At 39.0% G+C, this 144,179-nt stretch overlaps 2 protein-coding genes across 3 annotated transcripts; one reads left to right on the top strand and one right to left on the bottom strand.

Moving 5' to 3' along the window:
- Positions 1–26,603: 26,603 nt before the first annotated feature.
- LOC149177678 (uncharacterized) lies at positions 26,604–139,588 on the bottom strand. Of its 2 annotated transcripts, XM_089420188.1 has the most exons (8): positions 139,330–139,588; positions 139,009–139,078; positions 114,219–116,272; positions 112,232–112,525; positions 29,070–29,296; positions 27,306–27,442; positions 27,106–27,144; positions 26,604–27,016 (listed from the first exon to the last, which is right to left on the bottom strand). In XM_089420188.1, exons 3-8 carry the CDS (start codon positions 116,228–116,230, stop codon positions 26,924–26,926), a joined length of 2,802 nt encoding a protein of 933 aa, XP_089276314.1. In that variant the 5' UTR covers positions 116,231–116,272; positions 139,009–139,078; positions 139,330–139,588; the 3' UTR covers positions 26,604–26,923. The 2 variants fall into 2 exon arrangements, with proteins under 2 accessions (XP_089276314.1, XP_089276313.1); XM_089420187.1 differs by lacking the exon at positions 139,009–139,078.
- Positions 70,341–71,602, top strand: LOC149177679 (uncharacterized). The gene is made up of 3 exons (XM_089420186.1): positions 70,341–70,527; positions 70,642–70,783; positions 70,908–71,602. The coding sequence occupies exons 1-3, from the start codon at positions 70,410–70,412 to the stop codon at positions 71,410–71,412; spliced, it is 765 nt and encodes a 254-aa protein (XP_089276312.1). The 5' UTR covers positions 70,341–70,409; the 3' UTR covers positions 71,413–71,602.
- Positions 139,589–144,179: the final 4,591 nt, after the last annotated feature.

Raw genomic sequence — 144,179 nt, 5'->3', positions numbered from 1 at the left:
AACTCAACCTTTGATCTAACTCTCAGGGCATTTCACTGGCCCTCATCATGATTTCCTTAAATCCAATTACTGATTACGAGTCAGACTTAGGCTTACCGAATTCTTTATTCAAAGTGGCTTGAGTGTCTACTAATGACGCCAACAGGTTAGCTTAGGCCCTGGAAGTACATCAGGATCCTCTAATGTCAGAGCCTGGAGCAATGGAATCATTCACCCAATGAATGCGACATTGTGAGAAGAGAAGATAGAAAATAAGGCATTTTGATTAATAGTTGACCAGGTTTGAGGGCGGATCATTGTTCATCTCTGCCCAGTTGGCCCCCGAAGACACCTTCGAGGGGTAACTTGCACGGTAAATAAACCGGTGCTACCCCTCAAAGTTGAATATTCAGCGGGGTGGGATCTGTCGATCAACGACCTAGATTGATTCTGAGGGGTCTCGGATTGATCCCGCCCCCAATTCATTCACCCATCGAAGGAAGGTGGGGACCACCCACCACGTAATGAACCCATTGATATTGCCAACAAGCGAGCCTTGGCACAAAAGGAAAAATAGCTCGAGACTGCCAAGACTAATAGAGAATTGACCAACCAAAATTTGCAAGTAGCTAATAAAGTGATCTTTGATCTTAAAGACAAAATGAAAGGAAATATGTCCCTCCTACAAGATAAACAATTGGTCTGAGATGAGATAATAGCAGAGATGAAGAACAACTAGGAACACATAACTCTGAGGGATGAGAAAAGGATTGTGATCAAATACTATGAGTTCTTCATCCTAGCTTCCAAAGAAGATGGTGAAAAGAATTCCTAGATTTCCAAGAAATTATCTAGTATGTGAATGAGAAGCCACTCAGTGAGTTGAGGGCTATAGATGTGGTGGATAGGGTGTCTGCAATCATGGATGTTTCCAAATAGTCCAAAAGGAGGAGGCTAGATCCAAAGTTGAAGAATTCCTAGAAGTAGTGTTGAAGGATGTGGCTACCTTTAACTCAGAGTTTGGGGAGAGAGTTCAAGAAGGGTTGCCCAGCTATTGGGACTTCGTGGGAGTGTTGACATCGTGGGAGAAATACAGTCAGAAGTTGGTAGAGGCCAAAGGAAAGTTTGATTCATCCCACGAGAATCCTTATTCCTTGAAGGGTAAAATTGTGATAAACTACTTGAGAAAATATTTTCAATTGTTGGGGTTGGTGAAGACCTTATTCCATCCCATGTTGAACTATGCAGGGCTCACTAGTCTTAAAATTGCCTATCAGTTATTCTTTCATGGTCCTCTACCAAGTCCAGCACTATGGCAGTGATGCGACCAGTTCATTAATCCTCCACATCTCCATATAATCGATCCAACAATGTTGCCTCATGTACCAATGCATCACAACAGAAGATATTGTTGATTATGTCAATCATGACATTCTACTATTTTATGTTTTATGTAACTATCTTATTTTCAAAGACTCAATGCCAGTTAGTTAGGATCTGGCTAGTATAGATGTGCCACTAAGCACAGTGATATATTTTTGTTGTGATGATGCACTATAAAATCAAGAAAGAATATTTTGTAAGGGGGTGATCTTCTTGAGGCCCTACAAAAAACAATTTATGATTCATATCCAAAGGGTTCTGAATTTTGTTTCAAGAGGGAAGCTCTGCAATTGTGAATGAAATGTATGCCCTGTTTGAAGATTAATGAAATCTTTTGGTGATTCTGGCTCACATGAGATTGTAGTATGTATTCTCTTTTTTATGTATATTTCATGTACCTTCGCTCTTGTTCTCAGATTACATGTAACAGTAGCTACTGGATGTATTTTTGTGAAATCATGGATTCGTCTATGTCTAATGTTGATTAAGATGTCTGTGACTAATAAAAATTTACATCCTTAATATGCACTCCATGTAATTTAACATGTCATTTAAGTGTTCCTTTCATCTGTTTCATGTTGAAGTCTAATGCATTGGATTCTTAAAATAAGCCTTGTGCATTTAATTTCATTCCTTTATAATTCTTCTTTCCAATTCACCTTTAACAACTGATAAAAATACATGCTTACCTGATGTTGGCCACCAAAGTCGAGATTTAATTCTTCTTTGAGTATTACTTTGTTGCTAGCTTTGAATTTCTCTTCTTAAAGAAGATTTTGAGCTATCTCGTCTCAAAATATGTTAATATTGAGCGTAAGTCAAAAATTCCAACAGATCCTGCAAACACTCATCAAGATGTCCTAGGCACTAGTCCCTCCTCAACCCAGGGGTTGTCTCTAGGAGCTACAACAACTTGATTGAAGATTTTTTGTTATTGTCTTACTGTAGCAATGGATTCTGGAAGCTAACTCTTGATGCATAAAGGTTTTACCTACAAACCCCAATTTACCAAAACCTCAAGGTCTAGGTACACATAACCAACCAGCCCAAAGGAATAGGGTTTCCATAACAATACCACCAAACATGACATTTTCAAAACCCCAAACATCAAAAGAATAGTATTTTCTATATTTGATCAGTAACCCTAAGTAGACTAGGGTTTATCGCATTAACATTGGCATACCCTTAAGTTAGGGTTTTACAGAGAACCTATTAGGGTTCCACAAGAATAATTATTAATGAGGGTAGATTCAATCTAATGATTAATCTCCCAAACAAGAATCTCTATGATTCAACAGTCCTAGACATAACACTTGTTAGTAATGTAAAGAAGAATTCTTAAATGAATGAATGTACCTTTATCATGAATAGAAAAAAACTTATAGTATAAGACATACCTTTGAGTTTAGACAAACCTTATAGGACATAAATTCCAATAGAACTTCTATGCTTTGTCTTGTGAGGTCTTCTCCATAGCCCTTAATCATAACAGCAAGCTTTTCCTAAACAAGGAAAATATATAAAAGAAATATGATTAGTATCGGCGTAAACACATCTAGATAAGAAAAGGAAAAAAATGTAAAAGATAATACATGGAGTAAGATACTTATCTTTGGAAAATGGTGAGGGCTCCCTCTTAATCGAATCTCGAGGGATACCTAAAACTTAACAAAACAATTCAACAATGTTTTTCCAAAGAATGTTAAACCTATAAGTTCTAGAAATCAAAGTACAAAACAAATCAAAAGTTCAAAGTAGAAGGGCATAGTAGTATAGTCCTTTATTTTTTTATTCTTTGGTCTTGTGCTTCTTTGGAGATCCTTATTCGGCAACATTTGCATGATCTCTATTTCTCTTTCTATTTATCGGATTTTAATGATAATCAGTTTTGTAGTGACCCATCTTGTGACAGTTGTAGCATTCGATCTTGGATAGTTCTATCTTCCTTCCAAACCCTTTAATCTTCTTGATGATCCTTTGTTCTTGTGATGAGTGAAATAGGCATTTGAAACTTTTTCTTCTTCATTCTCTTTGTTGCTTACTAGAGAAATCCTGACTTATTCCTGACTGCAAGCATTCCATAGTTGTTCAAATGTAGGAGGTCTCCTTCCAGGTGTTGAGACCTGATGAGAAGGCACTCCATGATGTTGGTAAACCTAGAAGTGCAGTGATTACAAGTTCTTTCTTCGATGCTATCTCATTGATTGCTTGAAGTTCATCCCTTAATCTGGCTATTCTCACAAAGAAATATGTCACATTGTCTTCTTTTATCATCTTTATAGATCTTAATTCATTTTTAAGGCTTGTTATTTGACCAAGATTCTTGATAGTGAATAATTTTGATAAAGCCTTATACATCTCTTGAGCAGAGTCTATGTTAGATATATAGGGGATGAGGTCAGCCATTTCTTCCTTCTTGCAAATGACAACCCTTCAGCAACAACTTCAACCTTGCAGAAATAACTTGCAGCAACAATTTTAATTCAGCAACAGCAATAACAACTTCGACTTGAAAAGAGAGACTTCGATCTCCTAGAGGAACCCACACGAGAGAGATAGATAGCCCAAAATTTCAATCTTGACCTTCTCTTCCTTCTTTTCCAACTTCGCACTCCTTTTAGCCTCCTCCAACTTCACACTTTTCTAGCTCTTCTTTTGGGATATCGAACTTGAGTGAGTGAGTGTAAGTACTCCAAATGAATTTGAACTACTCCAATATATAGGCTTCTAGTGAGGTCAAATTACCTAGTTTGAAGCCGACTTGGTGTGGAGGTGACAAATATCTTATTTGACTCAATATTAATTCTTTTTACATGATTCAAAATCCCAATAAGGGTCTCTTTTAATGGAAAATGACTCTAATGACTCGGAATAAATCCTAGACGTCCTCAATGGGGACTTTGACCTAAAACATGATGACTCAAGCATGAAACCCATGCTTTAATAAGTCATAATAATAATAATAATAATAATAATAATTTCTTTTTCATTCTTTTGATAAATACATTTCATTGTGACTCAAATACATTTTATGAAGATCGAACCTAGTTACATTCTTCAACACCATGCACCACATGCAATGTAGAATATATCACATGCAATGTAGAATATAAATTGACACCTTTTTCTCATAGAACATATGCCTATGTCTTACTTTGAAGGCTAAATTTTTCTTGAAATATATTTTGTTTTGACAGAAGCTCAATGTGGCATGCAAGGGATCCATCATGCTAATAAAAATGGGTCCTTTTCAAATTTTGGATCCAAAAGCCCCATGTACTAGAATCTATGTAGTGCCTCGGGAAATATGATTTTTGCTATGAACTATGACATTGTGATGTGTAGAAATAAATATATTATACCAGAGCCAAGAAGTTACATATAGACTCTATAAAACATGACCATGTGTGAAAGACATTGGTGTGCATAAAACCATGGGCACAATAAGCCCTACATAGTTTGATCATCTCTAAAAAGCTAGTGGCTCTTGTAAACAATGTATCCCAATAGATGCATCTCAAGGCCTCCAATCCTATCCAAAATGAAAGGAATTGAGAGTGAGGACTAAAAGGATTGGGCATTATCGACCATCAAAAGGCCTAGGACACCATATACATAATTGTGCACATGCCCTGCAAGGCTTTGGGACTTGCACCTCGTTGGTCTTACAATGATGTTCTCCTCATAAAATATAAGCTACTTCCTAGAAGGTAACAATTATCTATGTGCAATTATTCACACAAGAAATATGAAATGTATACAAAGTGCACTATTCATCATTCCATTATCTAATAGAAAGGGAAGAATTGTTCAGATTGGAACACAACGAAAGTCATTTGAGGCAACATTTTGTGTGTACCCCAAAATCTAAAGGATAAAACGATCATGATCTTTCATGACTCTTGTACATATTTAAATTCCCTTTTCAATATTTAACTCTGCTTTCTGTTTATTACTCTTGTAATATCTGAAAACTTATTGCTTGACATAAGTGATACCAAACAGATGACAATGATATATGGAGAAGATAACAAGAAGTACCCTGCCTAGAAAATGTGCAGCAAGTTTTTTTTTGTTGATACAGCATTGAGATATTCATATATATTCTAAAGTCTCAACACTGATGATTCTCTCTTTTTATTCCTCCCATTTTCTCTGGTTTTTAATATGTTTAATATAGTCAATTCTAATGATGTTAAGTGCTTGTACTCAGTCTTTGTGTAGAAGTTTTGGCTACAGTGTTTTAAACACTATATTTCTGAAAATTCACACTAATCCTTTTGAAAAATATTATATACAAGTATGTACTATTTGTACAAATTTATGAAAATGAATTAGCAAATCTTCTTAGAATTTTGTGAGTCGCGATGAAATTATCGTATCTACTAGAAAACCTCACACACTACTACCAATTTGTATTTTCCTTACTCTTAATTCAAAATAAAGTTTGGAATTATTACTAAAATCAAATGCATGGTTTGTGATCACATTTATAAACAAAACTTTATGTTTGTGACTTTTTATCAACATTGAGAAAAAATGCGCCAACACCATGTACTAAGACAATTGATATTGATGTATTTGTTGATGTAATTTTATGGATATATGTTGAGTGTGAGTTTACTTATGTCTTCCGTTTTGAGTGGTCTCACCACCCATCATCAAGGACTCATGCTTAACTTCAATCCCTAATGATGGGTGGTGATGTTAGAAAATCAGAAAGGCAGAAAGATTTTCTTATACTTGATAATTACTTGTGATGTTCTTGATTTCATATTAGAGTTCTTTATATCTTCTTTCTTCTAGTTCATCAAGCACTTGATAATTACTTGTGATGTTCTTGATTTCATATTAGAGTTCTTTATATCTTCTTTCTTCTAGTTCATCAAGCAATTACCAACGCAATAGCACATAAATCAATGGACACCAGATATAGGCTCACAGCAAGGGAAAAACCCCTCTCTAGGAGAAAACTCAATCAGTAATTCTTCCTTCAATGGTTTTCTTGAGATATTCCAAGTCTGTATACCTTGACACAAGTTTTCCTCCACACCAATTCAGCCTTTGCAGATGAATCTACTTGACCTAGGAAACAACAGTACTAGTAGCAACACTTTTGTAGTGCCCCGCTCCAGTTGAATAACAGTGATATTGACATTAACATTTATTTAGCCCTAAGACCCACACATTATTCTTTGAGGACCTCAGGTTGACGATGCAGACACATGACTCTATTATTAGTAGTTATGATGTTTATGTATGTTCTCCATTGATATTATGATGAAGATAGCATTAATGGTTATGTGTGTTATTTATTGGTATTATGATGATTGTAGCATTAATTATTATGCATGTTCTCTATTGATATTATGATGATTGTAGCATAAATAGTTATGTTTGGTATCTATTGAATTTATGATGATGATTGCAGTAAAGGATATGTATGCTCTCTATTAATATCATGATGATGATAACTTTGATGGAAAGGTATGTTTTCTATTGATATTACGATGTTGATAGCTTTGATGGATATGTATTATGATGATGATAGCCATGATGGATGTGTCCCCTATGTTACCAATTTGCATTAGTTTTGGTTCACAATGAACAATGATGTCAATGACTAGGTGATGTTGATGCTATTGTGACAATGACTAACACTAAGAAACCTTGTTAATGATGATTATTGAGTATGGCAGGAAACCACCAGAGGCACTCGCATATGACGAGTTGACGACACCTGGTTTGATGAAAATTTATATTGTCTTTGAAATTTTAAGTCAATTTTGAAACCTGCTATATATGTTTATCTATATTCTGATGATATGTTAATGGTTGCAGGCACAGATTAGTTGCTTGATCGAATGACTGACATATGGGTGATGGGGTTGTAAAATTGGATGGAACTGCATGGGAGGGGTGGGACAGTGTCCCTGATCCCACTCACTAGCACTACCACTGTGACTTGGACTGGAAAGCTTGAAACACCTTCGCCTTGAAGATCACGATGTCATGAGAGCAAGTCCCAAGGCGCGCATCAAGGCAGATTCCTTGATCCCCGACACCATTATTCTCACTATAGCAGGCAACATAAGAGATGATAGTGGTCTTTGTTGTTGCACCTATACTTTCCCCTCATAGCCATTGAATGCTTGAAGGGAAAGTGGTGTGGCACACTTGGAACTTCAAGGGAATTTCTTGAAGGGAACAGCCAACTTGGCACTTGGCTTCATAAGTAAACTGTTAGGTGTGACACCCTTGGAACTTCAAGGGAATTTCTTGAAGGGCACGACCAAACTCGACACTCTTGAAATCGTTAAAAATAAATAAATTAATAAATATAATCAATATATGAAAACCATGTAAATTCACATCAAGTGGTAAATGATGATTAGAACCGAGCTAATTAAATCAAGAATAAAACTTGGGTTAAGGAGATCATAGGAAGAAATAAAATATTTTACCTTAAAAACTCTACCCTCCCATGTTGGAAAATATTAGGTAGATAATGCAATTTAATTAGGTAAAAAGGAGAAAGAGGGACATAAATGTAAGGATAAATATCAATCCTAAAATAGTTAAACCTAATTAAGATAAGAGGATGGTGAATTAAAATAAGATTAATAAATTAAATTTTAGAGAAATTTAGAAAACCTCCATGTGGCAACAACCAACCTAAGAATATCTATCTAAGAGATAACTTGAGTTAAATTAGGGAATAGATAGGGGATCAAATCTTGACTTATCAATTGACTTTAGTAATTAAAACAAATGAGTAAAAAGGGGGATCAAGAGACAACTAAGAGAAGAAATAGGATCTTGTTGAGGTGAGGAAAAAAATTAATAAAAAGAGGGATGAAGAGACAAATAAGAGAAGAAATAGGATCTTGTTGAGGTGAGGAAAAATATTAGTTTTAAATTAAAATTTAAGTACATAATTTTGGAGACCCTTGATGAGAGAGTGACACATGGGTATAGATAACTTGAGTTAAATTAGGGAGTAGATAGGGGATCAAATCTTGAATTATCAATTGACTTTAGTAATGAACACAAATTAAGGAGTAAAAAGGGGGATCAAGAAACAACTAAGAAAAGAAATAGGAATCTTGTTGAGGTGAGGAAAAAATATTAGTTTTAAATTAAAATTTAAGTAAATAATTTTAGAGACCCTTGATGAGAGAGTGACACATGGGTGGGTGAATAATCAAACTAGTGAATTATCAAAAATAATTAATTATTCATGAAATGTCAAGTGTCTCCTATGCGGACTCCTATAAAAAAAGGCATAGGCCATGGGAGAAGGAACTTTTCTTTACCCTATTGTTGGATGGATGAGATTATGTCAGAGTAGTGACTACGAGCTATAGTGAGTTTGGTGAGGTAGAGGACTTTAGAGAGTGGACTCTCGAGCCAAAGAGTGCTATCCTCTACCAGCTATTACATTCCTCTATTGTACAACCCCATTGCAGCTCGGGGATCTGTGGGGAAAGAGAGTACCCAAGGAGTAGACTGGGAGGTCAACCGGTGGGTCATTGCATTCGGATTAAGCACGTCAACATTCACACTTGGAGGCAACTGGCAACTAAGGAGGGCAATTAGCGGCAAGTAAAGTTTGAATCTTGTCTCCTGGTGAATGGTACCTATGTTGTTATAATGTTTTTTTGTATGACTTCCTTATGGTTTAGTTAATAACATGTAATTTAGATGATATGTTCAATGAAATTAAATTCCGGAAAGTTTTATATAATGCTTAATAATTTTTGAGTTCTCAATGCTATTTTCTTATGGTTGTATTTTTAGTATATATATATATATATATATAGGGTTGGTCCCTACATTTGGTATCAGAGCTATGTTGAACCCTTGAGACCTATGGACCCATGCATGCATGACTAGTTTTGTTAAATATCTACTAACTTTCAGGACCTTAGGAGATTAAAATTTTAAAAGCATAGTTTTACAATTCATGTAAACACTCCTATGAAATAGCAAAAAATTTCAATAGATAGAATTGATCCTACAAACCTGACAGATCAATCAGAGATGGTCTAAGAAGATGATTTCTCGTAAAATATATAGCAACAGTGAACAAACAAAATAACAATATATAATAGACTAATGAGTTAATGAAGTTTCCTTGAACAAAAACTACCATAAGTTCAATTAAAATAATGGATCTAACTGAATTCCAGATTTAGGTAAATTACTAGAACTGCTAAAGAAAAGAATTGAAAACTAAAGTGCACAAAAAAACATGCCACCATCAAAATAAGGGTGTTGATCCCCATATAGTGTCCTGGGTGAACTTATGCAACTTCGTTATCTGATTCTCCCTTGGGTTTGACACTAAGGAGCTTTCCAGCATATGGGACGGCTTCTTTATTTTTGTCGGATATAGGGGCGTCCTGTCTTTATGCATATGAACTTGAAGAACATTCTTGCGTTCGAGTTTCTATATGATGGACATCACATATATTATTTTGGGATTCTGTAAACTGGATGTCCTCTTGATTGTTTTTGGGTATTAAGGAAGATTCAATCTTTAAACTTGTCTGGTGTTTAGGAGGGTAGACTAAACTTCGTGTATCACGTTGTGTTCTTGATCTTTGAGAATCTAGCTATTCATGGATCACGACTGAGTTGATCCATTGATCTGGGAAGTTGATCTACTTTAGTATTGTTATGGAATCTATTTAGTTTGAGCTTACTATCTTGTTTGTGTATAGAATCATTCTGAAGAATGAATTTCTGTGGGATTGTCAACTATTTTATCCCTTCCTTCCCTTCAAAATAAGATATGGGAGAATACATGCTTTCGTCTTCCGACTCGAGATTTCCTGACACAGTCAACTTGGACTTGGGTAGAGACTCTAAGGGGGTAGCAAACTTCGGTTCAAAAGTTGCATCAAAGCTCCTCCTAAACACATGGATTCTTTTATCACTCTTAAATAATTGTGCAGTTAATGAATCAATAGCTTGCGTATTGATTATGCTTGATTTGCAAGCCATTAAATCTGATTTTTCTTGCATGGGAGAAAGCTCTTCTAGATAAGGACTTGTTTGGGAGTCTCCTGACAAAGCCTTAGAATTACAAATCTCAAAATCGTCAAGATTGATAGCTACTCCCATTTTTCTGGCATTTGCGTGGAAATTGGGGTCTTATTTTTGTCTCTCCTTTTTTGTCTCCAAACAGCATGAAATTATTATGAACTTGTACAGAAGAGAGACAAGAAGTGTAGATAATTCATGAATTTAAGAACAAAGACTGAATCTTTTTATTATGAACCAAGAGGAACTTGAGGCCAAGTAATATTTTGCATGTTGGATGAGCATGATTCATCACTACAAATCAGACATGGCATTAATTAAAGAACCATTCGGAGTTAAACTTTTGACTTCATTCTGCACAATGTACATGAAATCAAGAATATGTGTTCTCTGGAAAATTGATACAACCTGAAAGCATCATCCCAACTATTGTCACCATTCTTTGATCCAACGTGCATCATGGGATGCGGATCAGAGGTACTTGATGTTGACAAGTCCAAATTGGGGGCATTACAATCAGAATTATGCATTATCCTTCCTTTCTTGTATAATCTATGATAAGGTCCATTCTCAATTAATATATGTTCTCTGGGAAAGTTCATGGATTTAATGTGAATCTCCTCTCTGGTAGATCTGTAACCTTTCCCTTTTGTTTCAACTTCTTTGTATAGTGAAATGGGACTCCAATCTAATTCAAACCAACAAAGATTGTGTTTGAAAAAAAAAAAAACTTAGGATAGAAAGAGAGACATGACACAGTTGTCTATTTTTACCACAGTGAATATGAGAGAAAGAAACTACCCTAGAATTACTGTAACATATTGTTTTGAATTGAATATAAGTCTACACATACACATTATATTGGCAAAAAAGAATCGAATAAGTTTTGTAATTGGTAGTTGTAGTAAGGGTTTCCTTGGCTTTGCTTACCTTCCAAATGTCGGATTGCAATCACAACCTCCTCTAATTCAGCGATTCACCTTGGAGTAGAGAGTGGGATTTGAATTTAACAATGGTCTCACCCAATTCTAGTCTAGAATAGTGTACCAGCTCCCAAAATCTCTGAAAATTTTGTCTACTTCAAGATTTCCTCAACCACTGAGCCAACTATGGCACCAAGCTAGATCTCACTCTTACCTAAGGGAACTATGATAAGGGTCTGTCTAATAGTTGGGTTTGATCATCTTTTTATGCCAATAAACAGTGAGATGAACTCTAGAGTCTAGTGCACTGATATTCCCTTCCACATGACCGTTGTCCCTTAATGGATGAACCCACTACCTTGTAGTAATATGTAGTATTGATATCTATCCTATTAAAAACTATTGCAACATAAAACTAAGAAGAAGAGGAGTAGAAAAAGAAACCCCCATGTGGCTAGAAGAGAGAGTGTGGCCATCTTGGAGGAGTGATTTTTCTTGAAGTAACCCTTTTTCCCAAAATTTCATTGTGGTAGTCACCTATGCCTTTTGATGAACATTTTGAGCTAAAATTTCAACATCCAATATTTTGTGTTTGTTGATAGCTAAGCTCATAAAATCATAAAAACATTAGAAACGTATTTTTTCTCTTTTTACTAAAGACATTCTCAGTTTATGTCATGATAATGCTACCAACCACCTCTACCATTTACATGACATAATGTAATCTAAGTATACTATTTGAGTAGATTGATGGTATTTTTATTAAATCTTATTGGAATGTTTGAAATTGATAAACGAATTATGTAATCAAGAATTTATAAATGCATAGATTGTTCCTTTGGAAGTATATAAACATAACAGTAAATTATAGAACCACCTAGGTTGGTTATGATTTTTATCTGATTTTTATTTATTTATTTTTATCTTATAAGAAAAAATTGTGTTAAATTGTGGCAGGATTCATTGGTAAACCATGGTTAGAAGAGGTACAAGAAGAAGTGGGGCAACTAAAGGGCGCAACATGGCACCACCACAACAACCAACTCCTACCTCCCCACCCAATGATGGGGAAAACATCACAACACCATAACAAATACTAGCTGGAGAAGTATTGAACTTAATGAGATCATTCCAACACATGTCTGAAGCATTAATAAACCGTTTGGAACAGGAGCATGGAGGACCTGTCATACAAAACGAAGTACCCCAAAACACTACAAGAAATGATGTACGTAGAGATTTGGAAAAAAAAAAACAAATTTCTAGAGTTTTGGGGATCTGTGGATGGTCAATCTGCAGAGGCACGTCTAGAAAACATGGCTTTGTGCTTTACCCTGAGAGATTACACCTCAAATATGAAAGCTAAGATGGGTATATTCCAGCGAAAGGGAAATGCACTACTTTGGTGGAAGACATTATTAACCCAATTGGGAATGAATATATCAAAAGTAACTTGGGAACTATTTGAAGAAAAATTTAGAGAATGTTACCTGTCAGAGGAGTTCCTTGAGAGGCAATGAATTCAATGCATTAAGGGAAGGGAGTCATTCACTACCAGAGTATGAGGCTCGTTTCATGGAATTACTCCGTTATGCCCCTCATTTAAACACAGAAAAGCTCAAGGTGAACAAAATTGTGTATGGATTAAATGTTAACATTCAGGCCAAGGTTAGAATCTTAATGCCTCGCACCTTGCACGAGGCAGTTCAGCGGGCAATCATTGCAGAGGAGGAGATCATGAGCAGTGGACCTAGTAAGTCAACAAGGCCCACAGGATCAGGAGTACCAAGTGGAAACAATATGGAACATAGAAATTTGCAAGGGGGTCATGTGCTCAATCATCAAAAGTGGTCAGCAGGAAATCAAAGAACACCATATAGGCATCCAGCTCAACATCCGCACAGGGTACCTCAACAAACTCGTCAACCACAACAGCACCAGCCTATGCGACAACACCAAGTCACACCACCTCAGCACCGATCCCAACAGTCTAGCTCTTTCCAGTAGAGTTCCAGGCCAACTCCCGGTTCAATTGGTAGTAGGAGCCAAGCCCCTAAGAGGGGGTGTTGGACTTGTGGAGGTCCTCACTATGAGAGGGATTGCCCTCAAAAGATAGGTAATGTCAACTCAACTAAGAATTCAACTACGGTGGGGGATCTGGGGAAGGCTCATTGCATCTATGCAGCAGTGAACAATCGCCAAGTCGAACATCAGTCCACTGTGTTAGAAACCTCAGGTAATATTGATGGTATGAGTTTTGTCATTTTAATAGATCCAGGAGGTACTGATTCCTTTATTTCTCAAAATGCATTATCAAGGATTCAACATAAAACAATTGCACAATATGAATTTAGACATGTAGAAATGGCATGTGGTATGAAGAGAAATGTAGGGAGAATGGTAAAAGATTGTGAGGTGGATGTGGGTGTATGTACAACCAAGGTATCCTTGTACTCTACAATTTTAGGAGTCTATGATGTAGTTATAGGAATGGATTGGTTGGAACGACATGAGGCACTCCTAGACTACAAAGACAAGATTCTACATTTCACAGACGATGACGGCCAAAGAAAATCATTAAGGGGAAAGAACCGAGGGGTCTCACTGAGGTTCATCTCCTCCATGCAACTAATGAAATATAGGCAAAAGGGATGTCAAATGTTCTCGGTGTTAGCTCTAAACGATAAGGGTGATTCTCAAAACCTCGATAAACATCCATTTCTTGTTGAATTTAAGGATGTATTTCTCGAAGAACTACCCGGGGTACCCCCAAAAAGGGAAAATGATTTCACCATCGACCTTAAACCAAGCACTGGGCCTATTGCAAAGGCACCCTATCGTATGTCAACTCCAGAGCTAAAGGAATTTCAGATCCAATTAAAGGAACTGTTGAACTTGGGGTTCATGTGACCTAGCATATCTCCGTAGGGAGCCCCTATGATTTTCGTTAAGAAGAAGGATGGGTCTTGGCCACTGTGCATTGACTACCACCAGTTGAATAAAGTGACGATAAAAAATAAATACCCTCTGCCAAGTATAGATGACTTATTTGATCAAATGAGGGGGGCAAATGTGTTTTCAAAGATATATCTGAGGTCGGGATATCATCAGTTGAGAATCAAGGAAGAAGATATCCCAGAGACAGCGTTTAAGACAAGATTTGGGCATTATGAATTTGTATTTTTACCCTTTGTATTGACAAATGCCCCGGGTGTTTTCATGAGTTTGATGAACGGAATATTTCAGGATTACTTAGACAAGTTTGTACAAGTCTTTATCAGTGACATTTTGATCTACTCAAAGACCCCAGAAGAGCATGACGAACACTTGAGGATAGTTCTACAATATCTTAGAGAAAACCAGTTATACGAGAAGTTGTAAAAATTTTCCTTTTACCAAACCAAGATTCATTATCTTAGGCACATTCTTTCTGGGGATGGTATCACAGTGGACCCAGTAAAGATCGAGACCATCGTGGAATGGCCAACACCAACCAATGTTCATGAAATACGAAGTTTCATGGGCATAGCAGGGTATTATTGTAGATTTGTCGAAGTATTTTCGAAGATAGCAAGCCCCATTACCGAGCTCCAAAGAAAGAACAAGAAATTCATTTGGATTGAAAAACGTGAAGAGGCATTCCAAAGGTTAAAGGTGTTATTAATTGCAGCACCAATTTTGAAGGTGTCGGATATGGAACAAGAATTTTTGGTTTGCACTGATGCCTCCAAGGAAGGGTTGGGTTGTGTGTTGATGCAAAAAGGAAGAGTAATAGCTTATGCATCAAGGAAACTTAGAACCCACGAAAAAAACTACGCAACCCATGATCTAGAAATGGCATCAATTGTTTATGTACTAAATATTTGGAGACACTACCTTCTAGGAAGGAAGTTTGATCTTAGGACTGACCATTGTGGGCTACATCACATATTCACTCAAGACCACTTAAATGCAAGACAAAGACAATGGTCTCAGCTAATTAGTGAATATGATTTTGATATCACTTACATAAAAGGAACGATAAATAGGGTGGTTGATGCTTTAAGTAGGAAGCCTTGATATTTTCAGTGATTCCCTTAAAGACAAATTTGAGGGAGAAACTGCTTGATTTACAATTTAAAGACACCTGGTATCAGGAGGTTAGCAAAAGTTTGAGGGAGGATGAAATGAGAGTCCCAAAATATGAAGAATACTCCCTTGATAATGATGGGCTACTACAATTTCGGGGAAGGATATATGTACCACTGAATGAAAATATATGCCAGTAGTCTTGAATGAATCACATCGCGTAGTATACATGGCACACCCTAGTGTTAAGAAGATGAGTGTAGACTTGAAACCACTCTTCTTTTGGAAAGGGATGAAGAAGGACATCGTGAACTTGGTAGCAAGATGCTTAGAGTGTCAACAAGTAAAAGTTGAACACAAACATCCAGCATGGTTATTGCAACCCCATGAGATACCAAAATCTAAATGGGAAGTTATATCAATGGACTTCATTGTGGGACTACCAATGACCTCAAGAAGACATGATTCCATATTTGTAGTGGTGGACACGTTGACCAAGAGCGCCCATTTCATACCAGTTAAGACTACATATAAGGCACCAGAAATAGCCAGAGTTTTTATTGATGAGATTATGAGATTGCATGGAGTGCCTAGGAAGATCATATCTGATAGGGGAGCAGTGTTTACAGGAAGCTTTTGGACCAGTTTCCAAGAAGCCTTGGGAACCCAGTTGAACTTCAGCACTGCTTATCACCCTGAGATAGATGGGCAGACAGAGAGGACTAATCAAATCCTCGAAGACATGCTTCGGATGTATGTGATGGACCAACAAAAGAGATGGGAGGAGTTTTTACCCCTCGTGGAATTTGCTTACAATAATAGTTATCAAAGTTCCATCAAGATGGCGCCATTTGAGTTCTTATATGGAAGAGCTTGCAGAAAACCTCTCAGTTGGGACCAACTTAAGGACCGAGTATTAATAGGACCAAAAGTGGTGCAAGAGATGAAAGAAAAAATGACTATGATTAGAGGAAGGCTAAAAGAAGCACAAGATTGACAAAAGAGTTATGTTGATGCTCATCAGGTAGACCGATGTTATGAAGTGGGAGATAGAGTATTCTCTAAGATTTGGAAAGGGAGAAAAATTGTCTCCACAGTTTGTGGAACTTTTTGAAATCTTAGAAAAGAAAGGCTCGGTGTCATATAGGTTTGCCTTACCTCCATCTTTAGCGTGTATGCATGATGTGTTTCATGTTTCTGTTTTGCATCATTATATTTCAGATCCTTTGCATGACTTTGGTCATTTGTAGGTTTCGAACGAGGGAACAGTGATGGTTGAACTAGTTCACACACTGGACCAGTGAACTTTGCAGCTTAGACGATGGTTAGTGGACCAAGTTAAGGTACAGTGGGACAATTACAGTCCCAATTCAGCTACTTGGGAGGACGCCGAGGAGATGCGTCACCGTTTTCCTTGCCTATTCCAAGGACTTCAAGACGAAGTCTGTTATTAAGAGGGGGTGTATGTAGTGCCTCACTCTAGTTGACTGACAATAATATTGGCATTAACATTTATTTAGCCCTAAGGCCCACACATTATTCTTTGAGGACCTCAAGTTGAAGATCTGGACACATGACTCTATTATTAGTAGTTGTGATGTTTATGTATGTTCTCCATTGATATTATGATAAAGATAGCATTAATGGTTATGTATGTTATCTATTGGTATTATGATGATTGTAGCATTAATGGTTATGCATGTTATCTATTGATATTATGATGATTGTAGCATAAATGGTTATCTTTGATCTCTATTGAAATTATGATGATGATAGCAGTAAAGGATATGTATGCTCTCTATTGATATCATGATGATGATAGCTTTGATGGATAGGTATGTTTTCTATTGATATTACGATGTTGATAGCTTTGACGGATATTTATTATGATGACGATAGCCATGATGGATGTGTCTCATATGTTACCTAATTGCATTAGTTTTGGTTCACAATGAACGACAATGTGAATGACTAAATGATGTTGATGATGCTATTATGACAATGACTAACACTAAGAAACCTTGTTACTGATGATTATTGAGTATGGCAGGAAACCACCGGAGGTACTCGCATATGACGAGTTGACGACACCTAATTTGATGAAAATTTATATGTTGTATTTGAAATTCTAAGTCAATTTTGAAACCTGTTATATGTGTTTATCTATATTCTGATGATATGTTAGTGGTTGCAGGCACAGCATAGTTGCTTGACCGAATGACTCACATGTGGGAAATGGGGTAGTAAAATTGGATGGAACTGCATGGGAGAGGTGGGACGGTGTCCCTGATCTCACCCACTAGCACTCTCGTCGTGACTTGGGTTGGAAAGGTTGAAACACCTTCGCCTTGAAAATCACGATGTCACGAGGGCAGGTCCCAAAGTTGGGTCGCTCAAGAGGATTTTACCGGGGAGTGAGCATCAAGGCGGATTCCTTGATCCCCAACACCATTAGTTTCACTATAGAAAGCAACATAAGAGATAATAGTGGTCTCTCTCGTTGCACCTATACTTTCCCCTCGTAGCAACTGAATGCTTGAAGGGAAAATGGCGTGGCACCCTTGGAACTTCAAGGGAATTTCTTGAAGGGCATGGCCAACTTGGCATCACAAATAAACTGTTAGGTGTGACACCCTTGGAACTTCAAAGATTGAAGGGCACGACCAAACTCGACACTCTTAAAATCGTTAAAAATTAATAAATTAATAAATATAATCAAGATATGAAAACCATGTAAATTCATAGCAAGTGGTAAATAATGATTAGAACCGAGGTAATTAAATCAAGAATAAAACTTGGGTTAAAGAGATCATAGGAAGAAATCAAATATTTTGCCTTAAAAACTCTACCCTTCCCATGTTGGAAAATATTAGGTAGATAATATAATTTCAGTAGGTAAAAATGAGAAAGAGGGACATAAATGTAAGGATAAATATTAATCCTGAAATAATTAAATTTAATTAAGAGAAGTGGATGGTGAATTAAAATAAGATTAATAAATTAAATTTTAGAGAAATTTAGAGAACCTCCATGTGGCAACAATCAACATAAAAATATCCATCTAAGAGATAACTTGAGTTAAATTAGGGAGTAGATAGGAGATCAAATCTTAACTTATCAATTGACTTTAGTAATGAACACAAATTGAGTAAAAAGGGGGATCAAGAGACAACTAAGAGAAGAAATAGAAATCTTGTTGAGGTGAAGAAAAATATTAGTTTTAAATAAATAATTTTGGAGACCCTGGATAAGAGAGCGACACATGGGTATAAATAACTCGAGTTAAATTAGGGAGTAGATAGGGGATCAAATCTTGACTTATCAATTGACTTTAGTAATGAACACAAATTAAGGAATAAAAGGGGGATCAAAAGACAACTAAGAGAAGAAATAGGGATCTTGTTGAGGTGAGGAAAAAATATTAGTTTTAAATTAAAATTTAAATAAATAATTTTGGAAACTCTTGATGAGAGTGACACATGGGTGGGTGAATAATCAAACTAGTGAATTATCAAAAATAATTAATTATGCATGAAATGTCAAGTGTCTCCTATGAAGACTCCTATAAAAGAAGGGGCAGGCCATGAGAGAAGGGACTTTTCTTTACCCTACTGTTGGATGGATGAGATTATGTTATAGTGACTACGAGCTATAGCGAGTTTGGTGAGGTAGAGGACTTTAAAGAGGGGACTCTTGAGCGAAAGAGTGCTCTCCTCTACCAACTATTACATTCCTCCATTGTCCAACCCCATTGCAGCTTGGGGGTCTGCATGGAAGGAGAGTACCCAAGGAATAGGCTGGGATGTCAACCGGTGGGTCTTTGCATTCGAATTAAGCACGTGGACATTCACACTTGGAGGCGACTAGCAACTAAGGAGGGCAATTAGTGGCAAGTCAAGTTTGAATTTCATCTTCTGGTGAATGGTACCTATGTTGTTATAATATTATTTTGTATGATTTCATTATGGTTTAGTTAATAACATGTAATTTAGATGATATGTTCAATGAAATGAAATTCAGAAAAGTTTTATATAATGCTTAATAATTTTTGAGTTCCCAATGTTATTTTCTTATGGTTGTATTTTTAGTATTTAAAAAAACAAAACAAAAAAGATAGGGTTGGTCCCTACAACTTTCTTCGACTCAGAAACTTCGACCTTGCTTCAGAGACTTCAATATTCACTGAAAGACTTCAATATTCACTAAAAGACTTCAATCTTCACTTAGAGACTTCTATCTTGGCCTAATACAACTTCTTGAGGCAATGGTATCCCACACCAACAACTTCGACCTATAGCAGTAGCAACATGCAGCAACTGGCTACAGCGTCAATAAGAGAACTTCGATCTTCTAAACTATGGCACGAGAGAGAAAGATAAATGCACCAAGACTTCGATTTTTCTTCCTTCCTTTTCCTAGACCAAACTCGCACTTCTTTTTCTTCCTTCCTCTCTTTCACACTTTTTTCTAGCTTCAAGAGATATCGAACTTGCTTGTGTTTTCCAAAAGGAATTCGAACTGCTTCATTTATAGTCCTTTGGTGAGGTCGAATAGACTTCTTTGAGGCTAACTTGGTGTGGAGGTAATATAATTCATATTTGACTTAATATTTAACCTGTTTACATGATTCAAAAGCCCAAGAAGAGTCTCTTTAAAAGTACAATGACTCTATTGACTCAGAATAAATACTAGAAGTCCTCAATGGGGATTGGACCTTAAACATGATGACCCAAGCATGAAATCCATGCTTTAATAAGTCATAATAATAATTATTATTATTATTATTTTCTTTATTCTTTTGACAAGTACACGATGACTCAAATACATTAATGAAGGCCAAACCTAGTTACATTTTCCAACAATCCCTCTTAATTAGGGAGGTATTCATCATAAACAAGTAAAAGGAAGATCTCAACTATATGAACCATGAAGAATTTCAAGGCACTGCAATACCATGGACTAGATTCTTCACCAGGGCAGTCTATCCATTGGTCTCTCAACAATTTAGGCACCGCAATGCCATGGATTAGATTCCCGATCAGGGCAATCTATCCAAGTGGGACTAAGATGGACTCAAGCTTTCAGCCTCTCTAGGTACCATCAAGCTTATTAGCTAACCATCAACCTAGGGACCTACGTGTGTATCCATGGTCAGAGCTCTATGACCCACGCCACCCTCCCTACTTTGGGACCTAGACATCAACACAAAGTGTCGGCCACATGTCCCCCCAACCAATGCTTCATTCACAATGCCTCAACACTATTTGATCCAACAAATCGAGGACAACCAATCTATCACAATCAAATTGATTGGTAGCCAGCGTGCTATCAAGACCTTCAAGAAATTCACCTGTACAAACACAATCCCAATCAATATTATACTTTCACATATTCATAAATAAACACAAACCTTCGGGGTTTTCCTGATGTTGCTTCTTAACATGGTAGGCCTATCAACCAAATCTTTGACAGAAAATACTTCACTTTTTATACAACAATATATTCTTCAAACTTCATTCTCCAATCAAACTATACTCTCCTTCTCAACCAAGGAGATTTTTCTCTATCTAGGCTCCCTCTTAAACTTAAGGAGATCTCTTTTATCCGGTCTCCCTGTTAGCCCATGGAAATCGGCGTCTTCTTTTCAACGTCGGAGATCTTTCATGGCTTCCATCCATCTTATCAAAGTTATCATCATTCACATAAACTTTACTTGGGATCATCTTCACCATCTTGAAGATTATGTACCTACACAACTTAGATATCAAGTACAACCAAATCTATAGAAGCATGAAGTTAGTCATATGGAAGCATTTCAACTTTATATATATCCGATACCCAAACAAAAGATACATTATCTTCAACATTAAGCTAGGGACTTTGTCATAAACCCTAGACTGACAACTTTCATTATATCTAAGGTTTCAATGTTTCTACCCATGGTATATCCTACTACAACATATAGCAAACCCTAGAAACAATTCAAAAATAGATCTACAAAGCAACTTTCAGAATTCATATGTTAGATTTCTCACTAGGATTTCATGTAAACCCTAGAATTCATACATGATCTCTAACAATCAAAATCAATTACAGCGTAACAACATGAATAGCTTTTACTAGGGTTTGATGTACACCCTAGATTTCACACTTACATAAACTCAACAATCACTATATAAATTTATAAATTCCAGATTGTCATATCACATATATTAGAGAAATTAACTACTACTAGGGTTTAGCTGCAAAACCCTAGATTTACCAAACAACATCATCCTAGAACATCAAACTCATACAAGGGCTTAGATTAAATCCTAAGACTTACGACCAACAATAATTAAGTCAACAAACATATCTAGGAATTCATCATTAATCATATCATATGTCACATACATACCTAGGGCTTCATTCCTAGGATCACAACAAAGGTTTTGCTTATAGGCCCAACCAAACCCTAAAGATCTAGGATTTTATAGCAAAGAAAACCCTACTATATCAACACTTTAAAGGTTCAGGATTTCAGACAACATTCTTTCAACCCTAACAAGTTAGGGTTATCAAAGCCCCAAACATGACATTAATAACAAAATAGCATTTCACAATAACCCTAAGCATTTTTAGGGTTTCAAACATTGACATTAACATTGGCATACCCTTAGGTTAGGGTTTTCCAAAGAACCTGCCTAAGGTTCTATAAGATCAACTAAAAATATGAGGGTGGTATATTTATCAAGTGATGAATCACCTGAAAAAAGAATCATTGTGATTCAATACAGCTAGACATAATGATGTTAGTAATAGATTATCAAATGAATAATCATTTACTATAAAGAAATCAATGTTTTATAGTTTGAGGCATACCTTTGTTCCTTGACAAACCTTGTCATGGGAGGTCCTCTTCCATACTCCTTGAGGATATAGCAGATGTTTTCCTAATTAAGACAAGAGAGAGAATGGTGTTTAGTATTTAATATAATCAAAACTTAAATAAGTACATGAAACCAGAAATTGAAAAGAAGTGAGATATTTATCTTGGTAGATGTTGGGGGGGCTCCCTCCAAAGCTTGAGGGATACCTATAAACTTGTAAACAAAAGAAAAATGTATTTTCCAAAAACATGTTAAACACTATAAATTCTAAACATAAAAAACACAAAATAGAATATCTATGACTTGAAGTAAAAGACTTAATAGTGTAAGTCCCTTATATCAGATTCTTCGAGTTTGACTTTCTTTAGGTCTTCTTCAACAACATTGGCTTGATCTCTTTATTCTTGTTTCTTGGATTGTCGGGACAGCCACTCATGTAGTGACCCTTCTTATGACATTGATAGCATTCTACTTTGGACATGTCAACCTTCATCTTCGGTCCTTTCTTGAAATTTCCTCTATGTTGAGCAGCATAGGCATTTGACACTCCTTCAGAGTTGGCAACTAATGGATCCTTGTTTCTTCTTGACTGCAAGCAGTCCATGGTTCTTCAAAAGTGGGACCTTCCAACTGTTGAGTCCTGTAGCAAATGCACCCCAAATAGCTGGCAATTCTAGTATAGCAGTGATCACAAGTTCTTTGTCTGGAACAATTTCATTAATGGCCTAAAAGATCATCTTTGATTCTTGTTATCTTCACAAAAAAATAGGCCATTGTATCTTCTTTAGTCATCTTTGTGGTCCTTTGTTCATTCTTCAGGGTTGCTACTTGACCAATGTTCTTAATAGTTGATAACTTTGACAAAGCCTCATACATTTCTTGAGCATGGTCAATGTTGGCTATGAATGGGACAAGATTTATTCTTTCTGCCATTAGGTTCATGGCCACTAATTCCAAATTTTTGACCTTCACTTTATCAACATCACTAGAGCCTTTTGTAGGCTTCTTTACTTTTCCTTTCACCAAGTCTAGTACCTTGTTCTTTTTAAGGATGTGGTCAATCCTCTTCATCCAATATTTGTAGTTAGAGGCTCCTTTGAGTTTGTTCTCTCCCTTGATTGTGTTAGACATCTTCCTTGAATATAGTAGACTTCTTCACTGAAATAATCCTTTTGAATGATTGCTTGATCAAGTGCTAGAGACTGCCTTTAGCTTCTTTCTTCACCAAAGCTCTGATACCATGTTAAAAAATCACAAAGGCAGAAAAAAAAAATCTTATACATGATATATACTTGTGATGTTCATGATTTCTTATTAACGCTTTTGATATCTTCTTTCTTTTAGTTCATCAAGCAATTACCAATCCAATAGCACATAAATCAATGCACACCAGATATAGGCTCACAGCCAAGGCAAAACCCCTCTCTAGGGGAAAACTCAGTCAGTAATTCTTCCTTCAATAGTTTTCCTGGGATATTCCAAGAATCTATACCTTGACACAAGCTTTCCTCCACACCAAGTGAGCATACTTGTGATGTTCATGATTTCTTATTAAAGTTTTTGATATCTTCTTTCTTTTAGTTCATCAAGCAATTACCAACACAATAGCACATAAATCAATGGACACCAGATATAAGCTCACAGCCAGGGAAAAACCCCTCTCTAAGGGAAAACTTGATTAGTAATTCTTCCTTCAATAGTTTTCCTGAGATATTCCAAGAATCTATACCTTGACACAAGCTTTCCTCCACACAGGTGAGCCTTCTTTTGTTCTTGCAAATGAATCTACTTGACCTTGCAACAACAACAACAACACTTTCTTAGACTCAGAAACTTCGATCTTGATTTGGAGACTTCAATCTTCACTAAAAGACTTCGATCTTCACTTAGAAACTTCGTTCTTGGCCCAATACAGTTTCTTGAGGCAACAATATCCCACACCAGCAACTTCGACCTATGGCAACAGCGACATTCAGCCACTGGCTACGACATCAACAAGAGAACTTCGATCTTCCAAACTAGGGCACGAGAGAGAGAGATAGATGCACCAAGACTTTGATTTTCCTTCCTTCCTTTCCCTACACCAAACTCGCACTTATTTTGCTTCGTCTATTTCACACTTTTTCCCAGCTTCAAGAGATATCGAACTTGCTTGTGTTGAATGTCCTCCAAAGGAATTCAAATTGCTTCATTTATAATCCTTTGGTGAGGTCGAATAGCCTTCTTTGAGGCCGACTTGGTGTGGAGGTAACATAATTCATATTTGAATTTTACCTGATTCAAAAGCCCAAGAAGGGTCTCTTTAAAGTAAAATGACTCTATTGACTCATAATAAATCCCAAAAGTCCTCAATGGGGACTTTGACGTAAAACACGATGACCCAAACATGAAACCTATGCTTTAATAAGTCATAATAATAATAATAATAATTCTTTTCTTTATTCTTTTGACAAGTACATGACGACTCAAATACATTAATGAAGACCAAACCTAGTTACATTTTCCAACAAGGGTGACCACACGATACATAGGACATCAGTAAACTCGCACACAACATATATCCAGAAAATTACATCAACATAACTACGGGCTGTGGAAATATACACTCACAAATTATGTACTTGTTTTCATGTGCTACTTTTGCAATGATGGATGATAGTCCCTGTGAGCGATATTGGAAATTATGTTCTATTGCCTCCTCTTGTGGGTGGCTTTCTTTTGAAAGATTAGCTGATCTACTCGGAATTGAGGGTTATCTAATTGTAGCTTCACTTTTTCAATTCAGACCAACTTAAACCAATTTTGGCCCAACCATAACTCTGTTCTGCGATTAGCAGCAAATCAGGTAATCTTAAGAAATTGTATAGATGTTATGATTAGTATTTCTTTGGAAAGTGATGAATTTCCTTGTTTGAATTATGTTAGTACGTGAAACTTTAGAGTTTGTGCTTGCATAATCCTGACAAAAGTTCATACTATATTGGCAAATTGTTCACAACATGGGAATGCCAAATGCAGGCGAAGTGTTCCGAAGATTGAAAGGCCAAATGTAGGCCGGCGAATAACTAGACAAAGTGGAAATGAAAGATCGCATGCGTGGGAAGTTTAGAAACCAGACAACCGCAAGAAGCAATAGACGACATCACAAGCTACAAGAGAATTGTCAAGGAAAAGGTTTGTAATGTAACTGAAAATTGTACATTCAAAAGAGAAACAAATGAACTTTTGTAGAATACATTTCCCCTGGTGGCAGCTTATTAGCCAAAGAGTAGCTTTCATAGCTTGTGCTATGTATCTGCTTCATTGTAATATCCAGACGAAAGATGCAGCTTGCACGTTGACCCCAACAATCTATCCAAAACAAGGTAACAATTTCCCAAATATTCTGGAGAAAAACATTTCAAATAGGTCAATTTATGTTGTAAATTGGTACTAGGATAGTGCTAAATTTTAAAATATTGGCAAAAGGAAATTTTATGAAATAGGGAAGGACCAGCATGCATATGGAAGTCTAGAACTCAAATTATAATACATCGAAAGAACTAATGGACAAAACATCAAAAAAAGTAACAAAAAGTGGGAGAGACATTTAAAATAGTGTGCATTACGCATAAAACTGCTTATAATTTTAAGAAGAAAAAGACTAATAAACCTGCACAGAAATTAAATCTTCAATGCTACGCACAATATTGATCTCTCATTTTTTAGGCTTCCTTCTTCTAATTTCAACGCTGACATATACAGAAGTTGGTTTCTACATTAATTTTTAAACAATAACAAACGTTTTTGAGAAAAAATTACTGCAAAACCTTTTTTTGAGGAAAAGACTTCTTAATTTGCAGTAAAAGAATACTTGCTTTATGCTAACTGTTACATTTGAATGCTAATTGTCACTACAATGACTTGCTTGCCCAACGTAGGTTTAAAAAGGCCAACATGTCACCACTAACCCCTATCTTCTCTATATCCTTATTAAAGAGATATCAAGCCTGGATAAATCTGATCTGCTGACCAAGTCGCTAATTTGTTGTCATTGTCATAGGACTTTTTGTGATTAGCTTTCTGAGTTTGTGTAGAAAGAATTCGTCCTCAGCACAACATGTTGCTGTTGAAGATATCAGGACATTATCAGGCATTGTATTCGTGCCTCCATGGTGATTGATACGGACTGAGATGTTTGTGCTCCCCCTATAACTACCTCTATATTTAATGTAGTGTAGTGGGGGGCACCTTTCCTCTTCCTTCTTGTCTTCTCTGTTATTTTCACTTGTGTCCTTTTTATCTTTTAGCATTGGGGAGTAACTTTGACACTCCCACTCTATGTCCATAACTGGTTGTATTTTGTGATCCATTGACCTCTTCTTGTAATTATCTTATATATTATTTTTCCGTAAAGATGATCATCAACGTTTCAACACAAACGTTAACGAAGTAAAAATAGTCTCACAAACAATCCCCAAAGATTGCCATCAATATTACAATTTTCTTGAAATTTTGATTGAAATTTGAAACGTGCTCATTTTCATCTACTTTCTTGAAATGCCATCTATATCTGCCTTACCCGCTACATCATGATCCTACTTAGGCCTACCATATTTGCAAGACCTCCTTGAGGACCACCATTTACAGACATGCCAACACCACACATACTTTTCACACCGCGGATGCTGGAATTGGAGGAAATTTTGGCTGTGATTGAATTGGCTGGACTTGATCCTCGGTCAATTTATATCCATCTTTTATCATCTACAATTGACATATACATGAGGTGATATATCACAAAGATGATCATTTCATTGAACGAAATGCAAATACAAAGTGGCCAAAGAAGTTACCAGAGAACAAAACTGCATAGCGAGCGTATCTGCATAATGCTGCACAGTATAAGAAATGCACTAGAATGGTTAAATAAACAAGTTCGAATCTTTAATAAACATCATTATAAATTAAATATTATCTTTACCCAAAACTATTTACAAGTTCTTGTTCACTTGAAATGTAAGCCAATAAGGTTTGTTGAGCCATTCTCCCTTACAGTGTTAGGCAATGAGAGTATATCATCATGAGGAGTAGAACTTGACAAATATTGCACGACTGCCTCTACCATACCGTCTTTTGCACGTTCACACATTACCAATCTAACCCGATTTATGTGAAGCATAACTGGAGTGCCTGAAATAGAAAATATGCTACAGAAATCATGTAAGAAATCAAATTAATAGAGCAAGAATGATGTATTAGCAACAACAAACAAAAGAGAGGGTATAAATGATTTCGGGTAGGCAGTCCCCATCTCCATCACTGGTCTAAATCTTTGCTGGTGGGAATTCCATCTTTGGTGTCTCAAAAAAGCAGAAAATAGTGAAGGGTGTCAAATGAGGATAGTGATCAGTTTCCTTCAAAGCCTAAAGGAGGTTTTACAAGGATCATTTAAGCTTCCAGCCATGGGGGAGAATTGCCAAGTTTCTCTAGATGTTCCTAGTAATGGAGTTTAAAGTATTTTACTGGATTCTGGCTCTGGAGTTTCTTCAAGCGTTTCAGGTGTCTGTCAGCATCTCTGGGTGGAAAAGGCCAGTAGATCTCTTCTTTGAAGGTGTCCTTAACAAGTCTCTGAAACACATCTCTGACTTTTCAGAGAATAAGTCCAATTGCTTTCTTCCAAACCATGTAGCCATTCCAGACTTGGCTTAAGAGGTTGTGTGTACATTTGCTGGACAACCCCTTCACTTGATACCTCATCTCTAAAGTTATTTTTATCATGAAATTTGTGTTTTAACGCAAATAGAAAAAAGGTTTCAGAGAGAGGCCCTAATTTTTATAAGTTCTAGACATTTTCTGAAAGTGTTGTTCTGATTTTTTATCTACTATCAATGGCTCTTTTCTCAGTCAAACTGTGCGTAAGACTTCTTGATCTGCCCCTTCATTTTTGGACAGAAGATATACTAGAAGCAATAGGAAACTCCAATGGGTATTCTTTCTTCTTTTACAGTTAACAAGACAATGACTTCTTCCACTAGAATCTGTGTTGGGCTCAATATTGATATAGGTTTCCTGGATGAAGTTTTGTCTGGAATCTCAGGGAAAACCATGCAGGGAAGTTTTTGGATTATGACAAACATCACATTCCATTGCCTTTGTCAGCCTGATAAAGGAGAGAACAAATCTGTTGAGAAACAGAAATGGTCAAGGGAGCCAACTATGATGATGTCAAAAATCTTATTAGAAACAAACATCTGCTTGGCAAGGAGATGATTTCAAGGATTCTGAACAGACAGTTAAAGACAACATTGTCCATAAGAGCTTGGATGGAAAAAACTCAAGATTGTGACAGGAGAATAATACCTCAGGAAGCAGATCATTGCTCCAGTAAAGGGAACCTGATCAAATCCTAAAAATGAAAACACCACAGTAGAAGGGAGGAGGTGATGGAAACCAGCTGTCCAAGAACACAGTAAAACAATGGCCTATCTAAAAGCTTCACCACACGAGTGAATGGGAGGTGCAGCAACATTTTGAATTAGTAGAACATGAAGCAATGGAAGAATTTAAGATCTGGCAAAAAGTATTTTTAGGTAAGATTGAAATCGTACTCAACCATTTGCTATTGAAAAATTCCATTCCTCTTAATTGGGCAACAGGATCAAATGGAAGTTTAATAAATACAGAGCTTCATGCCATGCTGTTATCAAATTTTGTAGACTTTGATCATTTATTCAAAGAGAAGTTTGGGTTTTCTTATTTAAAAAAAGAGAAAAACATTAACAATGACAATATAGCATGAAAACATATTCAGTCCAACCTTGAGGTAAAAATTCTCGGCGTTCGAAGTTTATAATCCTTGATTTGCAAACTTTTACACCTCCCAGAACAAGTGAACTAGCCATACTTCTGTGTCCTTTGACATCCTGTTGATCTTCTTTATTCACATCACTGGGTAGAGCAATTAATTGCGATGGCTGATAAAGCTGTTGCTTCTTTACTTCTGGGAACTCTTCAATTTTCCTCTTTTTAGTGTGTAGACTATGTCTATAATTTCATAACCAAATAAATCTCAGTGCACTCGAAAACATAAAACTCTGCACATATTTAAACAGTGTACTTAAGTAACAAATACATCTCTAAGAATAAAAAACTATCAAATAAATAGTATAGTCCACGTCTAAGTCCCTGGTTTTCAGTCCTGATATATAGTCATGTATCAGACACGTGAAATTTAAAGGTGAAACATAAAGACGTAGTATACTGTATGAGACATTGTTACCAGCTTAACCACAAAACGAGAATAGAATTTTAAAAAATGAGAGAAACATTTGAAAAAAAAAACCATTTAAATTTGTTTTCTAAATTCTATCCCCAAAATGTTAAAACAATTAAAAAAACATATTTTTTTTTCAAATGCATATACATAAATATATAGTTTTCTTCTACCTCTAGCTTGATGACATCATGATATTCCTTGACGACACCATTCTGGATCCTCTTTTGATGATGGCATGAGCCATTTTGACGATGCCATGGGTTTTGGAGGACTAGTTTGATGATATGACACCTAATTTGATGGAGATCCACGACCTAAGGGATAAGATATCATCCTTGAGTTCTTCCTGTTGATGATTGTAGTTCTGAAAAGTATTTCGCAAAAGCAAAGTGTCCAAGTTGCGGGCATCGTCACTAAATGACTTAGGATTTCACTTTATTATTTAATTAATTAAGTGAATGTCTTTTCATAAAGTGATTTTAATTGTGTAAAGTGCCTATGTTTAGGTAATAGTGATTTAAGTTGAATTTTGAACCATTGATCTCCACTTAAAATTCGATTTAATCTTGATTGTTGAGATTAGCGATTAGGTAGTAGTGATTTAAGAGGAATTTTGAACCATTGATTGAAGCGAACAAAGTTCGTTCTTCAAATTAAATACTCCAAAAGACTTGGAATATAAAGATCTCCATTGAGAATAAGAATATATATTACAAAGGATGAATAAAATGATGATACAATGAAAGTGAGGGGTCTGCTTATATATTAGGGAAGTGCCTCTTCATGGAGAGTCATGTCCCATTTAGACATGCCTCTTCAACCTAATTACTAATTAACTAATCATTATTACAATTATCCTCATTACTTATATTTATATTATTTATATATATTTTATTTGTAACATTGCCTTCCTCCTCAAAAAAGCTTTGTCTTCAACCTAACTACTAATTAACTAATCATTATTACAATTATCCTCATTACTTATATATATATATATATATATATATATATATATATTATTCGTAGCATTGCCTTCCTCCTCAAAAAATCTTTGTCCTCAAAGTTTGTTGATACAAAAGGCTTGATCTCTTTTTCGGTTTCGAATGTCTTCTCGTTTCGGCATTGTCATCTTTGTTGATACAAGTTGATATGATCTTCTAAGTGACAAACAAAATTGTCGCACTAAGAAGGGATCAGACCATCCTAGATTAATCTTCTAAGGAATATTCTGATCATTGGAATTTCGTAACGAATTGTCATCATAGGATTGGATTGAGGTTACATCAATATTCTTTGGAACATCAGTTTGTTGTTTCTGTTCTGAATGGTCCTGATATGTAACTTGGTTGAGTTGTCTACTCTCATGATTCGGATGTCGATAGAGAACTTTTTTGGTTTGACTTTCCCTTATTAGGTGTGTGGAAATTTTTTGATTTGCTTCTGGTACTATGGTTGTTGAGTTAGGTACATAATCTTCGTTTAGAATTTTCATCATCTAGATTGTAACATGTGAGTGTGCTTTTCCTTCAACTAATAAATCATCTTCTTGAGTTCTGCTATTGACTGGTTCAGTATTTGTTTCTTTATCTTCCATTGGGGATGTTACGACTGGCGACTTCGATACTTCCTCTTGAATATAATGTTCTAACCTATCTTTTAACAACTTCTTGTCCTTCTTAAGCTTTTTAATTTGTGTTAGTAACTTTTCGCTATGATCCTTAAGTCGTAAAACTTCTTCATCTTTATCAGTAATGATTTTGTCAATTTTATTTTGCATATTTTTTAGTACTTTTTTACCTTCTTGAAAAATTACCTTTGAAATATCTTGGATGTCTTCTGGTGTCACTGAGTTTGGCTTCACGGTGACATCCTGTAGCGTTATTTTTTCTTTTTGTAAGAAAATGTCAAAAACTTATTTTTCGTATTCAGGATGAAATAACCAAGGGTTTCCATCCAAGGTGAACCCAAAATAATGTCACCTTGATCGCTCCATAAGGTTTGAACTGAGAAGTGCGATATAAATGTATAATCCCCAATGTTTAACTGTAAATTGGTTAGGTCATATTTTTTGTTGCCAAAACAGTGTAATTTTTCGATTATATTTGACTCCGGGATCACTAATTGGTAACCTTCTACAATAATACCCTTGTACCGCCTTGTACTTATATATATATATATATATATATATATATATATATATATAATGCTTTTAAAAAGTACTCTTCCTTTGTTATAACTTGTTATCCTTATGTCTCTTTATAGTTCTAGATTTGACCCTTTATATACTCTAATATGTGGATCTTTTAAGTAACCTTCTATAATAATACCCTTGTACCACCTTGTAGTTATATATATTTTCAATAATTTTATGATTTGAACTTTTCTTTAAAATACCCCTTTATTATATAAAATTTTTCTTTATATGTCTTTTATTTATAATATTTTCTTTTTATTTTTGAAAAGTTACAACCCTAGTGAAATGTGGCTATTCATCTCTTTGAGGTATAATATAAAATATATGTCCATTTATGTTTCTTTGACTCGTGAATTTTCTCCACATAAAAGTAAAACTTACCATTCATGTAAAGAGATTTTGTATTCCTTTTGTTCTTTTTTACCTTGAAAATACCATGGGTTGCTAATACCACAAGCTTGTAAAAAATTTAATGAAGAATCAAGATAATATTATCTACTCTTCCTCTTCTTACGTATAGTTTTAAAGATATTTGGAAAGATTCTCTTTGACTTTACCGTGTACTTTTTATAAATAATGTAAAACCTTTTTTTATATATATGAATGTTCTCCTTCAAAATTTACATCAGACTATATTTGTTTTTTTTCTAATAATTTTTTTTATTCTTTGATTTAAGTTTTTGTTCTCTTTTTTCTGTATCAAATGGCCAAAGGCCTAAATGGAGATATGGAGAAACCCCAAATTCTAATAGTGAAATGCTTCAACGACAACGATGTTAACGAATTTCGATGGCCAAGGACCTGGGTCAGACTGGCTCTGTGCAACGGCTGAGCGACCAGAGGATCAAATAGCTCTGAAATACCAAATGAAGTGAACAAAGTTCAATCTTCAAGTTAAATACTCCAAAAGACTTGGAATATAAAGATCTCCATTTAGAATAAGAATATATATTACAAAGGATGAATAAGATGATGATATTGAAGTGAAAACTTCTTGATAAACAGAAATATATGTATAAATATTTTATTAAAAAGATGAATTGACAGATGATGAATGATTACAATGGGGTTCCTGGCTTATATACTGTCATGGGACCCTTTGGGGAGAGGGCATGACCTTATGATCGTGCCCTTTCATCTAATTTATCTTAAAATTAAATAATAAACCTAAACTAACTAATTTTTACACAACATTGCCTTCCTCTCAAAAGAATGCTTTGTCCTCAAAGCATACGTAACGACAGATGATGTTGACAAAATGCTTCATTCTCCCAAGAAGCTTCTTCTTCGAGTAAGTCCTTCCACTTGATCAGATATTCCTTGATAGTACAATATCAAAGCTTTCTTTCTCTAGTAGACAAAATACCTTCTGTTCTAAAATGACTCTTCCCTCATCATCTAAGGATGGAAGTGTTGTTTGCACTGTTTGATTGTTACCTAGTGCCCTTTTAAGGCAATATACGTGGAAGACGTTGTGAACACGACTTGTCTCTGGAAGGCTTAAACCATACGCAACTTGGCTAATCTTTTTGTTGATCTGATAAGGTCCATAAAACTTTGGTGTCAATTTGTTTTTTCCTTTCTGTTTTAAGGATAATTGTTTGTATGGTTGGAGCTTAACAAATACCCATTCTCCAACTTCAAACTCTCTTTCGGTTCTGTTACAGTCTGCTTGTTGCTTCATACGATTCCTTGCATTATTCAGGTTTTCTTTTAATATTTGGACGATTTTTTGGGTTTCTTCTAGTTGATCTTTAACAGCAAGTAGATTTGTCTGGACAATAGCTAGATCCTTCCATCTCGAGGGTTCATACCCATATAGAACTTGAAATGGCATCATTTTTGCTAATGTATGATAAATGGAATTATACCACCACTCAGCAAGATGTAACCACTGAGACCACTTATTTTGTTTTTTTTGTAGCGTAGCAACGTAGGTAGGCCTCCAAACATTTATTGACAACCTCTGTTTGGCCATCTGTTTAAGGGTGATAAGCGGAACTCATATTTATGTAGGTTCCTATATGGCTGAACAATTCCTTCCAGAAATTACCCTTGAACTTGGCATCTCTATCACTCACAATGACTTTTGGAAAACCGTGTAACTTATATATATTTTTGCAAAATATTTCAGCGATTTCTTTTGTTGAGTATGACTTCTTTATTGCCATAAAGTGAGCATATTTGGTGAGTCTGTCGACTACTACGAAAATCTTTTCCTTGCCTTCAGATACTGGTAATCCTTTGATAAAGTCCATCAAGATTTCTTCCCATTTCTTATTTGGAATGTTTAAAGGGTGAAGTAATCCTAGTGTCGTAATATTTTCACTTTTATTCCTTTGACATGTGTCACATTCTGCTACATACTTGTGAATATCACAATTCATTCCCTTCCAAAAGAAGGACTGACGTGCATTGTAGTAAGTCTTAAAGAATCCTACATGTCCAGCTGACGGTGAGTCATGTGATTCCTTGAGTATCTTAAACTTAAACTTGGAATTTGTATTTAGATAGATTCTTCCCTTATACCATAGGATATCATTCTTCCACTCAAATTTTGAGTTGTTGGGAAAGGTTATTGATTATTTCCGTTATTTCTGGATCCTTGGCATACTCACTTCGAATTTCGTTAAGCCACTCAGGGACAACAACTGAAATTGCAAGTAGTGTTGGTTCTTCATCTTTCCTGGATAAGGCATCTACTACTACATTGTCTTTACCTCTTTTATGTAGTATTTCCAAATCAAAAGCGGCAATTTTTTCAATCCATTTTTGTTGTTCTTCGGAAAGTGTTTTTTGTTGAAGGAGATGTTGGAGACTATTATGGTCTGTTCGAATAGAAAACTTACTGCCCAAAAGATATTGCCTCCACTTAGCTAGTATGTGGATTTGACGCGTTCTCTTTTGTTGAGCTTCCTACTTTCAAAAGCTATTGGATGTCCTTGTTGCATTAATACTGCACCTATACCGAATTCGAAAGCATCACACTCAACGATAAATGGTTTAGAAAAATCTGGTGTTGCTAATACGGGAGCATTAGAAATACTTTCCTTTAATTTTTCAAAACATCTTCCTGCTTCCTCATCCCATAGAAACGAATTCTTCTTTAAAAGATTTGTTAGAGGTGCAGTTATATGTGCATAGTTTTTGATAAATCTTCAGTAATATCCAGTCAAACCTAAGAACCCTCTTAGCTTGGATATATTAGCAGGTTTGGTCCATTCTTTTATAGCTTTGATTTTGTTAGGGTCCACCTTAATGCCTTCATGGGATATAATGCGTCCAAGGTATTCTACTTCTTCCTTTCTAAAGGTGCATTTGGATTTATTTGCGTAAAATTGGTGTTCTTTAAGTAGTGTAAGAACTTTGTCCACATGTTGCAAGTGCTCCTTCCAAGTTTTACTGTAAATTAGAATATTGTCAAAGAATACTAATACAAACTTCCTAAGATGTGGACGAAATAATTCGTTCATGGTTGCTTGAAACGTTGTTGGTGCATTGGTTAATCCAAACGGCATTACTTTAAATTCATAGTGACCTTCGTGTGTTCAGAATGTCGTTTTTGGTATGTCCTCCAATATGATTCTAATTTGATAGTAGCCTGATCTTAAGTCTAATTTTTCAAAACATCTTCCTACTTCCTCATCCCATAGAAACGAATTCTTCTTTAAAAGATTTGTTAGAGGTGCAGTTATATGTGCATAGTTTTTGATAAATCTTCAGTAATATCCAGTCAAACCTAAGAACCCTCTTAGCTTGGATATATTAGCAGGTTTGGTCCATTCTTTTATAGCTTTGATTTTGTTAGGGTCCACCTTAACGCCTTCATGGGATATAATGTGTCCAAGGTATTCTACTTCTTCCTTTCTAAAGGTGCATTTGGATTTATTTGCGTAAAATTGGTGTTCTTTAAGTAGTGTAAGAACTTTGTCCACATGTTGCAAGTGCTCCTTCCAAGTTTTACTGTAAATTAGAATATCGTCAAAGAATACTAATACAAACTTCCTAAGATGTGGACGAAATAATTCGTTCATGGTTGCTTGAAACGTTGTTGGTGCATTGGTTAATCCAAACGGCATTACTTTAAATTCATAGTGACCTTCGTGTGTTCAGAATGTCGTTTTTGGTATGTCCTCCAATATGATTCTAATTTGATAGTAGCCTGATCTTAAGTCCAATTTTGAGAAATACTTTGCGCCATGTAGCTCATCCAACATTTTGTCAATAAAGGGGATTGGGAACTTGTTTTTTATTGTTATTTTGTTTAATCCCCTATAATCAATGCATAGCCTGAATAAGAACTTTTACTTTTTGAGATGATCCCACACTTTAAGAGGTCTTGGATTAATCTCTCGATTTCTGTTTTTTGGTGATGTGGATATCGGTATGGCTTGATGTTGACAGGGTCTGATCCTGCCTTGACTTCTATTGTATGCTCAATTTCCCTATTAGGCGGCATCTTCATAGGTAGGTCTTGAAATACTTTTTCATGTTTCCGGATTAGATCTTGTATCTCTGGTGACTCTTCACTGGTCATATTTGCAGATAACATTTCTAACTGATGACATTGTACTACATAAGCGGGTGCTCCCTTTCGAATCATCTTCATCATCTGAGATGATGATACAATTTGATTTTCTGGTGCTTGGAATCCGTGTAATTTGTACTTCTGACCTCCCCATTTGAATTTTATAAATTGTACTTGGTGGTTGGCGGCATAAGTACCTAAAGTTCGTAACCACTAGATACCTAAGACTACATCTACTCCTCCTAATGGTACTGTGAAAAACGGAGACTCTAAACTGAAGTCTTGAATCTGCAATTTAACCTTATGGCATTTCCCCACCTTTTCAATCTTCTTACCGTCAGCTACCATCACCTTCATGTTTGGTAAGGGAAATGAAAAAATATTGAGTCTCTTTGCCACGGTTGCATCTAAAAAATTGTGTGTGCTACCAGAGTCAATGAGAACCACCACGTTGTTCTTCTTTATGTGTCCTTTTAACTTTAAAGTCTGAGGTTGTGATATACCTGTCATAGCTGATAATGACACATGCGGAATACTTTCGTCATCGAATTCTGGTGAGAATTCTAGGGCATCTACTATTTCTTCTATGTCAGAATCTTCACTGTTTGAATCATTGGTTGCTTCACAATTATATAGGTTCTTTGGTTCTTTTTCTTTAGCACATCTATGTTTGGGGTCCCACTTCTCACCACAGCGCTTGCATTTACCCTCTTTTATCCTTTGCATTTCCACATTAGATTTTTCATCTTCATGACGATGTGGTGGAACATATCTTGGATTTTTTGCGTCCGCATACTAAGGTATTCTTCGTCTTGAATATGTTTTTTCGAATTTTGACCAAAATATTTGTTCGAATTTCTTTTCGGTTGTTTTTGCTTTTTGTCTTGCTACTTCTATTGATGAAATGTCATGCATCTCAAGTTCTACTTGTAAATGGCTTTTGAGTCCTGAGACGTATGATTGAATTAGACGAGATTCGGATAACCCAGGTACTCGTGTTACTAAGGTCTCCCATTCTTGAGTGTATTCGTCCACACTTCCTTTTTGTCGTAACTTGATGAGTTTTGAAAAGAACTCTTCTTCTCTTACACCTTGGAATCTTTTAAAGAATGCATCCTTAAATTTTTTCCAGCTAATGATGTGTGTTGTTTTTTTCCACCACATATACCAATTGTATGCTTCCCCTTCCATTTTCATCGATGTGTGCCTGAGCTTTTCGTCATCATCATTGATGTCATATATCTCAAAGTATTCTTCTGCTTTATTTATCCATGCAGCATTGTTCTTTTCGTTTCCATCAAATTTAGGCATCTCGACTTTTGCCCTTCGCTAGTATGTTGCTAATGGTTGAGCGAAAAAGGGGTGTTGATTGGTAAAGGTATCCCAGAGTTGCTTGTTTGTAAGGGTTGCATTACTCACTTCTTGGTGGGCTGTCGCTGATTTTTTTGGGGATTCAACCTTCTCATGAGACTCTGTTGATTTTGTTGAATCTGATGAGATGTGCTCTTGATTCTCTTCATTTTCTTTTAGTAGTTGTGTGGGTGTACAATTCGCCTTTTTACACAGAAGTTTCAGCATTGTTAAGGCCTCACTAATTTCTACTTCTGTTTGGAGTCCCAATGTTTTACAAAACGGACTCGGATTCGGACTCGGCCGAGGATCGACTCGGAAACGGAAACGGAAACGGCAATGACTCGGCCGGCTCGATTTCAATGACTCGGTCGTTGTAAAAAATACATTAAATATTTATTTTTTTTATAAAAAAACATAATTTTAAATAGTTTAAACATAATTTTAAATATTTTCATTCAAGTTTCGAAACACACAACATTATAATATACATGGAAGACAACATATGATCAAAGTAGGCTCATGAACCAATCCATTATATCAAAATGGTACGCCGGTACGGTGTACCCAATGGCAATAGTAAATACATAGTCAACTGTAGTCTGTCATACATGATCAAAGACTCAAGAGTCAAAACAAAATACAAATAACCAAGGAGGCTAGTAGCTACTGGCTACTGCCAGAGGAGCCAAGATCATCTCGACCAATCTCTGGATCATCATCATCAGAGGCAGAGCCAGACAAGGGGCCCCATGGCTCCTCCTCATCATCATCGTCTCCAACTGCAACTGTAGAAGTGGTGCCAGTACCAGTACCACTAGGCTGTGAAGCAGATGCAAGCTGAGATAGAGTACAAATGCGGCTGCGCTTCTGTCGTGGCTGAGCAGAGGAAGGCGAAGCACCTACAACTGGAGTCCTACTAGCTGGCTGTGAGACTGAGGCTGGTGGATTGGGATCTGCATTCAACTGAACACGGTGCAGTGGATCTCCAACATCAAGTTCATCAAGATCCTCATCAGGATCAAACTCTGGTAGACGACTCTCCACTACCCAATCTGATGTTGGATCAATGTCTTCCAACACAATGGGATCTGAATCAGGTCTTTTGTTCAGCAATTGGTTCCGTCTGAGCCGAAGGTTGTATTGGACAAAAACTAGATCATTCAACCGTTTTTGCTCCAAACGGTTTCTCTTCTTTGTGTGAATCCTCTCAAAGACAGACCAATTGCGCTCACACCCAGATGCACTGCAAGTTTGACTCAAAATACGAATTGCAAACCTTTGATATTCAGGGCAGTGGCCACCAAAGGCCTCCCACCATTGTGCTGCAAAAAACATAGGAGTGTAATGAATTATGAGTTAGATGAAGGCTGAAGCTCAACAAAATTACAAATTATATCTAACTTGAAATTGAGAAATTGAAAATTGAAATTTTTGTTTACCTGGCTCATCTGCTTCTCTTGCAATCTTTGCTAGGTTCTTCCCAAAGGTACCTGTTGCATTGGTGAAGGATGTGACCTGCTGATGTATCAGTAGCTGATCAGACTCCGATGGGACCATGCGCTCAATGCAATCAACCAGTCCATCTCTGACCTCCCCCTCAAAGCTCCTGACTCCTTAGCTTTATAATGATACCGTGGGTTCAAAAAATACCCAGCTGCATGTATAGGGCGATGGAGTTGATTGTTCCATCTTTCATCAATGATTGCCCAAATGGGCCCATACTTTGCCACTCTATCCTTGTATGCTGCCTTTATTTGCTCCTTTGCTTGATCCATAGCCTCATAAATGAAGCCCATAGCCAACCTTTCCCCATCCACCAACCGCAACACCTTAACTAGTGGCTCAGCAACCTTCACAATCTCTGTTGCCTTTCTCCAAAAAGTTTCATCATGGACTTTCCTTCTCAATTCTCTGCCTTCTGGTTTGTTAGACCAACTGCTATTATTCCAATCATCACTGGAAAACATCTTTTGCAAGTTTCTATGTTGGGAAAGCATAGATTGCAATGTCAAAAAATGTGTAGCAAATCTAGTGATGGCAGGCCTAATAATATCCTTGCCTCCAGTGTGTTTCCTCATGAGACTCAAAACCAGTGTATGATTGTAGATAAATTTTGTTATGCTTTTGGCATTATCTACAGTGTTTCTGACCCAATCTAATTTCCCAATATCCTCAAGCATGAGGTCTATGCAATGTGCAGCGCATGGGGTCCAAAAGATGGTCTTGTGTTTTTCCTCTAACAGTCTACCAGCAAGAACATAGTTAGAGGCATTGTCTGTGATGATTTGAACAACATTAGCCACCCCCACAACCTGAATAACCTCATCCAATAGCTGAAACAACAAGTGGCCATCTTTTACCTTATCAGATGCATCAACTGATTTTAAAAACATGGTTCCCTGTGGGCAGAAGACAAGAAAGTTTATGATGGTACGGTTTCTTTGATCAGTCCATCCATCTGACATGATGGTACACCCTGTTCTTGCCCATGATTCCTTGAAATCTTGCAAATACTCATTAATTGATGAAATTTCTTTCTGCAAACGAACCCCCCTTAGCTCTTGCATAGTAGGGCCTTTGAAGCCTTTTCCTGCAGCATGTATGGCCTCAAACATAGGCTCATAATATGGTGAACGAGCAGCATTAAAGGGGATATCAGCATCATACCACCATCTAGCTATGTAGTCACAAGCAGTCTCCCTCAATTCTTTCTTCCAATGGTCATCTAAAGTGGGCTGAGAAAGACCTTTACTAACTTCAGGACCATGTGCATCTGATGGAGAGGAGGCTGAGTGAGTGAAAAAACTTTTGATAGTCCCATCACCCTTCATTCTACCCTTTCCCTTATCTTGAACAGAAGCATAAGAGGGAGGAACATAACGGAAAGGGTTTGATGCATCAGTTTGAGGGATAGAGGAAGAACCCTCAAACTCATAGTGGGGGTTGGCCTTGGCAACCATCATTCTTTGTATCTCCCTCTTCCTCCCAATTTCATCCTGTATCTCTTTTTGCCTAGTCTTTTCTGCATTAAATTTTTCAAAGCTTTCCAACAAATTCTTTCTAATCTCCCCAATTTCCTCAGATTTACATGCAGTAATATTGCCTTTAATCCCTGCCAAGTGTTGTTTCAGCCTATTAATCCCCCCAGGACCTGACTTAATTTTCCTATGGCAAAACTTGCAACACATCTCATCATCAACCATTTCAACATATGCCCAAGCAGGATCTTTTGCTCTAGGTGCCATTTTTTGACTAGGAAAACAATCTGAAAATGAAAAAAAAAATAAAAATTGATTCAATGTTCATTTATTTGACTAAAAACACTCTCTAAGCTATCTTGATATGCACCTAAAATTTACTAAGTAAAAACAGATTTATAGAGGTGGAAAAAAATACCTCCAGGCACAAACTGCCTCCTCAAGCTTGCTCCAAAAATCAGCTCCTCAATGCTGCTCCAAATGGCTGCCCAAGAAGCTCCTCACTCCAGCTACAATGCTCCTCCAAGACTCCTCACTGCTGCTCCAAAACAAGCTCAAGAACTGCTCACTAACTCTCAAAGAAGACTCTCACTCAAATGCATAAGACTGCTGTGAGTGAAATGAGAGCATTTGGCTGTCTTAAATAGAGTTTGGGAGGGGAAATGGACCCCAAAAGCATTAAACAAATCACAATAACCCTTTCAGCTCCACAAACCCTACAGCACTTTATTAAAAAACAGCAAAAAAGTCATTTTTTTTGGGTTAATACGCTGCCACAGCCGGTTTGTATCGGTACGGCCGAGTCATAGCTGACCCGGTCAACCGAGCCGGGTCAAGGGCCGGGTCAATGCGGAGGGGTTCGAAACGGTACGAAACGGCCGTTTCCGTTTCGGTTCGGCCGTTTTGTAAAACATTGGTTTGGACATGTTGATTTTCCATCTTTATTTTTATTCAATTTGTCATATCCTGAAGATTTTTTATTTTGTCTGCCTGATTTTTGATATCGTCAGCCTGCTTCTCAAGCTTGATATGGAATTCATCTAATCTTTTACTGACCTCATCGTGGTTGTTATTTATTTTATCCTCCGAGTCCAACAATTTTTTTTGGAAATCCGCCATTGTCATTGTCGACATTGAGCGGGTTTGTTGGGGCGTGTATTTATCTGCCAATTTAAAATTTTAATTTTTTTTAATTAATTAAAATAAATTTAATTAATTAAATTATATGTATTATATATAATATATAATATAATATTATACTATATTATATATATATATATATATATATATATATATATGTTATATAACGTTATATATATTGAAAAAATATATTGGACGACCGTTACATATATTTGGAAATGACGTTATATATATTTGAAAATATATATTGGATTTTTGTTTTTCGTTGACTGTCACGTCCCCGTCATTGTCGACATTGGGCGGGTTTGCTGCGGCGTGTATTTATCTGCCAATTTAAAATTTTAATTTTTTTAATTAATTAAAATAAATTAAATTAGTTAAATTAACTTTATATATGTATATATATATATATATATAACTTTTAATTAATTAAAATAAATTTAATTAATTAAATTATATGTATTATATATAATATATAATATAATATTTTATATATATATATATTGGATGACCGTTATATATATTTGGAAATAACGTTATATATATTTGAAAATATATATTGGATTTTTGTTTTTCGTTGACCGTCACGTCCCCTTGCCACAGCCACGTCTTTTGAGCAGTCAGAATGGTTTTAACTCACTCTTTTGGTGCAGATATCCCGCAGAGATCACCGCATGGACAACAGGTTCACTACATGGAACAGCAGGTCCACGATGCACATTTTCGGCAATGATTTAGCATATTAACCGCAGGTCACTACAAAACTATACCACGCAGCCGCAGGTAAAAAACGATGCCGGTTTCAGCGTTTTACCGTAGGTTACGCAGAACTACCGCCGGTTCGAATTTAATGACGGCAACAAAAAAGGACTGGAAGAAGGGCAGAAACAGACAGGGTAAGCCTAGACAATGCGGAGGAAGCGGCACGATGGCAGATAAGGTTGAGCGATAGTTGTGTAGTCTGCATAGCGGCAACAGAAAATCCAACCCGAGGGCAGACGTGACTAGAGTGCAGGGCAATATGGCGTGAGTGAATGCGGGGGACAAGGGATTGATGACAAAAGAGGCAATGGCAGTAATGAATTGAACTGAAACGTTTTATGGGTTGCACAACGATTCGTCGGATGACCGAGAGGCTCTGATACCAGATGAAGTGAAAACTTCTTGATAAACAAAAATATATGTATAAATATTTTATTAAAAAGATGAATTGACAGATGATGAATGATTACAATGGGGTTCCTAGCTTATATACCGCCATGGGAAAAGGGCATGACCTTATGATCGTGCCCTTTCGTCTAATTTAACTTAAAATTAAATAATAAACCTAAACTAACTAATTTTTACATAACAGATACAATAAGAGTGAGACCTGCTTATATATTAGGCAGGTGCCTCTTTCTGGAGAGTCATGTCCCATTTAGACATGCCTCTTCAACTTAATTATTAATTAACTAATCATTATCACAATTATCCTCATTACTTATATTTATATTATTTATATATTTTTTATTCGTAACATTGATCTGAACTCAAGATTCGATTTAATCTTGATTGTTGAGATTAACGATTTCGCCCGACTTAAAATTATAGAAGGAAGCCAAGTGAAAGAGAGGACACATTAATTATTTTCTCAAGGACTTTGGGAGAGGGAAAATCAAAAGGACCTTTTGATTTTCCAAACAAGGAGAAGAATTGCAGCAGCAGCGAAGGAGAGAGCAGCCATTAATTTGCAGGTTGTATAGTCCATATGATCCAGCCTAGAGGTGACCTGGGGCAGATTACCGAGAGCTGGAAATTCAAGTTTGTTGGGTTTCATTTGTATTTTTTCTCAGAGCCATTTAAATGATGAACTAATGTTTAAGAGCAAAAAAATTATGCATGGGCAGATTTTTTTTTTTCCCTGCTTTTTTAAATTTATCTGTTGCTTTATTAGGTTAAATAATTCTAATAGTGTAAATCTCGCTCTGATCTATTTACGGAGGCATTTGTTTTCAGAAATCAACATGGTATCAAAGCTTACGCTTTGAAATTTGAAGAGAAAAGAAAATCCAGAATTGTCAAGTGCAGATCTATCAGATCTGGAGGTCTCAACATCAGTCCACAAAGTGTTTGAAGGACTAAGCACGAGACAGCGATGGCAAGAAGCAGCTTCAGATTTGAGGACAGACTAGATGGGGCTTCAAATTTCTTGTCTTGGATGGCAAGAGTCACACTACTCTTGAAAGCGCGCCGCCCCCCCCAAAACAACTGAGAGGCTGAAAACACGAACTGTGTGCATCCATGCCCGAACTGTGGACAGAACTGCGAACCCAAAAATTAAAACCACACTTTGCATTAAAAATCATGTTCCTAGCCCTATGGGAACCGTGATGATTCCATGCACGATTCCGCAGGACGACCCACAATTCCAACAAGGTTCCCCAACACTTCCTGCATTGTTCCAGATGTTACATGCACGGTTCCATGAGGGGCCTTTTTTATATTTTAATTTTCCTCAACTGTGGTTTAAGTGGGGCTTAGGGTAAGTTTTGGGAAAGGGAGGATGATGTTAAAAGGCCTCTTCCTGTTGAAGCTTATGGTAGCTTTGAAAGATCTTTTACATAGGCTTGGTGTTTTAAAATGTAGAAGATGATTTGCTGCCTCTTTAGGTGCTTACTTGATGGATTAAGTGATTCATGTCTTCTTTCCTAAGTCTAACTTGGGAAAAGTACAATAATTAAAGTCAAATAATTATTGTGGACTATTAAGTTAATTTCCAAGGATAAATACTTCAATTATTTAAGTGACTTAGAAACGATCTTAACCGTTGATCTCCTCGATCTTCTAGAAGGGAGATTAGGGTTAGGGATTTGGGTTGATGATGACTATAAAATAAGCCCAAGAAAGAGGTGAAGACACAACAAGGAGAGGAAGCTATTATTCTCTAAAGAAAATGGCTCAACTAGACTATAGCACAGAGGAGGAAGAGTGCGAGTGGATTCGAGAGCATTTCTAGGAGGCCAAATTGTTGAAGCGAGGAGGTCAAATTGTTGGAGAAGTTGATTTAGTACGGCCAAATTTCCTGAGGGGCAAATATTGTTCAAAGGAAAGGCGTAGGGTCGAGTTTCTAGTGAGAGGTGGATCGAATTCTCCAGGCCAAATTTCTTCACAGGCTGATTCCCAGTGTGTCGAATTCATCTAGTGGGATCAAGTTATAGTTTCCAGCCAATGCATATTTCCTTGTAATTTCTTTGTGGGTCAAAACCTTGATTGTCTTGAGATTAAATTAATTAAAGAAAATTGTAGTGAGTGTTTATCTGTTGTAATGTGTGATTGATCTCTCTTTTTTTATTTCCGCTGCATATAAATTTCTGGTTAATAAAATAAATTGTTGGGAATAAAAATTGTTGTGAGAAAATAAGTCTAGGCTCGTATTAGGAGATTTAACACTTCACCCTCTCTTTTCCTCATGCTTAGTAGATAGATTCATTGTTCACTACTTTTTGTCTTAGTAGATAGAGAATATAGATTAAAGCCTTAGACTTTAAGTGTTGTGAATTTCAACTTTTCAATCTTCCTAGTACAATGTGCATCTGAGGCAAGGTGGCCTATTTTGTAAACATAACTATTTGGCCATGTGGATAGTTGCTAACTTAGCTAGATAATTTATCTGAATGTTTATCTTCTAATGGTCTACTTTCTATTATATGCCCACATATCTGACACTTTATACCTTCTACTATGCTTAAACATTTGATGTTTGTTTGTAATTGCTAGAGTCTAGATGGTTGACACCCGAATAATTAATCATTGATGTACATGGATGCCATATATATCTTCATTTATGTACAAATATGCATGTTTTCGTATCTTCTATGACTAATTTGGTACTTAGAATGTGTTTTCTAAATATAAATGCAAATTGATATATATAGACGCTACTAAGACACTTCGCTTCCGCAGATTTTTGGAAAATCACGCTTTCGACACAAAAAATGTCCCCGCTTCATGCAACACCGATTGGAAGACTCGTGAGAAAATGTGGAGAAGGTCTTGTTACCACTCAAGCTAGCAGAGGTCCTAGAAGGGGATCCTACAAAGAAACTACTAGATCAAGGGGCAACAATGGAGCGATAGCCCATTATCACCTCAGCAAAGGCTCCCTAATCTTTACGGAATTTCACCGATGGGAGGAATCCCAGTATGAGAGGAATCACAAGAATGGATGGATCAATGATAATATATGGGGTGATTCCTAAAGCCTATTCACAAGAGAGGCTCAACTAAATGGCTTGCTTGCTTTAAAACAAGGTGATTGGCTCTCTCAAAAGGGAAATAAGGATGTTGAGGCCTAGGATTAGAGAATATGGATTGTCAAGGGGCTTCCTAGGCTTAAGGATCATTGTGAAGAAATGAATTATGTGTAATCCTTGTGGAATTTGAGTTGTAGATTTGTGGGACCGTGGAGTACCCAAGTGGAACCTAACTAGGTCAAGGGTATGGAGTTGATCAACCAAGGAGGGTCTTGACCTAATGAAGGAAGAGAATAGGATCAAAGGACTAATTTTCTTTTGAGAGTTGAATGCAATGATCCAAATGTGGACACTAACCCAAATCAACCTAGTGCAAGAATTGATCTTGTTGTCGTTCAAATTGTACAAGCACTGTGACAACGACTCAGGTAGAGGGTTGTCACTTCGATCACCGACCTCTCCGTTCTAGTTGTCTCCCAACAACAGGCTATGGGGGGTTGTCCCTATGAAATGTGAGAATGCAAGACTAGTTGGCAACCAACAAGTCCAAGAGGCATGATTGAATGGCTTAGCCACTTGGTTGATTTTGGCAAGTTTTTAGAGATCAAATTAAATTACTTTGTGAGACCAGTGCCTTATGGAGTCAACCACTTGCTTTATATCAATTGAAAACCAAATGACCGGATGAACAACTGCTACTTAATGGATGCTTGACTATCCAAGATGCAATGTCAATCCTACAAACTAGGTGAAATGCAGGAATCTCGGTTTATTTTAAATAAATGCCTAACTAAGTGTATCCCTTGATCTTTATCTATATTGAGCCTAGTCTCTAAAGTAAATGGCAGAGAGAAGTCAAGGTGAAGCAAACAAGGGCTTGGCTAACAATCTCTCTCCTTGAAATCTAATGTACCTGATGCCTTCTGCGCTACAGAGACTGTGGCTCTAACGACTGCAAGGTCACCATTTTAAATACTAGAGGGACTAGACTTCTCAAGCAAAGATGAGAAGGGTTTTTTTCTATCAACCAAGCTTATGCTTGGAGGTAAATTATTAATGCAAGACTAATTCTAAGATGAGATGCAAGATTATTGAGTGTCTTCTTAAGGTGAGATTATTGAATGTTCCTTTAAGTACATAGTTATGATTGATCTTACGTTATGGAAATAAGTACTTAACAATGGTTAATAAGAGACAATCTCAACCACAAGGAAATGTGTCAATTTTACAAGTGCCAACAAGATACAAGAGATAACCAAGAAGTAATTTCCCAAGTGTTAGATAATCACAAGATAAATGCTCTTAAAGGAAGGATTACCAATATGCCAAAGATCCACAATAGATATTAACCATGAAACAATAATGGCAAGAAAAGCACTTAAAATATGTTACTCAATTGCTCAAGATGATTAACAAGATAATGCCAATATTGCGATTAGATTCTTCAATGTTAACAAGAGATGCTAATGACAATTATTCAAGGGACATGCAATTAGATTCACAAGACCTCAAGTTAAGAACGCTTAGATCTTTATCACCAATGTGTAAGAGAACAAGAGATACCAATATCCAATGGATTCTTAGATTTATCCACTTAAACAACCATTCAACAAGATTATTGGATTATGTCAAGTGCTTTAGAGAGTGAACTTATTTAAAAGTGCTAATTGCTAAGGAAAACTGATTCACCCTCCCTCTCAGTATTTCCAACAATTGGTATCAGAGCTTGGTTCCTTCAATAACAGCTTAACCGCTGGAAGTCAGTTTTCAGAGCATAGAGATGGGAAATTCAAAGAAGCAGGTTACAAGGATTTCAAAGGAAGGTACAGGGACAACAAAATCTGAAGAAAGTGAGTATTGTGTACCAACACCTGATTCTGATGCAGATAATTACTGGATATGGGAATCTAGGATGGAAGTACATTTGCAGGCACATGGAGTATGGGAATCAATTGTATCTAGACTCTAGAGACACATCTACCGACGAAGCTAAAGGTATAATTCAAATGCCATGAATGTAATTTTGAATGTTTTGCCAAATTCTGTGAAAACAAAAGTTGGTCAATGTTCAACAGGTAAAGCTCTTTGGGAAAAGCTTCATAATCTCTATTCAACAAACATTAGGATCCTTCTGATTATGATGAAGAAATGGGAGAAATGAGTAAAAGAGAGTTTCAAAATCAAGTGATCAAGGTGATAAAGGAACTCAAAAGTCAAAAGGAAAAGACAAGACTTTTGGAAGCAGAATTGAAGACAACAAAAGAACTCATCAAAGAAAATGAAGAGTTTGAGAAGATGATTAGTAGTCTTAAAACTCAATTGGAAGAAATCAAGAATACAACGACACAAGACCTCAAGAGAGAAGTCCAACAGAAGCAACAAGAACTCGACACAGCGTTTGCAGAGATTAGCAGGATCACACAACAGATGTAGGAAGCAGAAATTGAAAGGAAGGAATCTGATCAAAGATACATATCCGTTGTTGACCAAAAGCAAAAGGAATTAGAAACATCTTCAGTAGAAATAAGCAGGCTTAGGATTGAAAATGAGAAGTAGAAGGAATAGATACAGGTTCTCAACAGAGAAGTAGAGAAGACCACTCTTCTCAAGCTACAAGTTGAGGAGGCAGAAAAAAAAAGGAAGATCTTGAAAAAATGGTTTCAAGAAGATCTTGCTCAAAAGCAAGAAGAACTTGATGTAACCCGTGATGAGATCAACAAACTCAAGGGATCGCAAAAATAACATGTACAAGATAAGACAGATGAAGAAGCAAAAATGAAGGCAATTAAAGATGGTAAAGCTCCAATAGATGAAGGTACAAGCTCCACATCTTCGCAGGATGATTCTCAGAGGGAAGTTGATCAAAGTGAAAAGCCAAAGAAGAATGTTGCAACTCCAAAGAACAAGAACAAAGGACCACAACAAACTACAACACTGCCTCCAAACAAGAATGAAAAATCTTCCAAGTATGTTTGTTTATTTAATGGTATTGTTTTTCATGTGCTAACTATGGGCATATGGCCAAGGATTGTAAAGTTTTTGACAGGTACAATCATTATCTGCAAAACCCTAGAAGCAAGTTTGCAGGATCACAAGACAGCTTCCACAATGATTTTGTCAGAAGAGAATACGTGCTAGATGGGCCAAACATTGAATGTTTCAATTGCCATAACTATGGCCATAGCGCTCGCAGTTGCAGATATCAGATGGAATCACCTATGGACAACATTGAATGCTTCAAGTGTCATAACTATGGGCACATGGCTCGAGATTGCAGGAATACAAAGGTTTGGAAAAGGAAACAGGTACAGGAAAACAAAGCAGATAACAAGGTTTCAGCAGTTATGCTTTCAAGATTTGTAAAAGCAAAAGGTCATGAGGAATTAGTAGTTGCTTCAGATAATGGCCCAAGTCAAGATGGCCCGTTAGGTGACTCACTATTTTGAACAATCTGGCTTGTTGACTCCTTAATGTTTGTAGAGGAGTCTGCGTAGCAGTATATGGCACAAGTCTACGATTGACAGGAAGGTAGTTTCATTATAGGTCCAGGGAGAGCAAAACAGTTAAAGGATTACAAGTTAGCAAGAACAAAGCAAGATTAGTCTGCAAAGGATATGCACAAGTTCAAGGAATCGATTTTGAAGAAACATTTGCCCCCGTTGCCAAAATGGAAGCTATCAAGATGTTTCTCGCTTGTGCATGCTAGAGAAAAATCAAGATTAAAGAAGGTACTATATGGTCTCAAGCAAGCTCTTAGGGCTTGTTATGCTCGTCTTGATAGATATCTACATCAACAAGCATTCAAGAATGGAAGCACTGACATCAATCTCTATGTGAAAGTGGATCAAGATAACCTAACGATTATCGAGGTATATGTGGATGATATAATATTTGGAAGCAATGATGACAGATTAAGTAAAGACTTTGCCACAAAAATGCAAAGTGAGTTTGAAATGTCTATGCTTGGCGAGCTGACATACTTTTTGGGGCTTCAAATTTCTCAGCACAATAAAGGAATATTCATATATCAAACCAAGTACATCAAGGAACTGCTCAAAAAATTCCATATGGAAGATTGCAAGCCAATCCTTACCCCCATGATAACAAGCTGCAAGTTAAACTTAGAAGATTCATCAAAGGATGTGGACCAAAGGTTGTATAGATCCATGATTGGTAGTCTCCTATATGTGACAGCCTCCCGGCCAAGCAACACCAAAAGAATCTCATATTATTGTCATTAAAAGAATTTTTCAGTATCTTAAGGGCACAACGGAATATGGTCTATGGTATCTCAAAGGAAATGATCTGGTTATCCAAGATTATAAAGACGCAGATTGGGCAGGAAGTGTTGATGATCATAAAAGTACCAGTGGAGCAGCATTCTATCTAGGTGGTTGTCTTGTTTCATGGTTAAGTAAAAAGCAGTGTTCAACCTCGTTATCCACAGCGGAAGCAAAATATGTTGTGGCAACAGCTTGTAGTAGTCAAGTTCTCTAGATGAAGCAAACTTTGCAAGATCTTCAAGTCAAGTTTGATGAGCCTATTCCCATCTTTTGCGATAACAGCAGCGCCATCAATATCTCCAAGAATCCTTTGATGCATTCCAAAACGAAGCACATTCCGATTAAAAATCATTTCGTTAGAGAGCAGGTTATCGAAAAGACTATCAAGATTGAATATGTTGGCATAAAGGAACAAATTGATGACATCTTTACCAAACCATTACCTCGTGAAGCATTTGAGTATCTTCGCCAAACGCTTGGGATTCTCCCAAGTTTTCATTAGACTCTTTCTTTTATCTACTCGAGTAGAAAGGGGAATGGAGGTGTGTACAAGTCCGCAGGATGGTTGTTTGTCAGGGGGAGTTACCCTTTGCCATTGATGACAAAGGGGGGGAGAAGGTAGTAGGAAGAGGTGTCATGATTGCAAGGGGAGTACTTGTGTTGCCATCAATGCCAAAAGGGGAGATTGTTGAGCAGTGGTTGTCATTGATTTAAACCCAAGCAGCACCAGGGGCTACCCCGATCTTGCATGGGCATTTTGACTTGAAAACTTACTCTATTCTGAGTCAAGGATCTTTTAGATGGATTCTACTTGTCGAGATGTTTCCATTGATATATGGCACGCCAAGTAATTCTTCACGGTTTGAGAGATATTTGTGTTTGAAGTTAGTAACCCCAGTTAGTGCGCTAAAACCCTATGGGGTTGTGGCATTGCACTCATAATTGGTTGTGGTCATTGAATAGTCAATAATTAATAATAAAAAAATTCTCCTAAAATCCCTCCATCGTTCACTTGTTGAAGACCCTCTCAACTCAAGACATTCATATAAATATTGATCCTCATATCCTCCTCTAATAGGGATTTTGTGGCTTCAAATAGGGCATCGTCGCATTTTCGCTATAACTTTTTCTCTGTGAAACTTGAGAAGCTGAAATTAAAACCCATTTCTGAAATCTTGATGAACCTCGTGATCGAATTTCAGATCTTGGTTCGCTATATTTTTGGAGATATGATTTGAGGAAGTTAGGGTTTTTGCAGGCTCCCGAATTCCATGTCAAACAGGTGATGTTAGGAAAATAGTCATAACTTTCTCTCTAAGTATTGGATTCAAATTTCGTAAATAGTTACAGAAAGAGGACGGAATGTAGTTTGTTGAACAGCGTTTTCAGGGCCGAAGGTCTCAACAGTGACACGTGGCACTTCGTACAAGTTCGTTCCACTGAACTAGTCTATAATCAAGTCATAGTGGGAGAATGGGCATAAATCTTTCCTGAAAAATCCAATCTTGATCAAGCCCGTGGGGTTGGAAATAGGACTCAGAAGGCCACCACAGGACGAAATTTCAGGCTCTGGAGATCCGAAATTACATAGGTACAACAGATTCAACATCGAGCTCCTAGAAGGCAAGAAAAAGCATGCATTCAAGGATCACTGCAGTAAGGACCACACATCAACAGTCAAGGGTAAGTCTCCAACAATAAGGTATGTATGATTAAATGTTTGCATTTGAATTTTGAGTATCATCTCTAACATATGTTTTTGTAGGACAACGTAAGTATATACAGGGTCTCGGTTATATCTCTGTCTCTATATGTCACAGTCAGTTTGATACCACATTTCGGATGTCCTATTGTTGATACTACACATTTGATGCTACTTATTCTTGATGCTACACCAACTCTGTTAAATCTATATGATGTTGTAAGTTCATGTTACTTGTCTTGTCATAGTTGATATAATGGTCTCCATTGTTGTACTTAGAACTTGGTCCATCATAAGTCTAAGGTTTGTCATCAGTTTTTATTGTATATATCTTTAGGCCAATTTTGGATATAGTCTTGCATAGAGTCCAGGCCTATATCAAAAGTGGGAGTCTTTGTCTATTGCTACAAGAAGTCAACAACAAAAGTGACAAGCACACTTTAGGTACACATTGTAATTTTAATTTGTATTTATTCATTATTATGCACTTACATGTGTTTTACAGGGAGAGGTAAGTTGAAGGGTATTTTGTTTTATTATGGGATTGGTTTCGCCGGGCTAATTTTCCATGCAGATAGAAGAAGATTCAAGTACAACTTCAAGCAAGAATTCAAGAAAAGAAGTATCAAATCAAAGGAAGCATTGCAGTGAGACGTCCTTTGAAGACATGACAGCCATCCGTATATTGTGAAAAAGTGTCAAGGCCAAGAGTCATCATTGTAAAGTTGTAAAGGAGTCATTTGTAAAAGTGTCATCATTGGAAGAGTCATTATTGTAAAAGAGTCAATCTGCCTAGAGTCGAAAAGGAATTATTGGGAGGTATAGGTGTCTCTGTTGGGATGATGCCATGGTTGGGTTGCAGGTCATAGTGTGATTGGGTGTTTGATCAAAATCATTGTAAATCATATTGTATCGTGGATCGTTGTCCCTGGTATGGGAATCCACACTCTTGTCTCATTTCAGTCATTATAGGGTGGCAAGGAGGTGCTAGGGTGGTGCATGAAGTCGCCTACATGTTGGGAGACTGTGAACACTTCAGGGTGGTAGGTTCGTCTAGGATGTTGGGGCACCCATTCAATTGACTACTGAAGAAACCAGGGTGTTGGGGCGTCGTTCTAGTGGGAGCTGGAGAAGAATGTTTTTTCTTGAATTCTAGGAAGTTGTTGCTTTCATTTCAGTTGGGGCTGAGGATTAAAGAATTTATTAGAAAAGCATTCGGTGGTTTTTGACCCGGAGGGGGTTTTCCACCTAAAATTCTTGTCTACTGTGTTCTTTTATTTATTGTTATTACTACATAAACATTAATAATAATTGAAGATTAACCACTGCTTTGAAAATATTTAAAAGTGTTAATTGTTAAGGAAAATTGATTCACCCCCCCCCAATATTTCCAACACAGTTCACGAGAGACAAAATATGTTATATGCTAGCAATCTTGTTCACAATAGCACATTAAACAATGTAAGGAAATCCTTTCCACAATAAGCAATTATTATCAATAGAGCGTAACCAAGTGTAAATTTTTATGACAGCAGTGAGTAAATTTAGTTTAGAGCACTTTAGATGCAAAGTATGAGAATTCTATCAACACCAAAATGCAAATGAGGGAAACTACTATCAACACCTAATTTGCCAAAACCAAGGTCCTTGGTGAAATAGCTTCTTTGATAGTAGTTTCCCTCAACACCAAAATGCAAATGAGGGAAACTACTATCAACACCTAATTTGCCAAAACCAAGGTCCTTGGTGAAATAGCTTCCTTTATGATGCCATTGCCACCGTTATATTTCAGATCCTATGATGCTCATAATAGCCCTCAAAACTTCATGAAATATGTCAAACAAATGGATGCTAAATTTATTCAAGTGACTTATCAATATGTTAGACAATTTATCAATTATTTTATACCACTTAGATGATATTTTAACCATTGTTGTCAAAACGTCAGGGAGTTGTAAGTAAATAGTGAGGAGAATGAGGGTTCGAAGATCAAACCACTAGGCTTTGAGGCCTTGAAGGACTTGGAAAACTTGCCCAAAATTTCTCCAATGGAGAGGCTTCATGCAACCACAAAATTATCACCAAATTCTCCACAATAAACACCAAATGTTAGCTTAAAATCAAATGATAACTAAACAGAGATGAGGAGAGGAAAAAATGGCAAGGAAAGGGATAGGATGAGGGGTCAACAAAGCCAATTAAGCCTACGACTAGGGCAATGACGCCACTATTGCCTGCCACAAGCCCTAAAAGCGTTGCGGCTAAGGGAGGACAGTCAGTTAAGGATTGTAGCCTAGAGAGATGGAGTTGTCGCAAGGGTGAGAAGAGGTCTAGGGCCTATGGTAGAGGAAGAAGAGGGTTGGACAAGCCACACGGAGGAGGACAGAGGGAGGTCGAGTGCATGGATGGTCGTTAAGGCCTACAGCCAAGCCTAAAAGGCCTGAAGAGGCTTATGACAGGCCCTGAAAGGGTTGTCGTCCACCCTTAAGGGAGGTCGAGGCCTCTCTTGGCTCACGGCAAGGGAAACCAAGGAAGGTCATGGCCCTTTAGGGCTACGGATAGGCTAACAAGGGCAGTGACTAGGGTTTAGGGCTTGACGATGGGCCTTCAGACCCTAAGAAATTTGCAAACCCTCACAAAAATTTTATTCCACTTCAAATCTTCAAGTTTTCTCAATTTCACTAAAAAATTCTTCAATGTTGGCCCTACAAATTAAATGGAGACTAGATCTTACCCTCAAGGGCTTAGATCTAACTCAAAACCCCAGCAGATCTTCTTGAATAGATTGAATCTCACTTGCACAAATAAAAACAAAAATACCCAAAACCCCAAAAAATTCAAAAAATAAATCCCAAACCCCAATAGTTGCAAAACAAGGGTTAGAAAAATATTTTACAGGGAATTATTTTACAAAAGTATGTTTACAAGATATAGGCAAATATATAATGCTTGTGCAAATAAAAATATTTTTTTGAAAGGATGAATATTGACAATAGATCAAATGTGTTTTGAAAGTTATGGTATTGCCCATAGGCTTAGCGAAGAAAGAAAACCATACAAAAATACCCAAAGCCCAAACAAGTTCGACTCTCCTACAAACTCTATGAACTTGGAGCCCAAGGGTCGGTGTACTTGCAAACTCTATATATTTATTGAAGCAAACTTGTTAAACATATGGTGAATCAAATCACCTAAGATAGACACAAAATCTACAAATAGAATGTTCTTATCACTAACAAATGAATAAACAAGAAAAAATTTAAACACAATATAGGAAAGCACATAACTAGCACATACCACAGATCATCAGACAAATAACACCAGGAACTGAACCCCAAAGTCTTTTTATTATGATATTTCAATTGTTCCCAGCGAATCAATGGAACAACACCAACGTTACAAAATTACATATACCAGAATTAGAATTTTCATCATGACTTGAGAAAATGGCTTATAATTTATAGATAATTCCTCCAAGGGGAAAATAACGACTAGTTGGTTTAATCCCCATCAAAATAATCTCGATCGTTGATAAATATTAGATCATCTTTTAATATTTGCCATCGAAAACATTTATTTTTGAGGAATTTTCGAATTTCTCATAAAAATCATTTTTTATTAATCCAAAAATTGATTTTTTAGATTAATTTCATCAAAATTTGAGTCCAAGGGCTTGATTTTTCTTAAAATATCCATTTTTGCCTTGGTGGGGGACCTCCAAGAATTGACTTCTTTTTGACCCACGAACTTTTTAGTCATTTTCCACTTGGAGAAATTAATTTCTCTATAATTATTTTTTTTACTCTAAATTAATTAATTTTCTGGCTTATGATTTAATTTTATTTGCCAAAAAAATTAATTAGTTAACACTAAGTGTTAGTTTTTGTAGCATCGAATGTGTTCTAGCTACAAAATTTGGTGAAGCTAAAATACATGAGATCTCCAAAAGCCATAAATCGTTTTGGAAATTCCACCTAGAAATGACTTAATTAGATTATTAACCTAATTTTTAATGTTTCCTAACTTTAAACTTAAGAAAACTAGTTAATTAATCAGAATTAATTAAGTCAAGGTGAGAATTCTCTAGAAACTCACACGGATCGATCCAGAAATTATCTGAGCCATCGATTAAGATTTAATCTTGATCGTTGGAGTCCCAACAAGAAAATATAAGGGATCGATGTGGTGATGGAGCATACACCAATGTAGATACTTAGTTGCCCAGGCAGTTCGATTTTCCCAGTAGCAAAGACTCAGCAGAGAAGATAGAGCCAGAGGGTGAGTAACAGGTGGCAGAGGAAGTCAACAGCAATTTCAGAGGAAGTATTCCAGTTCCAAGAGACGCAGTGAGAGGGAGTGCGAAATTCCCAAAGGCACTGCGTAAGTACTGCGCAGAGGTTGATGCATAAGGATTTGTGTGTGGTTGTGTTTCGGGGACAGAAATTAGATGTGGGGTGAGGGAAAATTCTCACAATAATTTTGCCAGTATTTTTCTCATATTAGATCACCAGTCGAGCATCTAAATTATTGTACTCAAATTTGTTGCTGAAGAATAATAATAAAACCCTCATCTGCTACATCGGTTTTCCCGCATTGGGTTCTTCCGAGGACAATTGTCCAAAAACAACCATGTTAAATTTTTATGTGTGCTAGAATTTCACTTTCCAGTATTTTATTTTACGCGGTTTTTTATGGTGAAAATTGTAGTAGTGATTTATTTATTGTTTGTCGTAGCAAATAAACTGCATAATTAAATTTACAGTTAGGAGAATAATTTCCAGCTACTACAATAGATGAAATTTTCACATGGTAACAGAGCGTGAGTGATCAGTCGAGAAGCTCAGAAGTGTAGGAAAGCATTTCGTTGCTCAGAGGAAGCAGCAAGCCGAAATTCTTAGAGGCAAGGCAGTGCTCAGGCAGTCAGGCCAAATTGCTGGGGCAGAAATTCGATTTTCAGTGCAGGGTTGCAAAAAAGTCCAGTTGTCGGGGTTAGTGATTCCAACGGTCTGAGGGAGCAGCAGTAGCTCAATTTTTCACTGAGCAGATTCCTTGCTTGCACGCAGAGAGTTTTGCAGTAGTTTGGAGTATTAAATATATGGAACAGACAAGGTTGTACATTAACGTGTATTCCGGGAGATCAAACAATAAAGTGATGTCTCTGTTCTAGTTTCAGCATGTGTCTCAGTGCCCCTACAATCTCGCATAACCACATCAGATCTCAGTGAAATGATAAACTTGGTCATTGTCTCAACAATAGCAAAGATATTGTCCTAATCTCAGTGTTATAAGGAGTGGGATCATAGCCTCAGCATAATGGAAAAGGAGCAGTGTCAAAGCCTTGTTGTCTCAGCATGATGGTAGAAGGATCTTATCATTGTAAAAGTTATTTCAATATATATAAATGTACAATCATGATGCTACTTTAGTTATGATCTTGTTTATGTAGATCATAACCTTGATCGAGACTACATCAGTGATGGAGATCTTAATGGAACAATCATGGTGCAACAATAACCTAGCTGGAGGAGCAGCGAGATGATGATCTCAACAGTGTTCGAGGAAGAGGATTGATGGCTTGGTCTTGGAGAGGCAATCTGTGTCAAGGGTCATGGTCTTGGTATTCGTCAATAGAATCTCTATAAGAAGAATTTTGCATGGGTTTTCCTCTACAGGAGGGAGAGGTTTTGACCTTGGCAGAAAGCCAAAACATTTGTGTTCTTGTCTCTTTTGTTTTTTATAGTAGTTTGATGAAGTTAACATATACATGCTAATAATGAAGTAGACATCAAGCTAAGATAAATTGTTTAAATACTTCACAAATTGTTATCATATAATGAGGAATCAATGTAATTATGCTTGCCCTAGATTCTTCAACATGGTATCAGAGGGATGGTTCAACAGTCAAAGAAAGAGCAGAAAAGATACATGCAAGAATCAAGATTCAAGCATCAAAACAAGTTCAAAAATGGGAGGACCTATAAACCTTGGATCAAGGAAACAGTATACAACAACAAGTCTGCAGCAGTAAGGGTTGTTGAATGACAACAGTTTTCAAATCTCAGGGTACATGACAGCAGATGCCTCCCACAACTACACCTACAACATCTCAGTGATAGTCACTATCTCAGATTAAATACTTTTCAAATTCAAGAGCACATGGACAAGACTCAAACCAGATACTGCACTATCCAATTACATCATCACAAGCAACCTCTAGTCAATGCTGCAAGGGACAAATATTCAAAACAATTATTCTTGAAGGACTTCAAGAGAAGCTTCAACAAGGATCCTATCTGGAGGAAACATCAATGCATCTACCTCAACAACAGCGAACATGATCAAGGTAAAGATCTTGTCTTCACATATCAAGTAAGTATCTTTTATTCTATAATCAAGTTTCGGTTTATTGACTTCATCAGTGCAAGAAGATCTATGGATTAGATAGGTCGTTGAAAGTTATTGCAGTAGGATTAACAAAATCCTCATGAGGAAGTGAAGTCAGTAAATCAAAGGTCTCCTTCGAAGTCATGAAAACTCTTAAGGTTCTATGAAGTAAGAAAGGAGACATAAAAGGATATACTCTCTAAAATGAAGTGCAGAAAGTGCCAAGGAATGAAGAAACATCTTCATGAGATCTCAATTGAGAAATCTAGGAAAATGATGAATAGATGATCATCATTAATAAGCAAGGTAACAGATGTCTATGAACAAGAAGGTCACCTCAATCAATAGTTTGTGGTCTCTATGTTAAATAGAGAAAGACAAAAGACTCAATATGTGCAAAGGAAAGGTTGACAAGATAAGTGCTATGGAAAGATTATCTGAAAGATGGAGGACACTGAGGAAAGGATTAAAAAAAAGGGAGTAATAGATCTCCATTATGAATGAGATGGTATCCCTCTCAAAAGGTTCCTATCAGAAGTCCCTGCAGATATGAACATAGTAAGAAGATGCATCATGGCATCATGGAAGGAAGAGCACGTATGGAATCATGAAGAACATAGCTCTTGGGAATCTCGTTGTACATTGAAGGAAAGGAAGAAGTCATCCAGGTCAAAGGAAACATTTGCCAGATGGGGATATACTAGATCCTGAAGGATCTCTAATAGAGATCTCAGCGGAGGATCTCCTAGTCCGAGAAGGCAGCAAATGTCTCGTCAGAAATTCCAACCCTTAGAACTCATGAAATGGTGGTTCAATGACATGAAGAATGAAGTAGACCAAGGGATTGAAGATTTTTTCAATCAAGGAAGCTGCTGAAAGATACCTAAAGGAGAAATGAGGTATGTATCATTGTATTTGTATTTGCATTTGATATTGTAATGTCATGATATATGGTTGTAGATAAAAATGGATCAAGCATGATCAAAAGGGAAAGGATCTCCTCCTCTGAAAGGATGCGGAAAGACATAAGTCTAACTAGATGAAATCAACATAATATGTTCTCATATAAAGTATGATGTAGTTGACTACAATTGAAGAACTCTGAGAGCTCCTGGGAATGAAAGATATGAGGATAGAAGAGATCGTGAAGCATGCAACCATGATGAAGGTAGTCAACATCCAGAGGATCAGGAAGACTTGACCAGGGAACCTCTCGAAGGATGTGAAGACTGATGGAAGTCTGAAAGGATGAGGACCCTTGACAACAGATATCATTGGGAGATGTGTCAACATGTATGCAGGATGATTGATACCTACAAGAAGATGTCATTGGAAGAAGGCCATCGCCAAAAGGTAATATGTGATTTGTTTTGGTGTTTTACCTCTTGGAAAATTCTGGGTATGTGTGCATGATCAAGGAAAGAAGAGTTGTGAAGGATGTCACAACTATGTACCTTGTGATCCAGAGCAATCACTGTTGAAAGAAAGTGAAGATGGATGAGCTTATGAAGGAAGCCCCAGATGTAAAGCCAAGAAGGATACTTTCTAGGAAAGAAGGAATGACATGACGGAGGAAAGTGATGGATGGTTGAACCCTACATATGAAGAAATTGATGACATCGAAGTCTTGAATCATCAGTCAACTAGAAGACCCTATAAAGCATTGATGATAGAGTCTCTGGGTAAGAGGGAGCTCTGGGAAATTCCTAGGAACAAAGGAACTTGAGCAAGTTTTTGAGTAAAGAGAAACTTGGAACTCGTCCCTAGGTAAGCGGGAGAGTTAGACACGACATTCTTGTCTTCAGGTTGGAAGAAAAAATGGAAGATTGCGTAATCATCTGGCATCCGACACTCTTTGAGGATGTGGTAGGGCATCCAAGACAAGAGTGGGCAACAGGACCAATATTCTTGAGGGTTGGGAACAAAGATGAGAATAGTCCTAGTAGGGCATACACAGAGAACACCTGGGTGGGTATAACCCTAATAGAGACAATGATGATGCGTGTCTATCAGTCATTAGTCTCACCAACATTATGTGCTCTGATCTAAATGAGAAATAGAGTTGTTAGTCAAGGCCTTGGTAAACGGAAACAATGTTGGTTGAAATGATGCTATAACAGATGGATTGCAAATTCGATTCTTCTGATGAGAAATTCTTCAGATTGAGAATGACCAAGTACCATTATGAATACCACCCTAGTTAAGAGGGAGTGTTGAAGAAAGTATAACTAGGTTCGGTCTTCATAATGACATGATCTTTATGTAATGAAATAAATTATTTTTGTAATCTTGCTACATGGGTTTCATGAGCAAGAAGTGTCACTAGGTGAAAGACTTCTTAATGTCTTTAGGATTTATTTACTTGTCAAAGAGTCATGTCATGTAATGAAAGCTTTCTATGAGCCTATGTAAATATGTACAAGCCTAGAGCAGCCCTCCAAGACCAAGCTCAAGCGTCCAAAAGCAAACACAAGAAGACTGCAAGCAAAACAATGAGAAGGCGTTAAAATTGGCAACTAGGGCCAAAATCCATGTGGGTCATCTTATTTATGGCAGTTAATATTTTTCTTGGATCCCTCTCATTGAGAGGTGTAGGATTGATCTAAAGATCATCCGATTCCGATAAGTATTCATGGAGATACGAATTTATTTGTGTTATGGGACAATTCGTCAAGGTCGGCCAACAACCAAATAACCCCCACATGTGCTCAACTTTTAGTATAAAAGGAGGTGACTTGATAGTCATTTCTACACACACTTCACTCTTGATTTCTCTCCACTTGTTCTGGGTTTTAGTGGCAAGAGAAATCTAGATGATGAAGCCCTAGACGCAGGAAAGGAAAGGAGACTAACACCACTGCCCTAGAGGAGATGCCCTAGCCCTAGACACTATCTAAAGAGACCTAGACGCAGGCACTAAGGACGCAGTCATGAAGGATGATTATCATTGGAGAGAGGCAACTTCGCTGCCCTAAAGGAGGATTCCTTAATGCTGCATGAAGAGGCCTAAATGCAGTTCTAGAGTGACCCTAACCGCAGTCTTAAGGATGCCCTAACCAGCATAGATGGATAGAACAACGTGGGTTGTTTCAGGGTCATTACAAAGGTCAAGTTGTTGTTAGGAGGGCCAAGGTGCCATCCTAGGCCAAGGCAAAGGAGGTTAGTTTCAAGCTGTTTTGGATTTGATGTATGGGTTAGAAACTCAGTTTGGAGGAGGCCGTCAGCCATACCAAGGCTGTGTGGCAGGCCGCAAGCCATACCAAGTCCTCCTTTATTTATACTAAAACGTTGAGCACAAGTGGGGTTTATTTGGTTGTTGGCCGACCTTGACAAATTGTCCCATAACACAAATAAATTCATATCTCCATGAATACTTATCCGAATCGGATGATCTTTAGATCAATCCTACACCTCTCGATGAGAGGGATCCAAGAAAAATATCAGTTGCCATTAATAAGATGACCCACATGGAGTTTGGCCCTAGTTGCCAATTTTAACAATGATAGACCTCTCATATTGGCACCTTATGAGGACGACCTCTTTCTGATAGGTGCAGACCCTCTTCGTTACAAAAATTAGAGGGAGTTGGATTCCCGGATTTAGAATGGTGTACTGCAAGCCCGTGACTACCTCGATGGATCTTAACTTTCAAAAGTTATGTGGTAGGGATGCCAGACCTGATTTGGGAAATGCCTCTGAGTTTCATAAACTCATTCGCATTGATGTTCTTGGTGAACTACCATCCAGATATATGTTTTGCAGTTAGCATGTTGGGCTCATATATGGGTTGAGCCTCACTGGATTGGTGCCAAGAGTCTTCTGAGATATCTTCAGGGCTCTCATGGATTGAGATACACTGCCGGAAATGTGAATGATACTAATTAGGTAGGCAGTGTGGAGGATCGCAAGAGCACTTCTAGGTGTTGGTTCTCTTTGGGTTCTGCTACGATATCCTGAATGAGCAGGAAGCAAAAGTCGGTTGCCTTGAGCACTACTGAGACCGAATACATAGCTACGAGTATGACCTCGTGTGAAGCTGCTGGGTTGAGGAAGCTCTTCAGTAAGTTGTTTAGACACATGCTAGATACCACCATGATCTTATGTGACAACCAAACGAGGATTCGGTTGTTGAGGAATCCTATATTTTATGATCGCTCCAAGCATATAGACATCAGGTACCAGTTTATCTGGGATATGGTATATCGAAGAGTAAGAAGGTTCCATCGCATTAGAACTGATGTGCAGGTCGCAGACACTCTGTCGAAGCCCCTGGGAAAGGTCAAATTTGTGACTTTCCGAGAACGACTAGGAGTCGTGGAGAGACTCTCTCCTAAGGGTCCTATACGATGTGGACATTGGGATCTGGGAGCTCCGGGGGGCTTGGGGGTACATCTTGGAGTGATGAGCAACCATAGGGTGAATGGTTCAGCCTTCCCCTAGTGGTCTACAATGTAGGCAGGATGAGTGGTTCATCCTTCTCCTACCAAGACACAATCATAGGGTGAGTGGTTCAGCCTTCCCCTAGTGATTTGTTGTGTACAAGGTGAGTGGTTCAACCTTCCCTTGGGATACCCCTCGCGACATGCAGGCAGGATGAGTAGTTCATCCTTCTCGTGCTGAGACATCCTACCCATGCAGTCTGGGACTCATGGGAAGTACCTCTCATCTGGCCAATGAGTAAGGAAATGAGGATAAGGACCATAGTAGTACCGATGGACACATCATGTAACTACCATACTCCCTATGCTAGGATGACATTGATCTGGGATCAATGAAACTAACCTCAGGTCAGTATGATTAGTTTGAGACACTCTCTTTTGGAACTGGATTCGGGTCAGTAAGAGTGATATAACTCACTCTCTTTTGGAACTGACTTCAGGTCAGTAAGAGTGATATAACTCACTCTCTTTTGGAATTATTTCAGATCAGTAAGAGTGGTATGAGACACTCTCTTCATATGGGACTAACTTCGTGTCAGTAGATGTAAAGTTTTGCAGATGTTCTATGCTAAGAGCAATTTCACTTTTCTCACAGCAATCATACAAGTAGATAAGCAAAATGCAGATAGAACACATAAGCAGATCTTACAGAAGACAAATCAGAAACAAGAAAAATGTATGTGTTTGTTTCGGCGGTCAACAGGATGCTTCAACCAGCAAAGTCTCCTTTGGTCAGCTAGCCCAACATGTGTCACACCAACCCTCCAACCAGTAGATGAGTCAACCCAAGTCAGTTCTACAAAAGTCAACGCTGTCCTGAAAAGTCAACGCAGGGGCAGCAAGCTAAAAGTCAACGCAGCAGCAAAATGGTCAACCCTTTGACCTCGATTTTTGTGCCAAGTAGTATGGCCTTCAAAAATCGAACCTCCCACAAGTTTTCAGCTTGTTTGGACCAAGCGTTGACCAAAGTCAACGCTGGTCAAACTTCTGCGAAACCCTAGCAACAGAAACCCTAGCAGCAGAAAAATCCTCTTCGTCCTTCCCACATGTGGCTGAAATTCGTCCTCCAGGTAGCTCATACTTTTTAGGATGAGAGAGAAAGATGTGAGTTGTGTTGTAATCAAATTCTCTCCAACTTTTCCTGTATATATATATCCATCAATGAGGGTGTGTGACACATCTGTTGGGCATGTGAGCCTACATTACAAAACTGGCTGACCTTTGCACATATAATTTATTAAGAATAATAAATTCAAAATATAAGTTCTGCTCATCGGATTAAGACTATTTTTATATGGATTTTACACCTCTCAGAAAGAGGAATCCAACAAAAATATTAGCCTCTTAATCTGAGCATCAGAATATGGAGTTTGGACCTAGTTGTCCAAATTTAACACTCCCTCTCAACTAGGGAGAACTCCATCTATTAGTGCAATTAACATCGTGAGTCATCCCGCCGAAACTTGCTTTGCTGGCTTCTTTATTTCAGAACAGAAGTGGGTCAGTCACAAAGACATCATTCCCCGACTGACATAATCAGTCCAGAGGTCCCAGACCTCACAAATCTTGATCCCAGATCAAGTGGTTGGACCATGCCATCCTAGATAGAGAGTACGGCAATCTCTGATGCGTCCATCAGTCTTTGCTAATAGTCTCTAGCTTTTCCACACCTCATTGGCCAAATGAGAGGTACTTCCCATGAGCCCTGAACTCAATGGGTAGGATGCATACGGGGCACAGATTAAATGAGTGGCGAACCAGCTCAATAATCACAAGGGTGGGGCAGAAGCATTATGAGTGCTTATAGCTCCGAGAAGCTATCCCCAAAGCCCCCCAGAGCTCCCAGAGCTCATCGTCCAACAGGACCCACATCATAGGGTCTTTCCACGACACCAAGACTCTCACGGAAGGTTAGGAACTTGACCTTCCCCAGGGGTTTAGTGAGAATATCCGCGACCTGCTCATCAGTTCCTATATGATCGAGCCTTACGGCGCCTCGTTGTACCATATCCCGGATAAAGTGGTACCTGATATCAATATGCTTGGATCGGTCGTGGAACACAGGATTCTCAGTCATACGAATCCCACTCTGATTATCACAGAGTATTACAGTGGTATCTAGCACATGTTGGAACAACTCACTAAAGAGCTTCCTCAACCAAACTGCTTCACAACAGGCCATACTAGCAGCAATGTATTCGGCCTCCGCGGTGCTCAAAGCCACCGACTTCTGCTTCCTGCTCATCCATGAGATCGAAGCAGAACCAAGATTGAAACAGCATCCAGATGTGCTCTTACGATCCACCACACTGCCAGCCCAATCGGCATCAGTATATCCCCGGAGTATCACACTCCCGGCAGTGTATCTCAGCCCATGGTTTATCGTGCCCCGAAGATATCTCAAAAGATTCTTGGCACCAACCCAGTGAAAATGATGAGGCTCAACCATCTGTTGACTCAAAGTATTCACTGCAAAACATATGTCCGGACGGGTGTTCACTAAGAACATCAAAGCTCCTATGAGTTGACGATACTCAGTAGGATTGGCCAAGATAGGCCCTACAGCGCTGCCACTCAACTTCTTAAAGTTGAGTTCCATTGGTGTCGACACGGACTTACAGTCCACCATCCCAAATCTTTCCAGAAGCTTCACAATATACTTTCCTTGAGAAAGGAAAATCTCTCCAGGTCTCTGCCAGACCTCCAGGCCTAGGAAATAGTGCATCAGTCCTAGGTCTTTCATCTCGAACTCAGCAGCAAGCTCCCTCTTACATTGATGAATGAGAGGGTCATCACCTGTCAGGAAGAGGTCGTCCACATACAGCACTAGAATGAGAGGCTTTCCTTCCTCAACCTTAAAGTAAAGGTTTGGATCAGCATTGCTTCGAGTGAAGCCCAGCTTCATCAAGTAACTATCCATCCTCTCATACCAAGCTCTGGGTGCTTGCTTTAACCCATAGAGGGCTTTCTTCAACCTGCAGACATAAGTGTCTCGATCTTGAACTTCAAATCCCAGAGGTTGTTCTACATACACCTCTTCCTTTATTGCACCGTGCAGAAAAGCAGTCTTGACATCCATCTGATGAAGACTCCATCCTTGCGTAGCAGCAAGGGCTATGATGGATCGGATGGTGGTATATCGAGCCACAGGTGCAAATATATCGTCATAGTCAATTCCTTCCTTTTGAGAGAAGCCACGGGCAACAAATCTTGCCTTAAACTTTTCAGCACTCCCATCAGATCCATGTTTAATCTTGTAGAGCCATTTAGCGGTGACAACAGATTTGTCCTTCGGTCTCGGGACCACATCCCAGACATCATTCTTCGTAATAGCCTCATATTCTTCATGCATAGCATCCTTCCAGACTTGATGCTTGATGGCTTCTTCAAAAGATCCAGGATCAGATTGTATAATAGTACTCATGGCAGCTAGATACCCTTGGTATCTACACGGCTTCTTACTTTCTCGGAATGTTCCCCTTGGGGCAGCATTACCCTCAGCATCTTCGAGGGTGTCCCTGAGCCATGATGGCCTCTTTCCTAGAGAAGGGGAAGGATCAATAGGGTCCATTGGCTCTTCAACATCAGGCATAGTCTCATCCTGGGGTTCTTCCAGATTTCCAGGTCTTTCTTCATGGTTTTCTTCAGATCTAGGAAGATCTACTACTTTCTTCAGGGAAGCATCTTCGTCAAAAGTGACATCATGGCTTATCTCTACTTCCCTTTGACCAGGTACATAGACTCTATATGCCTTAGAAGTCTCACTGTAGCCCACAAACATTCCTTTCTTCCCAGTAGCATCCAGCTTACTTCTCTTTTCTTTCGGCACATGAAAATAGACAGGACATCCAAAAATTCTAAAATGTGAGACATCAGGTTTCTTACCAGAGAAAACCTCTTCGGGAGTTTTGGAGTCCAAAGCGGAATGAGGGCATCGGTTTTGAATGTACACAGCAGTATTTGCAGCTTCTCCCCACAGAAACTTTGGAAGACCCTGGTCACATAGCATGGCACGGGCAGCTTCCACAATAGTCCTATTCTTGCGTTCAGCAACACCATTCTGCTCAGGAGTATATGCAGTGGTAGTCTCCCTCTTAATGCCAGCTTCTCTGCAAAAGTCTTTGAACTCATTTGACTCATATTCAGTGCCATTGTCAGTCCTCAAAATCTTGATCTTCTTTCCGGGCATATTTTCCACCAAGGCTTTGAAGGTACGGAACCACATGAAAGCCTCATCCTTCTTCTTCAAGAAGTATATCCAGGTTTTGCGAGAGAAGTCATCAGTAAATGTCATATAGTAAGAACATCCCCCTAGGGATGTTACAGGCAACATACCGGAAAGATCAGAATGGACCAGTTGCAATATCTCAGATTTCTTTGTGACACTTGAGGGGAAAGGTCCCCTTGTATGCTTTCCTTCAGCACAGCCCTTACATACACCTTTATGATTATTTCCAAAATCAGGCATCCCTGTCACCACCTTCCTTGCTTCGGGAAGAGCCTTGTAATGAAGGTGTCCAAATCTTCGGTGCCATAGTTCGGTTTGACGGATAGTATCACAAGTCATAGCTCCCAACGGACTCCCTCCAACCTGGTAGAGTGTACCAACTCTAAAACCAATTGAGATAGCTTCCTTGAAGCTCTTCTTCCACATGAGTACCTTTCCATCAGAGAAAGTTACATTGAATCCTTTGTCTTCCATGGCAGATACAGACACAAGGTTCTTCTTCAATTTGGGTACATAGAGTACATCTTGTAGATGGAGGACTTGTCCTTGAGACAAGTGGAGGGTCACAGTCCCGGTCCCTTTCACAGGATAAGTGGCATTATCCCCAAGGGTAATTTCTAGATTAGTATCCCTTTCAACCATGTCAGAAAGTGCTTCCTTGAATCCGGTGATGTGTCTTGAGGCACCACTATCGATTAGCCAGACATCCATAGTGTCGGGCGGAGATGCAGCTGAGAGAGCAGATATTAGAATATACTCATTTCTTTTATCAACAACATTAGACTCCTCATACCTGGTATTTCTGGTCCTTTTAGAAGGTGGATGGTTTCCTTCAAAGTGAGCCTTCCTCTTTCCTTTGGATTTGTCATTTCTTTGATTCCCATTCCTTCGGTTGTTGTTGTTGTCATCACTATCGGGAGAATTCTTCTGGAAGGGGCATTCTCTAGCATAGTGTCCAGTCCTATGGCAGGTGAAACATTTACCCTTCTTCTTTTGAGTCTTAGTCCTTCCTTTGTCCTTGGAACCACCAGAGTTCTTCTTTCGGGAATGAGCAACATAGGCAGCATTTCTTTCATTATCAAATTCCTTCATCCTTGTTTCTTCTTGCATACATCTAGACAGAAGCTCATCAAAGTTAGGGATGGTATTATTGTTGAGAACAGTGCTGCACACATCGCGATTTAATCGCGATAAAATCGGAAAATCGCGATTTTTTCAAAATGCCGATTCAAATCGCGATTTTTATCCAAAAAATCGGCGGAAATTTTTTTTAACGATTTTTATCGAAAAAATCGCGATTTTTAAGGAAAAAATCGCGGGAGGCGCGGGCAGCGGGGGTTTTATATGTAAAATCGATTTTTTGTTTATTCATTCAGCAGTCCGCCGCGGAGGAGAAGGAGGAGAAGGAGAAGAAGGGAGGGAGAGGGTTGCCGTCGCTTGTGGGAGCCGATTTTAGGAGGAATCCAAGCCAAGATCGCGAATTTGTCCATAAACCAGGTATGTAGATTAATTTTTTTTTGTTTTGGTTCTCTAAAAACTTTGTTTTTCATTGTTTTTAAAGAATTTTTAGAAATTTTTCATTGATTTGGGATGGGTTATTTGTTATGACTATGAGAACCAATTTTTGATTTTTATTTTCTCATTTTCTTTAAACATTGTTTATTTTTTTTGATTTTTCATTGTTTTTTGGGTTTAGAAATTCAAATTGGGATTTTGGAAATAATTAGCTTGTAATTTTGCAAATGCTAAATTGTAATTTGTATTTACTATTTACTATTATCATTTATGTAATCCTAAATTCCTATTTCCTAATCCTTATTTTTCCATAGGTTTGCAAATTCAAAATTCAAAAACAAACATGCCAAGGAAATTGGATCCTTTCTGGGAATATGGTGACCCTAAAACTCCGAATGATAGACAAAACTTGATTTGCAAGTTGTGTGGAAAGGAAATATTCGGGGGGGTGTACAGGTTGAAGTTCCACCTTGCACAAATCCCTGGACGTGATGTGGGGCCCTGTCTAAAGACAAATGCTGAAATTATCCAAAAAGCCATGAGAGCATTGGGAGAATTAGAGCACACTAGAGACGCCAAAGAAGAACTCAAAAGGCAACTAAGAAGGTCAGTTGAAGGAAGTGGGCCAAGTGGCACAGGTTCTACTGCAGCGTCAGTCAATCCGTTTGCTGCATCATCATATTTTGTTCCTCGAACCACACCTGGTTCACAACCAACTATCGGTTCAATGATGAAAAGAACTGAAAAAGAAAAAGCTGACAAGTTGATGACAAAATTTCTCCTCTGGAGTGATATTCCTTTCAGCATTATAAGGAATAATCCATTTTTCCAACCTACTCTTGATGCTGTTGCCAGTGTTGGCCCGGGGTACAAACTCCCTTCTCTTCATGATTTCAGAGGCCGGCTTCTTCAAGATGAAAAGCGTGACTGCACCCAAAGATTGGAGGATTTTAGGGCATCATGGGCACAAACAGGATGCACTGTTATGTCAGATGGTTGGACTGACCAAAAGGGGAGAACCCTTATAAACTTCTTGGTTAGTTGTCCCTTGGGGACTATGTTTATCAAATCTGTTGATGCAACTCATCAAATCAAAGATGCAAAAAATTTATGTGATTTGCTGGATGTGTTTATTTTGGAGGTGGGTGCAGAAAATGTTGTCCAAGTCATAACGGACAACGCTGCAAATTATGTTGCTGCTGGTAGATTGCTTATGGACAGGCATCCTACTTTATTTTGGACACCTTGTGCTGCCCATTGTATTGATTTGATGTTAGAGGACATAGGGAAAATTCCCTTTGTCAAAGAGGCTGTTGACTCATCAAAAACCATCACAAAATTTATTTACAATCACACATCTGTGCTTAGCTTGATGAGAAAATGCACCAACAACAAAGAGTTGGTGCGCCCCGCCATTACACGGTTTGCGACGAGTTTCATATCTCTTCAATCCCTCTTGAATTCTATGTGGGATTTGAAGAGAATGTTTGTTTCAGAGGAGTGGCGTTCTTCGCCAATGAGCCGCAAACCAGAAGGAGAGGCCGTCTGCAGACTTGTTTCATACCAAGAAGACTTCTGGGCGGGAGTGCAGGAGGTGTGCGCTGTCACAGAACCTTTGGTAAAGGTTCTTCGGTTGGTAGATGGTGAGAAGCCCGCAATGGGCTATTTGTATGAAGCCATGGATAGGGCCAAAGAAGCCATTCGGTCCTACTATGATGACAAGGGAGATGATGGGTTCCAGAGACAACTCCTTCTATGGAAGGTCATTGATGAGCGATGGAACAACACACTCCATCGTCCCATTCATGCTGCTGGCCTTTTCCTGAACCTGCATTTTCTTATGCATGTGGGTTTAATTTTGATGTTGAGGTCGTGGAAGGATTATTAACCTGTGTCCAGAAGATGGTGAAAACTCCAGAAGAACGTATGGAGGTCTCTAGACAAATTGAGCAATATAAGTTGTCAGGTGGCACATTTGGCTTTGAGATGGCTATCAATGATAGGACGGTTAAAATCCCAGGTATTTTTTAGTTTGTAGTATGTACTTTGTAACTTTGTTTCAAATTTCATTGTTTCTTCAAATTCCATTTTTTTCTTATGTTTATTTAAAATTTTCTTTGTAATTTTGTTGTAGACGCATGGTGGAAGATGTATGGTGGCAGAGTACCCCTTTTGCAAAATCTTGCCGTGCGCATCCTCAGCCAAACATGCAGCTCCTCGGGATGTGAGCGCAATTGGAGTGTATTTGAAAAAATACACAACAAGAAGCGCAATAGGTTAACACTTAAACATTTAAAATATTGCAAATTTCCAAATAAATTTTTGAATTCATTAAAGTTTTAAACAATATTTTTTTTATAATATTAATTATTAATTTATTATTTCATGAACTTTGTACAGGTTGGAGTCCCATAGACTTAATGACATGGTCTATGTCTACTACAATCTTCGATTGTGGGTGAAACAACTAGAGAAGACACCTGATACGGAAGCCATCTCATTGGATGGGATTGACACCACTGCTGAATGGAGGGTTGAGACCGAGAGGCCTCTCATGGATCCCACTGAGGATTGGTTAGTGCAGGATGAGGGGGAGGAGGAGGGGGAGGAGGAGGAGGAGGAGGAGGAGCAGGAGCAGGAGCAGGAGCAGGAGGAGGAGGAGTTGGAGGAGCAGGAGGAGGAGGTGACACCGCCTACCCGGGCTACCCGGGCTACCACTACCACCAGTAGAGGACGTGGTCTCCGTCCACCTCAGCCTCTTGTAGCTGCTACTACTAGTTCTTCAGCTTCTAGAGCACGTCAGACTCCACTGCCATTTCCACCACCACAGGCACCAGCTTCTACATCTAGAGGGAAAGAGAAAGCTGTGCCATATTCTCGCAAGAGGGGCAGAGGAAATCAATAGGATTAGACTTTCATTTTATTGTATATGACATTATGACATGATGAGATACATTATCATATTTTTTGTTGATATTTTGAGGCTGAGTTGGACTTGGGACTCAGGACTTACTATTCAGGACATGATTCAATGTTATGTGTGATTTTAGCGCTAGAAATGATATTGAACATCTTATATATTAGTTTTTTTATCATATTTATGTGTCAATGTATTTATTTTATGTTGTAGATGGTTTAGATATTAAAAAAATTGAAAAAAAATGAAAAAAAATGAATATTTTTGTGCCAAACGATTTTTTCCGATTTTTTCCCGATTTTTTCCCCGATTTTAACGATTTTTCCGATTTTTTCCCGGCGCCGATTAAATCCCGATCGCGATGTGTGCAACATTGGTTGAGAATGGTAGTTGTGAATACTTGCCATTCATATGGAAGTCCTCCAAGTGCGGTGAGAACCATCTCACGATCAGCTATTGTCTCCCCAATAGCTAGCAGATTGTTCCTGGTTTCGGTCAACTTCATAAAGAAAGTTTGAATAGACTCGTCTCGGCCCTTCTTCATATTCTTCAACTTGTTCTTGAGGAATAGCACTTGGTTCACATTGTTTACTCGGAACATAAGTATCAGTTTGTCATACATCTCCTTGGATGTGCCTAGTTCAGATATGTAGGCAACCAGACTCTTATTTATGGATTCCCTGATCAGCAGTTTTGCTCTGATTTCTCCCTTCTTATACTTGTGTTTAACAGCAGCAGAGGCATTTGATGGAGGTTCTTGAATCTTCCCTGTCACATGATCTAGGAGATCATGATCTTCTAATTTGAGATCTAATAACATCTTCCAGGCATGGAAGTCATCACTTCCAGTCAGCTTGTCATTCTCCCTGAATTCAAGCTTAGAGGAATCCATTTCCTTTGATGATGATTGCTATAGATAGAGTTTGTCTTCACCTCGGCTCTGATACCATGTAAAGTTTTGTAGATGTTCTATGCTAAGAGCAATTTCACTTTTCTCACAGCAATCATACAAGTAGATAAGCAAAATGCAGATAGAACACATAAGCAGATCTTACAGAAGACAAATCAGAAACAAGAAAAATGTATGTGTTTGTTTCGGCGGTCAACAGGATGCTTCAACCAGCAAAGTCTCCTTTGGTCAGCTAGCCCAGCATGTGTCACACCAACCCTCCAACCAGTAGATGAGTCAACCCAAGTCAGTTCTACAAAAGTCAACGTTGTCCTGAAAAGTCAACGCAGGGGCAGCAAGCTAAAAGTCAACGCAGCAGCAAAACGGTCAACCCTTTGACCTCGATTTTTGTGCCAGGTAGTATGGCCTTCAAAAATCGAACCTCCCACAAGTTTTCAGCTTGTTTGGACCAAGCGTTGACCAAAGTCAACGCTGGTCAAACTTCTGCGAAACCCTAGCAACACAAACCCTAGCAACAGAAAAATCCTCTTCGTCCTTCCCACGTGTGGCTGAAATTCGTCCTCCAGGTAGCTCGTACTTTTTAGGATGAGAGAGGAAGATGTGAGTTGTGTTGTAATCAAATTCTCTCCAACTTTTCCTGTATATATATATCCATCAATGAGGGTGTGTGACACATCTGTTGGGCATGTGAGCCTACATTACAAAACTGGCTGACCTTTGCACATATAATTTATTAAGAATAATAAATTCAAAATATAAGTTCTGCTCATCGGATTAAGACTATTTTTATATGGATTTTACACCTCTCAGAAAGAGGAATCCAACAAAAATATTAGCCTCTTAATCTGAGCATCAGAACATGGAGTTTGGACCTAGTTGTCCAAATTTAACAGTAGAGAATGGTATGAGACATTCTCAATCAATTCTTTTTCTTCATGGTTCAGCAGAGCAGTGCAGGGCACTAATGGCAGAAATAGTACAGTCTGGCAAATGGATCAGCGAATGGAGTTCTCCCTAGTTGAGAGGGAGTGTTAAAATTGGCAACTAGGGCCAAACTCCATGTGGGTCATCTTATTTATGGCAGTTGATATTTTTCTTGGATCCCTCTCTTTGAAAGGTGTAGGATTGATCTAAAGATCATCCAATTCCGATAAGTATTCATGGAGATATCAATATATTTGTGTTATGGGACAATTCATCAAGGTCGGCCAACAACCAAATAACCCCCACATGTGCTCAACATTTTAGTATAAAAGGAGGTGACTTGATAGTCATTTCTATACACACATCACTCTTGATTTCTCTCCACTTGTTCTGGGTTTTAGTGGCAAGAAAAATCTAGATGATGAAGCCCTACACGCAGGAAAGGAAAGGAGACTAAGGGAGTTGCCTTAGAGGATATGCCCTAGCCCTAGACACTATCTAAAGAGACCTAGACGCAGGCACTAAGGATGCAATCATGTATGATGATTATCATTGTAGAGAGCCACCTTCATTGCCCTAAAGGAGGCTTCCTTAACGCTGCATTAAGAGGCCTAACTCCAGTTCTAGAGTGACCCTAACCGTAGTCTTAAGGATGCCCTAACCAGCATAGATGGACAGAACAGTGTGGGTTGTTTCAAGGTCATTATGAAGGCCGACTTGTTGTTAGGAGGGCCAAGGTACCTTCCTAGAAGGCCGAGGCAAAGGAGGTTAGTTTCAAGCTGTTTTGGATTTGATGTATGAGCTGGAAAATTAGTTTGGAGGAGGTCGTAAGCTACAACAAGGCTGTGTGGTAGACCACACGCCATACCACCACAACAAGGGATAGCATGGGCTGTTTTGGGGTTATGTTGTGCCCTACTCTTCAGTGTGGAGGCAGAGGGTTCACGCTAGGTTAGGCCGCATTTCATAAGGGCAATTCTGGGCCAAATTTGAGGATGGTTAGGGACTGTTATGTGCCCTAACCAGTCCCAGAAATTTCAGCGGTGATGGAGTCACAAACAACAGCGTTTGTGTCGTGTGTTGGGTCAAATGTTGTGACCAGATTTGGATCAGATTGTTGGGCTGTCTGTGGGAGCCACATGGGACAACAGTGTGGCAACATAGTGCAGCGATGGCAGCATGGTGCAGCAATGCCACATGGGACAGCACTGTGGCAACATAGTGTAGCAATGGCACATTGGGACAGCAATGGCAGCATGGTGCAACAATGCCCCATGGGACAACAGTGTGGCAACATGGTGCAGCAATGGCACATGGGACAGCAATGGTACATGATGCAGTACAGTGATGGGTACAGTCATGATTAGTGAAGCATGATGAGATGCAGCGTAGTGATGATGGATGCAGCATGGTGCAGCATAGTGAGATGCAGTATGATGATGAGGAGCAACACAATGATAGGTGCAGCAAGGCAATGGAGTCACCTAGGAGAATCAGCTGAAGCAACATGTCTTCAACTGAGTTCAGCTACCTCATGTATCATATTCTTAGAGATGATCTATGCTCTTATTTAAATAAGTCAAATTGCTGACTTCTGTTGTAAATAGACTATCTCTCTCTGTTGAACTATTGAAGAACATATAAGAAGAATTAATCAAGGGTTTCCCCACATTGGGGTTTGTCCCTGGCTAGCGCCACATCTTGTCTCCTCTTGTCTTGGCTTGTCTTCTGCGATTTATGTTTATATTATATCTGCAATTTACTATTATGCTGATGTGATTGCTAATCTAGAAAAGATATTGAGCTAATTGTGAAAATTGAAATAAATTGCTCTAAGCATAGAACATACCTAAAATTAATAGAAGGTTAGCATGTCAGCTTCAATAAATAAATTAAATATATATTTAAATGTCACATCGACTCAACATAAGGACATGTCGGTTCACTTAAGATGTCGGCTCATTATTGAGGATAAACCACTATAAATATGTGGTTGGGGTATCCGCAAAACATAAGAGACATAGAACTCGCAATTCTTCCTCTCTGAAATTTCGTATGGGCATAGAGGAGATCCGCACCACAGGAAGGCTAATGTTTTGGGTCTCAAATGAAGGAATGTCACCGTGTTTCAGATAGGTATGGAGTAGAGATCCGAATCAAAGTCTGACTGCACCTCGGCTAGGGTTTTAGGTGCAACCGTGACCAGATTTTGAATAACGCAGCAGTGAACTATATCTAGGTTAAACAACCTCGGCACACATGTGAAATGGAGGGATGAATGAAGCAGTGAATACTTCGGTAAGGGTACAATATTATCCTGTCATATAGATATCGGTGGCATCATCACAACAGCGTAAACCTATTGAACCATAGTGACTCAAATTACAGTCTTGACATTATCTTGAATACTGTGATAATAATCTCTGCATATGCACAGTCATGTATCAAATATATGGAACAGACAACGTTGTACATTAACGTGTAATCCGAGAGATCAAACAATAAGTGATGTCTTTGTTCTAACTTCAGCATGTGTCTCAGTGCTCCTACAATCTCGCATAACCACATCAGATCTCAGTGCAATGATAAACTTGGTCGTTGTCTCAAGGATAGCAAAGATACTATCCTAGTCTCAGTGTAATAAGGAGCAGGATCATAGCCTCAGCATAATGGAAAAGGAGCAGTGTCAAAGTCTTGTTGTCTCAACATGATGGTAAAAGGATCTTATCGTTGTACAAGTTATTTCAATATATATAAATGTACAGTCATAATGTTACTTCAGTTATGATCTTGTTTATGTAGATGATCATAACCTTGATGGAGACTACAACAGTGATGGAGATCTTAATGGAGCAATCATGGTGCAACAGTAACCTAGCTGGAGGAGCAACAAGATGATCTCAGCAGTGTTCAAGGAAGAGGATTGATAGCTTGGTCTTGGAGAGGCAATATGTGTCAAGGGTCATGGTCTTGGTATTCAGCAATGGAATCCCTATAAGAAGAATTTTGCATGGGCTTTCCTCTCCAAGAGGGAGAGGTTTTGGCCTTGGGAGAAAGCCAAAACATTTGTGTTCTTGTCTCTTTTGTTTTTTATAGCAGTTTGATGAAGTTAACATATACATGCTAATAATGAAGTAGACATCAAGCTAAGATAAATTGTTTAAATACTTCACAAATTGTTATCATATAATGAAGAATCAATGTAGTTATTCTTGCCCCAAATTCTTCAAAAAGACTGTTAATAAATTTCACCCTAGCTTTGGGGTTTAAGCAAAAAACCCTATCGATTATCCGTGCTTAGAAACACAGATAATGCAGTGAGGTTAAAAAACCTCCTAGGATGAAATTTGTTGCCAAAATCATAGGCTTAACTAGGTTGTTACATAATTAAACAGTGGTACTAGCATCATTTACATTACAATTTGCAAAAATTGGGTTTACAATGATATAAGAACTAGTTGGCTGATGATTCTGAACGTTGAAAAATTTTGTACAACTACTTCCTTGGACTTGTGACAAAATAGGTGCAATAGGTCTTGTGGCTAGGGCTTGCTATATCTCGGTATTCCACCATCATATTTGCTTGAAACTTGGAGGACCTCTAGAGATAACCCCAACGCGGTAGTGGACCAAAAATCGAGGACTTTGGGTGGCTATAATGCAATTTGATTGATTCCCTAGATGACCTACTAGGGTGAAGGAGAAGAGAAAGGTGAGAAATATATTCTTTTAAGTGATCATCAATGGTTAGCTCAGTGCCTTGCCTTTGGGAAAGATGGAGTCAAGGTGATTTTGTGATTTGGAGAGATTTAACCCGATCAAGGAGACCTCTAGGCAACTTCGCATGGCAAATTAGGGCATGAGAGCAGCTGCCAAAAGATTTTATACTTCGATGTGCAAGAATTGTGACTTATCAAGGTGTATTCAATGAAATCGAACCTCTAGGAACATTCACCCATCATACATGACACATATAACATATGCAATGCTTCAAAAGACTAAATATTCCACAATTTCAAAATCCCATACATTATTCATGTGGAATGATAAAGTAAAGAATAGACATGAAAAAGAGTACTTACATGTACAATGAATATATCCAATCATCAAATCAATACAATTTTGAGACTCCAAAACCAAGACAATAGTATCCAAACATCAAAATTCATCCATGAAACCAAACTCGTCCTCCAAAAGGGAATGCAAAATTCTCACAAGAGCTACTAACCCAATCCAAGTGATGATGCGAGGAATGAATGAGCCTCTCATCAATTTTTATAATCCATAAGGGAGTTTGAATGGCCTAATTGGCCTAATTGAGCCCCAAATAATAAAATAATGTGCAATAATAACATCCCTTGGTGACAAGCCCAATAAGATAGCTCAATAACATAAAAAGAAGCCTCTCAAGAGGGAAAAATAATTAACATAATGAGTCGTTGGGCCATTGAGAAGGCCTAGTGGAGTCCAAAGTGTGCCATGGCAAGAGAATGGACCCCAAACATAGTGGATAAGGGGTTGGCCCCTTGATATCTACGCAAGTCACATGTGGTGTCCAAAGTGCATGTGGGGGCACTATGACATCCTCATGGGTCTTCAGCTGGATCGATAATGCTTGTAAACCATCTGTAAGGGCTAGTATGATGACATAAGCCCTCCCTTTGTCTCCTGCAACGAGACACATCCTCATCTGGACCTTGGAACTTCTGCCAAATGTGTGGTACAAGTGTAGAGTCGACCACGCATGGTGGTCCAGGTGCACCATCTTCATCCAAAAAGTGGAACACGAGCAATCACTTAATGGTGTTGGGGATCCATGAAGTATTCTCTGATATGGTGGAGGCCCATGGCTCTCAATGTTCACCCTACAAGTGCCAATGTGGCCCTCTGGATGGCTTGGACCCCGTATAGGGAGACCAAGCCCCAAATGGAAACCCACCTCCAATCCTGCATAAGATCCAATGCACCCCCTTACTCAAGTCAAAGAGCTTACAAAACATGGAATCAAGTGAGCAATTCATGGTGGCATACCCTTCCATAATGGGCTTTGACATTTACAGGTGTCTCCAAGCTCAATAAGGGGCTTAACCAAGGACCCTATTAAGTGGTTTCAGCGTTTAAAGGGGGTGACATATCCATGGTACATTCATCAATATGTAGGTGGCATGTGATATAGTGATGGAACAGAGTAGGGATCAGGGGAAGGATCCAAACCACATGTCATGGTACAAGGGTAGCCATAATAGGGAAGCCCACACTTGGGTGTATGAATGCAGGAGGGAGTAATCGTGGTACATGAGTTTACCCCGACCTTTGTTTTTCCACCCTTCTTCATATGCATTTTGCCTTTCATTGTTTTTTCTTTTATGACTGCTAGAGGCTCGAGGGGATGAGATCATGATGTGTAAGATATACTAGTGGATACCCCCTTTAAGGTGGAGCAGTTCATCGCCCACCAGGGGTTGGGACAATCATGGGTTCCTTAATGATGAAATGGGTCAATATGAGGGACCTTGGAACTAGGGTGATGGCCATAATGAAAGGGGTAAAGCTCACGCTTGGTTTTTGCCCATGTGCTAAATGTGTATGCCCCGGCCATCTTTTGCATTTTATGGTACTTTTCTATTGAGTGTGGCCAATATTTTGCTTTTTGTTTTTCTTTTAGCTGCATCAACCTCCGGTGCATCGTTCCAGGCTCGATCCAAAGTGTGGACAAGGGGAGAGGGACGCTAATGCCTTGTGGACCCAATGGACAAATGTGGACCCAAAAGGGAAATATGGTGAATGGGGTTATAATGAGCGGAGGGGAGAGGTACCGGGAAGCGAGACCACACAACCAAAATCGGGATTTACAATGTAGTGCCACCCCTAAATCTAGTAGCCAATAAAAGAGATCCCACGGGGCTAGGATACCTGGCTTAAAATTGGATAGAGGAGACAAGAGTACAAACCAAACCCACTCTTTCTGCTGCTCTATGTCTCCCTAGCTTCAACTACACCCTTGTTAAATCGCTACAATTGGGTAGTCACATTGCTCAAGCGATTTTCAATGTCATCTCCATCCCCATCGACCCTACTTTTATAATATTTTGTTGGGCAACCAACGGCCATGATCACATCTCAATCAATGGCTATGATCAGCTTGACTCTATTAATTAACTTTTCTAGAAGTCTCCAAAGAAAAATCGAGCTCCCTCAATTAATCTGATTTAATTAACCACTTTTCCTAAGTTAAACTTAGGGAAATATTTGTTGGCAATATTGTCATTGATGGCAAAGGAGCGAGAAGCAATGGAGCAGCACAATGACAACAAGCAAAGGAGCAGCAGCGAGGCAAGGAGCAACAGCAATGCAAGGAGCAACAAGCAACAAAGTAGCAACAATGCAAAGGAGCGGAAAAGTAGCAGCAATGCAAGGAGTAGCAGCAATGCAAGGAGCAACAAAAGAAGGCAAAGAAGCAGAAGGAGGAGGAATTGTGATACATTGAAATGTTTTGATAATGTTGCAGAGATTGCTATATTGAAGAATTTGCTGTGATGTAAAATTGTTGAGGCAAAGGCAAAGATTGTTGTGATGTATTTAATGATTGCATGTGGCTGAAATTAATATTGGATGGATTATTTATTTTTGTGTTATAATATTCAAGATATGAAGAGTTTGGAAACGAATGAGTGGAAGGCAAAGAGTCAAGTTTATTCACTTCATATTCCTATGTGGGATACAAACAGCCAGTAAACTATCTTTATAAAATATGTGATTTTGGAAGGCGTGTAGAATGTTAGAGAATGGGAGAATGTGAGGGAGATGATTGAGCTATTATGCATTAGTTACTTGGAACTTATGAAGCTGATGTGAAGCAGATTTGAAGGGAAGAAGATGCAGAAATGAAGATGGAGATATGCAGAATTTATTACCAGGTAAACCAACACATTGTTATTTCTTGTTTGTATCAGGGGATGGTAGTCTCCTTTCAAGTTGTGGCTTGATAAATATCCAATTAAAGTTGGTTGAGGTGGGAGCCTCCTGTGGGTTGTAGCCTATAGAAAACATATGGGAGTTGGAGCTTCCATGCATGTTGCAACTTTGCAAAGAATTGAGGTAGCAGCCTCCTGTAGGTTGGAGCCTACAGAAAACCAGATGTAATGAGTAGGAGTTTGCTTTTGCATCACAACAATAATAAGATCGTTGTTTTATCCCTTTATGGGTTTCCACATATATCTGGTGTCAATATGTGTTGTTATTATGTGGTGATGTGATGTTTTGATTAGCTTATTACTTCTTGTTCACATATTCAATATGTTGGTCATTATTTGTTAAGTTGCTCATGCAATGTTTCAATTAATGAGATTAAAGAAAATATTTTCAATATCCATGAATATACTAAACTAATTCACCCCCCTCTCAGTTTAGTCAAGTTTTCATCAATATTCATGTTGAAATTTGGTACCAGAGGACAGGTGGTTCCCTAAGGCTTTGATCTTTGGCCTAGGGAAAAGTGTCCAAAAGAATTTAATTTTTCTCCTAAAGTAACTTTATAATTTTTATAAAGTTAAATCTAATTTGAAAGTGACTTTAAGTGATAAAGTTACTAAGTCTAATTTTAAAGTGACTTTATAAAGTCAATGAAAAATTAGAAAGGAAAACTGACTTTGGAAATAAATGACTAAGTGGGTCTTTATTAAAGTGGGGTGAATTAAAAAAATAGAAAGTGAGATTTAAATGAGCATTTAATCTCAGCCATTGATCTAAATCTATTTCAGCCATTGGATTTAGGGATCACCCAAAAGTCATTTAGGGTTGGGTTAAGGGAGGAAAAGGAGAAAAAAGATCATTCATTCTTTCATGAGCAGATTGGGAGAAGGAGAGCAAGAGAGCAAAGGAGATTTCTGGACAAGGAGGAGAAAGAGGCAGCAGTTTGGCACACATACCAAGGCAGCACTTCAGCAAATCCGTACAGCTCAAAGAACAAGCAGAAAAAGGCAAATTTAGTGAGCAAAACAGTGAAAAAATTGATTTTCAGCACGAATATCGAGGAGGCGATTTTCTGCACGAATTTCGAGGTCTGTCCGTACAAGTCCGTACGGCCGTCTGTACAGTCTGTACGGTCTGTACATCCGTACGTCCGTACAGTCTGTACATCCGTACGGTCCGTACAGCTCGTACAGCCATTTTCCAGATTGTCTGTTAGCTGAAAAACAGATAAGTTTGCTTGCTGGAAAAATTTCTGTTTTGCTGATTTTTTGCTGAAAAATTTTCTCTCTGTAAAAGGCATTTTCCAGAAATAAAGAAGAGCTCTCAAACTGGTTTTCCCCAAGAGTTGTAGGGGGTTTTTCCAGGGTCAAGTTGACCAAAAATCACTGAGTTTAAATGTGTTTTAATGGCTGTTTTTAATTGCTGATTTTTATTTCTGCAATTTCCAGCACTCTGAAAAATTTCCAGAATTTGTGTTTTCAGCAATATTTATTTTTTCAGTCTGTTAAATGTATGGCTATGGGAATGGGCATTTAACTACATGGGAGAAATAATGTGAAACTAAAAACCGGGGTGGGAAAACAGAAAATTTTACATGGTATCAAAGCTTGAGTGCTGAAGGGCAGTTTGGGACAGCAAAAGAAAAAAAATACAGCTACTGATTTTTTCACTCAGAAAATTCCAGCAAGCTGATTTTTCATAAACAGCAGTTTTATCTTTACCACAGCAGTGCTATTTTTCAGTTTTAGGACAGCAAGATGTCATTGGGATTGAGGGTGGAGGATAGGTTGGATGGGCATACAAATTACAGCGTTTGGAAGGAGAGAATGCAGAGTATCTTTGAGGAGGCAGAAGTCTGGGATATCATGGTGCATACAACACAGCACCCTGTTGTTGTGCCTACTGATGCAACTCAGTTGACAGTTTATAATAAAAAGAACAACAAGGGTAAGAGGCTGATTCTAGACGGAATCAAAGACCATTGCATTCCTCATGTGAGAGGAAAGAGCAATGCCCATGAGATGTGGACAGCATTGTCCAATCTCTACCAGAGTACCAATGAGAACCGGAAGATGGTCCTGAAGGAGAAGCTGAAGAACATTAAGATGGGGAATGATAGTGCAGCTGGATATCTCACAAAGATTACCAATGTGAGAGATGAGTTGGCAGCGATTGGAGAGGCCATTCCATCCACTGAGTTGGTGCGTATTGCAGTGAATGGCCTCCCCCGTTCATGGTTGAACTTTGCTGATGGGGTTTGTGCACGTGAGACCCTTCCCACGTGGGAGAGGTTTTGGGATGATTGTATTCAGACAGAGATCAGGAAAGGACAGCTTGGGGCAGCCAAGCCAGTTGAGCAGGATGAGGACGTAGCACTGGTGGCAGGAGGCAAGAAAGGCAAAGGGAAGAAGCAGGTTTCCACAAGCGGTGGTGGAGGCAAAGGCAAAGGTAAAGGTAAACAGGGTAACTCACAGAAGGACTATTCCAAAGTGAAGTGTTGGAATTGTCAGAAGATGGGACACTATGCAGTTGTGTGTCCGGAGAAGAAGAAGAAGAAGAAGGGGAAGAACCAGGATGTGGCAGCTTCAGCTGAGATTGAGGACTTTGCAGGTTGTTTTGACCGGGAGTTTGCGTTCACTACATGTGAGTCCTCTGGTGCAGGATCACCTGCCACACAGGTTCAGAGGGAGCATGCTTTTCCCTCGATTAACGGAGCATCTACAGGTATTTGGTATGTGGACAGTGGGGCTTCACGTCACATGACAGGAGTCCAGGAGTACTTCTCAGAGCTTTCAGAGAGTGGCACTGATATTGAGGTAGTACTCGGTGATGACAGAGTTGTTAGAGCAGTCGGGGTGGGTACACTGACATTTCAGAGGGAGTCCAGACCTCCCTTGAAAGTGTCAGATGTTCTTTATGTGCCAGGGATGAGGAAGAACCTCATATCCGTCTCAGCTTTGGAGGACAGAGGATATGAGGTACTGTTCAGGGGAGGACAGGTGTTGATGTATCCCAGGGGCACTCCAGCTGATTCAGCTAGAGTGATAGGTGTACGCCATGCAAAGGTGTACAAGTTTGCATTCCAGCCCCTTTTGGCATTGAGCAGTAGTACCGACAGCAGAGCTAGCAGTTCTGAGCTGTGTGAGATTTGGCACCGCAGGATGGGGCACATGTCTCATGGAACCTTGAGGACATTGCGGGAGATCACTACAGGTGTGCCAGATTTCAGTACTGATCACCATGATACTTGCAGAGGTTGTGCGATGGGCAAGTTTGCCAAATCCCCTTTTCCCAGCAGTGACAGCAGAGCGACTGGGATACTTGATTTGATTCATTCTGATGTGAGCGGTCGGATGTCTCATGTTTCCTTGAGTGGATATGAGTACTATGTTTTATTCATTGATGATCACTCCAGGAGGACCTGGATTTATTTCTTGAAGACCAAGAGTGAGGTCTTCAAGCGGTTTCAGGAGTTCAGAGCTCTTGTGGAGACACAGACAGGTCGGAAGATCAAGTCCCTGAGGTCGGACAATGGAGGAGAGTACACCCTTGGAGAGTTTGTTGACTATTGTGCGGAGGCAGGCATTAGGAGGGAGTTCACTGTTCCTTACAACCCCCAGCAGAACTGGGTTGCAGAGAGGAAGAACAGATCCATCATAGGGGCTGCTAAAGCCATGTTACATGATCAGGGGTTGCCATTGTTCTTGTGGGCAGAGGCCTGCAACACAGTTGTTTACTTGCAGAACAGGAGTCTGCATCGTGCCTTGGGGCACATGACTCCGGAGGAGGCTTTCTCTGGGAAGAAGCCTGATCTTGGTCATCTTCATATCTTTGGATGCATTACATACTCCTATATACCCAAGGAGAAGAGGACCAAACTAGAGCCCACCGCAGAGAAGGGTATCTTTGTGGGCTACAGTGAGACCTCAAAGGCCTTTCGGATTTACATTCCTGCACAGAGGAGAGTTGTTGTCAGACGGGATGTGAAGTTCGAGGAGGACAGGGCCTTTAGGAGGTCACGGGAGTTAGAGTATCTGGATCAGCCAGACCCTCAGCAGCAGTTGAGTCAGTCGCAGGGATCCAGTGGGCAGGGATCAGGAGGATCCGGAGGTACATCTATGAGGATGTCGAGTCCATCAGTGAGCAGTGGCTCGCCGAGCCAGAGGGGTGGTGCTCCGGGCAGCATGCAGAGCAGTTCACAGAGCAGTTCACTAGGGAGTCCACTGATGGACAGTTCACACGGTACCTCAGCTTCTACAGGTTCAGGTGCAGGCAGGAGGACAGCAGACAGACAGTCAGGAGTTCAGGCTACTGATGGTGATGAGGAGGAGGAGTTTCATTCTCCTATGGGAGAAGCATGCTCAGGGAAGAGGAAGCCCAAGTGGCTTCAGGACACCTTGAGAGATGCCACATCTGTTGCTGAGCCGAAGAGGCCGGTCAGAGAGAGTAGACCACCTGAGAGGTTTTGTAGTTATATGGCGATGGTTACCAGCATCCTTGACTCTGAGCCTTCTAGCTATGAGGAGGCAGCTAGCCAGCAGGTCTGGAGAGAGGCCATGCAGGAGGAGTATTCTTCTATCATGAAGAATGATGTTTGGGAGGTGGTGCCAAGACCTAAGGGCAAATCCGTGGTTACTTCCAGATGGCTTTACAAGGTAAAGCATGATGCAGATGGCAGCATTGAGAAATTCAAAGCGAGGTTTGTGGCTAGAGGGTTCTCCCAGGTACAGGGAATTGATTATGAGAAGACCTTCGCTCCCGTGGCTCGATATACTTCGATCCGCTCCATTATATCGATAGCAGCAGAGATGGGTTGGAAGATCCACCAGATGGATGTGAAGACCGCATTTCTCAATGGCTTCATACAGGAGGAGGTGTACATTGAGCAGCCACAGGGCTTTGAGGTGCATGGGAAGGAGTCCCATGTGTGCAGATTGAAGAAGGCCCTTTATGGCCTGAAGCAAGCTCCCAGAGCTTGGTACTCCAGGATAGATGCATACTTGCAGGGGATGGGTTTCACAAAGAGTGAGGCAGATCCGAACCTTTACTTTATTGTGATTGGTGAGGAGCCTCTCATTCTGGTGTTGTATGTGGATGACTTGATCATTACAGGTGCAGAGAGACTCATAGAGCACTGCAAGAGAGATCTTGCGGCGGAGTTTGAGATGAAGGACATCGGCTTGATGCATTACTTTTTGGGTTTGGAGGTGTGGCAGGAGGAGGGGCATTTCTTCCTGGGGCAGGGGAAGTATATTATGGACATCCTTAGCAGATTCCACATGGAGGATTGTAGACCCATGTCGACACCGATGATCACCAACTGGAAGAAGCTTCATGCTTCGGATTCCGAGTTGGTGGATCCCACATTGTACAGGCAGTTGATTGGTTCCTTGATGTATTTGGTCAACACTAGACCAGATATCTGTTTTGCAGTCAACACGATGAGTCAGTTTATGTGTGAGCCTAGGAAGGTTCACTGGGTGGCTGCAAAACACATTTTGCAGTACTTGCAGGGGACAGTGGATTATGGTCTGGACTACAGGCAGGGAGATGGAGTGAGATTGGCAGGATACACTGATTCTGATTGGGCAGGTTGTGCTTCTGATAGGAAGAGCACTTCAGGGTGTTGTTTTGGGTTGGGTTCAGCAGTAGTGTCATGGTTCAGCCGGAAGCAACAGTCAGTAGCACTGAGTTCAGCGAAAGCAGAGTATATGGCAGCCAGTCTAGCTAGTTGTGAGGCCATCTGGCTTCGCAAGATGTTGTTTGGCTTATTTGGTCAGCCGTTGAGACCTTCAGTGATTTACTATGATAATCAGAGTTGCATTAAACTCACGGAGAATCCAGTATTTCATGACAGGTCAAAGCATATTGGGATCAGATATCATTTCATCAGAGACTATGTTCAGAAGGGAGCTGTGAAGCTTGAGTATATTTCCACTAATGAGCAGGTTGCAGATATTCTTACCAAAGCCTTACCACGGGGCAAGCATGTCTACTTCAGAGACAAGATGGGTGTGGTGAGGAACACCTTCCTCGGTAAGAGGGAGTGTTGAAATTTGGTACCAGAGGACAGGTGGTTCCCTAAGGCTTTGATCTTTGGCCTAGGGAAAAGTGTCCAAAAGAATTTAATTTTTCTCCTAAAGTAACTTTATAATTTTTATAAAGTTAAATCTAATTTGAAAGTGACTTTAAGTGATAAAGTTACTAAGTCTAATTTTAAAGTGACTTTATAAAGTCAATGAAAAATTAGAAAGGAAAAGTGACTTTGGAAATAAATGACTAAGTGGGTCTTTATTAAAGTGGGGTGAATTAAAAAAATAGAAAGTAAGATTTAAATGAGCATTTAATCTCAGCCATTGATCTAAATCTATTTCAGCCATTGGATTTAGGGATCACCCAAAAGTCATTTAAGGTTGGGTTAAGGGAGGAAAAGGAAGAAAAAGATCATTCATTCTTTCATGAGCAGATTGGGAGAAGGAGAGCAAAGGAGATTTCTGGACAAGGAGGAGAAAGAGGCAGCAGTTTGGCACACATACCAAGGCAGCACTTCAGCAAATCCGTACAGCTCAAAGAACAAGCAGAAAAAGGCAAATTTAGTGAGCAAAACAGTGAAAAAATTGATTTTCAGCACGAATATCGAGGAGGCGATTTTCTGCACGAATTTCGAGGTTTGTCCGTACAAGTCCGCACGGCCGTCCGTACAATCCGTACGGTCCGTACATCCGTACGTTCGTACAGTTCGTACATCTGTACGGTCCGTACAACTCGTACAGCCATTTTCCAGATTGTCTGTTCGCTGAAAAACAGATAAGTTTGCTTGCTGGAAAAATTTCTGTTTTGCTGATTTTTTGCTGAAAAATTTTCTCTCTGTAAAAGGCATTTTCCAGAAATAAAGAAGAGCTCTCAAACTGGTTTTCCCCAAGAGTTGTAGGGGGTTTTTCCAGGGTCAAGTTGACCAAAAATCACTGAGTTTAAATGTGTTTTAATGGCTGTTTTTAATTGCTGATTTTTATTTCTGCAATTTCCAGCACTCTGAAAAATTTCCAGAATTTGTGTTTTCAGCAATATTTATTTTTTTAGTCTGTTAAATGTATGGCTATGGGAATGGGCATTTAACTACATGGGAGAAATAAGGTGAAACTGAAAACCGGGGTGGGAAAACAGAAAATTTTACAATTCAATTATGGCTAATTAATCTAACTGAGGTGTTTCTAATGAGTTTCTCACAAAACCTTTTCTGGGTTTTAGAGATCTCGTGTTCCTTAGCCTCTTAGATGCCATAATGACTAGAACACTTGTTCACTGCTACCAAAATTAATACTCCCTCATAGCAAGGAAGGTGTTTTCCACTACTCCCATCTTCTCTCTGAAGAATACAAACTTGGCCCTGCCCAAAGCCTTTGTGAGTATATCAGCAATTTGTTGATCTGTGGGAACATGTTGTAACCGAACTGATCCCCGTTGTTGGTTTTTGACATTTGTGATACAATTAGTTTCCATAAATTAGCAAACCTCTGGTAAATTTATTCCATCACTTTTGCTAGCTAATCTAACCTCCTGGAAGCTACTTGGCCCATTCAAATCAACTTAACCTCCATCTGAGACCCTAAACCGACCTTTGCAGTTGCTTACTGGTGATTTTCAACAAATTTGCAATGTTGGGAAAATTACTCAACCTCCATTGGAAATCGAACCATCAAAATGGGAATTCCTTCTCCTCTGCAAATCGATCTGACAAGCAAAGTATCTTGTTGCCTCAGCAACTCCCTCTGCCTCAGTAAACTCGCACTACTAAAGAGACTACATTCGCCCCCTTGCAAATAAAATAGATCTCCCTCTGCCACTAAAAAAGATCTCCCTCTGCCACTAAAAAACTAGAAATCTCGGTGAAGAAAAGTCTTCAGTAATCGTTGTCCACCATTCTATCACTGCGCTACTATGATCTCACACTGTTGATTCCCCTGCGCTGGAGTCTTTCTGGCTGGAACTGCACCTTGCTCTCTGCAACTAGCCAATTCGTAATGCCTCCATCTTGCCTGCTATTATCACTGCAAACCTGTGTGTATTAATCTCTCTTGATCCATTGTGTCACTGCAACTGGCTCTGCCACTGTCTCTCGAGTATCTGACTGCGCCTTGCTTCCACTGCAACAGTCTCTCCAATATTTGATTGCACCTTAACTAGCTTTGCAACTGTCTCTCGAGTATCTGATTGCGCCTTGCTTCCACTACAACTGGCTCTGCACCGTCTCTTGAGTATATGACTGCGCTTTGTTGACTTTTCGATCATAATGGTACTTTAAAACTTGGGCTCTCATAGCAAAGGTGATGGTTCAACTGAGGAATCACATACACAACAACTAGATTGGATCTATTGATCAAGCCCTCCTTGGCTATATCTAGATCTCCTTATTGCTCCTCCCTCGAACCCTACACAATCTGGCCTATTAGAGTGTCGTACTCCTCCTAGAGGTACTACTACTATCAGTGCGAATTCATCCTCCAACCTGACCGGAAAATCCTCAATCTCTGTTGAAGCAATTGTCAGCTTCCCCGTCTTGTCCTCCTTCCTCTTAGGACATTGGCTCATGTAGTGACCAAGTTCACCATAACCAAAACACTTGACCTTTGGCAGGTCCTTTTTCTTTTCTCCTTTAGAGTCTTATCCCTTATTGGGACCCTTCGCTTTGCCTTTTCCTACAAGAGCGACATTCTTTAGTTCCTCCTTCACCTTATGTCCCTTGCCACTGTTGTCGGTAGTGCCCTCGACCAAGTTGACCCTCAGCTGCTCTCGAGTGAAATCACTCCATAAGCGCTCCCATCCTAGGTGTCTCGCCTAGAAATCCCCTGAACGAATGCACGCCACTCCCTGGTAAACCCATTGAGTGTTATGTGCACTAGCTTGTCATCTACTGGCTTCTCTCCTACTACAACAAGTTCAGCCCTAACAAACTGAATCTTGGTGAAATAGGTGGTAACATCTTTGCCATTGTTCATCTTGATCGTCCTCAACTTCTCTTTGAGGATCATTTTCCTATTCTCTGACAAATCCTAGTAAAACATGACGCTGGTATCCCTAACTCAATAAGGATCATCCTCTTAGCCTTAGCATTGTGCCTCCTGTACACATGAAACTGGATGGGATATCTTGTTACAGCAATGATTGTTGTAGCAAACTCCTTTAGACCATGCTTGTCCAATAGAAACAGCATCTTCGCCTTCCAGATACCAGTTACCAAAGTTGGAGGCACCATCCAACCTGTCTTGATCTCTCAATCCTATTGCGGCCATCTCTAGAAAACTCTATGAAACTCAAATAAATTGGAGAAATTAATAAACTAGGAATGAAACCCTCGTGTGCTTTCCCTTCCTAGCCCTGCGTTGATCTACTACTACAAAACCCTTAAGTTGCAAACCCTCTATGTTACATCTTCTCTGTGAAACTTGATCTGCCTCCGAAAACCCTTTTTGGTAAACTTATTGCCTGTTGCTACTCACTTAGACAATGCGCACTTCCTCCAGATCACCTCCCTAGATTGGAAATCGAATTGTTGCCTATGCAATTCGCACTGGCTAGTTGGCTTACGCAGATCTGCTCTCCAGTGCTTCGAATCTCCCTCTCCAATCTAATTTGCTCTAATACCATGTAAAATTTCCACGAATTGCAACAAATGGAAATTTATCTCCTAACTTATGCACTTTATTTGTCTTCTGTTAATTATTAACGGCAAATAACGATAAACTCACACTGCAATTCTTCATAAATAAAATATGAAGCGAAATAAAAAATACTGGAACTGAGAAAATGATGCACACACAATAAATTTTGACACAGTTATTTTGGACAAATATCCCTGAAAAAACCCCAAAGGGAAAACCAGTGCAGCAAATGAGGGTTTTTTCAGCAATTTGAGAAATTACAACTGGTTGTTGTAGAATGGCAAACCTCCGACAAATATTGATCTTCACTGGCAAAATATATTGGAGACTCATTGTCTCCCTCTGCAACTCAATCTGGCCTCTCCCAACCAATTCACACTTCATCTGGCTATTTGCATTGCCTAGTTGGAATGCGCACTATTGGTCCCGGGAAATTCGTACAGCCTCTTGGAAAACCTCCCTAAAAGTAAAGTTGCCTCCAACAGCTACTAGGCCCACTCGCTCTACATCTGGGAAATAGTTCCGACAACTGGCAACAGAAACGTGGTCTCTCTGGCAACTCACACTGCTAAATCGACCTCCTCCTGCAGATAATTTTGGCCTCCTCTTCCTGTCTCTCGAACACTGGAAATACTGAGGAAATATCCTCCAGAATCCTACTCCAAAATCTTTGTTGAACCCCTGCTGCTCGATGTCTCCCTAGCTTCAACTGTGCCCTTGTTGAATCACTGCAATTGGGTAGTCAAACTGCTCAAGTGATTTCTGATGTCATCTCCAACCACATTGACCCTGCTCTTATAATCTTTTGTTGGGCAACCAATGGCCATGATCACATTTCAATCAATGGCTATGATCATCTTGACTCCTTTAATTAACTTTTCCAGAAGTCTCTAGAGCAAAATTGACCTCCCTCAATTATTCTAATTTAATTAACCAGTTTTCCTAAGTTAAACTTAGGATTATATTTAATTATGGCTAATTAATCTAATTGAGGTGCTTCTAATGTTTCTCACGAAACGTTTTCTGGGTTTTGGAGATCTCATGTTTTGTAACCTGTTAGACACCATAGAGACTAGAACATCAGTCGACTGCTACCAAAAACTAACATTGGGCATATATAGAACCATTCACATTTGGATTTAATCATTCTTCCTTGACCCATTGTTTAACTTGGGGAGTGTTGAAAATCATGTAATCCCCACATTTGGCCATGGTCAACCTCACTTTGTAAAGATTTTTAGTGTATTCACTATAATCCTAGGTTATGGTTAAGGTTGATCTAGTCATTTTGAGGGCCCATAACCCCTCTTAGGAAGGGCACACTACTTCTTGACTTGTGCATAAATACAAATTCAAGAAACATTTGCAAGTAATCATCTTATGAGCTGAGAAACTGGATTCGTCCTCCCCCCCACATGTCCTGAATCCCACATGTCGGACATGATTTCCAAGGGACATGTGTCTAATTCATGGGTCCAGCATATCCAAACACGAGGAATTCATGGACCTAACGAATATGATTCTCCTTAGTAGCATGTCACAATTTTGGGACACATGTCCCTCTCGAAAAGCATGTCATGACTCTTTAAAAGCCCAATTTAGGTTGCTTTCTCTTCATTGTAATGTGTCTCTCTTGTTGTGGGTGTGTGAGAGTGAGTAGAAAAAGGTCTAGGAGCATGTTTCCTAATGATATGGGTTTGGATAGTAGTGTTGAGTTGGCATTGGCCAACTTGGATATTAATGAGCCAGTGCTAGAGCCTATCACTTTTGATGATGGTGATACTCTTGAGGGGTGATCCTCCACACCAAGAAATGCAAAGATTACATTGTGGATGCAAAGGAGAGCACTGGTGACCGTGATAGTGATGTTGATTTTGATGATGATGATTAATGAGCTACCTACTACCTTGTAGTTGTTTTGTATTTGCTATTTCTATTTGTCATTGGCATTCCTAGTCAGGAATCCTCAAGACTCAGTACTTATGTAACACATTTTGATTTTGAAGACTTGATGAGAAAATTGTAGTTTATTGTTAATTTCGTGTCTTTCTCGTATCGGATCATTGATGAATCTGTCACAATTGTATTTGCATGCATAATGTTACAAATGTACAATGTAGAATCTAGATGTATGTTTAAATTTGTATCATCATGAGAATTTGTTTAAATATGAAATATCTATTTAGTATTAATTATATATATATATAACATGTGTTGTTCTGGAGGTCTACATGCCCCATGTCGGACAGTCGAATTTGCATGTCATGCGTGTCATGTGTCCCCATGTCAGGCGACTTAGCTTATGAGCTATTGACTCTCTCTAAAATGATTTACTTGATGGGGCGCATATCAAATTATTGTGCCATTTTTTATTTTTTATTTTACTTTTTCTCCATTTTGAATAGGTTCATTGCTCGGCTTATGATAAGCCAAATTATGAAGTAATCATGTGATGATGGCTATCCATGTGATGTTGAGAAATCTATGGCAGCTAGATTAGGTGATTTCTCTTATATTGATAATTGCTTGTGATGTATTTTTACTTAACTTGATTAATTTCGTCTTTCACTTGTTGTTATTATGTTCTTATCATCAAATAGCTACGAAACCATAAAAAACAATGAGACAAGAGGACAAAAAATATAGGTGATCAGCCAGGGCCAAAACCTCTCCTCCTGATGTAGGAATTTACAGGGTAAGTTCCTCAGATAGAACACCAAAGGACATTGCTCACAAATAGATCACATATCAATACACCGGTATCCTTGACATGGTTAAATCCCTCAAAGAGGGAAAGAGTCACGGCCTGAGCCAACGCGACCACTTCAGGGAATTTATTAATGTAATAGACAGAAAATTTACATAAGCTTCTCTCATGAACGGTAAACTTACAAATGACCCTCCATGTTCTTTACATAGAAATCATGGACCAATCGGGTGTTAAGCCACGGGTCAAATGTCAGTAATACCGCGGAGAGAATGAACTGTCGAATCACTTCATGTCTAGAACATATCGTGATCGTCCAATTGTAAGTTACAAAAGTACATAGTAAAGAAACACACTTTACCCAACTCTACACTAGACCAAGTTATACTTAACTATTTCTTATGTGTCGGAATATCCTAACATCCCCCCTTAAGTACAACTTGGGATAGGAATGAAGGATGTACAAATATGACACAATAGGAGAAGGAAGGAGGTATTATAGCCTATCCCCCCTTAGTGACAACTTCCTGAACTCCAACCATAAATCGAAGTTTAGTAAACTTCGCTTCTGTGAGAGCCTTTGTAAAGATGTCTACAACTTGATCATCGATTGAACAACATTGCACTTCAAAAACAGGGTCACAAATGAGCTTTTTGATGAAGTGCATGTGTAGTTCAATGTGTTTGTTGCGCTGATGGTGGACTGGATCTTTGCATAGTTGAATGGCTTTGATTATCACACCAAAGTGTAGTCTGTTAATTTTAGGTATGTTCTATGCTTAGAGCAATTTATTTCAATTTTCATAGTTAGCTCAATATCTTTTCCAGATTAGCAATCACATCAGCATTAAAGTAAACTGCAGATAGAACATACACATAAATCGCAGAAGACAAGCCAAGACAAGAGGACACAAGATGTGGCGCTAGCCAGGGACAAACCCCAATGTGGGGAAACCCTTGATTAATTCTTCTTATATGTTCTTCAATAGTTCAGTAGAGAGAGAGAGAGATAGTACATTTACAACAGAAGTCAACACTTTGACTTATCCAAATAAGAGCATATATCATCTCTAAGAAGATGATACATGAGATCAGTTGAAGACATGTTGCTTCAATTGATTCTCCAAAGTGACTCCTTCACCTATCATAGTGATGCATCTTGTCTTCATGTTGCACCTCACCGTGCTGCACCATGCTACACCCATCATCATAATGCTGGACCTCATGACCATGCTATACACATCATATTGTTGCACCATGCTTGCTATGCTGCACCATGCTTGCCTTGTTGTCCATGCTTGTTGTTGTCCCATGTGCCTTTGCTGTAACATGTTAGTCATTGTTGTCCCATGTGCCTTTGCTGTAACATGTTAGTCATTGTTGTCCTATGTGACATACAGATCTCCCCTGTTCATTCCAAGTTTGCTTGATGTCCCATGCATCTTTGCTATGTAGCATGTTGTCCCATGCATCTTTGCAGCACTATGTAGCATTGTTGTCCCATGCATCTTAGCTGCACTAGTCACCTTGTTGTCCCATGCATTTTAGCTACACTAGTCACCTTGATGTCCCATACATTTTAGCTACACTAGTCACCTTGTTGTCCCATACATTTTAGTAGTGCTATGTAGCCTGTTGTCCCATTTACTTTGTTGCACTAGTTAGTAGCACCATGTAGCCCAGTTGTCCTATAGCCAGGCTGTCCTATTTACTTTGCTGCTATCCACAACACTGTTGTTCTAATGTTGCCTTTACTGTTGCTTATATGGTGACTGGTTAGGACATCTGGCAACCCTTATACACGCAACTATCCGTCCACAAACAATAGCATATTTCTTATATTCTCCTCGGCCTGGTTGCTTGCTTATTGTGCTCTTAACCATCCTATCCCCGCATTGTCCCTACAACCCTTTCACGTTGTCTAGGGTAGCCTCCATGTTGTCCCTTTGATCCTTCATGCTACACCTAAGGCTCAGTTGTCCATACAGCCCTTCACGCTGTCTAGGACAGCCTCCACGTTGTCCATTTGATCCTTCATGTCAGCGTCCTCCTTCTTGAGCTACCTTAGGATAGCTCCGTTAGGGCAGCCTTTAGGTCTGTGTTAGGGCAACTTTTAGGTCTACGTTAGTAGGGACCAGCGTATAGGTTTAGGACTCCTTCTTGATAGTGTTAGGTATTTTCTTCATGATTGCGTCCTCTAGATTAGGGCAACGTATTTCTTCTTGACTGCAGCTAGGGCCGCCTCTTATCCCCCAAGGTCTAGGGCTTCCACTCCTAGATTTCTCTTCCAGTAAAACCCAAGACAAGTGGAGAGAAATCAAGATAGAAGTGTGTGTCAGAAATGACTCTCAAGTCATCTCCTTTTATACTAAAACATTGAGCCCATGTGGGGTTTATTTGGTTGTTGGCCGACCTTGACGAATTGTCTTATAAAGCAAATAAATTCATAACTCCATGAATACTTATCGAAATCGGATGATCTTTAGATCAATCCTACACCTCTCAATGAGAGGGATCCAAGAAAAATATCAGCTACCATAAATAAGATGACCCACATGTAGTTTGGCCCTAGTTGCCGATTTTAACACTCCCTCTCAACCAGGGAGAACTCCATCCGTTGATCCATATGTCCGACTGTACTATCTCTGTCATCAGTGCCCTGCACTGCTCCGCTCTGCTCTGCTAATCTCTGCTATACTTTATTGAACCATGAAGAAGAAGAATTGATTGAGAATGTCTCATACCATTCTCTACTGACCCGAAGTCAGTTTTATTGATCCCAGATCAATATCACAAGAGAGTGTCTCAAACCACTCATACTAGTCCCAGATCAATTTCATTGATCCCAAATCAATGGAGGTCATCCTAGCATAGGGAGTACGGTAAATACAATGATGCGTCCATAGATAATACTACTATGGTCCCTAACCCCATTTCCCTGCTCATTGGCCAGATGAGAGGTACTTAAGATGAATCCCAGACTACATGGGTAGGATGCCTCGACAGGAGAACCATTCATCATGTCCCTAAGTTGCCACGGGGTATCACAGGGGAAGGCTGAGCCATTCACCCTGTACACAGCGCACCATTAGGGGAGGGGGAGTCGCCCTATGGTCGCTTGTTGCTCCAATAAGTACCCCAAAGCCCCCTAGAGCTCCCAGATCTCAATGCATGCATCATGCAAGACCCTCATAAGAAAGTCTCTCAACGACTCCAAGTCATTCGAGAAAGTCACAAATTTAACCTTTCCCTGGGGCTTTGACAAAATGTCTACGACCTATACATTAGTCTCAATGTGATAGAGCCTCCTTGCTCATCGACGTACCATATCCCAGATAAGGTAGTATATGATGTCTATATACTGGAGCAATCATAGAATACGGGATTTCTCAACAATCGAATCCCCCCTGGTTGACACAGAGGATCCCGGTGGTATCCATCATGTGTACAGACAGTGCGCTTAAGAGCTTCCACAACCAGGTAGCTTCACCAGAGATCATACTCGTAGCTATGTATTCGGTCTCAGTGGTGCTTATAGCAACCGACTTCTGCTTCCTGCTCATCTAGGTTATCAAACAGAACCAAAAGAGAGCCAGCGCTCGGAAGTGCTCTTGTGATCCTCCACACTGCCTTCCTAGTCAGCATTCGAATAATCATGCAGCGTTATATTTCCGACAGTGTATCTCGATCCATGAGAGATTGTGCCCCGAAGATATCTCAGAAAATTCTTGGCACCAATCCAGTGTGGCTCAACCATATATGAGCTCACCATGCTAACTGCAAAACATATATCCGGACAGAAGTTCACCAAGAACATCAAATGAGCTTATGAAACTCAGAGGCATTTCCCAAATCTGGTCTGGCATCACTACCATATAACTTCTGAAAGTTAAGCTCCATCGAGGTAGTCGCACGCTTGTTGTTCACCATTTCAAATCCAAAGTCCAACTCCCTCTTACTTCTGAAAATGAGAGGGTCTGCACCTGTCACAAATAGGTCATCCTCAGAAGGTGCCGATATGAGAGGTCTATCATCCACAACCTTCAAGCAATGGTTTGGATAGGCTTCACTCCTAGTGAATCTCAGCTTCATCAGATAGCTATCAATCCTCTCATATTAAGCCGGGGATGTTTTACTTCAAGCCATATAGGGCTTTCTTCCACCTGCATAAATGAAATTCTTGATCATGAATGTCAAACCCCTCGAGTTGTTCCAAACTTGAGGACCTGCTACATGAGGGCAATAGTCCCCTTGTAAGATTTTCCTTTGGTACATCTCAGACATGTACCTTCATGCTCTTCTTGAATTCAGCGATCCAAGTCACCATCTGACTCACATCGGGTACAGCCCCATAAGTAGACCTCTAGTACTACAGATGAGATGTGACAACTAACATGGTCCCCAATGGACTTCCAGCAACTTGATACAACCCTGAACTCAAAGTATTGAAAATTATGTTTTCAAATATGTACCTTTCCATCGATGAATGCCAACCTGCAACCTTTGACTTCCATTACCAAAATGGACACTAGGTTCTTCTTGCGATCAGGTACACAAAAGACAATTTTGTAAACGAATCGAGTTACCCTCATTCAATTGAGGGGTAACATTCCCTACACCCTTTCCGGGATAGGTGGCATCGACTCCAAGTATAATCCCACGATTGCTTCCATCTCTACTAAATTAGAGAGAGCATCCTTCTATCCCATGAAGTGCCTTGAGGCACTACAATCAATAAGCCAGATTCCCAAAGAATCTAAAGGAGAGGTCCAATACAAGATAACGCTTCTTTATCTTATTAGAAACAACATTTGATTGTTCATACCTGGGGTTCCTTGCTTTCTTTGAAGAGTCAGTAGTTTCCTTGATGACCTGCATTACCTATCATTCCTTTGATCATTGAAGATGTCGCTGGAATGATTGTTATCATCATCAAGTGATGTGTCCTGTTAAACACATACATGGCAGCAACAGAATATTAAAGATAAGCATGAGAGTATATCTATTATTAACAACTGATATACATTTATAGTACATTCACATGACCTTTGGTTTCGTATTCCAAGGTCTCTTGGACTTCCTTAGACTATTCAACTTCCACACCAACCCTTAGAGGATTAGGTGTCCAACATTCCCCCCCCCCCTTAATCCGAAGGGTTATGTATGAGTCCAAGAATCCGAAGGGTTATGTATGAGTCCAAGAAGAGAGTTGTAATACAAAACGTGCAAAAATGCATGGCAGCACTAGGTTGAATGTGCTATCTGAAATGTTGGTATAAAGGGCGATGGTTTAAGGATGACCACCAACACTGGAACGCTTAGTGTAGTTCCCAAAACTCTTCCAAGTCTGGCATGAAGCTCAGGTCTTCTGCTAGAGGAAGTGCTCCTGATGTTTTGAAGAGGGAAACCTTCAACCATGAAAGGGAGGTCTCACCCCAAATAAAAGGGAGAATCTCAACCTCAAAAGGGAGGTCTCAACCTGTGATGGTTTAAGGATGACCAACAACTCTGGAATGCTTAATGCAATTCCTGGAACTCTTCCAAAACTGGCAAGAAGCTGAAGTCTTCTGCTAGAGGAAGTGTCCCCAATTCTTTGAAGAGGTATCACCGACTGAAGGCATGCTCAGGGGCATATTTGTCTCTGGCTACAATTCTGAATCTGGCATGTCAGGTTGTGGCTCAAGCTCGCTTGATGTGGCTTTGAAGCTTGTAGATGACCATCATTTCCCCCCCTATCAGATACAAGGTGAGATGATGGAGAAAATTCAACTGCAAGAATGTTCAATACTCTAGAACAAGTTCTGACATATGACTGGAATATATTCTTAACTGTTGATGCCCATTGCCAAGAAGCATAAAAGGGAGAACCTCAACCTCAAAAGGGAGGTCTCAACCTGTGATGTTTTAAGGATGACCAACAACTCTGGAATGCTTAATGCAATCCCTGGAACTCTACCAAAACTGGCAAGAAGCTGAAGTCTTCTACTAGAGGAAGTGTCCCCAATTCTTTGAAGAGGTATCACCAACTGAAGGCATGCTCAGGGGCATATTTGTCTCTGGCTACAACTTTGAATCTGGTATGGCAGGTTGTGGCTCAAGCTCGCTTGATGTGGCTTTGAAGCTTGTAGATGACCATCATTTTCCCCCTGTCAGATACAAGGTGAGATGATGGAGAAAATTCAACTGCAAGGCTATTCAATACTCTAGAACAAGTTCTGACACATGACTGGAATATCTTCTTAACTGTTGATGCCCATTGCCAAGAAGCGATCCATCCAAGATGAATCTTTGTTCTTGCAGGAGGTTTGTTTCTGAAGCAACTGTTTGAAGAATGATTGGTTTTATGACAGTGCTTACATGGATGAAGATCAAAATAGTGATCTTTCATATGGCCAACTCGGTCACAGTGTTGGCATTTAACAACTTCTTGTTGTTGTTGTGGAAGAGGGGCAAACTCTGGAACAGTTGAAGGTGAACTGTCATGAAGGAATCCAGCACTCTAAAACTGGATGGGCTTTGAGTAATCTGGAATATGAAAGGAAATGTCCTTGTCATATCCAAGACCAGTTTTGTGCTTGTTATGGGCAAGCTCTTCCCAAGGTCTGATGACCAACTTGGGAAGTGCAGACTGAATTTATGCATCTGCATGTACAACTACTGCTTCATTGAGTACTAAATCTAAATGAACTTCAACAATATTGACTTGCTGCTGATGGGAGTTTATTTCAATGTTCTGAACAGAATGGTGCTTACGATGTTGTAGCTCTTCTTGTTGTAGTTTTGTCTCACGCTGCAAAAACTCAATATTCCCCTTGTACATTTTGGAGACAAATTTTAATATTGGAAAGAGAGGTTTTATTGATTTGAAACATCTCATCAACAGTGGAATGTATTAAATTATTCAGTAGTTTCAATACATCATCCATTCGATCCATTTCAAACCAATATAATCAAAGAAATGATGTTATCTTCAACCACAAATTGACCTATAAAATGATAAATAGCTGCAACTATTAGATGAGTAGCAGGGTACCAATATCACCAAGTCACTGTAGCAGACAGCCCAATACTAATTTCAACGCAGCAAATGATGCTTCAATGCACTTACTTCTCAAATTACTCACACTGTGCAAAAGAAGAGCCAATCTTCTACTTTCTTTGCAAATGAGATTTGTCTGATAGTTCTAGAGCCTACTTACAAAACATCTTTTCATTCAAGATTCACAGATGCAATCATCTTTATAACTAAGTATGCACAGATCTAACACACACCAAAATCGGCATTGATAATCTGAGTAATAGCATCTGCAATAGATCGAGTTCTGGCACCCAATCTCGTTAGCTCATCAAAGCTATCTCCGGCTGAAAGAGTAGTTGTGTCCAACAACATGTACTCACGGCATAAGAATTCATCAATGCACAAAGCTTTCGCGGGAGTATACACGGTCTTCACAAGTCAAGGTTTAATGCTCCTTTAATAAACTCTATGCAGAAACGTTTGATTTAACTATCCAAAGTCTGGACCTTTATAAACCTTTGAGCAGAACCTTATAAATCCTTCATAATCTTTGGTTAATTCTTATTACTCGTGCATATTAACCACACCATGGATTTTAGACTTTGGTTAAAACTCAACTTAAACCATAATACATTAATCCTGCTTATTTCTATTATAATTCCCATATAATAGAAATATTTCATAAACCACACTTAAACCTTACCTTTCTTCCATTCCACAAACCTTTGCACATATATCGATGCTCTCCTTAGCGCATTAAATCTTCGTCGTCGATCTCATTCCTCAATCCGACAGTTATCGCGCAATAACTCGCGCCAACTAGCCTGGCCAATCTCCATCGTTTATTTCTCCTACCTCAATCCAACGGTGATCACACCATATCGCGCGATAACAAGCACAATAGTTAATACTCTGAAAGCATGCGAGAAAAGTTGTTTTGGGTGTGCTACGTGTCAACCCCTCAGGTTAATCGCGTGAATTTGTAAAATACTATTTACCATTTTGAGACCGCGCGAGATACTACTTACCGCTTTCGTAGACCACTCCATTATTCTGCTATCACGTGGCTTAATCTGATCCCTTCACTTCTTGACTTTATTTTGCGCGATAAGATCTTTGTCGATCCTATTCTGTCCGTTGATCTGGCTGATCCGACGGTTCCCGTTCTTTGTTGTTTAATTCTTTCTACGTCATTGATCTTCCGTGTGCGACTTGACTTTGCCTCATTTGTACTTGTATACGGTGCTACTCTACTACCTCCGCCTTGTCCACCAAAGGTAGTTTGTCCAAATCCCAGGCTGCCAAATGTTGGAGTTGTTCACTGAACTCCAAAAGTCGAACTCTAACCAAAAGAAGATGGAGTGCTTCCAAATGTTGTGTTGCTCCCAAATGCTAGAGTAGATGTCGAAGCCAAACAGCATTGTATATATACCAACGTTATATATGGGGAGACAGCATTATATATGGAGACAGCGTGTTATTTTCCTCTGAGGGTCCCGCTTGTCTGACCAATAATTGTCGGTCCCTTGTTGATTTCTCCTTTTATCAAGTGCTTCAATCCACACCATTGATCTCACTTCTCCAGATCCAACGGATATTGCGTCGTCCGCTCACCGACTAACCTAGACAATCTCCACCATTGATGGGACCCGTCCAATCGAACGGCTGTCGGCAATCTCGCATGAAATCTTGCACGACCGATATCTGGTCAAGAGCGCGCGAGAAAAGTGGTTTTCTCGTGCTACGTGTCGCCTACTAAGGTTAATCGCGTGAAATTTAGGAATACCATTTCCAGCCTTTAGGGCGCGCGAGATACCGCTTACCACTTGTCGAATACTACCCACGTGCTTAATTCATGTTTTAATAAAGACACTTAAGCTCAATATTAATCGACTGTGATATTCAATAAAATGGAAATTACAGAATCTTGGCCCTCTTGGCTCGATTACAACAGTTTGTCTGACCTTTTTAGTCCCTTCGGTATTTATATAATTGACCTGTGTAGCTGTGAGAGAATTACAGTGAAATTACTCAAAACCATTACCATTTTTTTTTATCACTCCCAATTCCTTTGCCCAACTCGTTCCCTTCATTCCTTCTACGGCAGTGTCGAATATCATTTCTTTCCTCAATGCGAAGAGGTCGAAATTCTTCTCCTTCTAGCGCCAGGAGGAGTGTTGTCACCATTTCTCATGGTCATGGCTGCAGTGATTCATTCTTAGCCGGGATTGGCATTCCATTAAGATCATGGCAATATCAAGCGTTCTTTTGCTTCCAAGATTTGACGTTTCTTCTTCCCGTGCAACTTTTTCTTCTTCTCCAACAGGCACTGAAAATGGTTTTGGTGGAATTCAGCGGTTGAATATACAAGGCTTCACGGTTTTGTCTCGAAATTCTGGAAGATTATGGAGAGCGAAGCATAGGTTTTACAATGCAGTGAATGAGACTAGGCGTTAGAATGCAGTGAATGAATTAATCATATTCGATAACCTGCAAAGAATGGAACAATGGCAGAGGTTGCAGCTATAATTTAGCTGAGAAAACATTCATGAAATGCAGAACTAATGGCAGAAATGACCTGCACAGAAAGGCCATAAAACAAGTGGCTCAAATATGAGTAGGGCAGGAGTACGCCCGCTCTGATACCATGTTAAACACATACATGGCGACAACAGAATATTAAAGATAAGCATGAGAGTATATCTATTATTAACAAATGATATACATTTATAGTACATTCACATGACCTTTGGTTTCGTATTCCAAGGTCTCTTGGACTTCCTTAGACTATTCAGCTTCCACACCAACCCTTAGAGGATTAGGTGTCCAACAGTCCCTGCCATTTGGATACTCCTTCGCATAGTGGCCGAACTTATTTACAAACAAGGCATCTACCTTTCCTTCCACCCTTAGATCCGAACTTCCCAATGAAGTGATCTTTAGGTAGGCCATCAGAAGCTTTCGTTGCACCATTTTGATAATACTCTTTGCTTTGATTTCACCCTTGGTGAATTTGAATAGGGATGAGGAATCCATTGATCCTTTTGTCCTTTCCCAATTGTCGTCGGTGATTGCTCTTTCACTCTTGCTTGGGCATTGTCTTCACCTCAGCTCTGATACCATGTTAATTTTAGGTATGTTCTATGCTTAGAGCAATTTATTTCAATTTTCACAGTTAGCTCAATATCTTTTCCAGAGTAGCAATCACATCAGCATTAAAGTAAACTGCAGATAGAACATAAACATAAATCGCAGAAGACAAGCCAAGACAAGAGGACACAAGATGTGGCACTAGCCAGGGACAAACCCCAATGTGGGGAAACCCTTGATCAATTCTTCTTATATGTTCTTCAATAGTTCAGCAGAGAGAGAGAGAGAGAGAGTACATTTACAACAGAAGTCGACACTTTGACTTATCCAAATAAGAGCATATATCATCTCTAAGAAGATGATACATGAGATCAGTTGAAGACATGTTGCTTCAATTGTTTCTCCAAGGTGACTCCTCCACCTATCATAGTGCTGCATCTCGTCATCATGCTGCACCTCACCATGCTGCACCATGTTGCACCCATCATCATAATGCTGGACCTCATGACCATGTTGTACACATCATACTGCTACACCATGCTTGCTATGTTGCACCCATCACATAATGTTGGACCTCATGACCATGTTGTACACATCATACTGCTGCACCACGCTTGCCTTGTTGTCCATGTTTGTTGTTGTCCCATGTGCCTTCGTTGTATCATGCTAGTCACTAATGTCTTATGTGGCAAACAGTTGTCTCATTTTTCATTCCAAGTTTGCTTGTTGTCCCATGCATCTTTGCTATGTAGCTTGTTGTCCCATGCATCTTTGCAACACTATGTAGCCTTGTTGTCCCATGCATCTTAGCTGCACTAGTCACCTTGTTGTCCCATGCATTTTAGCTACACTAGTCACCTTGTTGTCCCATACATTTTAGCTGCACTAGTCACCTTGTTGTCCCATACATTTTAGCAGTGCTATGTAGCCTGTTGTCCCATTTACTTTGCTGCACTAGTTAACAGCACCATGTAGCCCAATTGTCCTATTTACTTTGTTGTTGTCCACAACACTGTTGTTCCAATGTTGCCTTTACTATTGCTTATATGGTCACTGGTTAGGGCATCTAGCAGCCTTTACACACCCAGCTATTTGTCTACAAACAATAGCATATTGCTTCTATTCTCCTCAACTTGGTTGCTTGCCTATTGTGCTCTTAATCGTCTTGTCCCCGCGTTGTGCCTACAGCCCTTTCACACTGTCTAGGGCAGCCTCCACGTTGTCCCTTTGATCCTTCATGCTGCGGCTAAGGCTCAGTTGTTCACACAACCCTTCACGCGGACTAGGACAACCTCCACGTTGTCCCTTTGATCCTTCATGTCAGCGTCCTCCTTCTTGACTTGCCCTAGGATAGCTTCGTTAGGGCAACCTTTAGGTCTGCGTTAGGGCAACCTTTAGGTCTGCATTAGGGCAGCCTTTAGGTCTGCATTAGTAGGGACCAGCATACAGGTTTAGGGCTCTTTCTTGATAGCATTAGGACTTTTCTTCATGACTGCATCCTCTAGATTAGGGCAACGTATTTCTTCTTGACTGCAACTAGGGTAGCCTCTTATCCTCCAACATCTAAGACTTCCACTCCTGGATTTCTCTTCCACTAAAACCCAAGACAAGTGGAGAGAAATGAAGATAGAAGTGTGTGTGAGAAATGACTCTCAAGTCATCTCCTTTTATACTAAAACGTTGAGCACATGTGGGGTTTATTTGGTTGTTAGCCGACCCTGACGAATTGTCTTATAACACAAATAAATTCATAACTCCATGAATACTTATCGGTATCGGATGATCTTTAGATCAATCCTACACCTCCCGATGAAAGGGATCCAAGAAAAATATCAGCTGCCATAAATAAGATGACCCACATGGAGTTTGGCCCTAGTTGCCAATTTTAACATAGTCGAATCCTGCCGCTGAAAGCCAAACTCTAACAAGATCTAACAAAGCCACGGGGCTTCCTTACTAGCTTCTACGGCGCCACGATACTTTGCTTCTGCTAAAGAAAGAGAAATGGCATTTTGTTTCTTGCAAGCCCATGTAATAGGTCTAGAACCAAGAGTGAAGACATAACCTGCAGTAGACTTCCGATCATCAGGGTCACCAACCCAATCGGAATCAATGAAACCAACCAATAGAGGAGATGCTTCTACACTGTAATGAATCCCAAACTGAATTATACCTCAAACATAAAAAAATATTCTTTTAGATGCTTTCCAATGACTTTCATGTGGGTTTTGCATAAACCGAGCAATCAGGCCAACAACAAAGGAAAGGTTAGGAAGGGTATGGGTCAAATACAAAAGTTTTCCTACGAGCTGACAGTATAAGGTAACATCAACTTGAGGGGAAGTACAAGTGACTGAAAGTTTGGTTCCAGACTGAAAGGGAGAAGGACTGGCATACAATCTTCCATGTGAAAGTGGCGTAGAAGATCACAGGCATACTTGGACTAGGAAATGGAAATACCTTCCTTGGATTACAAGACTTGAAGACCAAGAAAATAATGCAAGTGTCCTAAGTTTGTCATTTCAAACTGCTTTTTAAGGTTGAACTTCACATAAGGTTGGGATCACTACCAATAAGGATAAGATCATCAACATCAAGAACAAAAATATTAAGAGACTTACCCACTTTCTTGGTGTAGACAGTATTGTCAGAATGACACCTAGAAAAGCCAGTATCTAAAAGAAAGTTATCCATTTTGGCATACCAAGCCCGAGGGGCTTGCTTGAGACCATAAATGGATTTCTTAAGTCGACATACAAGGCTAGAGTCTGTTTGTATAAAGCGAGGAGGTTGTTCCATATAGATTTCTTCATGCAAGAAGGCAGATTTAACATCCATCTGATGGACTTCCCATTTGAAAGAGGCAACAAGGGAAAGAACAAGGCAGATAGAGTTCATTTTGGCAACAGGGGAGAAGGTTTCAGTATAGTCAATGCCTTCAACTTGTGAAAAACCCTTAGCAACAAGACGAGCTTTATGTTTATCAACTTTTCCATCTAGTCCAAACTTGGTTCTATAAACCCATTTGCATCTAACAAGTTTTCGTCCCTTTGGAAGAGGAACAAGATCCCATGTATCATTTGCCAATAATGAACGATATTCTTCATTCATAGTTGCGTCCCAATCTAGATGGCATGAAGCTTCTGCAAAGGTATCAGGATCATAATTAAGCTTGAGCCAATAAAGAAGAGGCTCTACCAAACTGAGAATGTGCGAGACGTTATATGTAGGATCACCTAAAAGAGCACCTGCTGCATCCCAAGTAGCGCGGACCCATTTTGGAAGCTGACGAGCTAAAGGAGGATCCCGAGAAAGGTGGGGAAGGATTGTCATCCTCGCTGTCATCATGTGAAAAAAGAAATAATTTCAAAAGTAGAAGGGATAGAGAGAGGTGGCACATCCACCGAACTAGGCTCGTAGGCCAATGTATTTTCAGCAAAATTTACATCTCTTCTAATGATAACATTTTTGGATTTAGGTGGAAGAAATCTATATCCTTTGACATCTTCAGAATATCCAGGGAAAATACATTTTTCACTCTTAGGTTCTAAGGCTTTATGTTTCTCATCGGGAATATGGGCCCATGCTTCACTTCCAAAAACACGAAAGTGACTTACATCTGGTTTAATTGAGCTCCATGCTTCTTCTGGAGTGATATTCTTTAAAACCTTAGGAGTGCGATTTACTATGTAATTTGCACAGTTAATTGCTTCTACCCAAAAATTAAGACTAAGCCCTTTAGATTGAAGCATACAATTAGCCATTTCCTTTAAGATGTGATTCTTCCTTTCAGCTACACCATTTTGTTGTGGAGTATATGGAACAATATGTTGCAATTGAATTCCATGCTCAATGCAAAAGTTGATGAATTTATTGTTAACATATTCTCCGCCATTAACAGATCTTAGCTTAAGAATTTGATGTCCAGATTGTTTCTCAACAAAGGCCTTAAAGGCCAAGAACACGTTAAAGACTTCACTCTTGAGTTTTAAGAAGTATACCCAAGTGTGTCTGGAGAAATCATCAATGAAAGTTAAGAAATACTTGTAGCCAAAGAAAGAAACAACTGGAAGTGGACCACATAAATCACCGCGCACAAGCTATAAAGGGGTTGAGGTGTGCCAAGAGGCACGTTTTTCAAAACTATCCAGATGATGTTTTCCGACTACACATCCGGAACAAACACCATCTCTACAAGATACCATAGGAAGACTTATCACCATATTTTCCTTAAATAGATTTTGAAGGGAGCGATAATTTAAGTGACCAAATCACTCATGCCAAAGTTTGCTCACTTCATCATTATGAACAACAAATACCGAGGGAAGAGTTGATGACCCAAAGTTGTTAAACTTATACAACCTTGTAGACTCATCAACAATGACAATAGCTAAAATCTGTGTAGGATCTATTAGGTCCTTAATTACAACATCATGAGGTGAAACTTCAACGATTTTATCTTTTACCTAAATGAGTTATCTGATATACAAATGGAAGGTTGCAGGATAAGGTAGCAACACATAATACATCATTAAATTGACCATTGTCTAGATGAATAGTTCCAGTCCCTACAACACTAACAGATCTATCATCACCAACATATATATTTTTAGTGTTACAATCATTTAAAGAAGAAAACATGGCTTTGCTTTTGGCATTATGATAAGAAGCTCCAAAATCAATTTACCTTCACCTAAATGAGTTATCTGATATACAAATAGAAGGTTGCAAGATAAGGTAGGAACACATAATACATCATTAAATTGACCATTGTCTAGATGAATAGTTCCAGTCCCTACAACACTACGAGATCTATCATCACCAACATATATTTTTTTGGTGTTACAATCATTTAAAGAAGAAAAAATGGCTTTGTTTTTGGCATTGTGATAAGAAGCTCCAAATAAAGAGTAGGTTGGTCCCAACTTAGTAAGAATGGAATAGATAAGGCTACCATCTTCTTTCTTAACCTTAACACCTTGCAAGAGAAGTCTAAGGGTCTTGAACTTGGACAAAAAATCTTCAATGGAAGAAAAATTATTGGGGTCCAACATAAGCAACTCATTTTCAAGTTGATGGGCTCTAATTTCATTTTTAATTCCAAAAACTTTATTGAGTTGTTTCATTGCTTCATCAGGGGTATCAAGTTCTGCAATATGGAATCTAAGGTCTAGAGAAATAAACATCCCTATCAACCCACGTATTTGATCTTGCCTATTTTCCCATTTGGCTTGCTTATCTTCATCTTTAGGTTTAGCCTCTAAGCCTGAAGCTATTCTATAAAGACATTTACTTCTAAATAAATCCTCAATGTAGGAAAACCATTGAAGGTAGTTGGTGTTGTCAAGAATAACTTGGCATGAACTTCCCATTTTAACAGAAACTGGAGTTGTAGATGCTGAAACTAGGTGTTCCAATGGAAAGATATTGAAAAATTAGGCCGATTCAAAAAAACAGCTCTGAAAACGGCTTCCAGATGAAGAAGTTACGATTTTTTTAAGAAGAATTGTTGAAGATGCCAACAAAGTACGTGAATGTGCGGAAGTGAATGATAATGTTATATTTTAAAAAAAAAATCCCCCCCCTCCAAACTTAATCTAATTAGCTCTCTTAAAAAAAAAAAAAAAAATTATGTGACCCACTTTTATAAATAAGTGAAAGTCACTTTTACAATGGTATTTTATAAGATACACACTAAATTGTAACTTAAATAAAAGATAAAAAGGCTTTAGAATTACAAGTGACTCACTTTTTATAATGGGTCAGAACACTTTTACATAAAGTAACTTTAAAACATAAGTTACATGTGTTTTTTGAAAAAGTAACTCAACAAAAAGCAAGACTTGAACCCAAGACCTCTATTCTCATAAAATAACTTTGAACCAAGTGAGCTAGTTTAAAAGGTTAGTAATTTTTTGAAAAGAGGAAGGGGGGGAGAAAGCCATTTTTGCCTACAAAACAAAAAACCACACAACCCAAAACAAACATGCAAAAAAAAAAAAACAAACCTTACAGCTTGAAATTAGATTTCGCCGCAAACTAAATATTTTCCTCAATGTTTCTGATTTCCTGAGAACACACTGAGGCGCGACGGAAAAGAGCATAAGCATGAGAAAAATCCTTCCTTTTTGTTTCTGATTTGCCCAGATCACACAGAGTCGTGGGGCAAAGAGCATACGTAAAAATGAAAGGTATAGATCCAGTAATAAAAAACAGAGAGATAAATAAACCGAAATAAACAGAGAGATAAATAACTAAAACTGCAAATAAAGATTGTATACCTCCAGATCTTAAAAATGACGTAGCTAGGGCTACTGAAACCTTTTCGCATGAAACGAAAGGGGTTCCTCACTGGAATAGATGCTCCTAACACAATAGAGCAATTATCTCAGCCCGAAAGCAGTTAGAAATAGTAGATCTACGAAACGACAATCAGATGCAGTTGTACCAACTTCGGATTTGGATCACCAATGGATGCGGCCCTCAAATAGCTCTAATACCATGTAGGAATTTACAGGGTAAGTTCCTCAGATAGAACACCAAAGGACACTGCTCACAAATAGATCACAGATCAATACACCAGTGTTTTTGACGTGGTTAAAACCCTCAAAGAGGAAAACAGTCCATGCCCTGAGCCAACGCGGCCACTTCAAGCAATTTATTAATGTAAAAAAAAAAAAAAAAAAAAAAAAAATTTACATAAGCTTCTCTCATGAACAGTCACCTTACAAATGAGCCTCCATGTTGTTTAAATAGAAATCATGGACCAATCGGGTGTTAAGCCACGGATCAAGTGTCAGTGATACCAAGGAGAGAATGAAGGAGAGAATGAACCGTCGAATCACTTCATGTCTAGAACATATTGTGACCGTCAAATTGTAAGTTACAAAAGCACATGGTAAAAAAACGCACTTTACCTAACTCTACACTAGACCAAGTGTTGATTTGGGGTAGCATCAGATGTGCTCTGGCCACAAAAATTGGTGGAGAGGCTAAGGCACAAGAGATCTCCAATACCCAAAAAGGGTTTGGACAGATTCTAAACAGTTTGGGAGATATTAAAATAATTAATATTTTAAATGGAATCCCTAAGTCTAATCTTAGGGAAAATAAAATATTAATGTGAATTAATATAAAATTATGTTAGAATGGTTCAAAAGTCATGGATCAAGTCAGATCTAATCTTAGCTGTTGATTATAAAAGGAGGCTTGAGGATCACTTGGAGAACACACCAAGTTGATCAAGATTTTGACTTTCTAAAGTTGGGTTTGTTGAGGAAGTCGAGAGAGTGATCAAAGTTGCAGCTGAGGGGCAATGAATACAGAAACAGAGAGGCAGAAATAGCACCAAGAGGATCAACGCAATAGCCGAGAGTGAGAGACACAGAACCAGTTAGGGGTTCATGCAGAGCCAGCCAAGGCTCACGCAGAGGCAGCCAAGAGCTGCGCAGTGCCTTAGAGGGCCAACGTGGGTGACACAGAGGGCCAGAGGGCGGATGCAGTGCCTCCAGACACTGACGCAGGCCAAGCTAGAGTAACGTTGGGCAAACGCTGGGCCAGAAAGGGTTGACGTTGTCCCTAGAGGTTGACATTGGGGTTTTGTGGGGCAGATTGGAGCCGTGAAGCTGCCAAAGTGATTATCCAGTGTTTCAACTGGAACATCTGTCTCCGACTGAGAGGTACTATTGCCGAGATTATTCTTTGTTGGGTGAGCCGGTTTTGGCACTCAGATTGTATTCAGAAACTACATAATAATAAAACCCTCAGATAACTGCACCGGTTTTCCCGAATTGGGTTTTTTCGGGGACATTGGTCCAAAAACAACAGTGTCACTTGTGTGCTTGTTTTGTTTCCTTTAGTTGATGATCTGTAATGTGTTGAGCACGTACTTATATTTATTTCCAGTATTTACATGGTAAATAACTTGTTAATTAACAGAACAAGTAGGTAGGAATAAATCAGTCAAGTACATGAAGGGTTTCTAACAGGTTAGACGTAGAAATTCCAACACCAAGTTATACTTAACTATTTCCAATGTGTCGGAATATCCTAACACCAGAGAGGAAAACCCACAAGAATTGTTCTCTTCTTATAGAATGTTCAAATGACGAATTCCAAGACCTAAGACCCTTGACCAAGACCCCTCCAAGACCAAGTCAAACCTTTCCTCCTTGATGAGCTTTTCTTCCAGCAACTTTGACCTTAGCAATTTTGACCCCCAACTGATTCTTTTACAACTTTGACCCCCCGACAAATTCTTCTGCAATTTTGATCTCCAACAGTTTCTTATGCAAAAAACCTAGGTGGCACATGTGAGAGAATGATGGTGATTTGTCCTTCTTTTTCCTTCACTTAAGATGAATCCTTCTCCTTATTAACTCGGCTTGCAAGGGAGACTTCCTTTGACCCAAAACTCGGCTTGTCTTTTAAGTGACTGTAATTCGGTACTGGCTGCTGCAGAAGGATGTCCTAATACACTTCGCACGTGTGAGAATGATGGCCCAAAAACAATCCCAGAAACTCGATTTCTTTTGCTGATCTTCACCTCTTCTTCCTTGCTCCTTCTAGATATCTTCCTTGTCTTGATCAAACTTATTTGTTGTTGGATGAGTGTGTCCTTGAATGAGGTCGAGTGCTCTATATATAGGCTTCCTTGAGTCCTCTAATATGCCAACATGTTCTTCTAGATAAGCCGACTTGCTTCTTTGCATTATGACGAAGTCTTGGAGGGTCTTTTGACTCTAATTTAACTCAAATAACTTTTTCTTACAATATGTATCATGCCCAAAAGGGTCTTCCATACATAACTATGACTCTTATGACTTGTTGACTCAAATACAAGCCTTAGAAACACTCAATGGGTGCTTGACCTATAAAATAAATTTTCCTTGAGCATGAAACCCATGCCTCAAGAATAACAATAATAATTTTATTTTTCTCTTTATATCAAATACATAAAATCATGATTACATATGTCATTATGAAGACTGAACCTAGTTGCATATTTCAACATGTGTAACATCAAGAATAATGGTGAACATTAAAATGACCTATTCAACCAAACAAAAACATCTTTTCCTTTGTTTGGATGCTTATTTAGGGGTTGCTAATTGGTTCCTTTCAATCCTCATTAATCTTCTATGATATCAACAAGGGCACCCTACTTTTTGAGTTGCGTATGAATACACACTCAAGAATCTTTTGTAATTCTTCATCTTATGAGCTATTGGCTATTTCTAAAGCAATTCAACCTATGAGCACATATCAACTAATACGCTCCTTTTCCTTGTATGTTTGTCTCTATTTTGAATGGATTCATTATTGAGTGGATGATATGTAAATTTATGAAGTAATTATGTGATTATGGCTCTAAATGTGAAAAGCCAAGAGCAAGCAAAACAAGTATAACAGATATCAAAGTGACATATGCACATTGCAAACAAAAGTATGTCGTGAAACCAAAAAGACAATATCATTTCTTCTTAGCACATAGTGATAGCAAAATAATACCAAAGAGAAGATAATACCTTTGAAACATAGTCACCAATTTTGAAATTGTCTCAAGGTGCAAATCTTCACAAAGAGCCAGGGCAAGTTGATCTGTCTTAGCTACCAAACTATGCATAGGAGCTGTTCCAGTCGATGAACTGTTAGTGTTCAATGGTGTCATTGAATCCATAACACTTCGTCCTTTGACATCCTGTTGGTCTTCATTATTTGCATCACTGGAAAGGGCATTTAAATGTAACGGCCAATAATGTGGTTGTTTCCGCACTTCTAGGAGCTCATCAACTTTCCTCTTTCTAGTATGTAGGCGGTGTCTGTAATTTCATAGCAACTAAATACAACTCAGTGCACATAAAACATAGGTTTTGCACTGATTTAAAACAATGTACTTAAAATAAATAGAAAATACATCTCCACAAATAGCAAATTATCAAACAATTAGGATAGTTCAAAGTCCTAGTTTTCAGTCACTATCTATAGGCATGTAGCTGAAACGTACAATTTAGAGAATAGGGAATCACAACAAGCATGACAACATTGCACATCTGGCTATTTTGTGTCCAAATTCACCAGATAAAGAGCAAAGCACGGACATTCAGGCACTGAGAAAATTGCAATTCAGAAAATGTCTATTAAATTGATATGCACCCGATCACTTCACTTGAGAGCATTCATACATTTAGTGCACTGTATTTAATGTTATCTGTTGATTCCACTCTCCAAGATATTCAAGGTCCTTAATTCCAAAAGGAAGTGACTTGCATATTGATATTATGGGGGGGCATGCAAAAAAGATTGGTAAGATTTATTGTCAAATTTTAAGTATTTTCAAGTTTTTCATTTTCCGAGATTCCGCCCAAAGTACAAGACATACTTTTCAATTTGCCAAGTCAATTCCTAAGTCAGTCATATGACTTTGATTTAAGCATTTCCACGTGAGTTGAACCAGATATAGAGGGTGACAACACCACTCTATTAGTACATAAACAAGCCTCTTTTCTATTGATTTTGTAGCTTCGGAAAGTCTTTTGCATAGGCTAGTGTCTTGCATGCACAAGAAGTCCACTTTAGGTCGATGTTTGAAAAGATCAACTAATATGATTTCTTTCCCAAGTCTAACTTAGGGAGAGCACATTAATCAAATTTAATTGATTAATATTGGAGACTAGGGATTTGGCCTTGGAGACTTATAAAAGGAACCTATGGGAGAGGGTGAAGACACGTTTCATATGGCAGCTACTCAAGTGAAACTGAGAAAATTCGGAGAGATTTTCTGAATTGCAGATTTTTGTGAATGAGTCACGAGGCTAAGGAAAAAATACAGGAGGAGAAATTTTTCAGCAGCAAGAAATCCAGGGGGGCGTGCAGCTAGGGGAGTCACATGTGTGAAGCAGCTAGCAGATTGAGCCGCATGTGTGATACACAAGAGGCTGAAAGAGGGCCACATGTGTGTTTGGGAGGCTGGAATTTTTGCTGGAAAATTATTTAGGTTTTGTTGTAATTTCTTTATAGTTTCCGTGGGCGATTTTCCCTGGTTAGGGAGCCTATTGATTTCTGAGTTAATTGAATGTGATGAGAAGTTGGAGAGCAAAGTTGTGTCGCTGTTCTGTCTGGGTTATTTTCTGTTATGTTTCCAATCCAAATTGCTGTTAAAAGTGTCAAGTATTGTTATTTGTAATTTTCAGAAATTAAATTTTATTTACTGGTAAAAGAAAATTTCTGAGCATAAAATAATTGCATAAGGCGGAAAATCTGATTGGCAATTAGAGAGTTAGCATCTTCTGCTACCAACAAGTCATTCCTGAATCCTAATTCCCGACTCCCGGCTATAACTAGATTTTGAAGTTAAATATGAATCTCAATAGCAGTTTCATAGGGGGCAAAACAAGAATTATAGTGAACATCAAAAGGACCTATGCAAACAAAGGTATGTCATGCAACCAAAAAATAATATCATTTCTTCTTATCCCATGGAGATAGCAATATAATCCCAGAGAGATGATATACCTTTGAAGCACAGACACCAATTTTGATATCGTCTCGAGCTGCTTATTTTGACCAAGAGCCGCAACAGGTTGATCAGTCTTACCTACAAAACTGCACATAGATGCTGTCCCAGTTGATGGACTGGGAACGTTCAATGGTGTCATTGAATCTGTAACACTTCCAGGTGATGCACTTCCACTTGCAGTGAGCATCTCAGGAGGAGAGTTAGGTCTACACCTGCCAAATGACATTGAAGGCTGCACCTGTCTATTCTGTGAATCAAGCTGACAAGAATTGACTCCAGCGATTTTGGTTGACACAGTTGCCAGTGCTAATGGTTCCTCCCTCTGCTGCCTAACTGCTACATGTGCTGCCATTTTGTCATATGATGCTCCAAAACAACCAGTAAGAACAGCTTCAGATGTAAGAGGTTGTGACAATTCCCCTGATTCTGACAATGGTGATGACTGTGAAGCACCTCCGACCTCTAGCTTCTGAAGTTGCCTTGAAATTAGTTCCAATTTTGTCGTTCGTAAAGAGCCATCCCTTTTTTTATTCTTTTGACCTAGTTGAAAAGACAGTTTCCCATCTTGTTGCTGGGAAAAACAACAAGATGGCATTTGTTGCGGATCAGGCTGCTCAGCTTGCTGATCATTATCCAGTTCTATTGAATTTTGAAACATAGACACCAATTTTGAAACTGTTTCAACATAATTATTTTGACTGAGAGCTGCAACAGGTTGATCTACCTTAGCTGCCAAACTGAGCATAGGTTCTGTTCCAGTTGGACTGTTAATGTTCGAAGACGTCATTGAATCTGTTGTACTTCCAGCTGATGCAACTCTACTTGACATAGGGATCTCAGGAAGAGAGTTCGATCTATACTGGCCTGACAACATTGAAGGCTGGACCTTTTCATTCTGTGAATCAAGCTGACTTGAATTGACTCCAGTTGCTGTGGACACAGTTTCCAGTCCTAGTAGTTTCTCCCTCTGTTGACGAACTACTACAGGTGCTGTCGTGCTGTTGAATGATGCTCCGATGGAAGTAGGCACAGCTGTGTATGTGATAGGTTGCGACAGTTTCCCTGATTTTGACAACGGTGTTGACTGCAAAGATCCTCTGTCCTCTGGTTTCCGGAAGTCCCTGGTACTTTGTACCAATTTTGTCTTTGGGAAGAGTTCATCCCTTGTTTTACCCTTTTGAACTAGTTGACCAAAACTGTGCCGTTGAAAAGACAGATTCCCATGATGTTGCAGATAAAAGTGCGGCGATGACATTTGTTGTTGATTTGGCTGCTCAGGTTGCTGATCATTATCCAGTTCCATCGAATGTTGAAACAAAGACACCAATTTTGAAATTTTTTCGACTTGCTTATTTTGCCTGAGACCTATAACAGGTTGGTCTGCCTTAGCTACCAAACTGGGCATAGGTACTGTAGTAGCTGATGGACTGTTATCGTTCAATGGTGTCAATGAATCTGTAATACTTTCAACTGATGCAACTCCGCTTGTGATGGGGGTCTCAGGAAGATGGTTGAATCTATGCCTGCCAAGGGACATTGAAGGTTGGGCTTGTTGATTCTGCAAATCCATATGACTTGGATGGACTCCAGTCACCAAGGTGGACACAGCTACCAGACCTGGTTGTTTCTTCCTCTGTTGGCTTTCTTCAATAGCAATCTGTCCCCTCCCAGAGTCTATTTGTTCTTTTATCATAAACTCACCTGTGCTCTTCTGATAGAAATGAGGTGAAAGCTTTGACTCCTGCAGGGACACTTCCCTGACTGTGACTTGCTGATCATCATCTCTGGTCAACTGTTGACAACACCTCTGACCAGCCACATCAGAAGAGTACACAGTTTCGCTGTTCCGATCTTGTGGAACCAGGTTATCCTTTCTCTGTGAATTCCTAGTTAGTGTTGTATCTAGTTTTGATACTGTACTCTGTAGTTGAAATCTGTCCTCGCAAGTTAGCTCTTGCTTTCTTATTTTCATCTCCGGCAAGCTCCCTTCAACATTCTTGCACGGCATATCTCCAAGAATATCTCCAAGCAGCCAACTACCATCAATTGCCTGTCATAATTGCAACCATGCGGTACCGAAGATATATTTTTAGGAATTTGATACAGAATATTCAATACAGTGACAAGGGAAACAAGTTCTAACAGAAATATTCTACAAAAAAATCAAAAGTTAGCATAGAGAAAGATGTTCTAGCGTATCAAATGTTTATGCCGTAAGTGTCTGTACCAAAACTATGAACAACTGCACAATGAGTTCGGCAAAAAAACACAACCATTGCCAATAAAATTTTCAAAATAACAAACTTTTTAAATGTTATAATCAGATTGTATAGAGAGTATAGAGGAGCTCTGCAACTCATGGGTTATTACATTAAAATATATTTTAAAAAACTCATGTGATGTTATATTAAAATATATTGAAAATTTGAAAATAATTAGATAATAAAAATAACTAATGTATATATATAATAACAATTAAAAAGATAGATTAATTTAAGTTTATTTTATATCTAAATTTATCAAACATAATAAAGTCGAAAAAATTATTACATAATATAAAATTAAATAATTAAAAATATATTTTGAAAATTTATCTCTTGCCATACTTAATAAATTTGAATTTAAAAAAAATAAACTAATTATATATAGAATATAATAAAAGTATCAAAATATATATATAATAAATGTATCAAAATATAATACAATGTTATAAAGTAGAATAACTCGTATTTTGAACTTTTATTATTGTTATTGAAATTATGAAATTAGAAGAGAAGTCCCTAAAGGAATAATGAAATCTGTTAAATATATATACAATATTATTTGATATAATTGAACGTATATTAATCTAAAATATTTTTTCTTGTTTGTTCTTTATATAATTTTATAATATAATTTAATATGTCACCAGAGTCGTGATAGTTTTTCAATGTAAAATTTTGATGGAGAACTAGCAACCTCCCCACATATATGCAACAGCCTGCAAGCCACATATATCAAGAATTCATAGTTCAGCCTAGGACCAAGGCGTCCGGAGGCCACCGAAACTGGAGCCGGGATCCCAAACTCCAACAGGACACCTATCCCTCCAGCCTTACTATGACAGGCCATGTCTCCGAGGACTTGAACCCAGGTAGATGGGATGGCAAACCATCATCCCTACCACTCAAGCTAAGCACCCATTGACACCAAAGGCTTGATAGTTATAATATAAAAAATTGCGTTCCATGGGGCGCATCCCTTAGAGTGAGGGTTCATCCCTATGTTTCCCACTCTTCAGAGATAGAAAAATGTTTGGGAAACATTTCCTTATGTCCTCTTCTAGGGAAATTTGGGGAAACATTTCCTCAGTATGGGAAAAGTGTTTTTCTAAAAAGGAAGAATCTGAGATTCTTGGAGTTCTATATCTGAGGTTTCACAATTCTCTAATTATTCTTTCTTTTGTTTCCCATATTTTTTCTTTCTATATCCTTCAGAGATTTGTAGAGATTTTTCATATACTCTAGACAGTTCACCACCTCGTGAATTATTTCCTTCCATTCTAACTTCTTCCAAAGATGCTTTTAATTCTCTAATATTTTCAATTGACCTTTGGAGCAATTATTGTTGTTCTTTGTTTTGAAGTTTTAGGAACTTTTCTCTTTCTTGAAATTCTATCTATCGCGATGGTTTCCTTCGTAATCCATATACAAATATGCCAGGGCATATTTGCTAGTTAGTGCCTTATATGGTGCAGTTTTTGCAAACTATATTAAACTTGGGCAAGCTAGTTATCTTAACAACTCATCCCTTTTTTTGCATAAACTTTCTCTCAAAACATATTTCCAAGCAGGAGTATTTTCTATTTACTGATCAATTTCTCTAATTCTTATATCAAAATCTTTCTATTGTTGTATACTGAACATGCAAAAATCAAATTCATGCTTAGGTGGTATGCATTCTCACCCTCCCAATTCAGTACCTTGAGATAACTAAGTTCATCAGCAAAAGACTGAAATATTTTCATCATCCTCTGAAAATTCAGAAGGATGCAAAAAGATAATATTTCATTCTATTCTTTTGTGGGGGAACAAAAATTTAGATCCCACCATTCAAGTTTGAGTTCTTCAACAAACGAACTAAGCAGCTTAGGTTTAAACTTTTTCTTGGGACATTGAAGTGTCCAATGTCCTGACTTTTTACAGTTATAACAAACTGTATTTCTAGAGGCTTGTCATTAGGGGAATTTTGAGGTCTCAAATGGGCCTCCCAAGGAAAATAATAAAATAATTGTTCAAAAAATAAAATAAGAGATGAATTTTAAAGGAAAAGAAATAAAACTATTTTTTATTATATTTTTGTCTTATCTCCTTATGGGTTTACTCAAATGTCTAGTGTAAGCACCGATTGGATGCGGAATTAAGTATTGGATCCAACATGCACCACTATGCATACTTTTTTAGCAGACCCCCACCAAAAAAATTGAAAATTACATCAGAAAACGTGTTTAAATTCTGGATCCAAGGGATATCCACTATGCATACTTTTGAATAGACCCACACCAAAAAAAATTGAAAATACATGAAAATTTTCATGTATTTTAAATTTTTTTCGGTGCGGATCTATTCAAAAGTATGCATAGTGGGTACTCGGACCCAAGTTTAATTATGCATCCAATGGGTGAATAAACTTACAAGGAGATGAGTAAAAAATACAATTAAAAAGTTGTTTTCTTCTTTTCCATGCAAAAATATTTACCCCTAGGGATGACATCATCATTTTGAATCATGTTGGTTCTTTTAAGTTGACTTTGTCAATACATTTTTTTGTCTTTAAGCCCATTTTTTACCTCAAAATTTCCCAAATGTAACGCCTTTTTAGACAAGGCACTCTCTTGGGATGCTTATTCTTGTGCTTCTTGTATTTTGGCTTGGACTGATTTGGATCAAATCTAGAGAAAAAGGTATAATGTTTTTATTTACCTTTGGACTTGTAGTGGCAAGTATTTCTGGTAGATTAGTGCCAAGTGGGCATTATTATGTGCAACATAACCCCATTCTATCATTTTGTCAACATCCTTGCAGAGTGAGGAAGTAAACATGATGTCAAATCTTTTAAAATCTTTGTTCACTCTTTTTGCTAGGCAATGCTCTTGCATAACAATTCTTACGTGCCGATCAACCATGGAAATAGTCATTCCTTCTAAGCAAATGTTTTTGTATTTAAAGTATTGTTGTACAGTTCTACTACATCAAGAAGAGCACGTGGAAAACTTCTAATATATATTTGATATAGGCCGAATCAGAGGTCCTTGAAGTGGGTTGGACTGACCCATACATCGATGATCACCCCTACAAATGTAGGCTCCACTAGAACCATGAGTCCTCAAGTAAGACCATCCAAGGCCCTCCAATCCTATCCAAGACAAGAGGAACCAGAGATGAACGCTTCAACCATGGTCTGACCAAACACAATGTCTAGGACACCTAGTACAAGGCCTCACATGTTTGTTACAAGGCTTTTGACATGTGACCTTGGGCTGACAATTGTGTGAAATGCTACAAAAATATGTGTAACCCTCCTGACATGAGGGGTAATAGTTCTCAAAGCAAAAGGGTTTTGAACATTAGGTTCAATTACAATGGATTTCAAGGAGTTATAGATGAGCTTCAATAGAGAAGGTCGTAAACACACCCTCAAAGGCCTCCAATCTGATTCACCAAAAATTAATAGCCCTCATTGTATGGAAAGGCTCTTGAATATAGGCATTATTGCTCAATTCATTGCCATCTAGGTTACAGACAACCTCCCACGAGAAACTCCTCGTAATTTTCAATTTGGTCTTGAATAAAGATCATCATGTACTTGAAACACCTTATGGCTTACCTCCCTTCCATGGAAAGCATGATCACAATATCCCATTGACTCTAGGTAGTCAACTAATCAATGAGTGTCCTTATTAACTTCTTCTTGCACAAAGAATGAAATTGAAAAGATCATCCAAGAACTGTTTGAGGCTGACGTAAGACAACCTAGTATTAGCCCCTAATTGTCCATGTTGTCATGGTATTGAAGAAAGAAGGCACACGTGCATATGCCCAAGATTTTGTGCACTTAATAAGTTGATGGTCATAGACAAATTTCCCATCCCAATCATTTATGACTTATGGATGAACTTCACAATGCCTAGTTCTTCACTGGATTAGACCTTTGCTCTAGGCAACACCAAATCTAGACGGAGTAGACAATCATGACATTACATTTTGCACACATGAAGGGCATTAAGTTTCTGGCAATTCCTTTTGGTCTTTACAAAGCCCCATCCACTTTTCAATGCCTTCTAACAACAATTTTCAGCATTTTCTATGCAATTTTGTGCTTGTCTTCATTGGTGATATTTTGATTTATATCAAGACATAGAAGGCACATGCGAAGCATGTTGATAAATCCCTACAACTACTCTAGGATAACCAGTGGTTCCTGAAATGTTTCAAATGTGTTTTTGGCACTTCTAAAGTGGAATACTTGGGTCACATAATTAATACAATAGGGGTACGAGTGGATCCCAAGAAAATTGAGGCTATGAAAGATTGGCCATGCCCTAAGACTCTAAAATATTACATGATTCCTTAGGACTTAATGGCTACTACCAAAAACTTGTGCAAAATTATGGGCAAATTGCAGCACCATTAACCACCTTACTCAAGAATTGACCCAAATAATTTTATTTAAGTTTGACCATTTATTATTTTTATTTATTTTTAGGTTTTTAGAATTAGTTGTTTTGATTATTTAAGTTTGACCCAAATATTATTTTTATTTTATTATATTATTATATTGATTTTATTAATTCTTTTATTGTTTTGATTATTTAGGTTTGACCTAAATATTATTTTTATTTTTATTTTTATTTTGAGATATTCATTTCATTAAAATTTTCTTTCGATTAATTATTTTCCGTAATTCAATATTAACAATTATATTCGAACAATTATTTCTTTATATTAAAATATAATTTATTTAGTCAAATATAATTGTTTTCTTTATATGGAAATATTATTTATTAATAATAATATTTACTTAGTCAAACCTAACCGTTATATTAACAGCTAAAAAAAAATCTTTGCATCTATTTAACTTGATGCCAGGATCTTGTTCCTCATCTTGTCCTAACAATGAACCACACTCGATGGTTTGAAGCGCATCGACAGAACTCAGATGATGTGATTTTTACTGAAAGTTTTTCTACTTTTTTTAATAATGCATTTGTGTGGAATGGTGCAAAAACATGTCTTTCGTGCCTTTAAGGAAGTCATCTATACTATCTCAATCTTTGGAATGCTCAATTTCACTAAGTCTTTCAGACTAGAATGTGATGGCTCCAAAATCTCTAAGGCAACATTTATGCAAAATGGGTACCCATTGGTATTCACCAATAAACACTTGTGGGACTAAAATTTAGGAACATCCACCTATGAGAATGAAATGATGGCCATCCTTAATGTCACCAATAGATGGCACTAATGCTTTTGGAATCAATCCACTTAAACTTGAACTTGATCGAGTTGACCAAGCTGACCTCAATCTGTACCAACTCAACCCTCTGATTGGTTTGGGGACCAATTCGGTACCAAACCATTCCAACTCCATCAAGACCATAACTACTTCGTCGAGTTGACCTTCTACGTCACCAAAATTATTTCTCAAAAATATGCTTCACAATATTCCACAATCATCAAAACACCTATTCCAAAATTCATTCCATTGCAAATACTTAATTGTCAAAACAGTTCACATAATGTATTTCAACACAAGCATGCCATTGCTAATCTTCCTTTGTCCATGAAAATATATGCATCAACATCACATTAAGAAAAAGTTCCCAGCTCCTATCAAAGATTAAAGATATGTCAATCTAGGTAACATAATCTCAGTGATTATTGATTTGTTACAAACATCTTTATTCTTTTACCAACTGGTGTTTACTTTCAAAGTAACAATGAGTGTGGCCCTTCAACATTTTTACTCTAGAAATTATGACATGTTGATATATTTCAAATTTAAACTAACTAAAACTAATGATTAAAAATCATAATCAAAATCCAAATAAACAATCTACAACATTTGAAAAGGACCAAAATCTAATAAGGGCTAGGTCAATTTAATGTAACCCTCCACAACAATTTAGCAAATGTGTAGGTGTAATCTCGTCAATATATAAACAAATGAAAGTTGGTCTACAAATATGTAGTACAACGAAATCCAATATTACACCTAGTTCTTGTTAGAAATCCACACACCCCGGACCTAGTCTATGCTTAGCTTGGAAACATAAACACACTAAAGATGCCTAACTTTAAACAATTTTGCATGGCAAAATATACTAACAATCAGATCAATGTACAGTACACAGAATCTATGGCCTAAAACTTATTTCTTATTACTCCTTCAATAAGAAAACTTAGGTCTCTCGTACTAGGGATAGTGGCCCTTTACAATCCATGTACAATGCCAATATCAGGTTTATCCTTTGACCAATACACCTAGGGTTGAGGCCAAGTCCCTTATGCTGTCATTTGCCCAACAACCAACACCTACAACACTTCAAATACTATTGCTATAGCAAACTAGATTAATCAGCAAACCAATTCAGTTACATGGGCATGTTCCTTTAGCCTGCAATCCTCCTTTAGTCGTTGTTGTCCCTTGGAGCCCCCCTAATACCCTTGTTGTAAGCCTTTTTCTTCTTCAACAGCCCTTGAACCTTGTTGCAGCCTTAGTATCCACCTCAACCTACTCCCTTAGGTCACATCCCTTGTTGTTCATCCCTTTTTCCAACTTGGGCAGCCTTCTTCTCCCTATTCAGCCCTACGGCCAACCCTAACCAGGCTACGACTACCCTTCAACCCGCCACTGTCTCGTTCTTCTAGGCCTCAGCCAGACTTGCCAACCATAACCAGGGCTACGGCTGACCTTAAATAACTGACCAACCCTATGTTAGGGCTCGACCCTACCTCTTAGCGGATTCCCCTTAACTACGGCCTATTCGGCCCTCCTCTTGGCAGTTGCAGCCTATCTTCTAGCTATCCAAAAAGCCCTACCTAGCCTCAAAAAAGAAGATACTCTTCTCCTCACTGGTACTATGGCTATACTCTTCTTCAAGGCTTGCTACCTATGGCTAGATCCTTTTGCCTCCTCACACACAAAAATAATGTCCTTGTCCTTCTTGTCCTTATGAGTTCTCATTGGCCTCTTATTTATACTTGACCTTAGGTCTCTTAGGAAACCCTTTGCCCTTCAAATGACCTCCAACACAGCCTTTAACATTAAATTAGAATATCCTTGGATTCCAAGCCCACTCCTTTGTGTCAAAACCACAAAGCCCCAAGGCTTTTCCACTCGGAAATACCTTCCAAGCTACCAAATTTCAACACTCCCTCTTACTAAGGAAGGTATTTCCACCACCATCTGGAAGTGGCCCTACCTCAATTTACACCCACATCCTTCTAGAAGACCTAGATCTTCAAAGACACCATGCTTCTAAAGGCCTCTCGCTTCAGAGCATCTTGCATGACCATCCAAACCATGACTTTCCTTGAACCTGGAAATTTCCAACTCCATGACTTTTCTTTGCATGCCTATGACTTACTTGCATGCCCATGACTTACTTGCATGCCCATGATTTACTTGCACGTGCCATGACTTCCCTTGTATGGCCATGACATCCTTGCATAATCATAACTTTCCTTGCATGGTCCATGACTTCCTTGCATGTAGCATGACTTAGCCCTTGTGTGCACCATGACTTCCTTGCATGGTCTACAACTTTCCTTACACGCAAAACGACTTTCCTTGCATGGCCTGGAAGACTCCACTCACTCGCTTGAACTTGAAGGTTAGACTTCCATTGGGTGGTTGACTCTCCCTCTGAGCCTACATTCTCTCTCTGAAGCCAAACTCCCTCTGAGACTACACACAACCTTCCCTTGCCTCACTCTACTTTCCCTCTTGGAAGGTGCTATAACTGAACTTGTGTCCTTTCAAGGTCAACCCCAAGTTGCAGTTGAAAACTTGGCCTAGTCCACTCTAGACCACCCTCAGCACTGCGAGTGTCCTCATCCTCTTAGGTCAAACACCTCATATGCACATAGCTCCGCTGACGAATGTGCAATTTTGCAACCCAATGAAGATATTATCTCACGAAACTCATCAAACTCCAATCCATATGAAGCTACCTCATCCGTGCCAAAGCACTCCCTACCAAGGCACCTAAGTTATTGCAACTTACTTTGACAAGTCAATGGAAATACATCAACGATATCAGCAACCTACCATTCAACATACTATTATGCACCCAGTTCTCCATCAATCCCCCAAAACTCTCATTCTTCCACCCCAAGCTACAATAATCCACAGTTCCCTATCTAAACATTTTGTTCCATGTCTCACCAAGCATGCCTAACTAATTCACTCGGCAACATTGTTGCTTCCTACAACAATCCCACAACTCCCTCTCGAAGTTGCCACCTGTGCACAAATCTGGCCACACTGCCCTTCAAAGTAGCTTTGAAACCATGTTAGAAATCCACGCACGCCAAGTCTGGTCTATGCCTTAGCTAGGAAACACAAACACAATAAATATGCCTAACTTTAAACAATTTTGCACAGTGGAATATACTAGCAATCAGATCAATGTATAGTACATAGAATTTATGGCACAAAATTTATTTCTTATTAGTCCTTCAATCAAGAAAACTTACGGCTCCCATACCAGGGATAATATCCTTTACAATCCCTATACAATGCCAATATCAGGTCTATCCTTTGACCAATACACCTAGGGTTGAGGCCAAGCCCCTTGGGCTCTCATCTTCCCACCAACCAACACCTATAACACTTCAAATATTATTGTCGTAGCAAACTAGGTTAATAAGCAAACCAATTCACTTACATGGGCATGTTCCTTAGCCCACAGTCCTCCTTCAGCTATTGTTGTCCCTTGCAGCCACCCTAATACCCTTGTTGTTAGCCTTTTTCTTTTTTAGCGGCCCTTAATCCTTGTTGCCAACTTGTTGTAACCATACTTCCCCCCTCCACCAGTTGTCGATCACCCCAGCCTACTCCTTTAGGTCACGGCCCTTGTTGTTCAACCCCTTTTCTAACTTGGCCAACCTTCTTCTCCCTATTCAGCCCTGTGACTAGCCCTAACCAAGTTGCAGTTGCCCTTCAACCAACCCTTGTCTAGTTGTTCTAGGCCTCCCAGCCCTGCGGCCAGCCCTAACTAGGGTTGTGGCTGACCTTAAACAACTGGCCAACCCCCTATTAGGGCTCATCCCTACCTCCTAGTGGATTCCCCTTGACTGGCTTATTCAACCCTCCTCCTGGCAACTGCAACATGACCTCTAGTTGTCCAAATTTCCCTAACCAACCTCAAAAAAAAAGATACTCCTTTCCTTGTTGTTGTTGCGACTATACTCTTCTCGAAGGCTTGTTTCCTGCGGCTAGGTCCCTATGCCTCCTCACACAAAATAAGAATGTCATTATCCTTCTTGTCCTTATAAGTTCATTAGCCTCTTTTTAATACTTGACCTTAGGTCTCTTAGGAAGCCCTTTTCCCTTCAAGTGACCTCCAACAAAACCTTTACATTAAATTAGAATATCCTTGGATTCCAAGCCCACTCCTTTTGGTCAAAACCATAAAGCCCCCGGGACTTTCCACTCGGAAACACCTTTCGAGTTACCAAATTTCAACAGTTCTAGTGAGCAAATTATAAGCACTACTACACTACTAGTTACAACTTGCTACTAGTGAGCTTGTTGCATGTTCTCTGGACTATAGAGGTCATTTAGTGCCTCATTGATTATGTATTTCATTTCTGTTATGTATTGTACTCAGTACTATTTTGATATATTTGTGCTTGCATGGTAGATATAAGAGTAGAATTTCCATATTTTGTCCCTGATGGTTTGGAATCTTTAAAATATATTTTTTTAATTATAATTTAATATAAACCAAGCGATACAATTCAAATTGATCCAATTCCAAAGCTAGTATGTGTTGACCCTTAACCAATTTTGAAGTCGATTTTTGGGTTTTAAAAAATTAAATCACACTCATATCTTAGTGTGAGGCACTTCCAGACCAAGACAAATGGTCATAGATTGACATATATTTTGGAACAACAACGGTCGCAACCAAAGCAACACAAGTGGTTCACCAAGATGTTGGGTTATGATTATGAAATCACATACAAGAGAAAGAATAATGTGGTTGTTGACGTTTTTCCTTGAACATATGAAGGGCTCCTCTTTGCTTTATCTTTACGAATACTAGATTGGGTTGCAAAGGTATGACAAGGTGGTTCAACTCATCCAACGACTCAAGGAGGACCCCAACCCCCTGAATAGGATATACTTGGTATTGTGATAGCTTGAGCTTTAAAGGGTGTAATTTTTTGGTATAGGAATTAGCTTTAAAACAAGAAGTGTGAGTGGATACTCGTTCATCTCATACCCCGGGTCACCCTGACTTTCAAAAAACATACTAAGTAGTTAAGCACTCCTTTTTCCAAACAATGAAAAATGACATCCTTACCTTTGTAGCTAAATGTGACACATATGAAAAGAATAGGTGAATAGTGAAGACACCCAACGCATTACAATTGTTGTCGATCACCACCACTATCTACTCTTAACATTTCCATGGGTTTATAGTTGGTCCCCATAAAGTCAACAACAAATCTATCATCATGGTGGTAATTGACCATCCTTCCAAATATGCTTACTTTTCTGCATTATAGCATCCATTTACACCATCACCAATTGCCCAAGTCTTCATGAATCAAATTTTTAAATTTCATGGCATGCCTAATTCCTTTGTGATGAATCATGATCCCACTTTTACCAACAAATTCTAGCAAGAGTTGTTTAAACTACAAGGCACACACTTGAAATAAACATGACTTGTCATCCCTAAACAAATATTAATGAAGGTGATCAACAAGTGCCTAGAAGATGTGATGTTTGACCTTGGACCAACAATGCCAATGGATTCATGGTTATTTCACCACATCATGGTGCTACCAAAATGTTGCCACGCAAAGTTGTCTACGACTAAAAGCCTCCCTCTATCACTTTGTATTTATCAAGCACATCCAAGGTTCAAGGAGGGATCACACACAACACCAAAGTGGGCATTCTCAATAAGCTTAAGCATAAATTGATTTTGGCTCAAAATAGAATGAAGCAATAATGTTAATTTTAGGTATGTTCTATGCTTAGAGCAATTTATTTCAATTTTCACAGTTAGCTCAATAACTTTTCCAGATTAGCAATCACATCAACATTAAAGTAAACTCCAGATAGAACATAAATATAAATCGCAGAAGACAAGCCAAGACAAGAGGACACAAGATGTGGCGCTAGCCAGGGACAAATCCCAATGTGGGGAAACCCTTGATCAATTCTTCTTATATGTTCTTCAATAGTTCAGCAGAGAGAGAGGGAGAGATAGTACATTTACAATAGAAGTCAACACTTTGACTTATCTAGATAAGAGCATAGATCATCTCTAAGAAGATGATATATGAGATCAATTGAAGACATGTTGCTTCAACTAATTCTCCAAAGTGACTCCTTCACCTATCATCGTGCTGCATCTAATCATCATGCTACACCTCACAGTGTTGCACCATGCCGCACCCATCATCACAATGTTGGACCTCATGACTGTTGCACCTAATGTTGCACCGTTGTCCCATGTGCCATGGTTGAACCATGTTGTCATACTGCATGTCTCATGTGCTTGTTGCACCATGCTTGCCACTACTATCCATGCTATCCATGATAGCCATGATGTCCATGCTTGTTGTTGTACCATGCTTGTTGTTGTACCATGTGCCTTTTGCCATGTCACAACTGTTGTCCCACTTTGCCTTGCCATATCTTGTTGTTGTCCCATATGTCTTAGCAACACTATGTCACCTTGTTGTCCCATGCATGTTAGCAGCACCGTCACCTCGATGTCCCATGCATGTTAGCAACACTATGTCACCTTATTGTCCCATGCATGTTAGCTCCAACAAGCTCCTAGTTGTTCCATTTACTAGCACTATTGTCCACAACATTGTTGTTCCAACGCTGCCCTCACTGCTGCTTATATGGTGACTGGTTAGGGTATCTGGCAGCCCTTACACACACAGCTATCAGTCCACAAACTGCAGCGTAATGCTCCTATTCACCTCAGCCTGGCTGTTGCCTATTCTGCTCTAGAAACAGCCCTAAACTAGCCCTTAATAGATCCGTTGTCACCTACATCAAGTGCTCCTATCACAACCCTCCACACTGTCTCCTTACATTGTCCCTTTGGGCTTTGTTTGACTGCAGCTAAGGCCACGTTGTCCCTACAGCCCCTTCACGTTGTCTAGCACAGCCTCCACGTTGTCCTTCGACCACTTATATTGCGGCTGACTCTGTTATCCACCCAACTATTCCTCGGCCTAATCTACCCAGCATTATGCACTTGGAACAACCCTTACCACGTTGTCACCTACAGCAAACCGGCCCATAAACTTGACTGCATTAGGGATGAATTAGATTAGCGTTTAGAGTTGGATTAGACCAGCGTTAGGGTAACTTTAGGTATACGTTAGGGCAACCTTTAGTCTGCGTCTAGGGCTGCCTTCCATCTGCGTTTAGGGTTACCTTCCATCTGTGTCTAGGGCAGCCTCTTCTCCTCCAACGTCTAGGGCTTCCACTCCTAGATTTCTCTTCCACTAAAACCCAAGACAAGTGGAGAGAAATCAAGATAGAAGTGTGTGTGAGAAATGACTCTCAAGTCATCTCCTTTTATACTAAAACGTTGAGCACATGTGGGGTTTATTTGGTTGTTGGCCGAACTTGACAAATTGTCTTATAACACAAATAAATTCATAACTCCATGAATACTTATCAGAATCAGATGATCTTTAGATCAATCCTACACCTCTGGATGAGAGGGATCCAAGAAAAATATCAGTTGCCATAAATAAGACGACCCACATGGAGTTTGGCCCTAGTTGCCAAGTTTTAACACTCCCTCTCAACTAGGGAGAACTCCATTTGCTAATCCATCTGACTATCGACACTATTTCTGCCATCAAGTGCATTGCTCGGCTCTGTTCTACTCTACTCTGCTCTGTTGAACTATGAAGAAGAAGAAATGATCAAGGATGGATCATACCATCCTCCACTGACCCGAAGTCAGTTCCCAGAGGGTGTGTTCCCAGAGGGTGTGTCATACCACTCTTACTGATCCCAGGTCAAGTGCCAAAGGAGAGTGCCTCAAACCACTCATATTGATCCCAGATCAATGGAGGCCATCCTAGCATAGGGAGTACAGTAGATACAATGATGCATCCATCGATGGTACTACTATGTTCCCTAACCCCATTTCCCTACTCATTGACCAGATGAGAGGTACTTCCCATGAATCCCAGACTGCATGGGTAGGATGCCTCGACAGGAGAACCACTCATCCTGTCCCTAAGTCGCCACGGGGTATCACAAGGGAAGGTTGAACCTTTCACCTTGTACATAGCGCACCACTAGGGGAGGGTGAGTCGCACTATGGTCGCTTGTCGCTCCAAGAAGTACCCCAAGCCCCCAGGAGCTCCCAGAGCTCAATGCATGCCTCATGCAGGGCCCTCATAAGAGGGTCTCTCAACGACTCCAACTCATTCTTGGAAAGTCAAGAATTTGACCTTTCTCAGGGGCTTTGTCAAAATGTCGGCGACCTGCTCATCTGTACCGATATGTTGGAGCCTTATTGCTCTCTGCTGTACAATATCCCGGATAAAGTGGTACCTAATAGCGATATGTTTGAAGCGATCATGAAATACAGGATTCCCTGATAAACGAATCCCACTCTGGTTGTCACACAGGATCACGGTAGTATCCAATGTAAATCCAAACATCTCACTAAAGAGCTTCCGCAACCAGACAACCTCACAAGAGGCCATACTGGCTGCAATGTACTCTGCCTCAACGGTGCTCAAAGCCACCGACTTCTGCTTCCTACTCATCCAGGATATCGAGGCAGATCCCAAAGAGAAACAGCACCCGAAAGGGCTCTTTCCGTCCACCACACTGCCTGCCCAATCAGCATCAGTATATCCACGTAGTCTCACATCTCCGACAATGAATCTCAACCCATGAGTGATTGTGCCACGAAGGTATCTCAGAAGATTCTTGGCACCAATCCAATGAGGCTCAACCATATATGAGCTCATCATGCTAACTGCAACTCATATGATCGGACGAAAGTTCACCAAGAACATCAACGCGAATGAGTTTATGAAACTCAGAGGCATTTCCCAAATCTGGTCCGGCATCACTACCATATAACTTCTGAAAGTTAAGATCCTCGAGGTAGTCATGGGCTTGCAGTTTAGCATTCCACATCCGGAATCCAACTCCCTCTTACTTCTGCAAATGAGAGGGTCTACACCTGTCATAAATAGGTCGTCCTTAGAAGGTGTCGGTATGAGAGGTCTATCATCCACAACCTTCGAGCAATGGTTTGGATCCGGTTCACTCCTAGTGAATCTCAGCTTCATCAGACAGCTATCAATCCTCTCATACTAAGCCCAGGGTGTTATGCTTCAAGCCATCGAGGGCTTTCTTCCACCTACACACATGAGATTCCTGATCATGAATCTCAAACCCCTCAGGTTGTTCCAAACCTGTGGACCTAGTACATGAGGGGAATGGTCCCCTTGTAAGATTTTCCTTCAGTACATCTCAGACATGTACTTTCATGCTCTTTTTTAACTCAACCATCCCTGTCACCATCTGACTCATGGACCTCCAGTGCTATGTGTCAATGGACATGGTCCCCAATGGACCATCCCGCAACTTGATACAAATTTCCAACCCTGAACTCAAAGATAAAAGCATCTTTGAAAATTCTATTTTTAAACACGTACCTTTCCATCAATGAATGCCACCCTGTAACCTTTGACTTCCATTGCTATAATGGACACCAGGTTCTTCTTGCAATCAAGTACATAAAAGAGATTCTGTAAATGAATCGAGTTACCCTCATTCAATTGAGCGGTAACATTCCCTACACCCTTTCCGGGATAGGTGGCATCAGCTCCAAGTATAATCCCATGATTGTTTCCATCTCTACTAAATTAGAGAGATCACCCTTCTATCCGATGAAGTGACTTGAAGCACTGCAATCAATAAGCCAGATTCCCGCAGAATCTGAAGGAGAGGGCCAATACAAGATAACGCTTCTTTATCTTATCAGAAACGATATTTGATTCTTCATACCTAGGGTTCCTTGCTTTCTTTGAAGAGTCGGTTGTTTCCTGCATTACCTTTCATTCCTCTGATCATTGAAGATGTCCCTGGAATGATTGTTATCATCATCAAGTGATGTGTCCCTACCTCGGACACTCCTTCGCATAATGGTCGAACTTATTACAAGCAAGGCATCTGCCTTTCCTTCTACCCTTAGATCCGGACTTCCCATTGAAGCGATTTGTAGGCCATCAACAACTTCCGCTGCACCATTCTGATAATATTCTCTGCTTCAACGTCACCCTTGGTGAATTTGAAGAGGGATGAGGAATCGATTGAGCCTTTTGTCCTTTCCCAACTGTCTTTAGTGATTGCTTTTTCACTCTTGCTTGGGCTTTGTCTTCACCTCAACTCTGATACCATGTTGATTTTAGGTATGTTTTATGCTTAGAGCAATTTATTTCAATTTTCACAGTTAGCTCAATACCTTTTCCAAATTAGCAATCACATCAACATTAAAGTAAATTGCAGATAGAACATAAACATAAATCGCATAAGACAAACCAAGACAAGAGGACACAAGATGTGGCGCTAGCCAGGGACAAATCCCAATGTGGGGAAACCCTTGATCAATTCTTCTTATATGTTCTTCAATAGTTCGGTAGAGAGAGAGAAAGAGAGAGGAGAGAGTACATTTACAACAGAAGTCAACACTTTGACTTATCTAGATAAGAGCATAGATCATCTAAGAAGATGATACATGAGATCAGTTGAAGACATGTTGCTTCAACTGATTCTCCAAGGTGACTTCTTCACCTATCATCGTGTTGCATCTCGTCATCATGTTGCACCTCATCGTGCTGCACCCATCATCACAATGTTGGACCTCGTGACTATTGCACCTAATGTTGCACTGTTGTACCATGTGCCTTCTGCCATGTCACAGCTGCTATCCACTTTGCCTTGCCATATCTTGTTGTTGTCCCATATGTCTTAGCAACACTATGTCACCTTGTTGTCCCATGCATGTTAACAGCACTATATCACCTTGTTGTCCCATGCATGTTAGCAGCACTATGTCACCTTGTTGTCCCATGCATGTTAGCAGCACAATGTCTTGTTGTCCCATGCATGTTAGCAGCACTATGTCACCTTGTTGTCCCATGCATGTTAGCTCCACCAAGCTCCTAGCTGTTCCATTTACTAGCACTGATGTCCACAACACTATTGCTCCAATGTTGCCCTCATTGTTGCTTATATGGTGACTAGTTAGGGTATATGGCAGCCGTTACACACCCAACTATCAGTCCACAAACTGCAGCATATTGCTCCTATTCTCCTCGGCCCGGCTACTGCCTTTTTGCTCTAGAAACAGCCCTAAACTAGCCCTTAATAGATCTATTGTCACCTATACCAGGTGCTCCTATCACAACCCTCCACACTGTCTCCTTACGCTGTCCTTTTCTGCTTTGTTTGACTGCGGCTAAGGCCACGTTGTTCCTACAGCCCCTTCACATTGTCTAGGGTAGCCTCCACGCTATCCTTCGACCCCTTATACTGTGGCTATGACTCCGTTGTCCACACAGTTGTTCCTCAGCCTAATGTGCCCAGCATTATGCACTTGGAACAGCCCTTACTTACCACATTGTCACCTACAACAAGCCCTCGCTGCGAACCATAAACTTAACTACGTTAGGGTTGAATTAGATCAGCGTTTAGGGTTGGATTAGACCAGCATTTAGGGCAATATTTAGGTCTGTGTTAGGGCAGCCTTAGTCTTCGTCTAGGGCTACTTTCCATCTGCGTCTAGGGCTGCCTTTCATTTGCGTCTAGGGCAGCCTCTTCTCCTCCAACGTCTAGGGCTTCCACTCCTAGATTTCTCTTCCACTAAAACCCAAGACAAGTGGAGAGAAATCAAGATAGAAGTGTGTGAGAGAAATGACTCTCAAGTCATATCCTTTTATACTAAAACGTTGAGCACATGTGGGGTTTATTTGGTTGTTGGCCGACCTTGACAAATTGTCTTATAACACAAATAAATTCATAACTCCATGAATACTTATCGCAATCGGATGATCTTTAGATCAATCCTACACCTCTCGATGAGAGGGATCCAAGAAAAATATCAGTTGCCATAAATAATATGACCCACATGGAGTTTGGGCCTAGTTGGTGGGTGGGCGAAGAACAAACAGCGAAAAGATGAGGTTGATCTTTGAAGGATTGAAGAAGACCTCAAAATTTTGGAAGCCTTTGGGCTTACTAGTTTTGCTTCAACTGAAATGAAGGAACATTTAATCCATCTCGAATCGGAGAAGATTAGACTCTTGAGACAGAAAGAGGAGTCTTGGCGTTTAAAGAGTAGAGCATTATGGCTAAAAGTTGTTGAAGAGAACTCCAAGTTTTTTCAACAATATGCCTGAGGGAGAAAGTCTATCAACACCATTTGGGAGCTACATGATCAAGAAGGCAGGGGGCTAACACCTTCAATCAACTGGCTGATATGGGTGTTCGTCACTTTTCAAATATCTACAAGGCCCCAAGGGGTGTCACCCTCCCTGACATTATCCGCATTGTTGAGGCACTCCCTAGATTTGTCGAGCCAGAAGAGGTGGAGGCCTTAATTGCACCGGTTTCGCAGGGGGAACTTGAAGCAGTGCTGAAATGTTTCAAAAAAGATAAAAGCCCGGGGCCGGATGGGTGGCCTGTGGAATTCTACAGTACCTTCATTGAGCTAATTGGGCCAGATCTTCTCATGGCTATTGAGGAATGCAGAACCTCAAGTAAAATGTATGAAGGGTTTAACATGAATTTCCTGGCCCTCATCCCAAAAATTGACAAACCCCTTACCTTTGATGATGATCGACCAATTTCCCTCTGCAATAGCATATACAAAATCATATCCAAAACCATCGCCCTCCATGTAAAACCTATTCTCTCCAAGATGATCTCCAAGGAATAGTTTGCTTTCCTCAGTCATCAATAGATTCATGAAGCTATAGGGACTGCCCAGGAAGGTTATCGACCAATCTCCCTCTGCGACAACATCTACAAAATCATATCCAAAACCATCGCCCTCCGTGTTAAACCTATTCTCTCCAGGATGATCTCCAAGGAACAATTTGCTTTCCTCAGTCATCGACAGATTCATGAAGCTATAGGGACTGCCCAGGAAGGCCTCCACTCAATCAAAAAACAAAACAAAAAGTCCATCATTCTAAAGATAGATCTCTCCAAAGCCTTTGATCGGGCTAGTTGGTCCTACTTGCAGCTCATCCTCACTCATATCGACTTCCCCCACTCCTTTATCTCCTGGATTAAGTGTTGCTTCTCTTCTGCCTCCTATAGTATCCTTATCAATGGGGCGCTTTTGGTTTTTTTCATGTTGAGCGTGGTCTGAGACAGGGATGCCCTCTCTCCCCCCTCCTTTTTCTTCTAATCATGGAAGGTCTAAGCAGACTGATAAAAAATGCCCCTGAGACTGGTGATCTGGGGGGAGTTCAGATATCGGATATGACTACTCTCTCGCATCTATTGTTTGTTGATGATGTACTTATATTTCTCATATGTTTTCAAAAACATACTATCTCTCTTTTGCAAAGCAACAGGTATGGAACCAAACTATGGGAAATCCACAATCATTTTTGTGACCTATCTCCAAAATGAGGAAAGGTACGTGGCCCAACAATTTGCTTTTGTCAGACAAGAGCTGGATGCTGGCCTAAAATACCTGGGGTTCAAACTGAAACCAAATGGTTATCGCATCACCGATTGGGCCTGGCTTATTGCAAAAATTGAAAGTAGAATAAACATATGGCAGCAACGTTGGCTCTCCAGGGCGGGCAGGCTCACTCTGATAAAATCGGTGCTCGAGGCCATTTCGGTATACTGGATGACTCTCGCTTGGATCCCAAAAGGTATTCTCAACAGGATACAACAAATCTATTGTAGATTCCTCTGGAGGGGTCAGAATGTGGGGAGGACTTTTGCCTGGGTCCGCTGGGACAGGATTGGGAAGCCAAAAAAACTGGGAGGTTGGGGTTTAAAAGACCTACAGTCCTTTGCAATGGCACTCGCAACAAAGATGGGTTGGCAATTAATCAAATCTGAAAGTCTATGGCAAGAGGTAATTTATTTTAAATACATCCACCCCCTCTCAATTATGGATTGGATTCACAAACCCAGTATATCTTCTGCTGGTGCCTCCATCATCTGGAAGGCAATCTCTCAATCTTTCAGTATTATCAAGATAGGCTAGCATGGCAAATTGGTAACAGTGCACAAGGGCATTTAGGCACGAATGCCTGGATCGGTTGCGGCAATGCCCATATCCTACTGAGGGCCCTTCGACAATTTCTCTCAGGGACAAGTATCCCAAAGATCACCCAAATTGTTGTTGCAGGAATCGACCTTTGAGCGCCTCAACGATGGCTAGATCACAAAGATTTGAACATCCCAGATAGATGGAGCAGGGTCCAGAAATGATTCATTAGGGCACTGGAGGAAGCCAATATCAGGTTAACAGAGAAAGAGGACGAGCTCATCTGGGCCACTATCCCTCATGGGCGATACTCCCCAAAAGCAGGCTATGCGGCTCTTATGACAGCCCAAGAAAATGGTATAATCAACTGGTGGTGGTGCCACCTTTGGAAACTAAAAGCCCCCCTGAAATCAAAGTTGTTCATGTGGTGTATTCTCACAAACAAAGCCCCAACAGAAATAAACCTCATGAAATGGGCTTTTCACAATTCCTCCAGATGTTGTTTCTGCAAATCCAATGTTGAAGACACGTACCATCTCTTCCTCTTCTACCCGGTTACGGCAAAGTTTTGGTCCTCTATAATTTCATCCCTCAACAATTGGTTTGGACAAAATTTTGAGGAAGCATGGTTTGTTGGTGGACTGAGGCTCCTACCCAAAAAGCCAGAAATCTTCCCCTGATTGTTTGTTGGGGCATTTGGTTAAACAGGAACCCACTGATCTTCCAGGATGCTCCGATCAACTAGTTAGCCACCTGTATCAACTTTGTAGCCATTTTTAATCTGATTCCAGACATCCCTGGCAGCAAACCTCCTCGAGTCATTACTCCAAAATTCTTCGATATTAGTTTCCCGTGGGGTTATTTTGATGGCTCTACCCAAGCCGGTGGGGGGTGGGGGGGGGGGGGCAGTTGTCCTTCACATCAATGAGCACTTGTCATTCAAAATCAAAGTGGGTCTCAGCAAGGGGAACAAATAATTTTGTTGAGTTACACAGTTTAAAACACCTTCTCCTTTTTGCACGGGAACAAAATTGTCAAAAGATTCAGATCTTTGGGGATTCACAGCTTATTATAAATTGGATAAACGATGCATATCATTGTCACTTGCAAACACTTAGGGACACACTGGATGATGTCATTACTCTAAAAACACAATTTTATTTTATTGTATGCTCTCATATATACAGGGACATGAATGAGATTGTTGATCATCTATCCAAAGAGGCCGCGCAGCTGAACAGGGGGGTCAATGGTTAATTCGGGGATTCAGAGATGGTGCTTTCTTTCAGTTTACTTGAAATGATCACCTTGATCATTCCACGGTTTTTTGCTTATGTCATTATCAATTTTTGGACACTACTTGTTTTAAGTTATCACTGCTTGTTAATTTACACTCTACAACCTATGCTGTAAGCTGTATATATGGTTTTGAACACTAAACTGTTTTGTTTCACCAGTGAATGCATCTCATACATGCTGAAGACACAACATGTAATTTTCTTAATATATTAATGAAAATTGTGCCTTTTTCCTTGGCAAAAAAAAACAATTACCACCAAGAGAAGTTATAGGCATTGGTCCACATAAATCAGAATGTACAAAATGCAGTACTTCATTTTTTTGCTTTTGCTTGAAGGGAATGGTCCCTTCACGTGCTTCCCACTAGTGCACCCTTGACAAACTCCATTATGATCAAATCTAATCTTCGACATTCCAGAAACCATCTTTCTCACATGAGGTAATGTTGTATAGTGCAAATGAGAGAACCTTCGGTGCCAAAGTTCACTTTGATGATTGTTGTCATGGATCAATGCATGAATAGGTCTTTCACTGACTTTATACCTAAGTTGCAGGAAAAGCAGGGTGGGAGGTTGTTTCCGTACGGAAACGAAAACGAAACACTGAAACGCATGTGGTATAGTCGTGAAACACGTTTCCGGCCATAGTGGCACGTTTCTCGATGCAAAAACGTCGCCAGTACAGCCGGAAACGCGTTTCACAGCCATACGACGCACATTTCCACTTGTAACTTGTGTTTTTTTTTCTAATTTATTATTACGTTTTCCTAATGACTTCTAGTTGCTTCTAGATGCCTGTCTGAAGTTATAAAAGTGAACTTTTGCCCTAGTGTTGATATGCAGTTCATCAAGAAGTTTGAGGTATATGCAGTTCATGATAATGTTAAATTCTTAAAGTAAAAGGATGAAAATGAAAAATAAAGGAGAATATCACTTTTACGTAAAAGGATGAAAATGAAAAATAAAGGAGAATATCACTTTTACGTAAAAGGATGAAAATGAAAAATAGAGGAGAATATCACTTTTACTTAAATTTTTAACATTACCATGAAATGACTCAGGATGTTTGAGAGTGGTTTCAAGTTCAGATAAATCCTGATTTATCAAGTTCAAACATACAGAGGATCAAATTTTTTAAAGATTTTATTATTTATTTTTAATATTTAATAAATATAAATTTAAAATTTAAACTATTGTAATTCTTTAAATATTATATATAAATATATAATTATTTATTTTGTATAATTTATTTTCAATTTTTCAATACAATATATCTACTCCACCCTAAAAAAAATGGGTTGTAAAATATCTCACTACTTTTAATACAAATATAAAACAAAGAAATCCTGCTTTACATGTATGCCTTCCTACCATTAATTGAAACTGGTATGATTTTTCTCAGATAAACCTAAGAACTGGTGCCATTTTTCTGATATAAACGTTCTTGAACTAAGTTGTGCTGAACCAGTCGGCAAAATCACAAAATTGAACAAAGAGGCTGTCCATAATATACTTAACAACCATCTCCAAAAGCACAAAGGTCTGCACAAGTGTATCCCAATGGGCCATGATGACTCCACAGTAATGGATCAAAAGATTCTTTGGGAAGCCATGGGCACTTTTTTCTTAACTAAAAAAGCTCACTTCTCCTTCAAAAAATATAACTAATTAGTCAGCGATCTGGAAAACTTTAACGGATAGAACTCAGTTACTTGAAATTCAAGAATTTGAGAGACATTTCAACCGAATCCATCTAAACCTAATTGAAATTCAAGAGACATTTCAACCGAATCCATCTAAAACCGGGTATGATATGCACCTCGAATTTGTTGAGATGACAATGAGCAAATCAGACCCAAAGTTTAAATGGCTTTGAGCGATTATTCATATTCAATGCATTTAATACACCGTCTATACCCACAGCACCGTTACCCATACACACAAAAAGGGTTAATGAATCACCTCACAATGTACTTCATTTCTTTATATACAAGATATGCAACCGCACCGGCATTCAACATTTTCGTACAATCTGTCGAAGCATTCTATTTCATATGTGAAATGCTCGGTCTCCGAAAAACACTTCAAAATCAAACTAACGCGTTCAATCCCTGTGAACCTAAACATCATGAACCCTAACCAGGTAATAGGCCTAAAACTGGAACAACAGGCATTGAACCAACTCCCCTGCCGACCCAAAACATTCAAAACCCATTTGTTTGGTTTTAAACTAGCATCAACTGAATTCATTAAATGTTCATTAAAACGGGAAATTCGACTTACTTCTCTGTCGGGAAGGCCGGGGAATTCGAGGCTTCAATGATGCAAACAGTGAAACTTCCCGCGGAATGTAAACAGTGGACCTATCGCTTGAGACGCATTTGAAGAGCAAATTGTTACAGAGCTCTACAAAAGCGAGACGGACATATATAGCATGATCTTTAACTGGCTTTTTTGGGAATCGGGCGACCTAGTTCCTTTCTTTAAGGAATGATAAAACTCTAGTTGCTTTCTTTTAGGAAGGATACGGTATCCCATTACGACATTCGTCGACATTAGACTAAGATTTGAATTTGGATCGTTTGTAGTAATACTTTATCTTAACTACCACGTTATAATAAAACAAATTTAATTTATTAAAAAAAAAAACTTTTTTTAGAGGAGAGATTCTTAATGTTGTGCAAGACCAGGGTCCCATCAAATCACCATAAATTGAGACTTTTGAAACCAAAATTTAAACAAAAATAAATAACATTAAGTATAAATAAGTATTAATTTATGTCCAAAATTTCCCCATACATTCCCTAGGCCCACAACTGTCCATAAATAGTATTTTACTACTTAATACTGCAAACCATATTGACCCAAGTAGAAAACAACTAAAGCCATAAAGGCTTCCAAAATGGTCTATTCCAGAAGTACAAAGCAGCAGTCACTTCAACCCCCACTCATCAGAACTGCAGCTTTGCATCCCAAATAAATATGCCTACCTGCACATAACAAAAGGGAATGTATGTCAGCCATAATTGTTGTGTTGTTCAACAACTAAACACCCTATGTTCAATAAATGACACCCAACCCAATAACATTTAAACCCACTTTGTTCAATAAATGACACCCAGACCCAATAACTGCAATAAATGACACCCAACTCACTCTATTTCTCATTAAAACAGATCAAAGCACATGGATCAACAAATAACCAATTTCCAACCATTAGATCACATCAAATTAAATCCATATCACACATTCAAAATGAAGCCATTGCAATCCATGTGCATCCATGTCCACCAATTAAATTCAAGTCCCCAAAACTATAAAAGAAGTCCACCCACTGTTGAAGTTGCATCTTATGCTTTCAACTATTTAGCAAACTTGAAGACAACATCACAAAACAGTGGCCAATATATCCAAGTTAGTTATATGAATTACAACTCATTCTTCTTACAGTTCTATTTTCACTGTTTTTATTTATCAGATTTCTTACATGATCTGTCTAGCCATAACTGCCAGAAGGATCCTTGGATGGTTTCACAAACAGCCATTGAAAGTCGTTGTTCTTACAGTTCTGTCCATAGGGTTACAATTAACCTTTTTTATACAGAGTTCATGTATGTGTTCTAGCTTATTATGGCAACAGTTATTCGATCATCAGCTTCATAGTGATTACAACTTACATATCACAGAGGTTACATATGTCATGTTACTACTGTAGTCACAGCTTGTTTAGCTTATAGGAATTGAACCTATTGAATACAGTCGTATCCATCTAATCAACCAACTTGGTCATAACTCTGATTACATCTTATGCTTAAAACGTGTTGTTTTTTGAATGTTGAATATGGATATGCTTACCTTATGAACTATGATGAAACGATACAAGCTCTTATCATAGCCTAAGCTGAGTAACTGTTTAGTGATACTAATGATGCTTGAGACTAGTGATAAGGAACATGTATTACTAAGGGTCTATGTTTCTTACATGTTATGATAGTGTTAATTAGGGATATACCTATACAGATTACTTATAAATTAGAACAGGTATACTAGTATGATTACGGTCAGAGTACTGGAATTGATGAAACTCGTGTATCTTACTCAATACGTGATCTAGTATGAAGCTAAGTTGTATAAGCTATATAACATAATACATTGAACAAAGGTATGTATCATATTCAATGGATCTCATTCATCTTATCACTAGTAAGCTCTATACACTAAAAAGCTCGTATTAGTATCTAAACATGGTTTTAGTTCACCCTTATCTATGAGTGAGCTAGAACAAAGCTCTGTATAATTACATATGCTATATCTATATTAAAGCTGAGTCCAGTCTATTAGGGAGATAACCAACCTGTGATACACGTACTTTATCATATCTATACATGTATTTCTTAGGTTAGTACTGATAGGTCAACCTTTAGATGATGTTACTTATAAAATATTTGTGTTATTACTTATGCCGGGTGTAATGAGAATGAGACAAGCAAGTGATTAGGTAAACAAGCATGGTTAGAAAGAGTCATGTGTAACTATTGTGTTCTAATTCCATAGCTTGTCATAAGATTAGATAAGGTACAAAGGTGACAAGCTAATCAATATACAACATGATATCCCGGGGTTCTCGCTCTTAGTCATTCCTATTATATAAATACCTTTTTTCTTATTGGTATATAGAGTATCGTTCTCTCCATAATCAATACATATGGATAGACTGTAATCACTGTATACGCATATCCTAATGTAACAAGCTATGTTTCCTCATTACTTTGATTTCCATGGTTCTACTTATGGCACTGATTCAACCATTAGTAATGATTACACTCTACTCTATAGGGTAAGTACATATTGAATAGACCTGCTATTACCTGTATTCCCTAATCTTTAACAGGTATAAGGAGAATGACGTAATTCATACATGTTTACATACTTCATTGGTTTAGTTGTATAAAGCTGTTGAAAGTAAATGGAAAATGATATTTGAAACAACTATCATAGAATCCTACTTGAATCCATATAAAAGTTGCTAAATTGATGAACTATGGATTTACTTGGAATGACATTTGCAATATTTTGACACTGCCCTATGAAAGTGAAACATTTACTCTCATTATGAAAACAGATGAATACATGGAAAAATAGCTTAATTGCAAAATTTCTTGGATCACTTTGGGTTTGGGTTATAAGAATTTATAAGTAAGTGTTACATTGTCGGTCATTTGGTGCCATTGTCAGCCTACACAACATATGTACTCCACAAAGATCGTAAAGAGTTACAATTGGAACTAGTGGACTCTTTAAGGAATCTAGCACAGATAGATTTACAAGGGTTTAAAGCAAAAACACTTAGGCTATGTATCAAAACCCCCGATCCATTGTAAGGCTATTAATACATGCAAAAAACAGCATTTCAAATGAATCTAAGCCACATCAACAAGAAACAACATCAGAAACACAAAACAAGTAATGCAATTCGATTTCCTGTAACATACATGTTGATAATTTCCTGTAATAAAGGAAAAGTATTTTTGCAGAAGTAATAAAGCATAATTTACAAATATTATAATGTCTAAATGCTTGCAATAATTTTACAGGTTGTTGCATCTATGGCAAAAGGAAGTTACTCTGCTCGTACAAGGAGAAGTGGTAGGAGAGTGACAAGGGGTGCGTAGTTGCGATGCACATCGTCTGACGATGGCAGGCCAGCAGATGTCAATGCCAATAATGCACCAGGGAACATTGTTGAGGATGACCATGTGACAGCAGTTGATGTTAACACACCATCAGCCACAGAACCACCATCAACAGCAGTCCAAAGGGCAAGCTCAACTAAAAAGATCAGTGCTATAAGAGGATGGACAAAAGAACAAATGTTAGTTGCAATTGATGACATAGAGTTTCATGGATACTCAGTTCGGGCATCTGCAAAAAAACATGGTATTCCTCCCTCATCAATACATTATTGGATAAATGGACTGACTCGTACAAAACGTAGAGGGCCTCTTACAGTTATGACTGAGGAGGAGGAGGTCGAGGTGGTTGAGTGGTGTAAAGAGATGGCCCAACTGGGACATGGGCTAGAGTTGATACAACTCAAATCAACAGTTGCTCAAATCTGTCAAGGGAGGCCAAACCCATTCAAAGATGGGTTTCCTGGTAAATCATGGTGGTTTGGGTTTAAAAAAAGGCATCCAGAACTTGTATTGCGTACTGCTGAGGGCCTTGACAGAGACAGAGCATTAAATTTGTGCCCTGCAGTTGTGCAAAAGTTATATGACACACTTTCTAGTGCTTACGATAAACATTCTTATGGAGCATACCATATATGGAACTGTGATGAAACGGGTTTACAGGTAGGGAGGAATTGTGGCATGCAGGTAATTGCCAAGAGAGGGAGCCGAAATGTGCCAAAGATTTTGCCCAAGAGCAGGGAGTGGATAACTATTTTATGTTGTGTCAATGCAATTGGTACTTCAATCTCAGGATTTTATCTATTCAAAGGTAAAAATCAACTGAAAAACTATATACAGAACTGTGAACCAGGTGCATGCATGGCTGCACATCCCCATGCATGGATGACTAAAGAACTGTTTCTAAGTTGGCTTTTTCACTTTGCTGCATTGGTATGAGGTGGCGTCTTGCCTAATAACAGACACCTTTTGATATTAGATGGCCATGGGAGCCACATGGCTGTACAATCAATTGAGGAAGCAAACAATTTAGGCATCGACCTGTTGACATTGCCAGCTCATACCACTCATAGACTGCAACCCCTTGATGTTAGTGTGTTTGGCCCTTTCAAGAACTATTTCAGGTCCGAGCGCGCTACATGGTGTTGGCATTATGATTCGGGTTTGGCACTATGGCACAGGTGTTGTACTTGATGGCAACTTACTCAAGTGGCAGATCTCTATTCAGGCTCTCAAAATCATAAAAAATGAGATACCCGCAGGTGATCCTAAGAGAAGCTGCGGACCCACAGGTACGCCAACCAAGAAGTGCAGACATACCCGCAGGTGCTCCATTCAGAAGGTGCGGACCCCAATTCACTCACTCCAATGCAGAGAAGCACGCACACGTGGGGTTTCTTATGTTTGGCCCTTGGTATCTAGCCTGTCGTTCATGATCCTATG

This window comes from Pinus tabuliformis, chromosome 4_1, assembly GCF_031772625.1.
Source record: "Pinus tabuliformis cultivar Carrire ecotype Pingquan chromosome 4_1, CPIR1, whole genome shotgun sequence".
Classification (NCBI taxonomy): domain Eukaryota; kingdom Viridiplantae; phylum Streptophyta; class Pinopsida; order Pinales; family Pinaceae; genus Pinus; species Pinus tabuliformis.
Note: the sequence above shows the minus strand (reverse complement) of the source record. Positions and strands in the feature narration are given on the sequence as shown.

What these genes read in the sequence shown, in the direction of transcription:
- LOC149177678 (XM_089420188.1), bottom strand. Translation starts at nt 116,230, where the DNA reads ATGCCGTGCAAGAATGTTGAAGGGAGCTTGCCGGAGATGAAAATAAGA. An exon ending in TTGGTGTCTGTGCTTCAAAG is followed by an intron (nt 112,526 to 114,218) that starts GTATATCATCTC and finishes ATGAAATTACAG; the next exon opens with ACACCGCCTACATACTAGAA. An exon ending in CTATGCAGTTTTGTTCTCTG is followed by an intron (nt 27,017 to 27,105) that starts GTAACTTCTTTG and finishes TGTCAATTGTAG; the next exon opens with ATGATAAAAGATGGATATAA.
- LOC149177679 (XM_089420186.1), top strand. Translation starts at nt 70,410, where the DNA reads ATGGTGAAAACTCCAGAAGAACGTATGGAGGTCTCTAGACAAATTGAG. An exon ending in TAGGACGGTTAAAATCCCAG is followed by an intron (nt 70,528 to 70,641) that starts GTATTTTTTAGT and finishes ATTTTGTTGTAG; the next exon opens with ACGCATGGTGGAAGATGTAT. An exon ending in CACAACAAGAAGCGCAATAG is followed by an intron (nt 70,784 to 70,907) that starts GTTAACACTTAA and finishes AACTTTGTACAG; the next exon opens with GTTGGAGTCCCATAGACTTA.